Here is a 132052-nt window from a genome sequence, read left to right on the forward strand (position 1 = left end):
TCCTCGAAAAACAAGGCATGTTAGGCTGCACAAAGATGTGTAGGATGCAGCCTTATCACTTGCAGTAGTCAAGCTGGGAGGCCTTGTTTGCGCCTTTGTATTGTGAAGAGGTATGAATCCTGCTGTCAGTACTAAGCGCTTGGGATTAGAGCCTCTCTCCATCCCCTACTCCCGATTCTAACTTATTTTTGCAAGACTTGTATAAATATTCATTGACTTACACCCATTATAGTCCTCGAACTCTAAAGCTGTGATTGGGCCTGCTTCTTCTCTCATTGGAATTGCTAATTTTTTAACAGAGTCAATAGAATTACTCAGAGTTTGGACCAATGCAGCCTAAAGAGAATTTGTCTTACGGAAACCCAGAGATGTCAACCTGTAACCCACAGAATGGCAGCATTTCTCAACTAAATAATGTCCGCTTTGGTAGGTGTGTCCTCTTGTTTAGACACGGGTCTTTACAAGTTCAGGAGCTGGTGCTGTCAAGCTGGTCTTAAAGAGGCAGAGAAAATTGACTGCAGAAGTTTATGAGTGGAAGAGAAACACAATGTGAAGACCAAAATGTGAAACTACTAAACTCAATTTATGAAGTGGACCAAGTATCCCCTCCTCAATCTCTATTGCTGAAGGTCTTTGTAGCTAATTGTTGGCACAGGCTGACAACCAAATGACATCATAGTACACCTGCCTAGCGTCTTTTGGGATGGTTCTGTTGCTTGTTGATCCAGCACTCATTATGTTTAGTTCTTGTATACATTGTCCTGTTGGCTTTAGCTTACCACACTCTGCCCCTTTTTGCACTGTAACAAGCTCTTGGACAAAGCGAGGCTGTGACAATCCTATGTCACAAGCAAGCAACAACTCCAAATTTTTTTCACAATAAATACTGAAGGCAATTATTATGGTCTCTATCTCTTAGCACTGAAGAGCAAGAGAACATTAAAACCCCTTTAGCTGCCACCGTCACTAGGGCCTTCCTTTGGCATACTGCCCATAGATGGTCCAGGAGCTACATTTAAGCTCACATCTGCCCTATTAGTCCCTGCATGAGCTATGGTGTGAGTGTGCCTGTCTTCACTGTCATATCCATGCCTATGTCTATGCCCATGGCCAGCCATGGATTCTGTTGATCTATTTCCTAACCTGTGAACTGATTTTCTGTGTTGACCTCAGACCTGTCTCATCTCTGTGGACCAGCCCTGTGATCACTGTGCCTGTATGTGACCTTGGTTGCCATCACAAGACCTGATCCCAACCTGAGGATTGACTTGCCTAGGATCTGCCTCAACAGACTAAAAATGTGGACTTTTGGCTGATCCTGGCTGCTAGCCCTGGGCCCGCCTTGCTCTCCTTTTCTGGCTACACTGGATGGGCCCTGGCTAGCAAGGCTCCTTCCTTGATGTCTCCTATATCTTGCTTGACTTGACTCCTCACCCCTTAGGGTGTAGCTGGCCCTTGCTGTGCCCTGGTAGTGTCTGGCAAGAGCTGCTGTGACCTGGTCACAGAAAACCAGTGGCTCTGGATACCTGATCAGTTGTCTAGATTCTGCTTATCTATAATGCTATGAAGAGATGTTTATTTCAAGCAATTGTTTTGGTTTTCTTTAGTCATATTTGCCTAGGAAATCAGTCTGTGGTCAAAGAGTGAGCAAGAAGAGACTTCACATTCAGCTCAGTTCTCCCCTTTGTGTGTGTGTGTGAGAATGACGAAGTGGAATACAGACTGCTCTATCTAATGTAACAGTAAAAGTAAACATATCAAATGCGACCAAATAGGCCTCATATCAATGATTCAGCTGAACAGTATTTCTCAATAGTAACTTAGAAATCAGAAGCCATGTCTCAAACAAGCAGAGACAAAAATCAAGTCCAGAAGCAGAACACTCTTGTTGCTGCCTTAGCTGTCTGAAGAGCTGCCATCTGAGACAAAGGGGCACAAAATCACAAAATGGAATATAGAAACCTTTATAATTAGTTTTAAGTAATGTTAAGTTTGATGGCTTTGTAACAGTAGCAATGGAAAATTACTGAGGTGCAGGATACATAGAGAAAAAAAAATACAGGTAGAGAACATACTGAGAATTCTCACAAGATAAATCATTATAATTGACATAGTTTTAAGAAAAACAGTCTAGAGGAACAGAACACAGGGATAAGGAGTATCTGGGAACGGCAGGTATCCAGGATGGGCTACAGTTAAACTAACTGATAGGTGGAAGGATAGGAGGATTATTATGTCTCTGGTGCTAACGAACCAATTAAACTGGTATGAGCATCTACTGCACGTGCTCCAAAGGCTGCCAGAAGTGATGAAGATTGTTGGAAGAAGTAAACGACCCTCAGAGACCACCAGCACAATTCTGTACGCATGCGGGGAACTCTCTGGAAAATGATGTAATCCATACATAGCCTCATGAATATGTATGTATGCCCAGGGACTATATAAGGATGGCTTGTGTAGCAATACGGGGACACACGTTAGGTGGAGCTATCCCCCGTGTCTCCCGGCGCCGCAATAAAGAATACCTGCTTGTCAGCTTGAAAACTTTGTTGGCAAGTTTGTGCCTGGAGTTTTCTCCGAATCACATCTAACCATGTGGCACAAGTAAAATGATCTGGGAGCTGAGGATTGATGTTCTGTACTTGAATGCCTTGCAGCTCTCATGTACAGAGAAACAAAGGCTTGAATCTGGTCCCAATGGTCTTGTCACTGTCAGTCCCTTAGGCACTGTAGCCGTCCTGTTCACACGTGTGACATTTTAGTGTCCTGTGGACTGAAATTTGTGCTTAAACTAAGTCATTTAGAGATTATGATCATATGCAGAGTAAGGCCTCATCCATCACCCTATTATTCCTCCCTGGCCTGTTTACATCTTCTCCATCTTTCTAGCCCAAGCCTGTGTCCTGACTCACAGCATGACAACTGCTTTCCTCCCAGTGCGTTTCCTGACTGGACAAAGGTGCTACTACCTGCTGTCTCTCTTCCTGCAGCATCCCTGCTGAGGCTCAGATCTGTCAGGCACTGAAGGGGTTGGAGCTCCATCACTGTTTTGGCCTGCACTTTTCCTTCAGCGTATCAGAGCTCTTATGCCCGCATTCTCTGTATGTGCCACCCACCTGTGCATCTGCATGGTCACTTTGTGGCATCCCAGAGCTTCGAACACACACAGGAAGCAGGCAGAGCTTTATGTCCCCAAAGTGGCTTTTGGAGCTTGGCTCAGCTCTCCTTCCTGATCTGCAGCCCCAGAGATATGATACAAAGCCCCAGTGCTTTGCACTGGCATTGCTTTGTTTGTGCTGCATCCATTGCTACCATGGGTCTGGTTAAAGCAAGAGCAATTTTCCTGCCAGATGAAGTCTTGGTTCATCCTTGAACTTTAGCCATGTTGGTAGGAGGCAGGTGTCTCGGTTTAAGTGTCTCTGATGAAGGTAGATTGTGGACTGGGCAGTAGGCTGTGTCAAAGGAGGTGCAGATGGATATGTTCCCTATCCTGCAGTCCTGCCTATCTTACAAGACAAGCAGTTACTGTGTTAGCATCCAAACCTGCCATCTGTGTTAACTGTAATAGTGAGGTCTGGCAGGGATTCCCTGTCAGCATCATTCATGACTTCTCTAAGATAGGAAAATTGTGACAGGGTGGATTGCTGAGATATGATGTCATAATTCCCTCTGCTTCCAACAACCATCTTGGTTATTGGTCTAACCCATATAGTGAGGTCTTGCCATAGCAATATCCTGAGCAGTGAGCACCTAATCCATAGCACTAAGGCCAAGACTATTTAGGTAGCTGAAGATTATTTTCAGTCCACTTCCATAGCTGGATCTGATGAGCATTTACAGCTGACCTCATTGGGTGTACTCATTGGAGTAAACCATGACAGCTCAGCTGAATTTTTGGATATAAGGCCTACCCTTCCACCCTCACAGTTCCCTGTTTCCATCTATTTTTCTCCACTTCTGCCATATGCTGCTCACAAATACTGCTTAGCCCCATATGCATCTTTTAATCCCCTACTTCTTTTAAGATTTACCCAGATGCAGTGACCACAATCCATAACCATCACTGCAGCAGGTGTGGCTCCTCCTTGTACTGCTGAATGGCCTAAGCAACACAGCTTTAACCTGGAAAAAGGTAGCTGGGACCCACCTCTTGAGGTGCATTCCCTAAATCTCTTCCTTTGCAGGGTTATCTGACAGCTGTACCAGGTATCCCCTGCACCTGTACCACATCATGACTGTTCAAGTTCAAAGCTATCAAGACTACTGATAGCTGATTCCCTGAAGATTGTCCTGCTGCTGCTATGAGGAATATCATAAAGCACTTACTGATACTTGAGCATGCAGGTTCCTGTCTCCCAGTCCTGTTCCATGCCAGTGACAGTACTGTTACTTGTAATGGAGAGACTACATAGTAATACAGGGCTTGAATTGTGAAGATCCTGCCAGAACAAACCCCTATCTCTGGAGTCTTTCGAAGACTTCTTACTTGAAGACTTCTTTATCAGCTTTATCCTACCTGTGGACATGAGATGGTGAAGTAGGTTAACCCTGGCAGGCAGCTAAGCACCATGTATCTGTTTACTCTCCACTCTCCCTGCCCAATGGGATGGTGGAAAGGGAAGAATCAGACAGGCTGAAGTGAGAAAACTCATGCACCAAGATAAAGACAGTTAAATAAGCCAAGGGGAAAAGAAGACAGGACGCTCCAAATCATGCAGAAGAAATCCCTCTCCATGAGCAGATTGATGATCAGCCAGGCCCCAAGCAAGAGCAACTTCAGCAAAAAATCCCCTCCCCACAAGTTTTACTGTTGATCATACCATTAGGGGATACGAAAGAGCCCTGTGGTCATTTCGGGTCTTCAGGTCAGTTGTACCAGCATTTATTGGCCACCCCTGGCCTACTCACTTGGGGGCAAAGTCAGAAACAGAGAAGGCATTGATGCTGTGCAAGTGCTGTTTAGCAATAAGCTAAAATGTTGATGTATTATTAACACTGTTTTGTTCACCTGGCTAAACCACAGCACTAGGTGGGCTGCAATGAAGAAAATTAACTCCATCCTTGAGGGTGCCCAATGGTTATAATGCCTGGTTCTGGTGGGCATTTTCTGCTTCTGATGGAGGCTTTACCTCCAGCTTATAGATGAATTCTAGGGACAGTTTAACCATATGGTTGCCAATGAGCAATCCCAGAGTGCTTGGAAAAGAAAAGCTCAGCACTGAAAGTCCCTAGAGCTGCTGTGAACTCTCTCTCTGGTATGACTGGTAGAAAAACAACAGGTGAATCATTGCTTTCCCTCAAGTGAACTTCACGTGGTTTTGCTGTCCCCCCCTGCTATTTAAAACCCTGACAGTTGTGTGATAACTGTAGGCCAGACTCAGCCTCTCAGAGTGAGGACACTCTGATGGACACTCTGATGTCCACAGGGTTTGGGGTATTTATTGTTCTGACAAGTGCTTTGACACAGTGCATGCATTGAAACAAAGAGGTAGAAATGAGGCAAAATCAGAAAGATAAACGGAGAGAACTTTTGTGATGTAAAGTAGTGTGAGATGAGTGTAAAAGGACTGCTTATAGTAGAAAATCATATTGCAAAATACAGATAATTTTCTGCTTCTGATGGAGGTTTTACGTCCCATGGGAGCTGCTTCACTTGTTCACTTGCAGCTTTTCTTTCTTTCACACTTGACTCCTCCTGAAATATATTTGATCCACTTCCCTGATTTCTAGAACCTCGCCACTTACTGTGAAAGAATTGCATTACAATGATATTGGCAAGTCTGGCTAAAAAAAACTAATACTGAAGTAAGCCACAGGTTAAGTCCTTCTTGCCAGCTACCTGTTCTCCACCTTGCCTGGGCCAGGGCTCTGCCCACATACCCTTGTGGCTGTCTGCCATTCCATTGTTCAGAGTCACTCACAAATCTCACCCAGTAGCATCAAGGTGTCAGCAGTTACTTTGACCCTTTATGTTTTGGTTTCCACGTGTAGAAACTGAACAAGTCTCGGTAAAGTATGATGACGCTGTGTAACCTACAGAGAAAAGGAAAGGAAAGCAAAGGTGATGTGAGACATAAAGATGCCATAGGTGGGTGTGTCTACTGCTGTCATGGGCTACTGAGTTTACAACTCAGAGTTGTAAACTGATATACTGCTGAGGACGTGAATTGGTGTATCTAAAAGCTTGGTTTTATATGCATTATTGCATTATTATGCATACATAGATTTGTAAATATCTGTGTGGGTATTCATACATATGTATTCACACACACACAAAGACATGTTTTAGCCCTTTTTTAAATTTGAAGTTCACAGAGTAGATCTCAAAAGGCTCCCTGGGATTCTTCTTTCTGTAAAAATAGAGATATCTACTGAGAATTCTCCATTAAAAATACAGCTATCAACTAAGACATCTCCATTAAATCCAAACAAACATACAGTGGATTTTCCTTTTACTGTCAAATGTGCCAGCAGCAGAACACTTGAACTAACTCCAAATTCGCCACTACAAATTAAGTCCAGGAGGCGGCTTGTAAGTGGAGATTGAGAGCTAAGCCTCTGTGGTATGAGCCCCAAGGTTTTAGTCATGTTTAAGTTTTGCCTTCGTCCTTGCTTCCAGACTTCCACTGTGTGATTCTCACCACTTTCCAGTAGATCATTCGGCAAGAGAATAGAAAGCTCAGTACTTGTAAAATCCTTAGAGATCTGAAAATTGGGACCTTGGCTGATTCAAGCCCTTTTTGTCTTCTTTGATGTGTGATCTAACTTCTCTCCTCTGATCCTCTTTCACCTCTCTAACCTGCCTGTTTTTCCCAATTTCTTCTGTATGTTTCCATTTCTATGACTTCTACCTCACTCCAGATTTGTGTTCTATGCTGAATAAAATCCTTCAGTGTGATGCTGAAGTTGGTGTTACCAGTGTTTAAAGTATGGCTCTACTACCACCAAAAAATGGATTATTGTAAAGGTCTAAGGAACCAGGTGAGTAAAGGAGTTATGAGTGAGTGTATGTCCAACGTTCTATGTGTCCTTTGCTGTATATATTCCTCCAAAATGCATTTATGTTCAAGGAGGTATGCATCTGAGGGTGGTGGTTATTTCTAAAATAATCCATTTTCCGGAGTGGGTGAGATATATTCAGATGTTACCAACAGCTCAGCATTGCTATAACCTTCACATCGATCTCTATCTTAGGCAGCTTCAGTGAGGGGAGATGACTGATGGCATAAGAAGTATAAAAAATACTTTGGTCACCCCTGTTTGAGTAGTATGAGGGTCTACCCATACACACAACCCTTGCTAAAGACATGTAGAAACTTAAGGACATACTGGATTACTGCTTTTTGCTCATAAAGGCCAAGACAGAGTTTTCTCACCCAGGTACTTGGTTGGTTTCATCTTCTGGAGGTTTCATCACCCTCTGAAGCCCTTAAGTTTGGTCCCCATAAACAAGATGTGTGAATTCGTCTGGAAACGTTAAAATTCACATTTGTGGTAGCCTTGTCTTTCTGATTTTGTTAAACCAACTGACACGTTTGGAAGAGATTCCTTTCCTCACAGGCTGGCAGGAATGTCAGAATGATATTTCTCTTTTTCTTTAACTTTCCTCTTGTTTTCTACCATCTCACAAAGCATCTGGACATACGTGGAAATGTGGTGCTGCAAATTTCATGCTTCTGCTCAGAACAATTTTTCTCTCTCTGCTTTCTATGTCACATTGCTGGTTTTATACCAGGAACTCCTGCTACTAAGCACTGTTAGGCTAGTCAAGCTGTTTCTTGTAAATTAGACTAAACATCTAAAAGCCTAATTCACAACTACATATTTGCAAATATCTGCTGCAGAGAGAAGGAAATTAAGAGAATTCTACAGTCTCATAGAATCCTAGAACAGTTTGGGTTGGAAAGGACCTTAAGATCATCTAGTTCCAACACCCGTGCCTCACACTAGACCGTGTCACCCAAAGCTCTGTCCAGTCTGGCCTTGAACACCGCCAGGGATGGAGCATTCACAACTTCGTTCGACAACCCATTCCAGTGCCTCACCACCCTAACAGTAAAGAACTTCTTCCTTATATCCAATCTAAACTTCCCCTGTTTAAGTTTTAACCTGTTACTCCTTGTCCTGTCACTACAGTCCCTAATGAAGAGTCCATCCTCAGCACCCTTGTAGGCCCCCTTCAGATACTGGAAGGCTGCTATGAGGTCTCCACGCAGCCTTCTCTTCTCCAGGCTGAACAGCCCCAACTTTCTCAGCCTATCTTCATGCGCGAGCTGCTCCAGTCCCCTGATCATCCTCGTGGCCCTTCTCTGGACTTGTTCCAGCAGTTCCATGTCCTTCTTATATTGAGCACACCAGGACTGCACACAGTGCTCTAAGTGGGGTCTCATGAAAGCAGAGTAGAGGGGCAGGATCACCCCCTTTGACCTGCATTTTTAGCTTTACTAAGTATCATGTCTGTGAACTCGATACGCATTAGTCAAACTCTTATTTTATTTGTTTAAAAGATCTCTAAGTGTCTGAATCGATCCCATTCACTCTTCCTAAGGTAACAACTAATGCAGCCACTAGGAACGAACAATTCTATGATATGATGTGATTGGTGACCTTGCAGCTGAAGAGGCCCTGAAGGCAAATGCTTCTCTGCCCTGTGACCTGCTATGACTAGACTTCTCCACAGATTGTCTGTCCAGTGCCTGAAACCCTCCTCCCTTTGTACTCCAGCATTCATTTTCACTTCTCTTTGTTCCGCCCTTGCAGGAAACTGAGTATTTTTGACAATAGAATGTTGAGGGCTTGCCTCTGAGAATGCAAATAAATCACACCCTTAGCTTTACAATCCCAAACCAGACTCGGCATTGAGGAAGGCAATGGCTTTGTCCTCAGGGAGTGCACATTACTGAATGATAGCTCACCAAGGATCCACTTCTGCAGCTTGCATCAGGCCACAAAATAATTGTGTCACAAAACCAGAGGAAACTGTAAATGATAAAGACTGACTCAACACAGTCATCTCTAGATAAGCCATATCTTTGTAAATCACTTGCTCTGCAAGCCAGTTTTGGGTGTATCAGTAAGAGAAAAGCTTCTCACCAGCAACTAGCATTGTTTTACTCATTTTCAGATTAAACGAGGAAATACTTTTTGCTGCACCTTGTGTGAGTTATGGAAGAGGTCACAGGAAGGTGCTGCCCAGTTCATAACACTGAGCAGATTTTTCAGGGCACTGGAAAAAGCCTATTCTTTTTACATCAGGGCACTGCTCTGTCATGACCAATAGCTTCTGCAGGTACTTACCAGCAGGCTCAGGTCTTGCTGTTAGGGTGCCCACATGAATACAGTCCTCTTCTGTTGCGAAGATTCATAAGTACCTGGGTGCCTGCACAGAACAAGCTCTTCACTGCCACAGATCTCCTGGATGCTGGACAGCTTGCTTAGAGTTGGCCTGAAAGTCTCTGCCTAGTAGCTGACCACAATGTGGTCCTCACACACATTGAGGGACTTCCTTGCCCTTGTGAGGACCTCAGTTCAAGGGTGTATGAGCCGCCCTTGAAACTCCAGAGGATGGTCCCATGAAGGGAAATGGCAGTAAACATCATCACCTGCAGGAGACCCACAGAATCACCAGCTTTTGCAGATGTCTCCTGTTTCCTTCTCTCCACTGGGTTCATCCCAACTTGCTGTCAACACCTGGATGCCAGAAAAGTTACCATCTGCCATGCCCCAGCTCTGTGACTTGATGCCATTTGTGTAGACGTTCTTCCTCTCTTGGTGCACTGGGGTGACTAGAGAAGGCATGCTTTTCTATCCTGGGGCTAGTGATAATGAAGAGATAGAATTTCTGTTCTTCACTGCAAAAAAAGTGAATCACCTCTTAATTCCAGCTTCTGTCAGGCAAGCTTTTCTACAACTCAGATCCACTTCTGAGCGGGACTCACCCTCTTTTGGAGAACTTACTTTCAGTTTCACCCAGTGGGGTGGTTTGTTTGCATGAAGGCAAGTCATGATGAGGAAATATTCAGCTGAATAACATCACTGACATCCAAAGTTCAGCCTTGGGGAATAGAAACTGAAAATCAACATAAGATTAATAAAAGGACATCCATCACCCAAGAGGCGACGGGCAAATCCAGAAATATCCATGGCTGCTGTCATTGATGGAGGTAAGTACATGTATGTGAAAAGCAGGTCTATTTCTCCATATTCAGTGTAGGTATTTACTATAGTTGTACCTAAGGAACTGGTGAATACAGACAAATGTGTGCATTGCCACATGAAAATATGCAGGAGGCACTTGTGTATTTGTGTGTCTTACCTCTTTGAATGCATTACTGTATCTTGAGTCTGAGGTCCAGCCTCAAAATATAATGCTTTTGTTAACCTGATGTTGCGTTAGTCAGGGAGTGCATAGACTGAAATGGGCCAGGACAGGAGATGTGAATGAAATTTTGTTTTCTGACCTACTATCCCAAACGACTCACAAATCTTTTTTATATAGATCCTGCACCCAGACAGAACAACCAAAGGTAAGCGATACAGTTGTATCAGTGTGTGCTGCCTAGAATCCATGGCAATTTCCAGAGTCAGGCAAAGCAAAGAATCCTTGTGCCCTGTTTTCCTCTTATCATCCCTTTCCTTGATCTTCCTTTCCAGTTGTCTCACTGCTTTGACCAGTGCTGATCTCAGAGTGGTGATGGGGTTGCTTAACTTCCCAAGATCAATCATGGAAGTGCTATGGGTGTTTCACCAGGGCCACTTTAGAGGAAAAATTTTGGACCCTTCATTAAATTCCCAATTCCAGATTTAGATCATTAGATTGCAACATTCTTTCATCTGTCTTTTTGTGATGGGAAAGACTGAGAGTGGGAGCTTGGTCGATGTTGAGAGCAGGTAACAATGGGACCAAACACCACTAAAGTGTGGGGATGATTGTACTGTTGGTACCTTTGCCCCAGGTGGAAGATACAGCCAGAGGTTTTCAAAAGAAATTATTTGCCTAACCAACGTCCAAAGGTGGTGTACCTGCTGTATGAAATCAGGTGGAGCAGAGGTACCGTCTGGAGGAACTGGTGCTCAAACAGTTCCACCCATCATGCTGAAGTCAACTTCTTAGAAAACTGTTTCAAGGCCAATCCATCAGTTTCTTGCTCCATTACCTGGGTCCTATCTACTACACCCTGTGGGAAATGTTCCAGAAGAATTCTGGATTTCCTGAGTGGATATCCCAATGTGACCTTGGAAATATATGCAGCCAAGCTGTTCAAGCATCTGGATAACCGTAACCGGCAAGGTCTCTGGAACCTGGCAAAAAATAAAGTCATTATACATATCATGAATCTTGCAGGTAACACAATTACTCCTTGTTTATGGATTGAAAGTTTTGGAATTATATGCACTCTCAACAGTTGTGTTTTGCAGTAGTGATAGTGACTGGCATTGGGGAGGACTAATGAATGCAAAATGCCATTCTCTTGTGCCTTATTTCTTCTTCAGTACAAGGAGAGTTATGTCTTTCTCTAGCCTTCCATGCCTCCTTTACATACAGTGAAAAATCCTGAGTATAAGATAGAACCTGTCCTTCCCAGTACATATATGCAGATGCAACAAGTAATTGGTTTCCTTTGATAGCTGGAAAAGAGAAGGACACATATCTCAAGGAGACCTTCAGACAGTGCATCACAGAGGATGTGTCTTGCATGTGTGCCTTTTTATATGTATATCTTGCTTGCCTGTTGATGCTTGGCTGTAAAAATAGTCTGGACAAGTAGCTCAGAGAAAGGAATATACATTTGAAGAGATGAATCTCACATACCTGTCTGGTACAGGAGTGTGGATCTACAAAATCTACCAGGTCAAACTTAAACTTAAAGGACATAGCTTGTCTTGGGGAACCTGTCTCTGGGATTATACCACCAAAGCAGTGACAGAATCTCTGGCCATCCTATTAACAGTAAGATCAATATGAAACTTCTAAATGTTAGGGTGTTCACTCCAGGTTTTCTCTGACCATTGAGATGTCAGACAGATTCAAGATTAAAACAACAAGCTCATTTTCTTACCCAAAGCTGTTGTGATCAATCACAAGTCTGCCAAAAGGCATGCCTGAACAGCCCTGGTTGTATGTGTCACCTCCCTTTTCAGTCCTTCCCAGAGAAGCATCCTGCTACTTGCTGGTTGCTTCTCCCTTGGCCAGCATGCTCCGTCCTTATGCCTGACGTGCTATCTGTGTTAGGGGTTGCCCAAGACACCGTAGTGAGCTCTCCCTGGCAATTCCCCTTTTTAGACATATTGCTATTTGTAGAGTTTTGGTTCCCCTTTCCACTAACTTATTTGTGTCGTTGCAAGTCATCGTTGGTCCCTTGCATGAATGCCCTCAGATGAATATCTGTCTCCTGCCTTTTACCATTTTCCTGCTGAGAAAGCAGTGACTCACTGGCATATTCATGAAGAAGGAACTGGGTATGCCTTACATCAAGAGTGACCAGATCTTTCTCTTCTCAGATTACAATTACTACTGGAAAAGATTTGTTGCATACCAAGATGGCGAAGATGATTATTGGCCCTGGAGTTTCGCTCCATACATCTTTCTGAATTGGATAGAGCTCCGTCATATCCTTTTGGTTAGTAGGCACTTGAAGAAAACACAGAGAGTGAAAAGTAATGCAAAATCTTAGGAAAATGAGGTTTGAAGTATCCTGGCAATGGTGCTAACAGAAATTATGGTAGGAAAAATAAGCATGGGCTTGATGCTGCGTGAACAGAAAGCCCAGCTGCAAGAGATTACCAAAGACTATGATGCTACATTGTGCCTTTGTAGCCAGGAGTAGAGAAGAGATTTAGCAATACCCCCAGGGGTTTTTTTGGAAAGAAAAGAGAAATTATTTCAACCCTTTACATGGGTCAGCTACAAGGACATTAGCTTGCAGCTTACTGGAACTTTTTGATCCCAAAAGCTCCCTCAGCTATGTAAACATGATTTAAGTAGACTCTTCTTGCCTCTCAGGATAGGGCTACTACTTTTAGTTGATTTCTGAGCAAGTTCAAAAGCCCGGATGGGTGGATTCTCTTTCAGGATCAGAACTTGCACATAAGAGTATCATATGACTGAGATCTGCATTCCTTATTTCTTGCAACCCATACAACTGCAAAAGCTATTTTTATGACCTGATTACCTACTGTACAAGAAAGAGAAGGTGGTCTAGTGAACAGGGGAGAAAACCAGGACTGGAGTTAACTTCCTGGCTCAGCCACTGCTTGTCGGGCAAGCCAGTTCTTGCTTGAACTTGTCCTGTATGTAGAGCGGGGGCTAGCAGAATGGACAGCAGAAGACAGAGGAAGGGATGCATAGAACTACATAATATGGACAGGAACTTAAAGTCTAGAAAGAGAAAAACTAACCTATTTGTGAGATGCTATAAATGATTTATTTCTGAGTGGGAAAAAGGTACACATTAGACTTAATTTAGCTTCTATCTACCTCAAACTTTACATAGGTCTTTTAATACCTCAGGACCTGACCTTTCTAAGTATCTGAATAAGACATTCAGGTGACAGGGTACACACGGTCAGTAGCATTATCCATCAGCTGATCTAACAAAGTAGTTAATGCAATGGAACTGCTCAGGACATACTTTTTCCTTGGCTTTCAGCCTTCCTAAGTCTCCTAATGTCTGAGATGATTAAATAGTCTAGCAACTTATGCACAATCAAATGCACAGTGTGATGCTTACCAGGGAGCTGAACAGAGCTTACTGATAAATACTTGTGAGTACCAACAAACTACAGCCTACTCAGCACAATTGCCCGGGTACAAGGTGAATAAGCCCTTCACATTTTGGTTTTAAAGAGCCAGTTAACAAATGGCCTTTCCCTCCCTACGCCCCTGGCAGCCTTGTTGATTACTACTGAGTCCTGGTGGCTGGGAAGCTCGCACTGCGACACCCATGCTGAAAACTGGACACTTGCTCCGCTGCTTTGCAGTCTCAGCCAAACTCAAGCCACACCTAAACCGAAGCCCATTATCAGTAGTTCTGACTAACCACCAATCCTCTACAGAAGGGATGGGAAGGTCTATTTGCTTGTGAGCACTCAGCTCCATAGTCCTAATTACACAGAGGTGTAATGAGAGTTAGTTCCAGGCACATGCTTCAGAGAAATACAGACTGTTAAGTAAAATCCCTGGCAGAAGAAAGACTCAAAGGAACTGGAGAGGTCTGGTGAATGCAACTGCAATAATAAAGGCTGGAGCACTTGCCCTACAGGGAAAGGCTGAAGGAACCGGCTTCGTTAGACCTAACAAAAAGAAGGCAAAGTGGGATCTAGCTGCAGTTTTCCACTACATAAAGGCAGTGAAGACAGAACCAGACTCTCCTCAGTGCTGCACAGAGGGAAAATGAGGCAACAGGCACCGGCTGTGACAAGGGAAATTCCATCTGGGCAGCAGGAGAAGTCTCCCCTGACAGCAGTGCTGTACTGGAGCAGGTGCCCAGAGAGGCTCCATCCATCCCTGTCAGACCTCCATCCCTGGAGACACTGAGGATTTTCCTCTAAGCTTTGGAGTTAGCCATGCCACAAAGTTGTTGTTGGATTGGAGACCTCTTGAGGGCCTTTTTACCCCCCAAAACTCTGCCTTTCCACAGGATCTATCTCCACTTCCCCTGGATTCAGCTGTGCAATCTGCCACCTTTTAAATGTTCCTGTTTCTGAGTGGTCTGTCTTTCTAGGAGGGGTTTACACAGCAAAGTAATTCTGAGGTGCTACACTGTTGTCTAGAAAGCTATGTCCCAAGGGAGATTATCTAAGTTGTTGAGGGTGGATCGGAGTGATTTCTTGGACTAGATGTATTTTCAAACTCTGGATCATGCTGAAGAGACAAGCTTAAGCTTTTGGCATCTAGTTTTTAACGTTCATGTTCCTTTCTGTCTGCTAGGGACTTCCTCCGATGTTGTCAAACTAAATACTAACAAACACCAGCAGCATGCCTCCGACAGTATTTTCTGCTGCAGCCTTCAACTATGAGCCTCAAACTGCCACCAGAGAAAGCTCTCATCACTGGCTGGGCTTTGCCACTATTTGCCACAGCAGAAGGCGCACATGAGAAACCATCAGAAAGTTTGCATGAGGCTGCAGGACATGATATTCTGTTACAGAGAGTAACACTTTTCATGTTCTGATCTGAAGCAAAGAAGTAATCAATCAGAACAATGCATTCTGATTTTGAGAATTTCTTATTACTGTCGCTTCTATGGCTATGTGTGTAATGTTTCAGAAAATATATCATACTATTACAGTATTTAGGTAATATTATTGTTACATTACTGCTTTTATTAATGTATAATACATTAATATTATTAAGGATTATATTGCTTCATTTTAAGGTTTTATTTTCCCCATTTTAATGACTTTAGAAACAATAGAATAAAAGAGAAAAGGCCAGCTCTGTGGAAACTTTGCTTTTCCTTTTCAGTTCCTGGGCACACATCCTTCCCTTGCAATTCCACATTCTGAAGTCCTAGCTGTTTATTGAAAATTAGGGGAACGCAGTAAAAGCTCTGCTTTTCCAGCTGGAAACACTGAGTGGAATGGTGAGGTAGTAGATGTTGAAAGCTCTGAGTTATCTGTACAGACAGAAGGGGAAAAGGAGGTGGAGGTGTGTTTGGCCTTGCGGAAGTTTTCAGTTTGTGCTGCAAATAGTGCAAAACATCTGCATAAATCATGTTGGGAGCCCCACGTTTCATGCTTCCCAGCCCCTCCAAGCAGGAGGGCCATTGTGTGGTGAGCCCACTGGAGAATATGCTGCTGCTGGGATCTGCAGCATGCAGGCACAAATGATTATGTGAAGAATAAGGCAGGGGATGGTAGGAGCTATCTCTTGCAGTTGATTAACTCTTATAGCAACCTTTGGCCATGCCAAACTGTCCAGATGTTTAGTAGACTATCAGGACAGCCAGAAAAGCTGCCAGCTGAGGAAGCAGCTTCAGTCCCTGCTGTCTGAGAGAGTATCTAAAGCTGAGTGCAGCTGGCTGGGGGGTGCCTCCAATGTTAATAGAATTACTTCAAGCAATGGATAGCATGGCTAAAGTTTTCTCGCCTCCAACAGGCTGGATGTCACATGCCTTCTCTCTGTTCATTCTGGTGTTAACTCTTTATTTCCTTAGGGAGAAATCAAATCACTTCATCAACATGTAGTTGAGTACATCAGGGTCCAGAACCTTTCAGTAACAACTTGTAAGTTACTGCCGCATTGTGGAATGTAGCAACTCAGTCCTTCAAACACCTTCACTTGTGTCTTGCTTTGAAACTTCATGATGCTACAGAAGTTAGCTGTGTCCCATTGAAGAGTCTAGAAAGTACAACAGCACAAAGCTATACAACAGTGTCTACTGTCACAAAATGGAAACCCTAAATATTAGGAAAATCTGCAAGATGTGAAGACCCATCTGATGTCTCTTGCCAGAAATATCGAAGCAGCATAAAATGTTGCTCACGCCTTCGCAAAGCACAGAGAAGCCTTTACCCATCACAGTGTGGAAATTACTGCCACGTTGCTAGTTTGTGTGAAATAATCTAAAAATGCTGGTAGGTGTCACTATGCTCCTGCACCTTAGAATAAGCTCAGAGTTTTATCTTGGAGACGTCACAGTTCAGTGTACCTAGAACTCCAACTGTCTGGAGGAAAATGGGAGGTTGGATGACCCAGCTCTCTGGAGTAGGATGATGATGACATTGCCTGGAGATTAAAGAAGACATGAATTTGAATTAGGAGAAGGTGGGTTGATGGGAAAGAATTCATTTGAGAAGACCCAAAAAAGAGAACAGGAGACTTCAGTAAGTAACACTAGGTGAATGTCGTGGTTTAAGCCCTGTTTTAAAAATGGTAAGGGAAAAAACAAGGGGAGAGAATGTAAAACTAGAAAGGGAAAAGGAAAACAGTAAACACAAGTGATGCACAATACAATTGCTCACTGCCTGCTGACCTATACCCAGTCTGACCTGAGCAGTAATATGGGCCTTCCAGGTGACTCCCCCCAGTTTATACACTGGGCATGACATGCTGTGGTATGGAATACCCCTTTGACTAGTTTGGGTCAGGTGTCCTGTCTCTGCTTCCTCCTGACTTCTTGTATCCCTCCTTGCTGCAGAGCATGAGACTGAAAAGTCCTTGATCAGGGTAAGCATAACTTAGCATCAATCAGAAACATCAGTGTGTTATCAGCACTGTTCTCAGACCAAAGTCGAAAACACAGCACTGCACCAGCTACTAAGATGGAGAAAATTAACTGCTGCAGCTAACCCAGGACAGTGAAGGAGATTAGAAGGACCAGAAGCTAGGGGTGTGTCAACTTCATTGTTTTACGTGAGAAAGCACTAGTAATCCAGTAAGAAATATACCAGCCCAAACCTGATCTTGATCCTATAGCAGTAGTAAGGTGACCTGCTCCAAATTATCTGCTTTCTCCTGCAGCTTCATCTGAGAGTGAGCACAGACCCTGCTGTCAATCTTCCAGCTTTGCTCCTGCCAGTCCAAGGCCCATCTCAGTGAACTGTCAACCATGAAAGAGTTTTCCTGCAGTCAAGGTAGAGGACAGTGCTTTTACTGCAGAACAGAGGGGTTATTCGTGACACACCAAGAGGTAACCTATCCTTGCTTTAGACTCCAGCTAATACTCCTCTGTTTAGCTCCAAGCCAGAGAGCCTCGGATGAGGGTGGGGTGGTGGCCAAGGGAGAAGTCAGGGTATATAGCAGAACAAGAGAGGACACGAGGCTCCTCTGTTTCATTTAACATGGGTCTCTGCATCTCTAACCCAGTGCAGCTTCTCTCAGAAAGGTGGGTGCAGTAGGTGTGATTCTCTTCAGGTTGTGAGGAATGCCTTGGCGATTAATAACATTAGGTCAGCACTAGCAAGAGTATGAGATGGGTATGCAACCTGCTGAGTTTCGAACACACATCTTAGACACTGTTGGGCCTAATCCTGTTCCATCATCCTATCTCAAAGCAATATTGGCAAGTGCCCGCTGGCTCTTGAGAGAGCAGTGGGTACCTGCACAGGGATGTTCTGCCTTATCTCCCCTTTTCTCCCTATAGTTACGGTATTGATTCTCTGACTCTTACCCCCAAAACAAAAGTTTTCGTTTGCTATCCTGTGTAGTTATCTGTTTTTCTGTCCAGCTTTTTGCTTGTTTGCTTCTCCTTCTCAGAAGCGCTAATCAGTCTTGCTAGAAGTCCCAAAAGAGAAAGACAGCAACAGCGAGTTCCTGGAACTGAAATACTAGGGAAGAGAAGAACAAAGTGAGAAGACACAATACTGTCTTGCCTGACACACTTCCAGGCTCCAGTCCTCTTCAGCTCTTCCTAGGCCAAATGTAGTTTCTAAGTATTCAGTAGCCCTGCGTGAAGCATAAACAGCTACATTGCTGTTCTGGGAGAGGAAGTAAGCAGGATCTTGGAGACAGCTGAAAGCAGAGACACCATTCTGTGGAGGCTGTAACAACTCCAGCTGGAGTAATCAGGGTCCTGTGTCCCTGCCCTGGTACAAATGAATATGGGCCGGAGGGGTAAACTAGAAATGTGCTCATTTGCTCAGCAGCAGTCCTAGTCCATTAGGCAAGAACTTTGCAGCAGTGATGGTCCTGTAATGTGTAGTACTATCTCTAAGGGAGCAAGAGAACACCTGATAAAGCAGAAATGACGAACAAGGCAGAGCGAGAGATGATGCAACCCACTTTCTCTTTCCCCTTCAGATGCTCTCCTTATCATTGCTAGCGCTGTCAGAACAAATGGTCTCTTCTGTGCCAAACCCCTCCATGTTTCCCCCATGAACCGAATCTGAGTTCCATCGCTGCAAATACTTAATACGTATGTGATTAAACAGTTACATTTCTGCTCATAGGAACACCAAGGGGTCAGCACCCGGGTGAGGAGAAAAAACTATGTGAGCTAGAGGACAATGCTGGAATACCTCTAGGCTAAAAGGGCAAGTAGCAGGGGACTGGACTGCCATGACCTTGAAGCCCTTTTCTGTCCTGGTTTCCAAGTACCAGCACGTGAGAGAGGAACTGAGAGCAAACAGGGAGAGGAGACGTGCTTAGAAAATCCCCCTTGTATTTGCAAGGGCCTGGAGTGTGTCTTTGCATTTCTTAATGGTAATCTGTTTCTTATTACTGCAATGCGATGTCCAAGGACGCTGTGTACTGACCTGGAGTAATGCTGTGTGCAGCTGTGGGAATGATGTCAGTGTCTTGTTCTTCAGTGGGCATGTTCTGGGGGCTGTCGAGAGCCAGGCTCCGGGAGCCGTTTGCAGCAAGAAGCAGCATATCCTTCCAGCCAGCACCCTGGTAAAGGGTGCCAGCCACCCCCGTGCACCAGGAGGTGGCAGCCATGCCCAGTTTTCCACACTGAACCGATAACAATCCCATCCCGTTTATCCTCTTTTCCTCAGTTATCAAAGACCGGGTCCATACCTCACTCTGCTGCAGGGTTCAAGCTTTCACAGAATAGGTACTTTCTATATCCCAGCCCATGATAAACCACATCGGTTGTGATAAGACTGGATGCATCCTGAGGATCTCATTGACTAGAGGTCATGCAGGTGGCTGTATGCAGACACACAGGATGACGTTCAGTAAAGATGAAGGAGCTACGCCCAGCCCATGGGCAGGATGGCTTTCAGCAGCCCTCTGGGTCTTATAAAGGTGTGCTGATAGTATCAGTGTGTACACCTTGAGCATGCAAAATGCACCCAAAACATTACACACTCGGTCAAAGGGATAGGCCAGGCAAAAGCTCATGTTCGTGCCGGATTTGCTGGGAAGTCTTTTATATCCTGTTCTTGACTGTGGCTGTAATGCTTAGGGTATGAGTAACAAGAGAAAGAGGAGGCAGGAACACTCATGGGAAGCAAGGCTGGGGTGGCAGCAGTAACATTATTCGGATGTGCCTGTGTCTTGTTCATCGCTGCAAACTGTGGCATGTTGGACCAAGTAAGACTGTAGTTTTCAGCTGGCACCATAGACCCCTGTTCTGGTTGTTCCCCACAGTCTCAGGAAGAAACACTCTCCCCAAAATCACAAGTGCCCACTTTCCCCAGCTCAGGCAATGGGGCCTGAAGTGTTATTTGCTACAGTCAGCTTGAGGGATTAGTTCTTTCCCAGGTGCTTGTAAAGGACGGAGACACCTAGAATAGCACAATCACTGTCACCATAAGGGAGTATAAACATAAGTGGCATTCAAGAGTATATAAACATTAGAGAAATGGTCCCCATATACAGTTGACAAAGCAAGTAAAAAAATCTTAGGCTGAAAAAGCAGTGTTACTACATAACAGTCGTCCTCCAAGGAGCTGCTCTTGGCAGAGACACCTAAAGCATTTGAGGTTGGATTAATTAATAATGCCAATTCAAACACTGGTGACACATAACAGGAATTCATATTTGAGAACAGAAAAGAAACTATCACAGAAGAGCTGAATTCCTGCAGATAAATCAGAAGGATTTGCTAAGCAGTCCACTCTGAATTTAATCCATTTTGGATTCAGAAGAAGCAACCTGGGATGTATTCTGAATGCAGCTCATGTTTCTTTGCATTTTCTCATTGCATTTATTCTCCTGTTGTTTAATGTCACAACTGTCACGTTTCAACAAGTATCTTCAACTCAAGTGTTCATCAGCATTTAAGCAAAAGCCAGTGTCTCAACTTCACTTTTAGAAAATGCTGCTTTTACTGGTAGGTCTCCAACAGTGTCACTGAGAAGGACAATATTGCTTTTCAAGGGAATACAAAAACTTGGAAGACAGGGATCCTTTTCCTATCTCTGCTTCTCTTCTTGCTTTGCAAAGTATGTTGAGTAAGCATTGCTGTGTCCACACTGGTCCATTACGAGTCATGAATGGGGACAATAGGCTTGGAGTCAATGAAGGAAGCATCCTGAACAACTTTAGCATCTGCATGACAGGTTTTTGGTAGTATTTCCCAGGTACCTATTGCCTAAATACTTCATTTGCCTTGAGCTGCTGCGTGACACTGTCAACAAGTTCAGAGTTGCAACTCAAAAGGATAAAGACAGTTTAATAGGGTATTGTCAGATTTTCTCTCCAGAAATCAGAAAGGATAGATGACTCCTTAATCCTTTGTGTCATCTTTTACTTCTGTCACCCACATAGTATCAGAACAACAAAATCAGATGCTCATTTGCAAGACCTTTATTTATATAAATAATATCCACCATATCAAAAAATATACAACGCCATGCTTGCAAATTAATGCTTTGCAAAGAACTCTTGTTGCTATTCCTGGCTGAAATTCCTCAAGCTGACAGTGGGTCAGGAGCCTCAAGGTGTAGGAAGCTTGTGATGAACCCAGTTGTGACATCTCCTAGCAGGAGTAGGCAGAGCAGAGCTCTCTGCTGTCCTCATGGCCTACCACCAGAGGAGGTCTTTTGAGGCGCAAAACAAGAGCCTCCAGCCGTAGCCAGAAAGAGGAACAGGATGGAGGAATGAACTCAGCACCATTATGAAGGAAATGACAGAGCAGAGCACCCCCAGAATGTGGGACACAGCCTTGGCAAAGCCTCACAAGGTTAGGACAAGCTCCTGCAGAGGACAATCTGCCTGTAGTTAGGTAGTGGAAAGCTGCTGGTGAGTAAACAACTCGTGCCTTCAACCTGGTAGACCGTGTGCACACGGTCAGGTGCTAATGGGGTCTCCTAGTGGAAACACGGTGATTGACAGCCAGAAGGATGCCTTGATTTTGCTCCCTGCAGAAGATAGTTATCTTCAGGTGGTACAGCTTTGCTAATGCTGAATGTTTTTTTTCTGGTCAGCTCTCAGTCCAGTCACCAACTAGCCATATCTGGCCATATTATGGGCACTAAAAGGCCTGAAAGAAGAGAAGACTATGGGACTATTAAGGTGCCTGCAGCAGAGGACAGTTGGCTAAGGAGGGAACATATTGCAGGTTTGATCTAGGAGGAAAAGCTCAGTGCATGAGTAGTGGTGTTCCTCCCTGAGGTATGCGGAGAAACAGATGGTGACTGATGTGGATGCCAACACAGCATCTAAAAATGCCAGAGCCTCAACCTACATGAGAAATTAAGTCTGAGGGTAAGACAATATGGAAATAAAGTGTGTTTTCCAGTAGAGGTATGCTGGAAAAACATTACAGAGTTGAAGTGACTTGATGGCTCCTTTCCTGCTGGGTGGGAGGTCTACACACTGATCAGTACTGACCCCAGGCTGCCATGGCTCTTAACATAGTTAACAGGAGTTGAGTGGACTTGCTATTTTTGCGTGGAAAATGTCTTGTTGGACGCCCAGAATTGCAGCTAGTACTTGGCAATGTTGGACGGTCTACTTCCATTTTAGGCTTTTATTGTCTAGTTTCAGCCTCTCCTGTATTGACAAAAGATCATGTTTGAGGGCACAAAGCCTGGACCTACAGATACTGAAGCTCCCTCCTTTCTGGGCAGGAGGAACTACAAGGTCTGGGCCACCACGCAATGCACTTAGAAGACTTGCTGCCTTCAAGTGAGGTTTTCAAGCTAAGATACCTGGGCTGTCCAGGACTCAGTTCAATACTCTCAGCCGAGCTTTCCAATAACTGGCCAGTTTATCTATACTACTTAAGTGATGATGGTTTTCGACTTCCTACCACGTCTAGAAGGACAAATAAACAATTTCACAGCGCAGGACGCAGAGCAGCTCAGTGAAGTGCAGCTCTAAGAGCCAAGAGATGTGCTCCCTGAAGCCCTCATGGAACGTGCAGATCAGTGCGATGCCAGTGAGAACACAATCACTCAAACAGCTCTTTAGACTGTCTCCCCCAACCTGGGCAAGGCTAAACCCAGGCTCCATTTAGTGGACCACCTGAATTAGCTCAGCAGGGACTGAGGGGGGTCAAAGTGCTCTCTGGCAATGTCACTGCAGTCCTGGCTATTCCCAGGTAGCAATGGGTGAGGCATGAGCCTGGGGAATGTGTCTGAAGAAAATCAGCCTAATTCTCCTTGGAAATGAAAAAGTAAGGGTACACTTATCTCTAGAAACAGGGCTGGAAGGAGGAGAGATGTAGAGAGGAAAGAAGAGAAAGGTCTCTTGTAAGGGAGAGAGTTGGAAATCAAAGAACAAGTGTTTGTGAAGTCTTCTGGTTGCTGATGACTTCCACTTCAAAGTCCCAGAGTTTTAAAAGCATCTCGTAAATCATCTACTTCGTACAGTGGCTGCAGGACAAAATATAAACGATAGGTCAGTCGTCAAGTGAGCAGGGAGTTAATGCAGATAGGGAAGGAGGATGGAGATAGGGAAGGAGGAATGAATGGCAGGAGATAGGGTATGAAGTGGAAGAAGGGGAAGAGAATGTAGAGATATTGAGAAAGGTGGATGAGGGATGTGGAAAGTGAAGACATAAGGAAGAATGGAATAGCATATGACAGATATGGGCAGGTAAAGCAGAGAGGAACTATCGTGAGGAAAACAGGAAGGGAAGAAGTACCAGAAGGAGAATTTGCTCTCACCAGGAGGATCCGTCGAAGTTTCCTGGACAGATGGACAGAGTTTTCATGCAGTCCTTCCCAGGCTTTGAAGGTCTTTTCCCTGTTCTCCACAAACGTGTTCCAGCAGTAGAAGTAATCTGTGCAAGGCACAGGGATTTACTCAAGGAGTCCCCAAAAGACTGCCCCAGGGAGGACACTGACCTCTCCTAGGATCACTGAATCATCACGTCTGTGTTCCCTGCCTCCTTGTCCTAGCTTCTCCCACTCTCCTGTGTCTCACTAACACACCACACACCCCCACCCCCCCAGCTTTCTGTTATCTCTTTCTCTCCCGCACATCTCACCTTTAAAGGTCATGATGGCAATTTGGGCCCCTGCCTTGTGCAGGCGCCTCAGCCCCTCAGGCTCTGCCTTGCGGTCCTCACAGAAGTAGAGGCGTGCAGTGAAGATGCGGAGGGTCAGGTTGGGGTAGGCGCGCAGGAAGTTGGCCACGTGCCGGGCGCAGTCGTAACAGGGGCTCCAGGAGGTGAACCAGGTGATACGGTAGCAGCGGCCCGGGTCCAGGTCCCAGGCTGAGATGTAGCGCAGGAAGAGCACCTCCACATGACAGCCCATCTTTGTGAAACAGGGAGAGGGGCAAGGCGTGAGGTGGGGGGGAGAAGGACAAAAGAGGGGTCAGGAGGGAGGTGTGAGCTGTATGAGACGTGAGGGGAGGGCTAAAGGTGGAGGCAAGTTCCTAGGGTCAGCACACAGGGGGAGAAGGCACAGTGGTACATAAGAAGAAGACTGGCTAGGAAAACACAGGAACACACTGATATGTAGGGACCTACAAGAGGAATGTGTGGGAGCTAAGCAGAGATGTATGTAGACTGGTAAAGCAGCAGGGAGTATGGTTGTCTTGCTGGTAACACACTTGAGGTAGCATAAAGTACAGGTTTACCAAACAGCATATAGCAGTCCAGTCATGGACACGTGCCAGTACCTGCATTGCTGTCGCAGCCCTCCTGCCCCTGCAGCCCCAGGCAAACTGGAGCTGCATGCTCCTTAGCATGGGTGTAAGAACAGGATGCCAAGGTGCTCCCTGTACCTGATTGCGCAGGTATCCAAAGTCCAGGGAGCATGACGTAGCGCTGTCACGGCGCTTTACAACATAGCAGAGGTAGGTTTCACGACGGCCCTTGGCCCAGCGCAGGTTCTTGAAGTTGTAGAGGAAGAGTTTCCTCTTCATCAGGAGGCTGCAGGAGAAGAGAGAATTTACATTACCGCACTCTGGAGCAAGCAGTTGGCTATGTCTTTGTTGAGAGCTCAGCACTAAAAATATCCTCCTCTTGTCCCGGCCTCTTAGTATGAGAAGAGTATCAGTAATTTGCATGAAGTGTGTTATGGAAAGGATGCAGACGTGACTGTGGGGATGAAGCAGTTGACCTTATGAGGGGAAACAGTAAGTGAATGAGTAGTGATTACTCAAACAGCAACTATGGCTGGGTAGAGTACAAAAATATTTGCAAATATCCAAAAGATGGATGCCAATGAGGGAAAAGGACAAATGCCTGAGAAGAGCTGAGAAGATGAGAGGGTCTGGCATTCAGTCATCAAGAAACACTAGTTTTGCTGTATAAAACCCTGAAAGGCCACTGGAGCAAGGGATGGATCAAATTAGAGCCTCATCTTTAGAGAAGACTGGACAGAATTTCTTCCCAGCATTGCCTGGAAGAAGAGCGTGGTTGAAAGTGTGCAGGGCTAGGGGCTCAGCTAAGGTGCCATATACTAGCTGACAATACATGATGGGTTAGGGATGCTGACACCTTTCCAGACTCAAGTACCATTCCCACATTAAACAAACATCAAATTTGGTGGGAGCCTGCTCAGATGCCCATGGGTCCTGCTGGGGAGAGGCAGCAGGAGCACTGGGAGGATAAGGTATCTAACAGTCTCAATGGCAAGTGGAGGTACAGAGGCAGCTGAGAACAGCTGTGTTCATTGAGGTGAGATATTTACCCCCCCCCCCCAGCAATGCAAAGCAGAAGTGTATGGATTAAAAATAAGCATGTCCTTTGTCATCTTTTCCCTCTGATAGGCTGGTGTTCAGCAGGGAGATGAGGTCAGTTTAAGTGAGACTGAGCTGGGGTTTCTAAGGGGTCTGCAGTGAGGTGTAGGGGAAGTGTAGTTTGGATCTGTTAGGAATTTAAATCCAATTTAAATCTGAGGGTCTAAGCAAGGAAAAGTTTCCTACACAAACACCTTCACCTGTTTGCCAATGTCACCATGAAGCCTGAGCGCTGCAGAGCACTTTATCTTCAGCTCATCGGCATCCTCTTTGCTCCTCCCAGAGCACCCTCACACATAGCCAATGCACCACAGGTTTCATTCATACAATCACACACATCCTCTTGCCTTTTGCTACCTAGTACACGTGCTTCGATCTCTTCTAGCACTCCCTATCACACCTCACATCAAACCGCCAGAAGCACATCGTTCCCTCAAGCACCCCTGCTACTCTGATCGTCCCACAGATAGACACACATCCTCCTTCCTGCCATGTCACCCTCAGCAAAGATGCCTGTCTTGCTCAAGTGAGCAAGCACACAGGTACCGGCTTGTGCCACTCTTTATACAGACATGGTTCTAGAGAAGTAGATCACTTGGGAGTTGTGGCATGTTTCCTGCTAGGAGAAAGTCCATTGAGAAGACAAGGCTATGGAGAGTCCTGCACACACTCAGAGAGCAAAGCATCCTTACTAAGCATTTTATTCAGCCCAACAACAGGCGGAGGCAGTTGTTGGAGATCTGTCCTGTAAGCCGCAGTCCTGCTCTGCTCGGCTTGCAGATTGGCTCAGGAGTTCATGCTGGGTGCGTGTCTTTCATACTCGCTCTATGTTCTTCGACATCAGTTTTGAGTTATTTCTCGCACTTAGAGCTGCCTCACTTCTAGGGTGGTAGCACCCTAGATTCATCCTATTTCTCTGCCTTTGTACAAACACGTGAGCATGTGTCTATATTCCCTAACACATACACACACACGTTTGTCCCCTCACAAAGCTGTCAACCAGTGGTTCACCTCAGGCTTTTTCCTCTTAGATATGTGTTACTGCAGGGCTGTGGAGAAGGCTGGCCCCTGTAACAGAGGCACTGGAGAGGGAACACCCCTTCTGTGTGTGACAGATCCTCTGGTTGTTCAGAGAGGATAATCCAGACAATCGTGCAGGGAATGAGCAGGTACAACAGGACAAAGGCTTGCAGAGCTCTTACCTGGTGTGTTTCACAACAGCAGAAAACAGAGCAGAGGAACTGTGAAAAATGTGATTGCTTACTGAGGAACCTTATAAAGCCAGGTGAAAAATTATGACAATTATGCTGATGGTTAGGGATGATTTTATGCTGATCAAATCCCACATGGAAAAATGCTTTTCAACACATTGAAAAAAAAAAAAAAAAAGGAAGAAAAAGGGAAAACAGGCTTTCCTTTTTCTTTCATTTTCCTTTCAATATGTTTCTGATTCTTCTTCTAATTGTGCCTTTTTGCACTTCTTCCCATTTTTCTCTGTTCAAGGGTTTGCCCCTGTGGAGCATCATGTAGGTGCAAATCAGGGTGAAGAACAAAAAGTTACCCCGGAAAAATAAGATGGTGATCACTTGGCTTATTTTTCAGTGTCAGAACAAAATGAAGACAGTTTGAATCACATAATCCATTTGCTCGACTAGAACTGTTCATTAACATCAGTTCCTGTTTTCCCTTCTCTCTGGAGTTCCCTGTCCCAAGGTTTTTTGCTAGGGAGGATTTCAGAATGTGGCTGGTGCAAGAAGAAGAATAATGAATGAACAGATGTTGCAGGGAGCAACTGGGCAGATGTGCAGCTAGGTTCAAACTGCTGGATACAGGTGCAACTCCTGTATCTGTAGCATAGCTCAAAGGAAAGCAGCAAGGACACAGGAGCTGTGATTATACCTGGGCACTGAAGTAGACTGAACAGAGACCTTCTCCTCAAATAAAAACTTGTGAAGCCAATGCTCAAATGAGAGTGAAAGCCACTGACTGGGTGAATGATATGCAGTTGTGGAGAATGGTCAGTGGTAATTAGCTTGCAGAATAATCGCAGTGCAGATAGGTGAATCCAGTGCTGGAACAGTCTGTGCTTACAAGGTTATGAGCAGCAGAAACAGGGTAAGAGAAATCTGGTTCAAGAGCAAGAATAGATGGACAAGGAGAGAAGAGTGGGCAGGTACTGAGGTGTTTAAGCAGCAGGTAGCATCTGAATGTTAATCTTTCCATTGGGTTTGGTTGTTTTTTTTTGTTTCTAGAAAAGAAAAACAATGAAAAGGAACAGAGAATAGTCACGAGAAAGAGAAATGACAGAAAGGGAAAAGGGTACGGAGAGGCAGACAGTCAAAGAGAAAGAACGACAGAGGCACAGAGATGCAAGGTGCAAGAGCAGGACAGGGTGGGGAGTTAGATCATCGAGTCAGATAGGGAAAGGCATGGTGAGCACCAAATGGAGAGCAGGTTAATTTGAAGAGAAAGACCCTCATTTCTTATATGAGCAAGAAACTGGAAGCACTCATTTTACCTGTCCATGACTGCCAGGCTCTGTCTTAGGCGATAGGACTGCAGGGAGGCTGTCTTGCAGGCTCTGACTGTGCAGCCCGCTGGTTTGGTGTACAGAAATGTGGACTACCACGTGTGTCCCCTCCCCATTCTCCTATCTAGCCCCTGCTGGGCTTGATCAGGGAGTGGTTGAGGGAGGAGTTAGTGCAGTTCTGGAGCTGCAGAAGATGAAGAGCAAAGGGTTGAGATGCAAAGGGGCATCAGTTCTGAAAGATGCTCAGCACCCATTGGTCACCTCCCCCTGCTGCACTCCCTATTGGGCCCTCCTCACCTGCAAAATCATTCTGAATTAATATCAATAACATAACGAGGCAGGAAGTATTGTCTAGTGGTTAAAAGGGGACCTGGGAGCTTGTGTACCACTAACGTGAATGTGGGCAAAACCACACTATCCCTCTGGGCCCCAAGTCATGCAGCTGTGCAGTGAAGACGGTGACCATGCCCTGCCCCGCTGTGGAGGGAGCTCAGCTGGAAGGACCTCAGGGAACACTAAATAGAAGGAGGCTTCCCACCCTCCTATGTGTCCTCCTTAAAGGCCCTGGCAGCTGCTTGCCAGGATGGGGCAACACTGAAGCTGAAGAGGACAGTGAGGGGAACTGAGTGTCTGACCCCTCTTTGGCACCTGAACATGGCCATGGGCACCTGAGCCGTGTCAGCACACTGAGAAGACCTCCTCTGCAAAGCTGTGTGCAAAGGATTGGTGGGGAACGACCCAGAACCTGATCCTGCTGCTCCATGGTGGCTGGCAGGAGCAGGATCCCCGTCACCTGCTGCACGCCGTCATGCCCAGGCTCGTACTCAGGATGCACATGCTTCCCTCCACCAACACTGCTCTCTGCCACCCCAGCTCTGCTCCACCACGGCCCCACAGTGCCTGCCTGCGCACCCAAACCCCCTGCAGGGCTGAAGGACAGCCAAGGGATAAGGCAGCAGCTTTGGCCAGGCAGGGTGCTGAAGAGGCAGCCCAGGGATATTCTGCTTTGTTTCTGCCCCAAGCAGGGCTCAGTCAGTGCTATGGCTGAGGAACAGGGCTTTTGTTTACCTCATGCTAGGGTAGTTCTTCATTTCTTCTCTGCCTGATTTACTTATTAATTTTACTGGCTTTCAGCATGCTAGGACGGCGTGAAACCAGTGTATGCAAAAACGTGAAAAGGAGAGATGAGCTGCAGGGAACATAGCAGGCAAGCATCTAGCTCAGCACTTTTGAGTCTTTGAGAGTGGCTGGCATGGCACACGTTAGGGAAAGGAGAAGTGCTTCTGCATGGTCCAGGGCTGGGGTATCCTACTCTCTGGGGAAGTGGCCAGGCAAGGTACATGCTCAAAGCATCCACATTTTGCATTGGTCTCTAGTTGTGACAATTGTCTTCTTTGAGGATCTGGCTCCTTGTGTTTGACCCAAGCTAGAAGAGCCTGCAACCCTTGTATATCCTTGTCCTACTTAATGAAGTCAAAGAGGATGCTTCTGCTAATGAAGCAGTGTCCCCTTTCAGCCTTTGCCCTAGCAGCACCTTGTGACAAATATCCTAAGTCAGACCAAGAGTCATTTTGTCTGTCTTATGTACTAGGTTTTTCTTTTGATAATGCAAGGAGGATTTCACTACACATGACATTAAAAAAAAAAAAAAAAAAGGAGAAAAAAGAAAATAACCCCCCAGCACACCCCAGGAAATGTGCTTCTTAGAGATCACAAACATTTGCATTTCATCAGGTAAATGAAGCTAGCTTCAGCTTTACTCTTGTTCTGGCTCCTGATTTCCATAGCCGAAAGCTTGCAGGACATTCTACAGAACGTTTTCTGCTCCTAAAGGAACCAAGAAACACCTTCATGGCCAGCCTGGTCCTCCCCTTAAATCAGATTTGTGCATAATGTTTTTCTCAAAGGTTTAACATGTCAGGTCTCACAAAGCATTTAACTAGTTCCTTCCTCTGGTCCTGCCTGTAGTGTAATTCATTCTTCCACATTTAAAACATCAGATGTTCTCCTTGATTGTTGAGAGCCTCTTTGCTCTCCACAGAGATAAAAGAGAATGAGCATGTGATGCAATGAACAGATGAACTATGTCACACTTTGTCAGGGCTCTCAAGTCTGAATACTGATGTAGGCTTTCTAATGCCCTTTGTTTAGACTGGTAGCTCCCCCCGCACTGGAGATGTGAGGGCACAAAGTCAGTGGCAGCAATTCTCTGCCTCTGTCTCTAACCCCCAGTGCAGAAATGTTTTGGCATGGATGTATTTTTAGTGTCTCATAGCCAGTCTAGGGTGACGTGTCGAGGGGGACCCTCAGCTCCCATGCAGTTCTGCTAAAGCAGGAGCTGCAGTCTCTTGCAAGGGCAAGATCTTGATCATTGGCAGATGTCATCTCTGCTCTGGCTATAGAAAAGGGAATTTGGAAAACCGTGGAAAAGTTGCTGATCCCTGGGTTAGCTGCTAGTCCAAGCCTCCTCATGCTGTAATTTTCCAAACCTTTAACATATGGTGGGACCATTTCGGCTGGCAGCTAATACATGAGAAGAAATGTTGACTGCTCCGTTTTTCCTTCCTTTCTGCTCAATGCAAACTTGTGTGGAGGGGGAACTGGGGCTGGGAGAGAAAAATAATTACACTGAAGTTGTCTTCATCTCTGTTTCTGATCAAAGCCTAGGTCAGTTAAAGGCTAGTGGCAAAGGCTATGAAGGGTGCCTGTGCTGGTGTGTTTGGAGTGTTACCTAGTGAGAGATGCTGCTCCAGGTTATTGGGATCACAGAAGGATGCTCTAGCATCTCTCCAGGTTCCTTGTGCTCAGGGGTCTATTCCCTGTCTTAAAGTCAGAACAACAGAGAAAGGACAACAGGCTGAAAAGCAGTGGTAGAGGGGGAGAAGGAATATCACAATTACTGTTACTAAAGATTCAGAAAGCAAACTCAGAGAGCACAAATGCGGTGAATGATTAAACTTAATCACCTAGTCCCAAAGCAGAGGAGAAGTCGCTTGTTTAGTCAACAGGAAGCCGTGTGTTGGTGTATGCCGATATAAATACATATTTATTTTTTCCATTCACCCTTTGCTCAGACATCACATTTTGAAACAAGCGCGGGCACCACCAGTTGGTGGGTTCTTAAGCTGAACACAAGAAACGCACACACCTGCTTCTCCTCGCCTCAAGCAAAAGCCTCAAGCAGAAAAACTTTCTCTGCTGAGCAAGTGCTGATGCACCAGTGACACTGTCTTGCACAGGGACCTCGAGCAGGGGAGTGGTACAGCTCCTTGCAGCTAGACACAGGCAAATAAATAAGATGATGCAATTATTTATTATAAGAACATGTAATATAATATGCTTATTTCATATAAACATATATTAAACATAAGGATACCGGAGAGGGACTCTTCATCAACGACTGCAGCGATAGGACAAGGGGTAATGGGTTCAAACTTAAACAGGAGAAGTTCAAGTTAGGTATAAGAAAGAAGTTCTTTACTGTGAGGGTGGTGAGGCACTGGTGCAGGTTGCCCAGGGAAGTGGTAAATGCTCCATCCCTGGCAGTGTTCAAAGACAGGTTGGAGAAAGCCTTAGGTGACATGGTCTGGATTGAGATGTCCCTGCCCATGGCAGGGGGCTGGAACTGGATGATGTTAAGGCCCTTTCCAACCCAAACCATTCTGTGATTCTATTGTTAAAGTGTTTATTTATTATACACACATTACATTATGTTCTATGTTCATTCCACAAAGATTCGTCACCCTATTTTGAGCAAGTGGCAACACATAGGTTATGTGCTTGCTCAGGCACCTCTGACAGGCAGATCATGACCGTTACTCCAGTCCTGTGTGTAAAAAAACCATCTGCAATAGATGTAGAGGCAGCTTGCTGTCTAGGACATGGGGCAAAGGGCCTTGTCCCTAGAGCTGCCAACTCATCTTGTGACACAGCTGTGTATGCCATGACTGAGGAGAAGGTTTCAGCAGCTGCATGACAAATCATTGCCTTTCGTGGTGTGGAATATGCAGCACCACAGAGATACACGAAAGCTGTGAGGGTGTATATGGGGTCTGCTGGAGGTGGACATCAGCAGGGGGTGCGTGTGGTGGAGGGGTTGCAAATGCAAATCTGAAGCACTATGGGGTGAGTACCACTGAGGCTGCATTGAAGTTAGATGAGAGCAGGCATCCTAGGTCATGAGAGGGAAGTGGGAAGGAGAGAAGGCAGGAGTTCAGGATGTGGGGGGATGCTGCTGGAAGAGTGGGTTTATGAAACATGGGCCCCTGCACTGTGCACTGCTTCAGGCTGCAGGATTGTAGATAATGCTGCTCATGCAGAATTGAGTTGCTGGGCATGCACTAAGATTGTATGTTATTATGTGTTTTACTAGTAATTTGGCTTTCCAGGCTTGCACTGCAAAACCTTTACCTGAAGATTTGACTCGTGGTTTATTTTTGCTCCAAAGTTGAGCTTGTTTTGGTCCCGGGGGATAAGGCAAATTAGGGTGAAACTATTGAATTGACTACACACTTTTCAACCACAGTCCTGTGAGTGCCCCTCATTCCTGCCCTGCAGCTCTCTGCTAGCTTAGCCTGGGGCTCCTTGTAGGAACTAATGATTCTTAACCCTATATCTGTGACCCCCCAGTTTTTTCTCTCCTGGAGTGTATTAATTCTTCCCACCACATCTGTAGGCAGCAGCAGTCCCATCCCTTGATGCCACTGACTGACACCTGCTTGGATCACCATCAGGAAGGGAGGAAAGGAGTTATGTTGGGTTGAGGAGTTTGAGACCCAGTGAATGGCTTCCCTGTCACAAAGGCAGGTACAAAATGTGACCAAAGTCCAACTACTTGCACTACATGTCCTCAAGCGCTTTGTCTAGCTCAAGGCTGTGACATGGTTTGCAGCTTATCTCATAAACACAGATCAAAGTGGAATGTGCCTTCCCCATGCTGAGAGCTGCAGGTGGGGCAGCACCCATCAGAGCTGCTTGCACCTTGCTGCTTCCCAGAGCAGTGCATGCAGCCCAAGCACCAGGCTTGGGTTCTGACTCCATGCTGCACAGACCAGGACAACACCCCCTTTCTGCACAGGGAGCTGCAGGCTGTGTTCTGGTGTTACTCCATTGTCATACAGCTCAGGCCCCTGGTCTGCGTACTGCAGATACTGCTCCCAGCCACATCTTCTCCCTCCTTAATGGAAGTCACTGGCTCCATATCTCTGCAATCATCTGCAAGTCACAGGGAGAAACTCAGTTTTGCACCGCAGTTTTTCACAATGAGGCTCACCTTCTAGCTGTGGTTATGGTTTCACAGACCAAAGTTGCCTGTTACTAGCTCCTGTTTGTGCAGTTGCTGCAGCTCATGCTACTCAGTGCAAAAAGAGCTTGCACGTGGGGCTTGGGTGGTAAACCCAGATTTTAATTTCCCTGTTGCCTTGAGAGAAGTCCTTTGTTGAAGATGCTGGGACAGGAGCGCTTGGTAGCTCACTAACTGCTCACTCCAAAGAGCAGCATGTTGCATGTTCCTTGTCTTGCTTTCACGTGTTGAGTTCTCTGCAGTTGTGCAAGCTTTCCTTGGCTGGAGGTCCTCATGAGCTGTGTTCTTGCATCTTACAAAGTTTTCTTATCAACAAAGCAAGCATTTTCAGAAGATTCAAGGTAGCCTTGCTGCTTCTTGTCTTTCTCCCCCCAGACTTCAGAGCTTCTTCTATGCTCTCATCACTGGCCACATCCAGAAGGCTGTGACCACTAACCTCTATTCCCTGATGTCAGAGTGTCAGACAGTAAAATCAGGGTCTGCCCCTGACATCCTGGGCCTCTTCCAGGGTGCCCAGTGCTCTTGTCAATGGGGGTGGAATGGGAAAGCCATCCTGAGGCCAACGAAGAGAGGGAAAAGGGGGGAAAAGGGATTCTCATTGCATGATGAGGATCTCCTCCTTTGCTGTGGTATCACTGCTGTCTTCTTTTCTTGCTAGGGCACTGCCACGGCTGGCTGTGGTGACTGTTAGCTTCAATTCTTTCATTAGCCATGGCCCCATGAGAAGCTCCCAGATTTTTGCTGTAAGCAGTGAGGTGGGAGCTGTGATACACGTGAGCTAGCTGTCCGGGCAGGAGAGGGTATCCAAGGGTGTGAGAATTTCCCAGCTAACCCCACAGAGTTTACCCTTCCATGTTCCAGCCAAAAGCATGGATTCTGCTTGGATGAAAAGGCTGGCAGGAGCTCCTGGAAAGCAGAAGACAGAAAGAAGAAGAATCTGAAGGGGAAACAAAGACTCTGAGAAACTACTAATGAAGCATTATGATTATCAGGAATTTTAATTCACTGGTGCCCATTGCCTTCCGACAATGCTTGCAGCATTGCTTCTGCTTCCCAGAAATAATTACTTTCTGAGAGCTGTGGCCCCAGAGCAGCTGTATCTCAGTAAAACTTACAGCTCTTGCATTCACATACGCAACACTATTTCCCTTTGCCCTGTCTGTATTCAACAAGGGGAAACCATGTCCACTCATCTTCCATCATTTCTGTGCACATACAGGTAAGGTATGGCACAGGCACATTTATTTCAAGGTGGCTATCGTGATCCCATCCTGATCTGTAAAACTGGAGACAAGACCAAAAAGGCTGACAGAGATTTTGGAGAGGCAAAAATGTACCCTGGAGCAGTGCCCTTTGGGACTCTCAGGGAACAGGAATGGCAAAAGGGCTTGCAGAGGCTGTGAAGAGTTCAGATGCCTTTCCTAAACCAAAACAAAGGGAAACTACAAAGATACCAGCTGATGGAGAACAGGACTAAGGGAAATGGTATGATGATGGTGCTGGGCTCAAGCAGAGCTGATGGCAAAATGACCTGCGGACACTGTTTATGCAGAGAGTCTCAGGAATGACTACATTCACAGTGCACCAGGAAGAAAAGTTCTTTTGAACTCCTCCTACACAGCAAGGATCAGGCTGGAGGTTAGGTCTAGGCTGTGGAAGAAAACAGGTTTGATTTGTTAACCCATAATAATGTCCAACACAGCTTGCTCCAGCTGATCCGTGCTGTTTGGGTGCCAGACAACAGACATAATGAGGTGTAGGCATTTTCTAGTGGGTGTTTCTAATACCGCCACTTTGGTGCTACAAGGGAACAGCCAGAGCAGTAAGCCCCACAGGAATGCCTTCTACATGGAAAGGCTTTCTATGTACAAGGCACCCAATACAAGAGGTGGCATGCTGACATCTGCTTCAGTGTGAAACCAAAACTTTGGTCAAGATGTCACATTGATAGGTTGTGGTATCATGTTTGAAGGAACTGCTGCTGCTGCATGAGTTACAGCTGCTCCAGCCTCTAAGTCATTGGCTAAGAAGCCAAAGAAGGTGGCAGAAGGATCCAAATCCCACAAGCCCCCAGTCCCCAGGAAGGCTGATTATGAGGGTGATGACTGCCTCCAGGAAGCACAGAAGAATTTTACCTCACCACTCTGAAAAAGGGAAGTGAAGTCTGCGCAGTACAGAAGGACCAGGCTGAGGCTCAGGAGCCTGTACAAGGGCAGCACTAGAGGACTTGGTACTTCTAGTTCCTTTGAACTCAACAAGCCAAGAGAAAGGGGTCAAGAAGGCAGCAAAGGTCAAGAACCACCTGATCCTTGACTGGCATTTCCAGATTAGATGTGGCTGCGAAGGAAAACCCAAGGAAAGCCAAGAAACCGGCACCCACAATGGCCAAGAATGCAGTGAATTGCTTAGAGAATATGAAAGCTGACAGACCAAAAAAGGCAAAGATACAGCTAAGGGCAAAACAGTGACACCCAAGGCTACCAAACCCAAGGCAGAGAAATTGAAAGGGGCCTTGGGCTGATAAGGTAGATGCAAGAAGTAGATGCTGTATGAGCACAGACAGTGTCCTGCTTCAAGGGCACACACTGTAAATCCTTTAACTGAACCACTGATTTTTGTCATGTTTCCCAATTTTTGAACACAGTTCCCCAAAGGAAAATAATTAATAGTAGTAATTAAAATTACCTGTTTTGCAATAAAACTCACATTTTGCATCAAGTGTATTTGGTGTCAGTGCAAGAATTTTGGGTTTTTTTTGACCATAGGTCAGTTTATACAGCACCAGACCTGCTGACAGCAGGTGGGGTATGGCTGTCCCATAAGGGGAAAAGGATCCTAGCCCAGGAGTTAGCAGAGCTTATAGAGAGAGCTTTAAGCTAGGTTTGAAGGGGGAGAGGGATAACACCAGGCTCACTAGACATGAGTCATGGGGTAGTGTAGATGCAATGGATGGCTACAGACTCTTGAGAAGGGGCAGGCAAGGAAAAAAAGGTGGTGGTGGGGTTGCACTGTATGTCAGGGAGTGCATTGACTGCCTTGAACTCGATGTTGTGAGTGAGAAGGCTGAATGTCTGTCTGTGAAGATCAGGGGAAGGCCAATGCGGCAGATATCCTGCTAGGAGTCTGTTACAGAGCACCCAGCCAGGATGGCACTACAAATGAAGCATTCTTCAAACAACTGGGAGAAGTTTCACAATCACTTGCCCTTGTTCTCATGGGGAATTCAACCCCCACTTGTCTGCTGGAAGTACAACACAGCAGAGATAAAACAATCCAGGAGGTTCTTGGAAGGTGTGGAAGATAGATACCTCCCTAATGCAGCTGGTGAGTAAGCCAAGCAGGGGAGATGCCTGCCTGGATTTGCTGTTTGCAAACACAGAAGGACTGGTGGGTGATGTGATGGTTGGAGGCTGTCTTGGGCAAAGTGGTCATGAAATGATTGAACTTCCAATCCTTGAAGAAGTCAGGAAGAAGGTCATCAAAACCTTCACCTTAGACTTCCAGAGAGCTGACTTTGGCAATAGCATAGCCAGCAAGATCAGTGCACTGATGTATCTCCTTGTACGTCTCACTGGTGAGGCTGCACCTCAAATCTCGTGTTGAGTTCTGGGCCCCTCACTACAAGAGAGACATTGAGGTGCTGGAGTGGGTCCAGAGAAGGGTAATGGAGCTGGTGAAGGGTCTGGAGCACAAGTGTGATGGGGAACGGCTGAGGAACTGGGGGTCTGTGTGTGTTTAGTCTGGAGAAGAGAAGGCTCTGGGGGGGACCTTATCACTCTCTGCAACTGCCTGAAAGGAGGATGGAGGCAGGAGATGGCTGATCTCTGCTCCCAAGGAACAAGTGACAGAACAAGCGAAAACAGCCTCAAGCTGCACCGGGGAGGTTCAGACTGGATATTAGGAAAAACTTCTTCACTGAGAAGTGCTCAGGCATTGGAACAGGCTGCTCAGGGCAGTGGTGGAGTCACCGTCCCTGGAAGTGTTCACAAACTGTAGACGAGGCCCTGAGTGATACGGTTTAGTGGTGGCTTTGGCAGTGCTGGCATTCAGGTTGCACTTGGTGATGTTACAAGTGTTTTCCAACCTGGTTGATTCTATGAATTAAACATTTTTCTTGCTATTTTATTCAATAGTCTGCAGGAGTGTTGCAGGGGAAATGGAGACAGAGTGTGCTCAGAGGTGCACAGCAACAATAACTTAGGCAACCGATGAAAGCTGCAACAAAGGATTTCTGATCTGACATCAGAACAATATCCTCCATCTGAAACATGTTCTGGATTCTCCATCCTTGCTGACTGTTTCAAAATTCAGCTGGACAAGGGCCTGAGCAATCTGTTCAGCTTTGAAGTTAGCTCTGTGTGCTGACTTCCGTCTTGTCATTTTATCTCTGCTATAAACTGGGGAGGTGTACTATCTCAATGAAACATTCATCTAAAAACATGCACAGCTTCATGTACATTTGTTCTTATATTTAATCAGGTGAATTCTCACATCACATTATTTAGACACACTGAATTACATCTTTATTATTTTTTGCATCTTTTGTCAGTGTCTGTTTTGTGACAAGTTGTATTTGTATGGAAATCGTAATCTTACTAAAACGCCCAAACCAGCATTCTGAGTGTTGTCTCTGCTGATGACTTTCACCAATTCATGGGTTTTATATGCTTTCAATACAGCAGCAACAAGTACATGTAGCTTGCATTTTAATGGATAATTTGTATTATTCAAAACGTTTTTATTTGAAAAGAATAATTTACATTGATAGCGAAAGCAGACAAATTAATTCAGGAGGTTACACACGCTTTTTTAATAGTTATTTTTTAAACGGACTGAAAAGCCACCTCTCTAATCTGTGGCAGTTTATTCCAGTTTGCTACATTACAAGGGCTGCTACATTGCAAAGGCTGAGGATGGCAGGGAACAGACAGAAACAGAGCAATATGCTGAAGATCAGAGAGCAGGAGGTGAAGAGGAGATCCAGAAATGGAATTCAGACTTCCTGTGCCCCGGTCAAAGGGCTGTTCACAATTGTCAAGTAATGTCGGACCATGTGGTGCCAGCAGTAAATGTTATGGGATCATATGTATTGAAAATACTAAAAAGAAACCAAAACAAACCCAAATCACACACACACAAAAGAAAAACAAACCCCAAACAAAAAAACCCTGAAACATTCACTTTAAGAGAAACCAAAACCCTAAACTAAAAACATTTTTTGCTTAAACCCAGCTATTCTTTCTGCAGCAGAAGTGCTCTTTTTGGATGGGTTGCAAGCACTGCTCCTCACTATGAAGGTCAAGCCCACACCCCAGCCTGCAGTATGCCCCTCCAAGCTGAGAGGCCTGATGGCAACATGCTTTGTTCATGCTGTGGGTTCTTGTGGACAAGATCCAGGCAACATGGAGCTTCTAGGTGACATGGCAGCCGCTTCTAACAGCCTCCCCTGTGCTTTCCTGCAGCACTACCCTTCCTCCTTGCCTTGTTTTTGCCACCTCAACGCATGTGGTTGCTGTTCGCACAGTGCACGAGTTGACCTCAGGTGCCATTCTCCCCTCCCTGCTCTTTCCCATCTTTCCCTTCAGAAAATCCATAGCTTGGCAGCAGAGGAAGTCACGGTGCGTGAGAACCAGAGGGCAATGGAAAAGGAGTGTTGGCATGGTCCAAGCACTATCCCTAGCCCCACTTGGCAATGCCATGTGTCACCTCATTGAGCACCATTCCTGCTGCCCCACTCAGCCCCACTGTCCTCCTCTCCACGTTTCTTGCTCCCAAATGAATATACGAACAGAGAAAAATGAGAAGGAAGGAGGAAAATAGAGGCAGAGAACAAAGAGTAGAATGAGAGATGGGAAGGTGGAACAAGCTTTCCTTGTGCAGCAGAAATCTCTTGGTGTGGACAGCTTCCCTTGCGGGGATCTGCATCTCCATATGTCCAGCAATGTGAGGTATCACTTCAAACTGGGGACCAGACATCAGAGCACTGGTCTTGAAACAGCAGTCTTCAGATTGGAAACACTGATATTCAGGAGCCGTGACAGCAAAATGAGCGAGGACCATTGTGTGTGAAGTGACTGCAGGCCATCTGACCCCTGCTCCAGGTCAGGATTATGAAAATCAGCCACAAACTCTAGATCATGCTTCTAAAATGGGACACTGGCAGCTTTCTCTGTGGCCAGTCCAGTTTCATGAGAAACAGACCTAGCTGGAGCTGTATCTAAAACCATGTAAATCCCACCTCATAAGAGAAAGCAACACCCAAAGATCAGCAACACAGCACAACAGTTCAGGTTGGAATGGCAGGGGAGACAAATCTGTGTATGGGAGAAGTGGTAATCTGTCTGCGGACCCCAGTACTGTAAGGAAAGGGAAGAATAAACTGAATTACAATTGATGGCATGTTGTGCTCTGTTCACACAGCCAGTGGAGCGTATCAATAGAGGGACACTGAAAAGACCAAGAAAAGCTCATGAGTCAGAGCAGGGACAGGCCTGTGTGGATGGGACCAGTATCTACAGTAACTTGGGTTGAGGCTGTTTTTATGGTAACCATCTGAGATACGGACACCACAGCATTAGCCAGGAAAGAGCACTGATTCTAGGGGATCGTGCTGTGCAATAACCTGTGTTGTATGGTTTAGTCCTGAGGAACTATGGGACACTGTCAGAGGCACTTTAATGGGCAATTTGGGCCACAGCCAATTTTGTTCTAGAAATATCATATAAATTCTGATTTGACTGCTTGCACACGAAGACAGTGCCTAGTCCCCCGTGCTCTGAGTGCTCCATCTTTTTAACCAAAATCTGATACACAGTCAGTGTGTGATGAGTCTATGCAGAAGTCAGACATTCAATGAAAGATAAATTTTCCTAATCCTTTTGACCTACATGTGTAATTTTTAATGTAGTCTTTCAGTTATTCGCATTACTGAGTTAAATAGCTCCAGTGAACAAATTCTTCTTTGCTTGTAAGATGATTTATCACAGCTCTTCTCTTAGTTCAGCCATCTTACCATTTTACCCGGAGATGATAATATGCCACCAGCAGGTCATGGCACATGCACAGTGAAAAAATGCACAAATCTCATGGGCTGGAAAGAGTTATCCCTGTGCTCAGCAGCTGCCAACGGTCAGGAAAATCCAGCACAGCTATCCATGGAGAAAAAATACTGAAGATAACTTTCTGTATCTCTAGAAAAATAGAATAACCTCCCAGGAAGACCTGTGATTCACAAATGAAGGGAGGGCTAGCACGGAGTAAAAAAGTCCAAATAACAGATTTGGGCTGCAGTCAAGTTTCCCCTCAAATCTGGAGGAAACATAGCTAGAGAAAAATAAACCCAAACACATAAGAACTGCCAAGAATAACAGGAAATAAATTTTCTTTTAATATTTTTGTGTGCATTATATGGTCTCTAACATTAACAGTGTTCTCCTGGAGAGGAGCACCTTTTCCTGTCCCTGCTGAAAGCAAGCAACAGAAAGGCTTCTAACCGTTCCCCAAACTGTATGAACGTTGATTTTCTATATACTTTACAGTAGCTATGTTATACAGTTATATATCTATTTCTATATCAGCTTACATTCAGCTCTAAATACAGAGTGGAGTCTATGCCTGGTCCAATTTCCAAGTGCTTCCTCTAACATCTCATCTTATTCCTGCAAATTCCACAGGCATTTCAGCATTGAAGTCAGTGGCTACCAGTGACTTAAATGTCTTTGAGATCAAGCTCTCAGTGCCCTCCTCTCTACAGAAATGTGTACACTCTTAGCACACAGAAATTCCTCCTCCATCCCCAGTCTCAGGAGCCTCGAGCACTCAAGAAGAGCATCATTTTCTGTGCAGGGTTATGATGCCCCTAGGTATAGGATGAAATTCCAGTCACTGCCTAACTTGGAGTTCTATCTGATGTATACTGGATTAATATACTGAGATTTAGCCATTTATGGCAAAGTTTGACCTTATATGGAACAAATCTGTGTCTGCACAGGGTGTGTTCCCCTACACAGAGGATGGAACCAGCTATTGCTGCATACAGCAGAAGGAGAGGCTCTTACCTTAATTGTTTTGCTCTTTTTTTCAGAGAAGTCTGCCTCTGTGCAGCAAACTGTCCTCTACATCTTGTGTCCTTGGCTCTATGCAGCAACCAGTACTTCTGCAAGGCTGAATGGTATTCAGTTCAGCAGCAGAATATACATGTTATATGATGGGGGTGAATGCCTACTCTAGATAACTAACCTGGTTTTTGGTAACAATGGTTAGACATCCTAGAGATATGGTCTTGCTGATCTTCTGCTGCAGTGAGCTAAGATGCTTAGCCCCGGTGTCCCACAGAATCATGTCACTAAGAGTCACGTAGAATAATACACTTCAGACAGCTCTTCCCCACTTACCCTACCCAGTCTTATACTGAAATCTACCCATATACCTGGAAATGTTCTCCATATATCTGGAAAACAAAGTTCTCAAACAGACATCCAGTGCTACCAGAGTGAATTCTTTTCCCCAGGTTGGCCTGCAGATACATTTACCTCCCCACCAGCACCTAGTGCTGTGCAGGTCAGCACAGCCAGAGAGCCCACAGGAAAACTTAGGATCCCAGATAACGATTCTTCTCCCAAGTCCCATTCCAATGTGTGACTCCCTTCCGCTTTGTGCAGGAGCTCCCAGGTCAAGAGGTAGGAACTCAAGTGGAGATACTGAAAGCAGGCTCAGCAACTGGAGAGTGTGGAGGTAGCCAGACCAAGACAAGTCACCAGGATAAGTTAATTCACTGCAAGTTCTCAGTACTGCGAAGACAGACATGGTCTTTCTTGGGCTTAGGAGCAGCGGCAGCTATACTTACTGCTCCATTGACCTTGCCTGGAATGGGCATCAAGAGATTTCATCAATGGGAAGGGAGAGACAGAACAGGGGAGAGAAGGGAGAGTAAGAGACAGCACTCTGTTCCAACATAATCTTCTTGAGAAAAACACAATGCCATAAGAAATCCAGGATTTTTCCTTTTGGTAGCAGTTGTGTGTGAGGGAGGCAATGGGCTTGAGACAAAGAACTTCCCAGAGGTAGTTATAAATGCCATATAGGGACAACAAGGTTTGCCTTGGGTTGAGGGCAGTTCATATCCCAGTGCTGTCACTTCTCTGAGGCCAGCAGACACAGGAGGAGGCTGTGCCATCATATGGCAGAGAGGCTCAGGCTGACTAGTCATAACCAAACTCATACTGATGTCATACAAGAAACCTAGACCAGGAGTCATAAGGCATAAAGGTCTGCACTCCTCCACATGACATGCAGCTTAGGGGATCTGTACCATTGGAGAGGACAACATCTTGTCCCCATGGCTGTCTCTCTGCAGGGGCAGAGCAAGAGAAGATGCAGCACATTTATAAGGACCTCTGGGAAATGAGCAGCTCATAGCAAGCCAACCAGTTTGAGAGAAAAGCGGGGAGCATCCCACCTCCTTGGCAGCAGATTCAGAAGAGGGCAACAGCCACTGAGACAGACTAGCAGAGAAGGGACTCTGTATGCTACAGCACCTGAAGAAGAGGATGTGGGGGAAGGCAGGGAAGCAAGGAAATGGTGGAGAAATCACAAACAAGGACTTGTCTTGGGTTGTAGGTAGTGGATGATGATTTCTCTTCTCTCCTATTGTTGGTAGCTCACAGAGCATCAGGCTTTCTGCGCTGCTGCTCCAGGAGCTGTCTGCAAGGGAGGTGCAGGGGTTGCCCAGACCGGCGGAGACGTCGAGAAGGAAGGCCAGCCAGCTGGCGACAGATCTCATCTGAAGACACAGCAGACACACACAGGTTGACAGGTAATCAAAGCTTCCCCCAAACTCTTCACCACCAGAACAGTTAGAGGTACATCCCTCACTGCATCTACAGAAACTGTTGCAACTGGTGAATCCTCGTATTCACGAGGCAAGTGAACAAGTCCTCAAGCTTTTATTCATTTCCTCTGACTTTATTAATGTGCAACATACATTAAAATCACTCATATTTTGCTGAAAAAAAGACACTTCATAAGAAATCTAGCCTGGATCCTCTTTCTAGTCATGAACAGAAATACTGAGAGTTACTCTTTAACCTCAAAGGCAAGTTTGAGTAAAAGCGTGTCTGGGGCTAATAGAGCATGTTCAAGATTGAGGAAGGCAGAGCTCTCATACTTCTTGATAGTACAGTATCTGCTTCCCAGAGTTCTTCATGGCATGTGCACTGGATGCAAGGCTGCACTGCATCAGAGTTGCCATAAAACCAAGTCCAGGGAAGCTACTACTCATGGATTGCAGTTGGGTAATTAGTTAGCTTGGAGTTTCTATCATCAGATGGCTGCAGCTACTCAGCTAGGCTATCTTGTGCATCACTCACCTTGCATGACCTCGTTTTCCTTGCAGACAATGCGAGAGCACACCTCCTTGTTTATTATGTACATGCGACGCACACTGGGGGACCACCAGGAACACATCAAGGACAGAAGCAAAAGGCACAGGGACCCAAAGAAACAAACATGGGATACAGGCAATAAACATACTCAGGGATGCAGGTAATAAACTAAATAAAAATATCGACTGATGAGGAGGCAATCCAAACTCTTTAGGATTAGTTAGCCTAGACTAAGGCTGTTGTCAATAGGAAAGTAATCTTTGCCAAGACTTCAGGTAATGGCCAAATACCTTAAACACAGATTACAATATAGGACACATTACAGCTCCATAGTGCTGCAGAAATAATAGTTATTGTGCTGTTTTAATTAATCACCCTAAAAGGACACTGAGGATAGGATTCATTTCACCAACTGGTTCTCTGAGGGAAGCTCCAAATGTCAACGGAAACAAGCGCTGAACTGGACATGCCAGAGATATTTTTAGGGCTTTACTTTGGGACTGCTGGTTTCTTACCTTGTAACACAGAGGTAGCTGATACACTGCTTTACTGGCTTGTGGACAGAGTACAGGCGTGTGCAAGGGAACTTTTCTTCACGACAATCTGGGAACACACACAGAGGCACAATTCAGGATCATTGACAGGTGCGCTCATGCTGGCACACGTACAGCTTCATCACTAGGTACCGTCCACCAGGATTCTGGGGAAGGCCCTTAACCTCAGTTTTCCACTCTCTTGTGAGATGGAAATGGTTTAAAGAAAAAGAAAATAAGGCAGACATTTCTGATACCCTTGCCTCGTAAGACAGAAGAAAGGGAAAGTTGAGTGAAATTCAAAACAAAGCCCACTGGGAATCCTCAGTTTAGAAGGCACATGCTGTAAATGGGACATACAAATAAATGAAGTACAAATTGCAGTCTCGTGTTTAAGGCACGCATTTCTACACGTCTGCAATCTCACACGTCAGGACACAAATCTAGTTCCTTTTTTTCCTGGACAATCAGCCCTGTATCAAACTGTGATGGGTTTTCTTGCATTTCCTTCTGAAATGCCAGGTCTTGCCCACTGACAATGGCAGAAAATTGAGCTAGCGCATGTGGCCTGGTGATCTGCCAGTTCCATCCCTCCTGGAAGGAAGACTTCAGCTTCCATTACTGTCATTTTCCAGTACTTCTAACTCAAGGAACAGGGTGAAGGGAATTCTCCAGGAGATAAAAGTCAGTGTTTAGCCAGCACCTGCCTGGAGAGGGAACAGGGTGGGTGAAAGTAGGTCTGGGAGGGGGTGCAGGCACCAAACTTCAACATACCTGACGAAGCTGTTGTAGTTTCACTGTCAGACTGAACTGGAAGATGGAAGGCAGCAACATTAGTGCGATTTACCGTAATTCGTTCTTAGACATTAGCTCACTCAAAACAAATAGCTGGAAAGTTCTTTCAAGAGTGATTTCTAACATGGAAAAGGATTTCATTGTTACTGACATGAAATCAGAAGGTATAAAGCCAACATGAATGTAGTGCCAGCAACCCAGCCAACAATGATAAAAATCTGCCCAAGCTTCCCCATAAAGCATTACCACTACTATTCAAAATTGCACTGTAAGGGCATCTTGACTTAATTTCAAAAGATCAGGTAAATTCATTTAGTTGCTGTGATTGCCATCGATCTAGACAAGAAGCAAAGGAGCCTGTGTCTGCCTCTTCCTAAGGAACAGTGACTCCTTTAGGAAACCGCATCCCCAGACCACTGGTTCTTTAATGTCCATGATAAAGGGTCAAAAGGAAGTTGCTCTGCTATGATAAAACAACCCACCTGTACAACAGTAAACCAGTACATTTTATTATTTACCCAGTGACAAACTGGAAAGGAACCCAGAGAACTGACTGCCAGTGCAAGCTTTCATTGACAGTTACAGAGAACTTTTACTCCTGTTCATGTGCCATAGTGTCAGCCAGAAGCATAGCCATACATGTGTGTAGAGAGAATGAGGTTTTTGGGTGTTAGGGCTATGTTTAGGGCAGTCAGAAAAGCAGGATTCTGGGTGTGCAAGGGACTGGGCAAGGAGGGTCCACAACATTTGGGTCTGAACTGAGAATAAACTCACCAGGACTAAGAAGCACAGGCGGTGTGACAGCTGCAGCTGGAAAAAGAGAAGATGTTCTGAAAGATTCAAATTTCCGCCTCTTTCCCCCTCCCACAGTTCTGCTGGTGGCCCACCACTCCTGACCAGCAGGATCCCACACCTGGTTCACAGACAGTGCTAATCGTGATGTTGTTACCATTTGATTTGTCAGAGTAACTGCAGGCTTTCCTTGTGAATAAGCGGTGTGTCTTAGAGCTGATGGGACACTTCAGAGCACAGATGGGACTCACGGCACATCCATTGTAAAGATTTCCTTCTTGATCCCTCCACAGTAAGTGTTTTGAAGCCAAACTCTGCTGTAAAGTCTGCACATTTAGTCTTTTTCACCAACCAGATGTGTTCTCCCTCTCCTTGCCCTTGCCTGGTCCCCCCACCCTTTGAGGTGGGGGCTGTTTGACAGACTGTCCCAGCAGAGAGACGAACCCTTGCTGAGGCCAGATTTGAAGCAGGACTCATCTGAAAGAAGTGGGGAGGCTCCTTCTTAGGCCTCTGGCCCTCTCCTCCATTGCGTCTGGCAGGATCGGTCCAGCTTATAAATGCCCACACTCCCATGTCCTTCCTCTGGGTCTGTCCCCACAGCAAGTCTTGGCTCTTTAAGGAGGGACATCACACGCTGTAAGTTCTTCTGTCTACCCTCCCTTTCACATATATTGTATTGCCCTCAGGGACACAGCCACAGGCACAGCAGGGAAACCAGTACTAAAAGAATAGTATTGCAATCTCTCCATCCCACCGCTGCTCAGAGTTTGCTTTATTACTGTCTTTCGGGTTATTTCGCCACCTCTGTCTCCTGAGCACTCAAGCATAGCCGCTAGTTGTCAACAGACATAAGCTGCGTCCCAGTGCTGCCCAGTTAACTGATGAACCTGACCAATTTCCCTCTCTCATCATTTAGTCTCTTCCTTTCTGCAACCTTCTCTGGAAGCTCAGACTGGGTCACCTTTAGATTTCATGGTTTCCTGCAGTGCAAACGGCTTCAGAGAGCCCTAGTACACCAGGTGAGACTGGCATTTCCTTGCAGAACAGGCCATTAAGCCCCCTTAATTCATCTCGCTGAATGGAGCACAGAAAGGACTCCCACACAGCCATAAATGCTGAAAGAACATTGCTAGGTGTCAGAAGAGGGGAAGAGGCATAATGAGCAATTTCTGGGTCTGTGTAGACAGAAGTAAAGATGAAAAAGGAAAAAGAAGGCTGAAGTTGCCAAGACATAGGATCTTACCAGGGGTGCTGATAAGAGAGTCGGTGCTAGCTTCACCTGGAAAAGAGAATATCCTTGAGAGCTTGTCTTTACTTTGTGGTCCCTTACATAGCTAGCATGAATTACGTTAACCTCCATGGTAGGCTCATGAGACAGCAGGATCCAATCCTGTAAATACTTAAATAAAGTACCTCCATCCCACCCGTACCCATCCCCCTTTTCCATGAGAGGCCTGGGACTGTATTTCTTAGTGCAAACGTTGCATCAGCCATTACTGAACTCTCAGTTCATATTCAGAGCATCTCGATGGGAAAGACAGCCACCTGAAATGGATGCTCTGATGGCTCCTGCAGCAGTAGGATAGACACCTGAGGCACCCACTACAGAAAAGGAGGGAGACAACTCCAGAACCTAGCCTCGACTGCAGAAATCCCATCAGCAGACGAGTTTCTTTGAAAGGCAACTGATGGCAAAGCTGGGGTAGGTCTGATGGTGTGATGAGGTGTGAAGGAAAGGAAAGCTTGGTGGACATGTTTTGGACTGGCCCGGAAAGCCCTGGGTATTACGTATGGCAGGATCATAGCTGGGAGATGTCTGGTGGCTTAGCCAGGGGCTTCGGTTTGTAGAAAATGCAAGTTGTTGTGTTTTTTCTGGGTGCTGAAGCATGATGCAAACATACATTTCTATCTTTTTATCACTTTATCATGTCACAGAAATGGAAAAAAGTCCAGAAGAATAAAGCAATTTACCCCAACAACACAACCAGTTTGAAGACCAGCCAATACCCTTTCTCAGTAGCCTCACTGCTAAAGCCCCATGCCACTTGTGCACCCTTGGGATTTTGCCAAGCATCTCGTGGCTTAAGAGTAATCAGCTCTTGTGGATCTCCCACAACCCTTGACTGTGAACATAACTTCATGTGCTAAGTGTTCAGGACTCCAACACTAGTGAATTACTTGTAAAGAACACACACCACTTAGCAGGTTGTCTTGGAGGGCTTGTTTAATCTCCATTGAAAGGCAAGCTCACAAATGTCAGAGGCAAGTAAAAAAAAAAGAACAGCACTTGCAATTAAACAGACTGTAATGCCACAGAACATCTGGGTCACACAAGCAGTCTTTAGCACGTCACATGCCTGTAACACTTACCAGTCGCACTTTCCAGTTCTTGCCCACTGGCCACCCATGGAAACCAGTCTGCAAGAGCAGAAGAGAGGGGAGTGAAGAAAGGACACAGAGATTTCCACAGTCTGCAGCCCTTGTGAAATGTTTATGAGATGCTTATCTGTTCAGGAGACACCACTGCCCTCTGTTGAAGGGAGAAATGATCTCTCTGCTTCAGTCTCCACTGCTGGCTGGGTTTGCCGTTAAGAGACTTGCGGATACAGCAGGCCCTGATCCTATCCCTGTGGCTTCCACCAGGGTCAAACGCTAAGCACGGGGACAAGATAGTAAATACCTCCAGATCTGCTACTGGACTTTTGTATTTCTGAAACCCCATTTGATGCACTTGCAAAACAAATTGCACATTATCCCTCTGCTCTGGAGGTCGGTCAAAATCCCTATCTCCATTTTATGAAAGAGTCATGGAATTTATTTTCTTGGGGTCACAGACTGAGTCATTGGCAATGTAAGAAAAAGACTGCAGATCTTGTAGCTCCTTAGGCAAATAATTACCCGTCTATCATGCTGCACAAAGCAGATAACCTTTCTCCTCTCAGCACCTGGATGTGCTGGAGAGTGAGAATGATGAAGGCCTGTCTGTGCATGCTGTGTGGGAAGAGAAGAAATTGAGCTCAACTGTTCATTTGTCCGAACATAAAGGGTGAGAGAGCTGTTTCCTACAGCAGCCAGGAATAGGAAAATATTTCCTGCTAGCCACAGAGGAGGGAAATGTCTGCATAACTGGGGTGGAATGAAGGAAGGAGTTGGCAGGAAAAACCCAGTGAAGCGGGGCACTGCAGGGATGTGTGCAGGAGCAGGCCAAAAACAGTACACCCTGTCTTATGAACTCGGCCTTTAGCTTTCTGCTCTTAATGGAAGCACTCATGGGTAAAAACTATTGGGTCTGAAGCTTTAGTCTTAGTTCTTCCTCATTCCAAGAGCAGTTACTTGCAGGCTGAAGAGGGACTCTTGGGACCCTATATAATCCTGCTCTGCAGCATTAGAGGAGCTGATGAACCCTGCTATTCCCTTCCCCACCCAGCTGCCAGAGAGGGCTCAGCTGCTGGCAATGGACCCAGGGAGAGCCAGACATGCATAATGACTTGAGTGCACAATGTAGTGCAGTCCAAAATGTTCCCTGTTCTGGCTAATCTCTTAACGGTAACAAATAGAGGAGAAAAAAAATTATATTGAACACTTTCTCACTTGTTTCTGATACAAAATGAAGGGCACAGATTCTGAAACCACTGCAGAGGCCAGCAGTGCCAGATTTGAAATAGGAGTCATACAGAAGAAGCAGGGAGTCTCCCCAGCCTGACATTGAAAATTCAGCTGCTACTAGCTTTTCTTTTCCCCCCCCCTCCCTAACAGAACCAGAAAACTGGTCCAATTCTAAAACAACAGGATAGAAGTGAAGTGAAACCTCTGCATATGCGAGGAGACAAAAGAAGTGACTCTCTTATCCAATTTTCAATCACTTGAACTTACATTGCTTCGGTATGCAATTCATATGCTTTATAAACAACTGGGCTTCACTGTCCAAGTTGCAGTAAATTCATCCTTGAGGCCTAAAACTGCTATCCTGATTCACTGCTCAGTAGCTTACCCAAAACCAAAAGAGACAATGGGAGACCAGCTGGTGATTCCTGTTATTTTCCAAGTTAAAAAAAATAATAAAAATAATCCAACAACTGAAAAACAACAGCCAAAGGAAAAAACAAAACTAACCAAAACCAAACAAACCCCAAAATGATACAACAAAACACACAAAAGTAAGAAATATTCCTCTCAGCAATGCATCATAAAAGCGTTTTTTTTCTTCCTCTAACTGTGTAGGTCACCTACATTTCTTGGATGCCTCACCTCCCTGCTTCAGTCACATACATGACATCCTCAACTGTGCACCTTTACAGGGAAAAGTGCTGCTATTGGCAGCAGAACAGGCTTCAGCAAGAGGTAAGGACCAAGGAGAGTAGATTGGAACATCCTGATTTGATTGTGATAGGTGCAGTCCTCTGACTCCTACATAAAGTGTTTCCTGTGCTAGGCTTTTTCCATTCACTGCAATTAATCTTCTACTGTCTGTCCCGAGTCTTCAGACTATGATGTCTACGTAACTCCAAGTAAAGAAAGATGCGCAGCATCAGATCAGAACCACAGCAATGAAAGCAGAGAGATGGTTTCAACTACGGAGGTCAGGTTTCTCACAGCTGCTGTATAAAACACCAACAAAAGCTCCTGGCAGCTGAGTGGCCCGGAATGGGGCCATTCTTGCAAGAACCACTTGTGACAGCAAATGCTTCACAATGGTGACAGAACAGATTTTGTGGAGCACTGGGAGATGTTCTGCAGATCATGCCAAGCCAGGTACAACAGCAGACTACAGTCAGCACAAAGCACAGCTACCCCTCTTTCTCAAACCAACCTGGCTGTTTTGCTTACCCAAACATCCCTGCAGGGGAAGCTGTGGACCGCTGTTTCTTGTAACACCCAGTACTTAATGGAGAGTGGACACATATGGAAACCACTTCCCAGTTCCTAAATTTTTCTTTATGATCCCTGTATCTACTTTGCCTTTCCTGTTTTGGTCCTTCCCCTTTCACTGTCCATCTACATGTCTTTCTCCTTAGATCACTGCACAAGTAAGTGATCTAAGAAACTCCGTGGGGCCAGGGTGGAGAAGAAATCCTCCCCCAGCACAAGGACTCACCAGCTGAGAACAAGGAGAGTGCTAAGAAACACAACAGTATACAGGCTCCAGGGGTCTTCATCACTGTGGAAGAAAGAGGAGTCAGGGGACAGCAAAGGCTGGAACTGGGATAACCTCCACTATAGCACAGAAACTCTTTGCTTGCTGCCTCCATTTCCCTCACAAGTTGGTCTTCCTAGCCTCCCTCCTAACCACCTCCCTCCTCATCTGGCCAGTTTTCCAGGTGTTTCCAAAACGTTTTAGACTGAACACATAACTCACATCGCCTTTCTCTATCCATCTTTCTTCATTCTCCATCTCTTTTCTCATCCATGTGGCTAAGCCCCCCTCCACACACACCCAGCATGTGAAGAAAAGTTTACCCTTGTAATCTCCCTCTGCTCTCTTCTACTTTAGGTTATCTTGAGGAGCACTGAGACAATAGATAGGGTCCCCATCACTTACTGCAGCCCTCGGTGTCCACTCGCTGCAGCAGCCGCTCTGTCTTTCCCCTTCGGCAGTCCCCCCGACTCTGGCTATTGGGTAAATCACATGCAGCCACACCCAGAACACGTTCTGCTTTTGGTTGTCTTCAAAATACAATTTGGGGAAGTTAAAAAAAAAAGCCAGTGAGATGGTGGGATGTGGTGTCATCATGCATCTGGAATGATGGGGGGAGCGAGGAGAAGCAGCTCACACCCTCATTCCAGGGTTTATGGTTCTCCGAAGGGAGCCCGCTCCTCCCATTCCCCCAGGACGACCCAGCACTAGGGATGGATTCTTATGCCTGTGTTTTGTCCCGTTCCATTTCGCCCTCCTTAGAAGTCCCTCCTCTCCTCTTCAGGCGCTACGTCCAGCCTTGTTTCCCCACTCAGCTCCTGCCTCTTTCCATCCCAGCCCTCCGGTCCTCTTCTCCTCCTCCCTCCCTGCCTGCCTCCCGCACTCTGCGGACCCCGCATCCCTGCTTGCCCTAAGCGACGGGCTCCGTGTGCCGCGGCGCTGACACGGGCGCGCCCGGCCTGCGCTGCTGCTGCCGGCGGGGACGGGCGGGACGCGGACAGCGGCGCCCCGTTGCGCGGGCATATGGCGGGCTGGCCAGCAGCCAATAGGCTGGCAGCAACGGTGGTGACATCACCCCGCTTGTCGCGCCACCGCCTCCCGACGGGGTGAGGGTTGGGAGCGTGGATGTGGATGTGGATGTGGATGTGGATGTGGATGTGGATGTGGATGTGGATGTGGATGTGGATGTGGACAGGGCTCCCCCCAGGACCAGGCTCGTGAGCGGGGGGGACACGGAACAGGCACCGGGCACAGGGTCCGTTCTGCAACGGCCTTGCCGTTCTGGCTAGACTGAGGAAGGTGGGGAATAGGGAAAACGAGTGGGGGAAAAGAAAAATGGGAGAGACATAAACGGAGAAAGGAGGAGGAAGAATGAGATCTGACCCTTCACTGTCACGCTACAGGCTGCCTTCTGCCTGCCTCCAAGCATGCTGCATTTTAGGGTGGAGGGAAGCCCATGAGCCCCACTGTAATAGCCACTCTCCCTTAACCCTTCTTCCAACATCAGCCCATGTCCTGATGCTTTCTGAGAGCCGTCTTTTCCCTTTGCTGTTTCTGGAATTGTTCCTGTGGGTCTGAGGAGGCACTGGATAGACAGTGCCCCCTGTATAAGCTTCAGGGCACAATCTCAGTCCTGAAGCCAAGAAAAAAGCTGGGAAATAACATGAGCTCCTTACAGCAATGAAAGATGGAAACCTTGCAGGGGAAAGCCGTGTCCCCTAAGGCTTATCCTGGTAGCTAGGTAACCCTCGTTTGTTTTCAGTAAGTTGAGGACTAAGAATAAAATCCTATAACGCCTTGTACACAGTTACTAAGGAAATCCTCGCTATGCCCTTGCTGCCGCAAAAGACCCAGAAAATTGTTACCTGCATGTGACATAACCGAAGCTACCACTTCTTACCTAACAGTGGCTTGAGCATTAACAGTGCTCAAGAGAAAAGACAAACACTGCTCCTTATTTCTGATCCTCCTTAGACTTGTGGGAGAAGCACAGGTGTGGACCATAACATAAGAGGGGTAGAGGGGATGGGAAAAGCTAGGCATTTGCCTGCTCAAAAGGGAAGCTCTCTGGACCCAAGCATCATCACTCTCACTGGAATGAGACACCACCATTCCCATTTTCAGGGCCTGGCTAAAAGTCAGTCCACCAGAGATGGTGGAAAGGCAATTAAACAACCAAAAGAAAGTGACAGAAGTTGTAACCATGCCTTGGTTTGAGGAATCCTCCTGTATTTTCTGGAAGTTCACATGGCAGTATGCTTGGGCTACACCTTTCCACACTGATTGCTTTGGGTTTTGTTTTTCTCTGTGCCTTTGTGTTGTCATGCAATCTTCTGTTGCTGCCTAACTGGTAACTAGAATATCTCAGGAGTCCAGAACACGTTTATTTGGAAACTCTCAGTGATGCCAAATGCGCTGGTCTAGCGATGTGCTGATGTACCATCATCTCCCACACAGTGCAGGATTCACCCCTAGTCCTGGACGAGGTTTCTTCTGGTTGCTTTTGAGCTTAACTTCTGTTTCTTTCACTGCGTCTCCCCCTTCCTCACCTCCCCAAGTCCTCCCCCAGCTGCTCTGTACACCCCTTGTACTCAGCACCACTCGTTCATTTGGAAAGCTTGGTGCGGGTGCGGAGGTTGCTCCTGCTGATGGAATCGCTGGCTGGGAAGCAGTGCAGTATTTTGTATACCGGATAAACCGCAATGAACTGGTCTCTTGATGGTTTTGCTCGTTGTGGACACCGGAGGGAGCTGCAGCACACCGGCATGCGAAGCCCCATTTTGACTCTTGCAGTCCAATCACATTAATTCTTCAAGAGATGTGGCTCTGTAAATGCAGGCCCCAGTCTAGTATTAAGGCTCTTGGCTTAGCTCTCCTGTTTGTCAGTCTGCTGGATTCGCAACTGTTTAACCGGTTTGCTTCTGGGGACAGAAAAGAACCTTGTAATTTCCCCCACACCCCATGCTTTTCCCATGACATTGACAAAGATAGCTGGACAACCCTTGTGACTGGCGATACGAATAATGAGCATCCTTCTGTACCTACCCTTCTCATTCATGATGCAATCTTCTGCTTTGTGTACAGCGTCCTTCTCCAGCAGGGGGTATCCTGGGGACATCTACAGCATATGACTCAAGGTGGTACTCTTCCCTCTTAATGTCGGGTATTGGTGCCACAGTATGGTGTGAAGCAGAACTATGCCACAGTAAATAGCATAAAGAAAACACTTTTATCGTGTTTTATTGTGTACATTTATATATGCATATATTTTATATGCATAAGCATGTATTTGCTTACGCTGCACTGACCACTGTGCCTGTAGGTGCTTTACCTAAGATCAGACTGTGATTCAGCAAAAAGTTCTCCTCCTTCCAAGCTGGTACTAATCCCATTATGTTACCAGGGATGCTATAGCGATGGTAGAATGGCATTTTGGATAAGACACGAAATCAGTCTTCCTGGAAATTAAAACCTCCTGGTGCATTTCACCCTGGAGATTACTGCAGGTATACTATTTGGGGCAGACTATTTGTAAAGGTCTTAGAGAGGCATTTAAATGCCTGCTGATTTCTCTCCCTCTCTCTGTTACCCTAGCCTTCACGTACCCTCACAGTAACAGGGCATTAAGTTACATCTGAGTGATGAGAAATTAATGAACTGCTATAAGATGTTTGAATGCATCGTGTCAATAATGCAGCACTTCTGGTTATGTCAATTTGAGTTGAAGTGAATTTTCTTGGTACCCACACTGCTGATGGGCTCCATAATACCTGAAGTCTGACACTATCCTGCAGTTGTTTCTCTGGTGTTCCTGAGGTCATCAGTAGGAAGGCATGAGATGAAGGCCTCATCCATCTGTCCCCAGTTTTGGGAGGTTTACATCTGACCTTGTACCTAACCCATTGTAGAAATGCAAAGACTGCAAAGTACAGGAGCCTGGGCACGATTCACCTCTCTTTGACTGATAGTCATACTTTCTATTGTCGCAACTACAAGCATAAGGACTCCCTTATTTCCAAATCAATAAGCTAGTGTTTAGGCAGCAGGCAGTTTTGCAGTCACAAAATACCCTAAGGGAGTCCACGAAACTCTAATTAATACCTGCCCCGCTCCTTCAAATCAGTTCAACATTTGCTAAGCGTTGACATGAGAAGAGGCAGTCTGTGAGCTCCTTGCTGTTTAGTTGGTGATTTGGCCACATGCTTCAGCTTCTCATGGCCAAGAAGGCTATGGTGAGAAGTTGTCAAGACCTTTCTTCTTCCCCTGCTGTGCTTCGGGGTTTCCTTCCCTTCTCTCTCTATAGTTCTTACTATCACGAACATTCTTCCTTTCTGGTCCTTTGTACTGTTTCAGGGCCAATTCTTCCTGGCTGTTTCAAATGTCCCTCTCAGCATGCCCCTTTTTCAAGCAGCTGAGGTCAAACACAGCTTCCCCCAGGGTACATTTTCCGAGACCATTCTCTCAGGGAGGCAGATAACACTTGAGGCTTAACAAATATATAAACCCCACTGCTAAGTCCAGTTATGTATGTCCATATGGACTTTGGACCACATAGAAACACAACCTTAATTCAACAAGTGCAAGTTTTCCATACAGATGAGGCTGTGGTCACAAGTTAAACACCAGTAAAGACACAAGGGATTTCTCCTTCCCTTCTCCCACCTCTTCTGGGCATCACAGACCTTGGAGCGAAGTCAGCAGGATTAATCATCCCATCACAGGGTGGCACTGGAACAGTAACCATAGCTGGCTAAACAAGTCACTGCTGGGAAGGGGCTATTCTGGTGTTCAATTTTACAGTGCTGAGGTGTACACTGCTCTAAAATCCATACACAGCCTCCTGAGTCCACTAGTGGGGCTACAGAGAGCACTGGGTATTACAAGATCAAATCAGGATCCGTTCACAGCGCCTGAGTGAGGCATGGGCTTTCAGTTAAAAGTGGCATCGGAGAAAGGGAGGTGCATACATCAAGAGTGGGTGCATGGAGAAAATGGGAGAAGGAGTAGTAATTAAAAATAAAATAATAGTATAGTATAATATCATATCATATCATATTGTATAGTATTGTATCACATAGTATTTATTATTATAAAATAGGGTACCCCATAAGCTTTCAAATATGATGAGGGAAAGGGACAAAAGTGGCAACTTTAAAAAACAATTTACTTTAAATTATGTAACATTTACAAAAAGATCTGTGGCCAAGGCCATATCCAAAATACATACACTGTTGCACTTCTCAGTGTCAGCATTGACAGCACTTACCCTGATTCTGAAAGGAGGTAAGAAAGGAGAACAGTGACTGCACTGAGTAGAAGAAATGCAAATGATGCTATGATTGGATATAAGGAGGAAATTCTTTCCTGTTAGGGTGGTGAGGCACTGGAATAGGTTGCCCAGGGAGGTTGTGAATGCTCCATCCCTGGCAGCGTTCAAGGCCAGGTTGGACAGAGACTTGGGTGACATGGTTTAGTGTGAGGTGTCCCTGCCCATGGCAAGGGGGTTGGAACTTGATGATCTTAAGGTCCTTTCCAACCCTAACCATTCTATGATTCTATGTTAGCAGACAAATTGCTAAGAGTTTATATTGTGGAGAAAATTAGGAAGCACTACTTTTCAGTTTTTATCCCTCCATTTCCAATGCATTTAGAGGGACTGTAAAGGCTGACTTATATTTTCAATACTCATTAAGTTTCATTCTACAGTTGATGTTAGAGGAATTTGAACAGAGATTTTAGGCATTACTGCAACTGCATTGCTATAAATCACTGTCTCTCCTGTAGGTACAGCTGACTTCAATCTGATCATTTGAATTATCTTCTGACCCCCACCTCTGAAGTCACTATTCTGACTTTATGGCAAACTAAAACCAAGGCAGGTTATGTTAATGAAAATCTGTCCTGATGTGATATGTGTACAGGTGAAGGGCCTGCACTGATTTAGCTGACCTCAGTTTAAAAGAGATGAAACCAGCATCAAATGTAGGCCATTCTACATCAACATGCACACCTTTACGAGATGCCTGTGAAAAGCAGAAAACCTAATTTGATATTATTCTAATAATTTCTTGCCTCTGTCCATCAAGTGCAGCTGCCCCAATAAGTACCTTTTTATAAAAAAAGACTTCAACTATTCACCCATTATTTCCTCACTTGCAATTGTTCTCGGAATAAAAACACGCTGGAATTTCATTTGCATGCAGCTGTATAGAATATTTGCATTCAAATAAAAGCACGCTGGATTTACTTCTTACGATAGCTAAATGTTATTTGATTGTGTCAACCTAGCCTCTTTAGCAAGGCTCCTTTGGCTATTTATTGTATCCTCCTTGAGTGTTATTGCTGTGCCTGCCATCTCGGGTCTTTCTCCCATTTATTTCTTTTACTACTATTTCCTATGCTTTCTTTTTCCTGCATCTAAGATCTAATATTTTTTTCTCACCCTCTTTATTTCTGTATTTCTTTTTAATTTCTCTCCTCTTCTCCATATGTCATACTGTCGTGTCCCATTCTCCCTACATTCCCCCCCAGGCTCTTTCTCCTGGCTTCTCTCTCCGCACAAGCTTTTCTGACTCTGGCTTTCTCTCTGTCTCCCTGGTTTCCTTTCAGTCACCTTCACTGGAATGTTGGCAGAAACATGTTTTTCTTTGAAAACAAAGAGACTAACTAAGCAAATGAATAAATGAAATAGCTGGAAGAGGATGAGAGGTTTCAGTTCTAGAAGGGTCTGTATTCTGTGAGATTTTTCTCACTTCTTAACACAGGAGGAGATTGTTGCACTACCTGCCCACCCCCAGCCTCACAGGGAGCCAGGCTTCTCCCTCCCCTGGCGTGAGGACCTTGGCTGCGAGTGATGGATTGCACTGCAGTGAGCCTGGGATCACTGCAGGGAAAAGAGGCGGAGGGCTGGGGAAGGGAGGAGACACGCTGCCAGCGTCAGGACAGGAAGGATGTAGTGGGGCTGAGGAGAGGGGAGTGGAAAATGGGGAAGGAGAAAGCATGAGTTTCTGCGGGCTGCACTGTTCCGAGCAGATTGGGGAGCCCAGGTCTGAGGGAGACACAAGGCAGCGTGGTCAAAGCTGTCACTGGGTAGAGGGGCAGAGAGGCAGGGAAATGGAAAAGCACTAGGGAAAGGGAGGAGGGAGAGAAAGGCAGAGCTTGAGAAAGTATGGCCTATGCAGCAATGACAAAAGAACACAACTCTTGCAACCTGAATTTCTTTGGAGTCGCAATAGAGGAGCCAATGTCAGAGATGCAGAATCACTCAGAAGGTCAAACGAGGCATACTGCAAACCGTATTGAAACGTGCTTTCACTGCACTCTGAAGGGTGGTAACAATACGGCCCTTGGGCAGTAGCGAGGTACATCGTAGTGAAGCCACTGGTGATGTTAAACGTGTTGGCAGTGTAAGGCTGCAGCAGCTTTATTGCCTTGTGGGTTTTGGCAAGGGGGATGTGTCCTTCTGCCTGGGCGCTGTAAGGAATGCAAACGACCTCCTCCCCACTGCACCAATTTCAAGTGCTGAAACATCAGTTGTCATTGTTTGTTGCCTTTCACGCTTCTCTTATTCCTCTTTTTAATATGTATTTCTCCATCCGTCCCTTATGTGTTTGCCCAGATTTTTCTCCATGTCTCCATTTCCATCCAGCCTCCTTTCTCTGTTACTAACATCTTTCTCTCAGTCCACCTTCCAGCACCATCTTCCACCCTCCCTTCCTCTCCCTCTCCCGCTGTGCGGACCTCCTCCTGCCCACCCCCAGGCCATTCCCCGATGGCTAAACGCTGTGCCAGCGCAGCGCTCCGCAAGCCCGGGGCAGCACGGCGAGGAAGGGGCTCTCCCGGCGCCTGCAGGCTGGTGCAGGGGGTGAGGGACTAGGGGAGGATGGGAAGCGGGGCTGTGCGTGCTGGCAGCCACGCAATCAGCCTGCAGGAGGCTGTCCTTCCCCTGCAACTTGTCAGTGCCCCCCCTCCCCGCATCCAGCACGGCTCTTCTCACTCACCCTGCTCCGGCTATCGCTGGCTCTGCGCCCCCCCTCGCACTGCACCAGCTGCAGTTTCCAGCTACACTGACCTAGTTCTGGCCCCCCTTCAAGGGATCTCCATCCCCTCCTCCCTTAGCACCTGGCCGCAGGAGGAGGGAAGGGGAAGAGGAAGGGTCCCCCTGAGTATCTCTCCCATAATGGCGCCGGACCCCGCAAGGGGAGACCTGAGTCGCCTGCCCCTCCACATCCTCCATCGGTCTGAGGAAGGCAGGAGCTGGGTGTATAACCACGTTGGCAGTGGCGAGGGGGAGCATCGGTTAGACGAAGAAACCGCTCCCCACGGATGAGAGAAGTCTTCGATTCCCTGCAACGTTGTCTCACCATCTCCTGGGCACAGAAGTGCTGCACAGGAGGAAAACACCGACACGGCTGGGAAAAACTCAGGGACATTTAACCTGTCATCTGAAGCTCTTTAGCTAGCAGGGCAGATGTTTATCAATCTTACCGCAGCTAAGCGCCTGCAAGGTACAGTCACCTGGTGGTTGCATCAGATCCTTCCCAACAGACACTGAAAGCCTAAGTCATCACTGCAATAGCATTCATCAAAAGACAATGGAGGAGACAGAAAAGGACAGTCAAGAAGAGGGAAAGGAACAGGAAACAAAAGCAGGCAGACAGAGAAGAGAAAGGAACTTTCTCAAGATAGTAAAGGAAAAATGCAGGGTGAGGAGGAACAGCTGGAGAAGGGGGCAGGCAGCTGTAAGAGAGGCAGAAGGGGGACAGAGAGAAGGAAGCTTTTATCTTGCAAATGTCTGTTTCTACCAAACCCACATTTTTCCTTTGTCCAGCTCCTCAGTACTGTTCTCTATTTCCCTGCAGTATAACTGCAACTTAGCAGGGAGAAATGCACTCCTGTCTTCTGGAAGTGGAAGCTGCTGTTACACACTGGCCTTTGAAGCCTCCCAGCTGCTATTCATCCATCCCTTTGTTTCTGTTTGTAACTCTGCCTGCCTGAGCTGCTTTGTGTCTCTCAGTTATCAAACTGTGTCCGGAATAAGGATAGCAGAAGCCTCTGACCTTCTTCAAAGTTACCTATTCAATGAGATGCGTGCTCTCCTCCCACGTGTCCCCAAACGCTTGCTGTTTGGCAGGAAAAGTCCTGCAATGCCCCTGCGAGCCCTTTTCTTCTGGCGGGATTGTGTCCCGAGCCTTTGCAGTCCTCCTTTCAAGTGAACAAGGGCATTCTCATCCCTGCATTCCACCACCTGCACAGACCTCTCCTCCTTTATGTTGTCACAGCATTCTCACCATAAGGATTATTCCTCGCCCCAGCAGCCTGTTCTCGCCCTTCCCACCGCCCGGCACAGGAAACGGACGGTCGCGCCCTGCGCCTGCCAGTGCGTGACCCCGCAGCAGGATCGCTCCCTCCCGCGGGAGGCTGTAGCCGCCCGGAGCCCCAACGCCGCACCCCGTTCTTCCCGCCGGGGGAGAAGGGACCGCGGCCGGGAGGGATGGAGGCGCTGGCAGCCGGGCTGGCTGCACGCATCTCGCTGCTGCCGTCGGTTCCAGCCGGCTGCCGCTGGGCGCGGGCCGCTGCAGGCACGGCTGAGCGACACGGACCCGAACCGGGCCCCGCCACCGCCCCGCCTGCCCGGTGTGCGCGGTGCGGGTGCTGGTGGTCGCGCCACACGTGCGGCGGACCCTTCGGCGTTCCCGCCGTGACCCGACCCCCCCCACCCCCATGTTGGCGAGCTCCGGTGCCATGTTTGGGATGGGGAACATGTGGTGGGTGTTACAGCCTCCAAGAGATGAGCCCCGAGCAGCTGGCTGATGAGACTGGAGTCGCTCATGGTGCTGGGTCAAAATACTTTTGGGGTTGAGTAAGTGAAACGTGGAACTTCCCGCTGACCTCTTTAGCTGTGAGTCCTTTGTGTTGGCAGTCATTGTCCACTACCTTATGTTTATTTATCCAGAACAGGAATTGGTATAGCAGTCAGAACCAGTAAGTAAATGGAGGTTGGGTGAAATTAAAGATGATTTCTCATAGTTCTCATTTTACATAGTGTGGAACAAGAATGATACGGCCATTTTCTCATTGAAACACAATCCAGAAATTGTTTCTTTCCATGGAACCATCTGTGTTCATATGTGAACCAAAGCATTCATGTGTGAGCATAGGCACTTACCTTGCCTTACATTTTTTATCACTCAGTCACCCAAGCGGGGAGCAGAAACATCGCTGTGAAGCTTAACTGACTGCATGAGTAGCTACTGCAGCAGCAGCAGCACATGGGCAAATTCATACAAATAATTAGGCTTAGCAACATTTGCAGGCTGGACTTTGCAGCATTTTTCCTCCACAAGCACATACACCCAACCAGAGAAAGCATAGAAAACTTTCTGATGTGCATTATAACAGAGTAACGAGCGAACGGCTGGTTTGCATTTTTAGTGAACACAGTGACAAAAGATGCTTCATGGAATCAACCGTGAAATCAGATTTTGCATACATTAAGGGTTTGGACCAGTCCTTACATTATGCATTTCAGAGTGCATGGGAAAAATCTCAAAAGAAGGTGCCAGGAATGTTCAGCCTTCAGAGGCGCCCATTCTTTGCTGGTACTACAATTACACCATTTTCCCAAAGGGTGAAACTTGGTACTCTGGACCACTGATGCCCAGGGCAGTAGCCAATACTCTCTTTGTGAGAATTCTGGCCTGATGAGAATAGATCTGTAGGTGACAGGAGAGACCTCACATTCACTGGCAAAGAGTAGAAGAAATTAGAGATTAAAAGAACAAAGTCTTGCCTAGGGAAGCGTAACACCTACATCCAACTCGACTGCAGTGACAACTCTTTATAACTCAAAAGCTGCTGCAGTTGTGGACATGTCCTAGGTGGGCACGTCCTGAGCAATAAATGGTCATTTTGCCCTGCTCTACCTTTCTAAGAAATAGCAAAAGGCTTTGAGGGCTCTCTCCAAACTGAGTGGTGCTTCTGGAGGGTGGAAAGATGTTCTAGAGGTAGGGTTTGTCCAACCTGCTCTTTCAGCTGACTCAGATCATTGCTCACTTCAATACTCAGAGTTTGTACTGAGGTCCAACGTGCTACAGCTCCAGCAGCTCCACAAACAGCAAAAAAAAAAAAGGATGCAAGGCTCCATTTTGCATGCGAGAGAGTGAGGAAGGCAAATGGTAGTTGATGGAATCAATGCTCACTGACAATGTTAGAGTCACAGGAAGTTTTGGGTTGGAAGGGACCTTAAAGCTCACCCAGTTCCAACCCCCTGCCACAGGCAGGGACACCTTCCACTAGACCAGGTTGCTCCAAGCCCCGTCCAACCTGGCCTTGAACACTGCCAGGGATGGGGCAGCCACAGCTTCTCTGGGCAACCTGTGTGAGAGTCTCACTGCGCTCCCAGGGAAGAACTTCCTAAACCCTCATCTCAATGTCCCCTCCGTTCAGGTTAAAGCCATTCCCCCTTCTCCTGTCCCTACAGGCCCTTGTAAAAATAATAATAAACATTTGCTATTATTATATCACTATTATATGTAGTTACAACTATATACATGCTACATGTGGGCATTTTCTTTCTTCTTTGCTTTATACTACCTTAAATTAAAACAGCGTACATGAATCCAGTAGAATTCTTGCTCCGAAGCATGGGTGTGTGCTAGATGCTGTGCAGTGGTTGCATACTTCAGCTGAGCAGTGGTGCCACAGCAGCTTCCTGTTAGTAAATTCCCTGTGTAAACAAACCTGTGCACCTCACAACCTGAAATTACAACTTTCAGAAGTGTGAACTCTGCACATGGGAACTCTGCTCCAGAAGCCTTGGGATGTAGTAATTCTGTCAAAGGTGGTATTGTTTTGTAGCCATCAAAGTAACAAAAATACTGTCCAGCATTTTGGAGTAATTTATTTAGTTTTTATTTAGCCTGCTGAGACTTGCCAACGACCTGCCTCCTGCTCTCAAGTTGCACTTTGAGTTGGTATTTAAGCAAGTGATAGTGTATTTTTCCCTCCGCTGTTGCACAGGGTGGGGTGGACGAGAACCTGGAATCCAGCAGTTGTCTCTGGCTTGCAGCCATGAGAAGCCAGAAGGCTTGGCGAACAACCCCAGCAGGCGGGAGAGCATCGGATGATGCCTGGGTAAACAGGGATTTTGGCCACTGACATCACAGAATCATAGCATTATGGAACGGTTTGGGTTGGAAGGGACATTAAAGCTCATCCAGTTCCAACCCCCTGCCACGGGCAGGGACATCTCACATTAGACAAGGTTGACAGCATCTTTGAGGTAGCCTTGCCTCATGCTCTTCTGAAAGAGCTGTATGAATCACACCTGAGGATGGGGAGTAGGACCCAGATGTTTGCAGGACCAATGAACAAACACAGTAAAGTCAGCCTTAGAAATGCTTAGTGATGTTTGCGTTTCATTTTAACTATCAGCTATGGCTTTACAGAAGGTGTACCAAACAGTACATCACTCTGCAGTATTAACGGATAAACATTGAGGCAGATTTTAGGGCATTCTGTATTGTAATGTGTAGGGTTAATACTGTGGAAATCAGTCCCATCATGTCAGTCAAGTATCAGGGGTACCACATGGAAGGTTTGGATGATCTTTACCTTGAAACCACAAACATTGGAGCCGGTCATGTATGTATGTGTCATGTACAGATAAACGAACTACACTGGAAGGCAAGGGGTATGTAGAGTGTCGTTAAGAACTAAGAATGCTAGGAGAGAACCATCACATGCTGTAGAGACAGAAGACACGAGGTCTGGGGTATCAGATATGACCAAGTGGGTATGTTCCATATCTGCAAAGCTGTGAGTGACACTGGTTGTTGAGGAAGACAGAATTACTGAATGGGTTGGGTTGGAAGAAACTTGGGCAGGGACAGAGGCTGTTTGCCTGGGGCACCGAATCTCGAGGTTAGGAGGGCTGGCGAAGGAGAGATTCCCACAGGAATCCCCGTGGGGTACGCAGCTAACACGGTGCGGTGAACAGAAAGGGTGCAGCATGGAGAAGAGTGTCCGGTGTGCCACCGGCGCACGGAAAGGAACGCGCCGGTTGGTAACACACGGGAGGGGACCATCGCTCCGTTGCCAGCAGCCATTATGTTAGCGGAATGACAGCAGCGAGGGGCGGCACTGGCCCGGCGGCGCGCGGGGCACGTGACGGTGCGTGGCAGGTGGCGCGTGGGACGCGTCACGCCGGTACCTGTCACACGAAGGACAAAGGCTCTGGCTTTCCGCGCCACGTGCCAGCGGCGTCCCGCCGCAGCCGGGCACCCGCGGCGGGGGGGGGGGGGGGGGCAGGAGGTCTCGCCCGTGCCATAAAGGCCCCCTCAACGTGCGTGTGGTGGCGCGCGGGCACCGCTTCGGTCCGCTTGGGCCGCCCCGCCCCGCCCCGCCCCGCCCCACACCGGAGCAGCGCGCGGCGGCGGGTACCAGGCGGGAGCGCGCCCCCGCGGCCGCCCCACCCACCGCGGAGCCGGGCGCCCGCCTCGCCTCCCCTCCCCTCCCCTCCCTCCGCCAGTGCGTGCCAGCCGCGCTCGGCCGTTAACAGCGCCGCCGCCGCCGCCGCCGCTCCAGTCAGTCGGCGGGAGGGAGCGTGGGAGAAGGCGGCGGTGCCCGCGCTGTGGCTGGAGCGGCGGTCGCGGGGGGCGGGGGTCTCGGTGAAGGGAACAGCCGTCTTCCTCGCCACAGCCGCCGGGAGGAGGGACGCGGAGAGCAGGGGTGGGGGGGGCTGAGCTGAGCGGAGCGTCGTGTGGCGTCGCCCGCTCCCCTTTAGGACCGCGCCGCCGAGCGACCGCAGCCGGCGGGGAGGAAGGGGCGAGTCTTTTCGGAGCCTTCTTCGTCCCGCAGCTTCCCTTCCTAGGCCCGGTGCCGGCGGGAAGGGGAGGGGGGCGCCTGCGGGGCGCACGGGTCCCCTCAGTTTCGGGCTCGGCGGTGCCCGGGGCGGGTGAGATGTCGGGCTGAGCGGGTGCGAGCCCGGGGGTGGGGTCCGCCGTGCCCGGGGAGGGGGCAGGCGGGAAGGAGTGTGTGTGCTGGGGGGGGTTGGGACTGTCCTCTCAGCCGTCCCGCCCCGCCGCCGCGCTGCGCCCATGGTGATTGTGCATCCCGGCGCCTTCCCGCCGCCCCGTGCGGGCCGGACAGCCGGGGCGCCCAGGTGGGTGGCAGCCGCGGCCGCTTCGGGGCTGATGGTGGTGGTGGGGGGTGTGTGTATGCAGGCGGCGGCCGCTCGTTGTGTGCGACGGCGGCACGGGCAGAAGGGCGGGCGGCGGCTCCTCGTAGTGGCTGCCGCCTCGCCCATGGCGTTCCGCGGGCGGGTCGCGCTCGGGTGGAGCGCTGCGAGTGCGCCGCCGGGGTCAGCTCCCGCCTTGCGCGCCGGCTGCGCGCTCACACGCGTTCGGTGTGTGTGCAAAGCCGCCGCGGAAACGGGGTGGAAAACGGCTCCCGTGAACGTGGGGGTGTGCGGTTTGTTGGGGGCAGTTTCTGCCCGTGACGCAGGGGGTGTGTGTGTGTGTGTGTGTGTGTGTGTGTGTGCTGCCGAGTCTTAGAACGGAATCTTTCAGCTGGGTTTCTTCTCTTTTGTTTTCTGATGTTTGAAGAGCTCATGGCACATCGGTGACTTAACTGATCTGCCGGGGGCTCCAAGTGCGACTTTGACTAAGCATCCTATAAACGTGTTGTTTTGGCTTTTCGTTTTGGTCACCCTTTATAAGCGACAGTTTGTTTTCTATGGCGGAGTGGGGTCTGATGCCTAGGGGTGTATGCTTCTGACCTGAAACGTACTTTTCTCTAGTCTCCTCATCTGAATTCTGAATGTTATTCTGGAGGAGGGGTTTAAAGACTCATGCGAATAAATAGGAATAGTTTCTGAAGGTTTTAAAACTTAATTTCTTCTTACGTTCACGTGTAGGCGCAGATTTAACTTTCCTTTGAGCACACATTCTTCAGTTAAGGAATAAACTGCTTAACCTCTTTTTCCCCTTAAAACGGGCTTCTGTGGTAGTACATTTCTGTAAATCATTTAAAGTTGTACGTTTCGCAAATTTGTATTCTTTTGGCTTTGCTTACTGTGTTGTACGGTACCTTTTCTTCCGGTGGGATTTAGTTTATCTTTGTTAGATACCTTTGTATGTTAGTTTATGCCTTAATAGAGATTTTTCTCCCCTTTTCTTTTTCCTCCCTAGGTGTTTGTGACTTCAGAGGCATTTAGGGGTTCAGTTCTGAGCAAGTAAGAGACACGAGGATTCAGTTTATTTTACATAGAAAGCTACAGCGCTTCACCAGTACACTCTTCCCTCCTTCCCGTCCCTCTTCTCCCACAGGGGAAGACAATTTGGGAGTTAATTTAGCAGTCATTACTCTCCCTTTCCCCCCTCAGAAATTTCCCTTGTTACCTGAGGCATCCGCTATACGTTGCACGTTATAGGACTTTGCTTGCTTGGGGAGCTTCAGTAGTACCCTTCCCTCCAGAGTGCAGAGAGGCATCCAGAAGACTGCCCTGCAACCCTTTGTGGTTAGTAGAGGATCCAGGGAAAGGGGTACCTAGGAGGACACGTGACCTTGTGAAGGGAGCCAGAACTGAAGCAGCACTTGGCACGCTGAAGGGAGGAAGCACCCATCTTTGGTGTCCTTCTCATCTTCCACTCTTTTCCTCACGCAATTTCTGGTAAGTCTTTTCGGCCCATTCATTCATACAGTGCATGTTTCCCTTCCCCCACGCCAGGCGCTGGGAGAGGCACAGAGACAGAGAGGGGGTGGGGAAAGGGGGGAGGGAGAACTGCCTGTATACACACGGATCGGGTGGGGGGGAGGCAGAGAACCGGGGGGTTATTGTGCCACATTGCAGGGGAACCTGGGCAGAGGTAGAAGAGCCTCTCTTCATAGAAGGAGCTGGTGTGGGAGGAAATGTATGTTTTATTTGCATGCACAGGCAGAGTGGAGCGAGGTGAAAAAGCTGAGAGCCTGTTGTAGGGGGGAAAAAGCCACCAAGGCAGAAGCAGGAGAGATGATGCTGACCAGTATGGGGCTAGAGTGAATGGATGATTCACTGGAGATCTGGAGCTGGGGTGTGTGAATGGGGCATGTTATCACCTACTTGCAAGCATGAACCTAGAGGAGGAAAGGCTGGGGGTGTGGATCTCTGCCTTTTAGAGGCAATTGTGCCTGGAAGGTTTGCAGCTAATGTCTTTAACATCAGTCAGTGCAGAGGTGGGGACAAGCAGATGAAAGCCATCAGGGAGTGCAGTTGCCTGTCTGCGGATGTGGAGGGTTGTACTGGGAATGAATGGGAACAATTAACATATTTCCATATGCCTTGATTGTTGCAGTCTAAAATCTCATACTGAAAAGGAGGTAGATACTGTGATAAGCTTTCAAAGAGGTGTGCTTGGGGTTCACCTGCCTGCAGTGACTTTAAATTCTATGAAGCATGTGTAGAGGGCGGATGATAATGCAGCAGTGCTGGACAGATTGCAGTGCAGCTGCTCAATTTATTATATAAAATGCATTCAAAGAAATACTTTAATTTTTCAGATTCTTCAGCTTTTAAAAATGTATTATTTCCAAGGATTCTCATATGGTTGTATGACAGGCTTGGGAAAACTGGTCTCTGGTAGGTAAGAGAGGGATTTTTCTTGAGGTTGTACTTAAGCATCGCCATGAAGCAGCAGTGTCAGGAAGGAGTTGGCTTACCTTGGATTTATTTTTCTAAAGGAAATTGGACAAGTGGTTCAAGATGTTAGTTTTTATGTCTGTATATATTGCCATGGGTTATATTCATCAATGGGTTATATACATGTTTTCTTTAAGTGATCATCATTATAGTATCTTTGTGTGATGAATATTAATTGTGCTTTATACTTGAAACAGCTGTGAACTGTTTTCAGGCCTGGTCTCTCTATGACATAGTCAAATTTTCTGGGTTGTTTCAAGCGCTGCTTTCATTAAGATGAGACAGACTTCCATGACAGCGTATGATAGATCATACGCAGGGTCATATGCCAGAGCCTTCGTTAGCTGTTTGACCGGTCTGCTACCTAAAATTGGCTTTGTAATTCAGATTTGCCTCGAGATACCTCCTGAAAGAGGTAACTTATGAGTATCTGCCAACTGTCCTTAGGTCTTCAGCATCATGAGGTGTGGCCTCCACAGTAGGATTTTAGAAACTGCTGCAATGGTAGAGACAATTGGTTTACTGAAAGTGTGTACTCTGTTTCAAGCCTTAGCAAATTTATGATTAAAAGGAAAACAAAATACGTTTTCTAACTTAAGTGTTCTGGAAAGAAGTATTAAGGGATATGCATTAATGATATGTAAGAAGGTGCAGTGTTATTTGTAGTGAGGTGAGTGCTTAGAGCTTATTTTTCTAGTTCTCAGTTTCCCATGGCAGTCATGACTGTCAGGCTCTTTGCTCTTTCCTTCTCACTTCTGTGAGATTTTTATTATCGTTACCTGAGCTGTAGGGATTAAATATGCCTAGAGGTGTGCGAAAACTAAGATTAGGTTTTACTTCTCTATTAACTTCTGAAATCTATAGAGTTCCGTGAGCTGCATAGTGCTATAACTAAGGCCAAGAGTTTAAGCGAGATCTGAAAAAAGAGACGATTCTGGGAGGGGCTGATAGTAATAATTGTTCCACTAACTTGATTCCCAGATTGCACTGGGATCGGCGTGATCTGGGATAGTCAATGGGAGTGTACTATAACATCAGATCACAAGCTGAGCATTTGCGATAGCCAGGTCACATCGATTCCTGATGCTGAAAAACATCTGGAATTCCATTCATGGTTCCCATAGGACAGAAACAACCTAGCCTTTTTAATTTACAGAGGCGTTGAGTAGTTGAATTCTGAATAGAAAGGGTATAATATTTTTGTGTACTAAGTATCTTTTATGGTACACATTTATCATTAATACATAAATTAATTAGTATCTCCTAATAACTGGTTTCTTGTTTCAGTTTAGGGAAAAATACATCATGATGAAAAAGAGACTAGTCAATTTTTCTCCTGCTTTTGGGTGTTGAGGAGAGGACAAGGAGTAAATGTGCAATAGAGACCAGTATCCCATTCCTGCAGGCAGGTTTGAAAGGCTCTCTGTGAAGGGGAGACCCCTTCAAAGGAAAGAGTCATGTTCAGAGATTTCCAGTTCTCTAGACAGCTGATCTGCTTAGATGAATTCCTTGTTACGTCAACCAAATGTATTTGTATATGATGTAAAGTAGAAAAGTAGCAGAGTGAGTGTTGGGGTGAGTGTTGCATTCCCTGTATAAATTGCTAAAGCTTTAGCAATTTATAGAGGGAATAAATTGTTTCACAGAGTCTTTGTTAAGAAGATGTAGCTGTGTCTGCTTGGCTGGCGCGAACACACAGTTTAATTTTTAATCATAGTTTTTTCTTTGCTGCCAGTTTACCTGTCCCAGTCTAACATGTTTTTCTTTTCATTTTAATTTCATGTCTATTAAATAGTTATTGAAAGATGGTACTTACATTGATTATACTAGCTTTACATGAAACTGCATTTAAACTGGTCATCTTGAAGACATTTAGACATCTGCTCTTTCCCTTATATATACTATACTTACTTTGCAATAGATGCATTCATGGGTTAGGAAGTATTCCATGCACACCCAGCATTGTCTGAGGCTGTGTCTGTTAGATTGAAATGGGTGGAGTTGGCTTTCAGGGAAAAATTCTGGAAATCATATCCAACTTGAGAGCTTAATGCTCTTGTGCATCTGACGGCAAGGCAAGCTGTCCTCCTACAGACAATGTGCTTGAGAATGTGGGAGGGATTAAGATGTTTGGGTTAATAGGGTAAATTACAGGTTTTGTGTTTTGTGAGACTTTTTACACAATCAAAACAGAGATTATAAGGAGAGGTTGAAACTGTTAAGTAGATTCTGGTTTTAGGAGCAGAGCGTTGGTGTGAAAAGGGTATTTCTCCAGGTGGAAAAAAAATGTTTTGGGTTGGAGGTCAGAGAACTGATAGTTAGGATTGCTGGTTTCTGCCTCTGGTTTGTAGCTTCATCTAAGGTGAGTTTTTTAATCTTCACCTTTATACTTCAGGTTGCTACCTTCCTGCCTCATGATGAGGTGTGAGCCTTTTTATACACGCTTATAAAACTTAGATTTAGAGGAGATGAGACATAGTATTAGGAGGGAGATAAATACCCATACCCAAGGCGTTTTTATATGCCTGCTGGTTTAATGTGCTGATTAAGATACCTGCATGGTTCTTCTTGATGATGCTATAGCTCCTTTAAAAAATAGCAGAAAGATGGGGGATAGAAAAGGGTGTACCTTCTTTTTCTTTCTTCTTCAACCCTTTGCTGATTTTCAGGAAATCACTGTTGAAATGGCAGTCAGGGCAGATGATGGAACAGTCTCTGCAGATTCAAGGGAGTGGAGGTGGAGCTATGTAGAAAAGATATTTGAGAAAAATGTGAACAGATCGCTGTTGGCAAATAAATTAAGGGTTAGAAGCAAGCAAAAATAGGGGAGAAGGCTGCTGAAAATACTTGTTTCTTTGCACCAGTGTTAGAAGCAGTAGTGAGCGCAGAAACCTTCCACCATCACCAAACAACAAATCAAAACCCCAAACAGGCTGAAAATATGTAATGTTTTGTGATTTTTATTATTTTTTAATTATATCTGTCTGTCAAATGTATTTTTTTGGGTGTACTCCATGTTCTATAGCTGTTACGCAAAGCAAGGTGGGCCAGCCTATTAAGTGGAGCTGCTTTTCAGAAGAGAGGCGGTAGATGGGGCTGTTTGGTCTCCCCAGTCATTCATGCAGATAGAAGAAATAAATGGAGAAGAAGCTTTCTAAGCTGTGCCATAGCAGTGCCATTTCTGGAAAAGGTATTTTGTCCTGATTCTTGGCTGAGGATGTTGTCCCAGGAAGCTTTCTGTAACCTACTATGGAGAGAAAGCCATGGTTGAGAGAGCCAGAAGTGGGGCAGGATCTTACAGTTGTCAGCTGGCTACTGCAAGCCCAAGCCTCATCCTGCATTTTTCACTTTCAGCTGCTTTGAAGAAAAAGGGGGTTCTGTGAGATATCAAAAATACTTTTTACAGCCTCCCTTACCCATTTTCCTGCAGGGAGCAAACAGTTTTTCCTGCTTTACCTTGAGCATTTTAACTGCTGTCAAGGGCTGGTCTGCATTTGGGATTGCCTTTCCATAGCTTCTGCTTTCTTTCAAGCTGTTAGAATGAAGAACTTTAGTTCTTGGCTTTATTGTTGCTGTTCATTTACCAAAACAATGGGAAAAAAGTTTGCTTATTGTCATGGTTCTCAGTATTAGGAACGAAAATGTCAACTTAAAAATGTATCTCCTTCAGAAGAAGCTGTGCTAGTACAAGAAACTTGGTTTAAAAATAGTAATGCTAGCAATAATAATAGAATCAGCTCATTCTTGTAAGTTGTAGCAAAGTAATAGTTTTGTCCCAAGATCTGCTGCGAAAAATGAAATTCTTTGTGGTATCAGATGAAAGAAGTTGTATACTTCCGGTCTGTCTGCATTTTGACTTTCTGTTGACAACAGGTCCTGTCACTAGGACTGCTGGGCAGAGCTCCCGTTTCTCTCCTAGCCTTCAATTCTGTTTGAAACTCATGTAAGCTCTGTTGGTGAAAACAATGATTTCTATCTCTGTTTTAACGTGAAAATTTAAAATGTGTCGCAGAAAACAGCTGTTTTTCTCCATGGTTCATTTTACCCACATCATGCTGCTTGTTTCTCTTGGGTGTAGATGAGTATACCATTAACAATAATTGTAATTGTTTAGCAGCCTTTACAGTATTTTAGTATACAGTCAAAAATAGTCCGGGTGCCCTGTATTCAAAGCAAAAGGAGCAGTACCTTGCTGTTACCACTTCTGCTGCCATTGTAATTGAAATTCTTCAGTTTGAACTAGTTTTTTTTCTAGTTTTGGTGCTGAATTTTTGCTGGTGCTATTTATGTATATAAAACTGATATTGAAAAAAAAAGAAAAAGAATAAGGAGCAGGAAAGGGCTAGCACTGATACTCAAACCTTGATTTTGCTTTAGGTTCCATGTTGGGTATTCTTAATACTTTGTTGATGCTCCTTGTTCTGTTGAGTAGTTGTTGTTGGTTTGTTTTTGTTTTTTTTCTTTTTTTTTTCTAGTAATATGTTACGGATAGTACAGTGGATGTGAAGTAATTGTAAGAGCAAATCAGTCTTGAAATACTGATGTGGAAGATCCTGTTTTAATGGGTTTCTTCTTCTTGTTCAAGACTGCTCTTTTAACATACAGAATTTGGCACACTCTGTTGTCTTCTGTATATGGTGGACAGGGATACATTTAAGTCTGTCACTGGTGTTTTAGCAGTACCTCGGAGAGGGCCTGAGTTATTTCCATTTGTAAGGAATTATCCCAATCATGAAGTTGAAATTCTGGCCTTCAGAGATGGCCATCCATACGTTTTCAGTTCTTGGCATGCCCCTTAGTACAGTCAGGAAAGCACGATGCTACTACCAGTAGTTACGTGAAGTGTATACTTCTTGTGGATGAAACTAGCATGAGGTTCAAGACCTGATTTTTAGCATCTGATTTCCATTGACTGTAAATGGATTTGTTCCTGTTGCTGCTTCTGCTGCAGGTTAGGTGTAGACATTATTTTCCCACTTGGAGGTTGGAAGTTGCACTCCATTGAAAAGGACTGACTTGTGCAGAGGGAGTAGGACCTGGTACATTGGGGAATATGAAGATAGGAGCCTGTGTACTCTAACAGAGTCTCATCTTCTCCACCATCTAGAAGTTCCATTGAAAGGAGACCTTGAAGGTTGCAAGACAACTCCAAGATGTGCAGTTCAGTTGCTCCCAGGCTGTGGTTCTTAACAGACCGTCGCATCAGAGAAGATTACCCTCAGCAGGAGATCCTGAGAGCACTGAAGGCCAAGTGCTGTGAAGAGGAGCTAGATTTCCGGGCCTTGGTGATGGATGAGGTGGTGCTGACCATTGAGGATGGAAATCTCGGTGAGAATGAGATAAGGCTGGGAATGTGCTGAAAGGCTACTTGGAAAAAAGATTGTAAAATGAAGCATCTGTACTCTTCAGTAATGAATTTCTTGTGTGCCAGAATACCATACATGACCTAATTCATGTAGATCTACATGACATCATATTCTTTAACATTTGTGATAATCAAATATAATTAATTTTTTTAATTTGCATTGGACTATTTTTGCCTTCCCTTTGTAGAACATAGAGGAGGGTTGCGTTAGTGTATTGATTCCAGGATAAGGACCTCTGAATTAAGAAATTATGGTGTTTCATTTTTTTTGCATAGGTACTTGAAGTTTATAGGTCACATTAAAGAGTTTCAGGAGGACTTTTTTCTTCTGTTTGTTTTCTGAATTCAAGATAGCAAGCATATTTAAAATGAAAAGGAATTTTCAATGGACAGTACCAACTGTCATGGAGCTAGAGGTAATGAGGTGACATAACTAAAGCAGGACTCTTTATCAGGGACTGTAGCAATAGGACTAGGCATGATGGGTTCAAACTGAAACAGGGGAAGTTCAGGTTAGATATAAGGAAGAAGTTCTTCGCTGTGAGGGTGGTGAGGCACTGGAACAGGCTGCCCAAGGAGCTGGTGAATGCTCCATCCCTGGGAGTGTTCAAGGCTGGATTGGACAGAGCCTTGGGCAGCATGGTCTAGTGTGAGGTGTTCCTGCCCACTGCAGGGTCCTTGGAACTGGATGATCTTAAGGTTCTTTCCAATTCAAACCACTCTATGATTCTTATTCTATGCTGCTGTACAGACATATATACAGTAACGTATATGCCAAATAAGAATCGGTCTGGAAAACAGAGTATGTACATCATAAAAATTTGTACTGTTACAAGAACTTAAGAGTGTTTTAAACTAAATTGTAAGGTTTCTGTTCTATTTTACTATTAGCTTTTTTTCTGTGGTGATTAGAAGGAAAAGCAAGATATTAAAATATGTTAGGAAAGTTAAATAAGATGATTCTGTAGATAGTAAGCTTATGTTATGGGAAAAATGCCACGCTGTGTAACACTATCATATTTTTCCAAGTCTTTAATTTGAATTTCCTAAAGGAAGGAGGCTTCAGTGTTCTTTTGTACCTTCACTTCTTCCATTTATCTTCTCCATATATCCATAAAAAAAACCCCAAACAGACCAGTGGAACTCCAGGGAAAGATTAAATTTCTGAATAAAGTATTAGAGTAATTCTTTGTGGGGAGAAAACATAAAAGCCCTGAAGCTCAGCCCTGAAGAAGAGGTTGCTGTGTGTTCTTATACCTTATTCCTTATTGGGGAATCTACATAGGAGGGAAATCTTAAAACTGACTTAGAGGAAGACCTTTGTTCTTGAAACTCTGTAGGATGTGTTCAAATCAAGGCAACTTATTGTCAGAAAGTCTGAATATCTTACTGTTCAGAGTGTGCTGGCCTTCAGACAGCATGTTCTGTGAAGGCAGCCCTCCAGGACAATAGCTGCAGACTCTAAGATGCAGAATTGGTCCTTCAGCATTTCAGTAGCGTGTTTATTTCTTGGTGGTGTGTTTTCTGCCTGTTTTTTTGAAATTAAATGCAGCAAGCATGAGTTGTGGGCCTTTATGCTCTCTTCTATTTAATGCAGGTCGAAGGAGGTGATCCTGCCCCTCTACTATGCTCTTGTGAGACCTCACTTGGAGTATTGTGTGCAGTTCTGGTGTCCTCAACATAAAAAGGACATGGAACTGTTGGAACAAGTCCAGAGGAGGGCCATGAGAATGATCAGGGGGCTGGAGCAGCTCCCGTATGAAGACAGGCTGAGAAAGTTGGGGCTGTTCAGCCTGGAGAAGAGAAGGCTGTGTGGAGACCTCATAGCAGCCTTCCAGTATCTGAAGGGGGCCTATAGGGTTGCCGGGGATGGACTCTTCCTTAGGGACTGTAGTGACAGGACAAGGGCTAACGGGTTCAACCTTAAACAGGGGAAGTTTAGATTGGATATAAAGAAGAAGTTCTTTACTGTTAGGGAATGGGTTTCCCAGGGAGGTTGTGAAATGCTCCATCCCTGGCAGCATTCAAGGCCAGGTTGGACAGTCTTGGGTGAAATGTTTAGTGTGAGGTGTCTGTGCCCGTGGCAGGGGGGTTGGAACTAGGTGATCTTGAGGTCCTTTCCAACCCATAGTATTCTGTGATTCTATTCTATGCCTCCTAATGCATCTATTGCAAGTAGAAGAAATAAAGCATGCAAGTTGGAAAACCAATGCTGAGGAATGTGTAGTTATAAGAACGACAAAAAAAAGGGAAATGACTAGGAAGAGAATATAAAAAAGGAAAAATATTTTCCTGCAAACTGTTCATTCAAACTATGTAAATGACTGACCTTTTGAAAAGGAGAAAGATATAAATGCTGAAAGATTCTGGGTAGAAATTTCCTTACAAATAATCTGACCTAACTGTGATCTTTTTGGGTGGGATGTAGGACTTGTCGTTTATCAAACAGTTCTTTCTCTTGGAGATAGATGGAGAATCTTCCCTCTTATTTTCCCAGGTTGTTTTTTTGTGTTTTTTTTTTTTTTTTGTGCGTTGGTTTTTTTTTTTAGTGCTTGCCTATGTTTTTTGATACAGATTTCTGGTGGAGGACACAAGCAAAAGTGTTGTGTTTTATTTTCCTTTGTTAAAAGTCCTCAGTTGGCCTAGGAAAAGATGTCCTGGAGCAAAATCCAGGAGGTAATGCATTCTCTACCTTTTCTGTTATCTACTGTTATGTGAAGGATCTAGGTTGAGTAAAGTTGAAGAAGAGAATATATCTTCAGTGGGTAATAACCTGCTTTTGCTTCCAGTTCAGCCATAATTTGTGTTGAAAGCTTAGCAATACGGGGTTCTGACAGCAATAGGTGGTATTGGAGGTTTTCACATACTCAAAACTTGAGATTAGAGCGTTTTTTTTTTGTCCTTCAAAACCTAGGCAGTTTCTCAAATAAATTGTTCAAAGAACGTTAACTTTGCAAAGTCAAGTTGATGCTGTTTGAAACGTCACAAATGTGGTATTTCTGTAGATGGCATAACCAGGGATACTTCTTCGTGGACTTGCTGACTGTCAGGAACATGATCGGCTTTTGGAGTCCAAAAATTCAGGACATAAAAAAGCTTGAAATGACACACCTCACAGAGGCAGAGTGGAAAAGACACTTGCAAACTTAGGAAAATGGAGCAGAACAGTGGGATGTGTGGCCCTTCCACCAGCTACATGCTGTGTACCTTCCATGTAACATGCCTTGACAGTACATTGGTGTGAATATCACACAAGCCCACAGCTAATGACAGATGTGAAAAACTTTGCAAAGCTCAGACTCTTAAAAGATCTGTGTATGTCACAGAATGAATATTTGTCACGTACCTGACTTGGCCAAAGGGAAAGGGAGAGGTAGGGTTGTTTCAGGCAGTGGACGCAGCAGTAGTGACTCCTTGGGGCGTTACTCTGCTGTACTACAGAGCTGGATGGGAAGCATGGCTGGATTCCCAGGCAAGCCAATACTAGCCACAACAGTCCCTGCTGGTTCCTTCCACAACTTGGGGTGACCCAGCAGCCCAAGCACCACCCCCAGCACCATTATTACTGGCCACATGATGAACCTGCTAGATCATCAAGATGTATGTTACACAACTCAGCACGAGTCCAAAAATGATTGTAAATGCAAGTTAAAAGATGGGGAATTGAAATTTTCCCTCTAAGTTTAGCAGGGAACTGTTAAACTGATCTAGGCTTAAACTGGCTTGGAAGTAGTTAAGTTGAACAAACAGTTTTTGAAAATAACTATGGTTTCTACCTTAGTTAGGTAAGTGCCTGCTTGCACAAGCCATGCTTTCCGTTTCTTTGCACACTGGCAGTAGTATTCTAGATGTCCAAGGCAAAAGTCAAGTTAAAATAAGTGGAAAAGTCCAGCTGCATAAATCAGTGAATATTTTTCTGCTTCTTTGTTGGGCTTAACCTGTTGGAATGGGTATTGAACCAGACATGTACAACATTGATCCACAGGAATGCATGTATGGAAAAAAGTGGAGGGTGATACTGCAGCTGTTCTGATTTAAACTGGCTCAAAATACCGTGTGAGTGTAGTCTGTTTCTTAAGATCTAAGTTCTTGAAGCGAAGCTGGTATCATCTACTGTGGAATGAAGCAGCCATGTTCTTGTCCCTTTCCAGCCTTGCTGTAGCCGCTTGCGTTGTGTAAGGACTTAATGTCTCTCTTGGCTTGCTTTCATGCTGTAGCTAAACTAATCTAATTCAAAAAAAGATTGACCAAATTCTCTGCTTGTTTGCAGGATCTGGCATTCATGTGAGTTGAGTTGGCTAATCCAATGGAACACTAACACCACCCAAATAAACAGTTTTATATTGGAATAGCTTGCTGCATCAACCCGTTTTGTGGTCATACAATTGCTAGCTGTAGTACATGAGGGCAGGGGAGATTGGTGTTGCTCTTCTAGGGAATGGCTCATATTTATGTTGATTTAATTGTAGCTTCAAGGCATTCTTTAAAACAGGAATTTTCTTATGGCTGGGATGCTTCATAGTGTCAGCTTTAGGGTTTTTTTTGTGTTTCTTTGAAGCATCTGGTATTTACTGCTGCAAGGAATGCACTGGGTTACGAAATTAAATGGCTAGTTGCCTAATGTAGTTTGGCAATTCCTATTTTCATTTGAAACACATAATCTAACAAAACTGTACATGGTGTTTTCCGACACACATCTTAAGTCTTAACAGTGAGTCCTGTTAGACAAATAGTTTAAAATTACATGTGTTAAGTTTGCTAGTGATTTGGGGAATTTGAAACTCGTGAGCACTAGTGTGCAGGGTGGGTGGGGGTGGAGGTGGAAAAAGCCTGTAGGGAATAAGCATACCTTGAGACTTAGTGGGCAGGAGATGAAAGGCAATTCATTGGTTGTCTTCTCTTTCTGAGAGAGCACTCTTTTTCTCCACTTGTGTGTAGAACCTAGCAGTAACGTTCTCCACAGACTACACACCTTACTTGTAGGGGAGCACAGTTCAAGAACTGTTTGTTGGAGAAGAACGTGCTAGGGTAATCTGGATCTTTCCTTTGTTACAATTATGTACAAGAATATCTTCATTAAAATTCGTAGCTACCAGAATAGCAGAGGTTGGAGATCACTGAGTCAGCAACTTATGTTTCCTTTATTTGAGGTGTTTGGAATCTCTATGTTTTCTCATACTGTCCCGTGAAGGAAAGTAGTTTTAAGGAAGGTTGCTTTCATGAGCTTTCAAATGTTAAAAATGCTGGAGTGAGTGGAATTGGTGTGTCCTAAAGCATAAAATGAAGTGTTAACTTTTCTAAGACTTTCTTGGCTTTTCCTTTGGGAATGTAAAGAAAGGCAAGTGATCAGTCTAGCTGAGGAATAAAAAGGACATAGTACTGATCTGTTCTTAAACAGTAATACTTTGTGTATGATCAGCTGTCTTTTCTTAAGTCAGGAGGATGTCACCTGAGAGCTGATGTCTTCATATTTCCTGCAGAGGAAGTATTTCATAGAATCATAGAATGATTTGGGTTGGAAAGGACCTTAAGATCATCCAGTTCCAACCCCCTGCCATGGGCATGGACACCTCACACTACACCATGTTGCCCAAGGCTCTGTCCAACCTGGCCTTGAACACTGCCAGAGATGGGGCATTTATTTAGAAGGTAAGATTCTGTTTACTTGGTAAAGGTTGCTGGTGTGCTGGTTTAGGTGTTTGGGTTTCCTGTGTGGGCCTGAAATTTGCAATATTAGTCACTATTTCGTTTAAAGTCTTTAATTTTGCAAAAAATGGTTTTGTTTCATATGATCTGGCCTTCATTTCTGCTTTGGTCTGAACTAGTAACAAACATTTGTGATCTTTGATTCTTTGTTTCAACTGGGTGAGAGAGCATTGGAGGAATCAGGATAGTTGAAAGAATTCCGTCAAATTTCGATGAAGTATAGAAAGCTCAGGAAAAAAAAAGTAAGGTTAGATACAAATTCTTATATTTTCAGTATAATGGAAAGAAAAGCACTCTTACCAGCTAGATCCATGATAAGAGAGGGATTTTTCATCTGTGAAATGGTCATTATATCAAAATGTTAGAACTCTTAATTTTGAATCATCTTTAAGTCATCTAAAACCTGTCTTATGTCGCGCAATAGGGAATGTAATTACCTCCTCTTTCTCTGACTGTTTCAGCAGTTCCCTGCTGCACCTTACTGCAGGAGCTCTCCTGCAGTATTCAGCAATAGCTCTAGGAGTGATGGAGCAGAGGCAAGTGGCCTTGGCAAGGTGCCCTGTTGAGCACTGCAGAATTGGCCTGTTTCCTGCTACTAACAACAGCCGAAGCAGCTATTGCTTCCTCTGCAGAGCTGGGAAGCAATTGTAGTAGTACTAGTACTACTACAAGTAGTACTAGTTTGCAACTTTGTAGTGAGAGCTGGAGAAGAAACTGCGTTGTGTGCAAAGGACTGGAAGGTGGTTAGACATGAAGTGAATTTTGTGTTGTTGAAAATGTTTGGCTCAGAACCACTTGAAACTTTTGATGTTCTTTGGCTGTGGAAACCAATTGCTTGCCAGTATGATTGATGTTAAATCTGATTAAGCTCTAAGCGTTACTAGTAGGCAGTGTATAGAGGGGATTCTGGACTTGCAGCTGCATTTAGGAGTGGATGACTGTGATCACCCAGTATTAGATACCTCAGACAAGCACATCTAGAAATGTAGTAGAAAATGCAGAATTTGTACATTTGCTTTATTATCATAGAAACGTATTTTAATAACAGTGCATTTCAACAGCTGCCACATGTCTTAGGAAGAATTTTTTTCTTCCGGAACTGGGACACCAAGCACAACTTTCTTAGGATTCATATAGGAAGAAAGGATTTATACTTTGTGACCCTGGATGTCCTTGCAGTTTTTGTCCTTGCTATCAGCGATTAAGATCAAGACTAGAAGTCTTTCCTGTTATGTCAAGCTGATGCTAAATAAGAAAGGCTAACAATGAATTTGAGCTTCTCAGATTCATTCTGTTTCTTCAGTAGATGTTGGTATGTCATCAGTTGTAGATCTGGGCGTAGTCCAAAGCTACCTTTGAAAGATGGAGAGGTAGGAATGTTTCTGCATGGAAGTATTTTATTGTGGTAATTTCAGAGGGCTATGTTAAGGACTGAGTTTTTCATTTGCATGTGTTCCATCGCAGTCAGCCAGGAAAACCAGACTTGTCTTAGACATATCATGTTGAACAGATGTGTGTGTTACTGTAGCTGAAAATGCCAGAAAGCATTGCCAGATTTTTAATTGTTGTACAAAGTATCAGGAATGGCTATCTGGGGGAAAAAACAATGTCAAAAAAGACAAAAGTAAGATGAAAGGCGTGTTCCATACATCACAGTCAAGAAATTAAAATGGGTCTGATGTTTCTCAGCACAGTCTTTAACTAGCTGGGGGTTTCTGTGTCACTTTTCCAACAATCCCTCTTCCGGTGCTGTCTCACCTGCACAAGTTGTGCTGGCACATTTGTCAGAGCAGTTGCACTGTGACCCAGGTCTGCATACTGGTGTCTCTTTAAACCAGCCTCTCCTAGGTGGAGGGTATTTTTTAACTCTGCATTACTCCTCTGAGGCAGGTAACAACATGTAAAATGCTGCAGCACTTAAATCAGGAGGGCAAAGTATTTGTATTTGGGCATAGAGACATTAGGAGATACCACAAGTATCAATACCACAAAAACTTGTGAAACTGACAACTGGCAACTTTACTGGCTTTCTGGTCAGAAAAGTCAGCAGTACTTGTTCTTTAAGGCATGACAGTACCTTCAGTTTTCTCCACCTTTTCTCCCAAGTCTAGTTGTTATCCACTTGTGAATAAGGCACTGATTGCGAATATGAGAGAGACTGGTATGGCAGCTTTGCTCAGTGATGAGAGGGGTTTTCCATGTGCAGACCTGTGTTTTAACTGATACAGACTTCTAGGAGTGCCAATGGACATGAACAAGTCCCTTTACTTTCTTAAAACTGTCTGTAAAATGTGGTGAAATAAATACTGGTTTTAAGAATTTACACTTTTTTTTTTGTATCTGCCATTTGCTACATTGAAATATTAGAATGAAAAAGAGAACAAAAAAGAAGTGTCACTAATGAAACTATCAGACAGTTTTTATTTGCTGGTATTGTAAATAATTAACATTTACAGTGTCAGAAAAATCTGTGATGGTGTCATTTTAATGATTGTTCTTTGAAAGGAAAAGTTTACATGATTCCCATAATCTGTTTAAGGTCCAGTCCATTTTAGGATTAAAAATGTGATAAAGAGCTTTAAAATCCCTTTGTAATTGTCAAGTTGAAGCAAGCTTTGTTAAGCAGAATGTGTTAAGTGCTTGACAACAGGAGTAGAACACCTGAGAACAAAGGTATTCTGATCATGTTCTGGGGAGAAACTCTGCAAGCATTACACTAATGAAGTGTTTTACCTAATGCAAGTCTTTTTCTGTTATACAGAAATGTTTTCTTGCTCTGTACTTACATATAATGCAAGTGATGAACTGGGAACTGACTTGCTGTGCTTGTTACTTGCTTCCACACATCTGCAAGGGGTTTATTTGTTCGTTCCCCCTGGAGAGCATCTTTCTATTGTTTGCTTGGGGTTGGTTGTTTGGTTTCTTTTGGAGGGTGTGTATATGATTGCCTTTCAGTGGAATTGTATGAGGGAAGAATTTGGCTTCCTTCTTAGGAATATATTTTCATGAAAAGAGAGGGGAGAGGAATGTGTTCCTTTCTAAAGACAAAACAATAAAGGTAATCCAGTGGCATACTTGTGCTATGTGCTTAAGACGAGGGGAGTTCTCTTTCTTTCAGACACATGATATTGCATGATATAGTTAGAAATGTTGGAGAATTAAACATGTCCAGTACTAGCATAGTGGAAGAACAGATACTGGAAGTGGCAGACTAGTGATTTGATCCATTTTGTCAAGGGGTGATATAAAAAGACTGAATACACCGATGTTCTCTCCTGGATTTTTTAGTTGAGAAGGGGGATGGGCTGCACTGACACAGTAAATAGTGTAGGTGATTCCATTTGCAGTAGTAGTTGTAATATAACATCACTGAAATTATATGCTCAAAATTCCTGCTGTCAAATCCTATTTCTTGACAGTTTCTGTCATCCAGACGTGGTAGGGAAACAGAGCAATCAGAAGATCAATAAATATCTCCCTCGAGTTCTAAGAACTTGATTTGAAAGTGCCCTGTAGGTATGTAGGCTGTTGTCTTGTGCTGGTAGAATGCTGTGGAGCTTCTGGGGGTAGGGATTTCCTTTTAATTTAAGTTTTTTTTCAAGGACAGAAGAGGAAGTCTTTTGTAAAAAGTTGTGTGTTGTCTTTAGCTGTTCAGAATATAAAACTACTTATTGTTTGAGAAGTGTTTTAGGATTAGTAATAAGTAGCATTGGCAGAGCTGTTGGATCACATTATAAATGTGATTCTCATTACATGCATCTGATATTCTCACTGTGACAACACTGGGCATCCCCAGCCACTGGGAAGGCAAAAGCGGTTTTAACCCAGCTTAAGCGCATTGGTCCCTTCAAAACTCTTGGGTAGTTGTTCAGATTTTATACTCTAGATTGGGCTGAGCCCTGTAAATGCTTCCCCCATACTGGTCTAGTTCCCTCAGGAAGACATTCATGCTTTTGTTGCTGTCCTGGACAAACATGTTCACAACCAGCTGATACAGGCAACTGAGTGTCAGCCAGCCCCCCTAACTGTTGTAACCCTTTATCTTAACTGCCACTTTTCAGTCTCTTTTGTCATAATATGAGGTCGGCTTTCTCTGCCAGAGGTGTGGTCAGGCACTTCTAGTAGTACTTTGCAAGCACATAATCTTTGCCCATCTCCACTGAGCCTGCTCAGGCCTTTATTGAGCCATCACGTGGAGGGAAGAGTTGGCAGCATATAGAAGCTGAAGTCTGGGGCATTTGCCTGAGACTTCTCTTAAGACTTCTGTATGAGGTGTAGTAAGCAATGGAATGCAAGTGTTATTTCTTCCCAGGTTCATGCCCTACCTTAGAGTTATAATATTTTCATTTTTGACCTGGTAGGTACTTGCTTTATATAACACAAAACAGATTAATATGAACAGAGAGAGACTGACTTAGGAAGACTGTAGCCTAATGACTGTGTCAATATTTGGATTCCATATCCAAGTAACTATCCTTGAATGATGAGGTAAAAGAATATCTCCACCGCTGAATACTGTGAAAAATGCCAAAATCCCATTGTGAACCTGATGTAAAACGTCAAGCTTCTGCTTCCAAATTTCTTTTTATTCTCCAAATAGTACTGTGAAGGTCTTCGGTTATGAATTGATTCTCTTGCTTTCCCCCACACTCAATAGAAGTTAACTGACTTCATATTTTAATTAGCTCTTGAAGCTCTTTAGACCAGATTGAGAATCATCTGAGGGGTTAATTTTTGGTAGAAACATTACTTAAATAGATGAGAAGAAATTAAACTTGGCACTCAAGGGAATTGTGGCCTTTAGTGGTTTTGTTTGGTTTTGCTACCATGGGACCTTTGTTCAAACAGTATTTTACAAACTGACAGTACCGTGTATCATGATAGAACAGAAAATGTTGCTTCAGTACAGAAGAGTGTAACTTATCAGTAGTAGAAGGTTTTAGAGATTGAGATCACAGGTTTTTGTGGTGTTTTTTTTTGTTTTGTTTTGCAACTGTTTTACTTTGTAATCCCCACATAATAAGAATCTGACCCTTTTATGTGTTTTTGAAAACACAGATTAAGTCCTCATTAATGTTGTTGTATGAGCGCAGTGGTTTACCAGTGCTTGCAGGAATAATCTGCAATCTTGGGGTTTAGTACTTAAGGTTAGGATGTCTACAACGACATACTGTATCTGCTGCAATGTTGTATGAGGTATTCTTTGATATTGCGTATGGGTCTTATCTCACCCATCTTAACATTACAATGGGCCAAACCTGTCCATTATAAACCAGTTTTTTATTCCTTGTAATTTGTCCTCTATTAATACACTGTCACCCCTGAAGTCTTAAATGTCTGGGGGAGCTCTGGAAATTTTCTGCAGAACGATTCAGTGGAAGGAGAGCACTGCAAGAGAAAATAATGTTTTTCTATTTTTCTCTGAATTTGCAAGTATGTTTTTGAAAGAGCTAGCTTGGAACAGGAGCTCAGTTTGGCTGAAGTGGCTTGTTGTACCCATGAAAGTAGACATAAATTTGTCCCAAGTTATTACCCTTTAAAAAAATAGTCTGTTAAGCATCTTAATGGCTTAAGCTTCACAGTGAAAATACTATAAATGTACCCCTCTACTATGCAAAAGGAAAATAAAAAAGGACCTCTGGTGTTGTAGCCTTGTCTGTTGTGGGGTGGACTACAGTTTGGTCTGAGCACACAATTTATAATGGGTATTTCCTTTCTTGTTGGTTATCCCGCCTCTCACTGACAGAAAGACCTGAATGGAGTAAAGTACTGCATTCAGATATAGTAGGGATAAGAGTTAAATTGGTTTGGGACTGGGGACTTGGTGTCAGTAGGGAAAAGCGAAGGCAGCATGCTTTGTAAACGTGCTGAAACAAGCAATGGTAACAGGAAGAGACTGCAGTGAAACTTTTGCTGGTTAAGAAATCGCTTCCCTCAAAGAGGAAATTGGAGGTGGAAACCAGTGGGAACATAGATTGTGTGTTGAAACTTCCTTGGGAAGAGATGCCAACTGAACAAGGAGCTTTAAATGGAAAATAAGCTAGGAGGCAAGGCAGGAAACTGGGTGGCTGGAGTGGTATTCAGAATTGCAAGCAAAGAAGCTACTTGATGGTAGGAGAAATCTGTAGTTTGGAAATGAACTGAATGAATAAGGAGGGACAGAAAGGAAGTGTAAGTATAGGTGTTACATCTAGGGGGATGAATCCTATGGGGGGTGACTGGGGCAAAGCAAGCTGCTTGCAGTACTTGCTTGGTTCCAGTGCCTGGGGTGAAATCAGACCTTCAGAGCTTTTCTTTCTTGCAGAGAAAAACATTTCTCTGCCAGCTGTTTACACAAATATTTGCTGACAGGAGAGCCCAATTCACCTTAAGTGCTGGTCCACATAGAGGCTGCTGGCCCAGTGCTGCTGACACTCAGATGTCAGCTGCAGTGTCAAAGGACTGTATGGTAGACAAAACTGTTCTAGCCCTCATGTGCAATTCCACCAGTGTCATGTTTGTGTTACTTAGGTGTCAAGTGATGAAGTTTGCTTTTGATTATTTGTAAATGTAAAGATAAAATAGTGAGTAACAAGAGGAAATACCCCGAATTAGAAATCGGCAAAAACAGATTTGCAGTTTTGGCTCCTTTGTTGTGTATCCGTTCTGAGGTATTACATTTTAAATTACTTGATTGTATGCTACTTTTTATCATACGCTACTTTTGCGGTGATCTCCTTAGAGTACCAGGGTATTCTGCTCTGGAAATGTAACTTGCAGCATAGTGAGGATTCCTTCTGTGTGGTCACAGGCGTTTATGACATTGAAGCAGAATATTGCTGGAAGAAAAGTGTTAGTCTGGTGATTTAAATTGGGACTGCTCAGAAATTGCCTTTAATTGCATGTTTTTGCATTTTCTGAGTGCCCAAACTTTGGATGCTAGGATAAGCTTTGGGAAAGTGCTGAACACTTGCATTCACAAATAAAATCAGTTGGAGCAGCATCAGCAACTGAGGAATCGTGGTCTCCCAAATGTGGCATCTAGAATTCATTTACCCTTTATTTCTTTGTTTCCTTTCCCCATGCTGAAAATCAGTAAAATGCTCACTGGTTTCCTGTGGTGCTGACAAAATAAGTCTGTGAAGCATTTGGATATTACTGTGACAAGGACAATAAATTAATCTCAAGAAGAAATGATTAATTGTGTGTTTCAAGGAAGGATTTCAGTACACCAGTCCATGAACTACACACTGAACAATGTAAAAGAAGATACAGTCCTCAGTAGCTGGTTGTTGAGTGAGTGCTGTACCTCCTGTGAAGGTTAGATAAATGCTGGGGGGGGGGGGGTGGTGGTGCAGGGAAGAATGTTTGTTTGTATAACTGGAAACAGCAGATCATTGCTGCAGACATATCCTTAGTTGTGGCTTTTGCTAACCTTTGTGTGCTTGACTTCCTGGCTTCAAGAGTTTTCTCTTAATGTAGCTTTTTAATGTAATGTTGTGTCTACACGTTCTTTGTAAATAATGTATGTGCAGGCATGTAGGGACTGTGCTGGATCTATCAACTCTGTTTACTAGCTAAGCTTTGGAAAACTTGGGTGTAGGGAAAAGGGAAAAACAGGAGTGATGCAGTGATAACCATTGGTTTTAGATACATATATATACACACACATATATTTATATATATATATAGGGTTACTTGGGTAACCCAATACTCTGTCCTTGAATAGAAGTCCGTGAATATATTTACATTCAAGATACCTATATATCTTGTCATTGAGACTGAGGAATTATCTCTCCAAATACCTGGAGATGTTGTGCTTGTGCCTTGTTGTCCCTCGTACTTGTTTAATGAGTATGTAAATTGGCATGTCCCCATTGTTACTACACTTCTCAACTGCTTTGGAAAATGGCTTATTCCATTCCTGAAATTCTTTCTGTTTGAGTTTGTTTGAAGCCATTGCTTTCAGTGTTTATTCCATACTTTTTGAGGTGCCTTGCAGGCTCTTTTTGATGTTTAAGAACATCTCCATGTATATAAAAAAGTAATGTATTACTTTTGTATATAAACATACAAATACAATACAAAATGTAAAAATACAAAGTACTGGACCTTCTGTTCCTGGATGAGGAACAGACCCAGAGGGTGGATGACAAGGCAGGATGATGTGGTTTGTGTTGAGCCGTTTCTTACTAGGAGGTAAGGAAAGGAGCAGTAGTGAACCTGACTGAGCCTGCCATGATAGAGGCAGTCAGTTGTTACCATCTTGAAACTATTTTTTAGGAGTTCCAGGTTTTCTTGCACCAACCACATGTATCTTTTAGGTTACTCTTCTAGAAAGCACACATCCAAATCCTACCTGTTAATGTTGAGAGGTGGCTTTCATTCCTATATTGTGCCTTTCCTGTCTCAGTGAGGATTTTTATTAATAACAGAAGAGCCCATATCAAGTTCTCCTGTTGGTGTTCTGTGTGTCCTTGTTTCTCTGACTTAGGTGATCTTTGTGAATATCTTGTAGATTAAGATTAAAGGCTCTCCTTTGCCTGGGTGGCAGTTCTTGTCTGCTTGTTCCCAGTGAGTGGTTTTTGTAATTGTACCTTGAAAATTCTGTAAAGGTTTGGAGTAGCTCTTAACTTGTTCCACAAAACTAGATTCAGACTCAGCTCAAGACCTAAAGCGAGCTACCTTTTGTGCCCCTAACAACTTTCTGCATCTTTCTGTGGAGGATGAATACTTCTGCCAGGAGGATGGAATGTTGGTGAGCAAGGCCTGTTTTCAGTTGTTTATAGCTTAACAATAAAAGTTTTGCAGCTTTTCCCCCCTCATGTTCCTTACTTTCCTTTCCAGACAAGGTTTGCCTTTATCACATACTGAATTTCTTCTCAAATCTCTTTCCAAGTTTCACTGTGGTCAGGGAATCAAGCTGTGGGTCCACCTCCCCTCCCAGCTGTCAAACCTATAGAGGCACTTTTCCACTTTCAGCATGAAGAACTTGTCAGATGATCTTGATTGTGCAGAAGAAAGGAAGGACATTTCCCAGTGAACCCACAAATCTATTTTGAGCTGTGAAGTAGTGCACTGTGGAGCATGCATCCTGATGTTGCAGCCATGTAAGAGAATCATATAGTCACTGAGATTGAAAGGGATGCTCAAAGTGGCCAACTTGAAAGCTAGAGGCAGCTCTGAAGTTAGGTTAGGTTGCTTGGGTCATATCCAGTTGGGTTTTGAATATCTCCAAAGACAAAGCCTCCACAGCCTCTAGGGGCCATCTCTCACAAAGTCTGACCACTTTAACAGGGAGAAGGGAATCCAAATATATTGCCACAACTCTGTTTGCAAGTCACAGCTGTCTGTTGGTAGTCTTTTGACTAACTCTGCATGCTCCAAAGCAAAGCTGCGTGTCTGTGGTGTGGTCCTTTGTGTGGAGCACAAACCCTCTTCCTCACTTCCACAGTGTGTCCTTCTGAAAGAGCCTTTAGCCATTCACCACAGTACTCTAGGCATGCAAAGTGTCCAGCTGCCAATGGGGAGGGATGGTGGGTTAGAGACATGCTGTAAGCGTAGGTAGAAAGGTAGTGAGAAGTTACTTAACGACGTGAAGTTTTTGAGATGTGCATGTTCATATCCTGCTTCCTTTTGTTTTTCTGTCAATCTTCCCAGGATCATTCTGGCCTAAGACTGAAATGGTTCTTTGTGCACTCCTCCTTACATGCTTGGGACTAAAGGTGAGGCAGGATTCTGAAAGTGCATGCCCTTTGTGGATGCTTTGAGGTGAAAAGATCTGTGGCTGCAGGTGAAAGGGATGCCATCAATACATGTAAACTGCATGTCTCAACGCTTGTAATTGTTTGTGGTTGCTAGAGCAAGGCTGGTAGCTGGCCTTCATAGCAATTTTGCTGCAAATTTTTCTTTTGTGATAGAGTGAGAACCACTGGAGAATGTGTTATCTGCATAGGACAGGAGAGCAAGAGCTAGAGAAAGAGAAACTGGTCTGACAGGCTTCTTTTTTTAACCAAGTTTTACAAAGCTGGGTTAACACAGTGACCACAGAGTTGTAAATGTAAGAAAGATAAAAAATAATCAAATCACGAGGAATTCTACAGACTGAAAGCGGTGCTATCTTGACAATTTAAGTGTTAGGTCTGATCAGATCCTACAGTGAGCTGGTTCAGCTTGTGATACTGACAGAAATTAAATTCCACAACAGAACAGTTTTCTGCTGGTGTTTCCTGCTCATCAGTGGGGCTGATGAGCATTAGGGACTGGGTGCTACTTCATGCCACTGGAGGATTGCATGGGGCTGGAAAGTAAAACTGTTGCTGCAACTCAGTGACTTAAATTGTCTTAGAAACACAGTATTATGTGTTTTGTCCAACACGGATTTCTAAAGAGGTGCTCATTTCTTCCCCTTTCTCACTTGGGTTTTCCAAGGTGCATGGCATGCACTTAAACCTTTTCCTCTAAGAATTTTTGGTATTTTAAATCGAGTGAGGTATAGTCTAGGAGTGAGTGTAAATTACTGTTCTGTTACTGATAACAGATCAAGAGTGGGATTTGGTGATGAGATTTTCATGATTCTGTTCTTGTAAAGTGGAAAACTTGAAGAAAAATGTAACCTGCAAATATTTAAAAGGAGATTCTTAGAGGAATCTATGGAGGAATGAGATAAATGAACTAAGGAGATTTGTCATAAGTGATGCTGGAAAAAAAAAAAAGCTTCTGTTCCCATCTCAGCTGTTGGTTTGTTTCTGATGAGATCTGTAGCCCCTCGGTGCTTTTTGTTTCTTTGTAAGCTGGGCAGATGCGCATTTCATGAAAGACAAGACAAAAGGTTGTGGTGCAGAATAAATGCGTATAAAGATACTTAACAGCTTCTAGGGATTGTTAAACTCAGTACTGCATTTACAATCTAGAGATTAGTGATAAAATAGCTAATCTCTTAAATGTGCTGCCTTCAAAGGTCAAACCAAGGTGACAGTGGGGAATGTCCCTTCTTGCTTTAGTCTGCTATCTGTGAGTACAGCAGTACTGCTGCATGATTTCTTTCTTTGCCTGGTCCGGTTGGAAAGGCTGTAAGTCTGAGGAGCATTTTCTTTTAAGAAGATAGTTCCAGATTGCGTGGAATGTCTTGATTAGGGAACATACAAAGCAAATGTCTCGATCAGTTAACATCTTAACATCTTTTTGGCACTAGGTGGGAGCTTCTGCATTCAGAACAGGTGAGAAATAATACTGTGGTATTATACTTGTATTTTCATTACAGCATGGGCATGGAGCACATGTGCAGCTACTGCAATGTAGTTTTAACCTGCTAAAGCTGGGAATCAGAAACAAGCCCAGTGAGCGAGCTTACAGAAATATGGAAAAGGTGGAATTCTTCCTTCTCTAGCTTCTGCTTTGCGTATAGTTTTATATTAATGTCTATTAAAACAAAGAAGTTTTGGGTTGTATCTTCTGGTCTCGACCATTTTTTTTATTTTGGGTTTTGTTTTGGGTATTTTTTGCGTAGGAAAAGGCTGTACTCATGAAAAGACCTGGAACTATTGTAAGAAAAGGACATATAGAAACTCCCTGGCGATGAGAGTTAATGTTATCTGTGCAAGATTTGGAATCTGTTTTAGCTCAAACTTTCCCTGAAATAGCATCGTTAAATTCCTTCCTTTAAGAAGGATACATTGTCTCCAAAATAAGTGCATCCAGTTCATAAACTTAGTGCAGTTTTGCCTAGAAAGTCCTTTGGCTGTAATGACAGGTTAAAACAGTAAGTTGAGGGGATCTTTTCATTCCCAGGATTCAGGCTCAGTTAAGCGCGTTTGGGAACACTTGGGAGGTACAGGTAGTTCTGTATTATTTATTAAAAGCTTCTGACTGTGTGCTTCTAGGTATCTTTTCTATTATGGGAGACAGATAAGAAAGCTACATGTCTTCATTACAGCTTTGTTGAAAACTCACATGGGATGAATTCAGCAGTTTGCTTAAGTTAATAAAAGGGTGAATTCCTGAGATGGAATTGCTTGGTGGCAGGGAGAGGAGGTGCTTAAGTTATGCATTTTAAAGGTATTTAGTAGATTTTTGGCATTGAGGGAGAATTTTAGATTCATCTTATATGGGAGGAGACATCTGCCTTCCTGGGTTGTTTGAATTCTCTAACTGGATTTTCCTCTGGATTTCTTCCTGCTTTTGGAAAGATCTTCCCAATTATCTATCTTTTTTTTTTCAGGTGTGTCTTGATTTTTTTTTTTTTTTTTTCTTCACCTGCTATTTAAGCTGAACAGAGGTTGGACATTTAAACCATGGAAGAGTATGGTGGTTTGGCTGGAATGAAGTTCATTTTCTTCCCAGTAGCTGTGCAGTGCTGTTTTGGCTTTAGTCAGAACAGTGCTGTAACACACCAGTGTTCAGTTGTTGCTCAGTGCTACTTAACTCTAATCCAAGGACTTTTTCAGTCTCTCATGCTCTGCCATTGAGAAGATGGGGAAGGAGCGGAGCTGGGACTGTTGACCTGAGATAGCCAATGGGATATTTCATACCATAGAACATCATGCTCAGTATAGTAACTGGGTTTTATCTCAACCCACAGATTCTCATTCTCCCCCACATCCCACTAGTGGCAGGGAGGGAGCAATCAGCCCCCTAATGCTTAGTTGGGATTAAACCACAGCAGTCCTTTTTGGCACCCAGCGTGGGCCTCAGTGGGTTGAGATAACAACACATGTGAATAAGAATGTGTTAGAACAAGTCTGTTATAACTATTAGTTGTATAGCTTAATAGTCTCTGGTCACAGTGATTTATTTGCTGTCAAAGTTGGTTTGCTTGTTCTTAAAAGTTGCAGTATGTAGTTACTTAGTTGCAATATATGTTGCCTGTTGTGCTGTTTAGCACCCCTGGGAACTGGTCTAAGGTTATCATGTTCTATTTTGTAACACTGGCTAATGGTACCATGGAAGTTCTGGTTGTGAAAGTAATCTAGTATTTGTACTCAGCATTGCAATCACCTCTGATCTTTGGGAGCCATCTGTCAGAAACTATTAATAATTACACCTTTAAGTTTTCTCCCTGGAGAGCCAGTCTATGGAGGAGACATCTTCCCACATCTTCCCCACTATGCTAATTACAGTAGCATCTGAGGATTTTGAAGATTTTGAATATCCTTGAGATGTCAAAACTAGCATGGTCCTATAACTAGGAAACAGCATGTTGCTGAACATGTTCCAGGTCTTTAAGGTTAAATGACTGTTTAAGAATACCACATGGAGAGATCTGTCCCAAGGCTGGATAGTTTTGAGTGTCAGGGTGTGTCGAATAGTATGGGCAAGTACCTAGGCCAGTGGCACCTCCAGTGTTTTGTAAGTTTACCCCTGAACAAGTGCAGTATCTGGAAAAACTAGTAAAATATTTGGAAAAAGTATGCTGGCACCTTGGCAATTTCAGAGAGGAATACATCACTGCAGTGTGCTGTATGCCTGTGCCCATTGAACCCTGGCTGGCACTATTCAGTACCCTCAAGGGGAAAAGGAGGTCTCTGGATCTGACAATAAGGTGACAGGCTCTGTGGCTACTCCAGCCCCAGTAACAGGCACTGCAGCTGAACCAAAGAACCAGTCTGGCGTTACTGGGTGCCCCTGTACAGAAGAAGAAATGTACACGAAAGTCAGCCTGTGTACTGAAGGAAGATGAAGCAGGGCCATCACAAGAGCAGGATGAAGAGGCAGAATAAGAGGTAACCACTCAGTCCCTATCCGTGAATGATCTGTGGGATGTACAGAAATATTTCAGCCATCTTCCAGGTGAACACGTTATCACCTGGCTGCTCTGGTGCTGGAGTAACTGGGCTAGAAAGCTGGAATTAGAGAGTAGGGAAGCTTCCGAGGGAATGGGCATTGACGAGGTGACTGGATGGGACACAAGTTGTTGGCCACTGGAAGCTAAGGGTGAAGGAAAGGTATCCCTTAAAAGAAGTTTATACGTCACTCAGGCAAATGGACTGCAATGGAGAGAGGTATCCAGTACCTGAGGAAATTAGTTGTGCTAGGTATGATTCATTATGACCCAAATAATGTGCAGTTGCCCATAGATCCAGATGAAGTCCAGTGCAGACCTGGAGAGATGAAGTACCGATGGTGGATAAAGTGGCTTGCCAACACCCACAGTATGAAAAAAAACTCTCTTCCTCCCTAGTAACTTGTGATTCGGCTGTAGAAAAACTGTCCAAAAAGCGGGGAAAGCTGTTCCAGGAGTTCCAGCAAAAGAATGTGGTGAAAACCAGTAAATACTGTTTGTGAGCCTAAACTTTCTCTTAATATAAAGAATCGTTATATTCATTGAGAGCTTTGAGGGGAAATCTAATAGACAAAAGACAATCTAATCATGCTTATGCAGTGGCTGTACAGCATGTATGCATGCATATAGTTGTACAAAAATTGGGGGAACCCTTTTAAAATATTGAAGTCAAAACCATGTCCCTTCACTCAGTCTGAGCTGTGAGAGTCTGTGTTGTTATAATTCAAGTAATTTAAAACTTAGATCAACGGTTACACTTTTAATTTCAGTATATTTAAATGGATCTCATCCTGAATGGTTTTTCTTTGAGTTTATGTATTGGAAGATTTTTAAAATTCTTCTAACTTTGCCCAGGAGAAAATTAGAAAAACAGATGTGTGATGAGAACTTTTACATAAACTGGGAAAAGCAGAAGTCCAGTTTTCTGGGTGGATTTCACTTTTTTCAAGGTGTTTGAGGTTCCATCTTTTCCAACACTGGCTTGTTTTGTTTAATGAATCTTTTGATTTCCCTTTTGCGGCATTTTTATTTACACTTTTTTTACAACACTCCATTTATGCCTGTTAGCAGTTTTGTCACTAAAGTAACTGTGTTTGGGAGTAGGGCTAAAATACTGAATATTTTTTTCTATACCTGTTTGAACATTTTTTAAGTAGTCTCATGAAGTGTATTTTTTTAATTAGTGATGCAATTATATACATATACTAACGATAGCTAAGGCTGTAACATTATTTCAGTCTAGTTTCCATGCTTACATACCTGCCATAAAATCAACTCTCAGAGCAAGATGGTGGTTTAGAATTAGTGCTTATAATATAGGTTTTACATATGTGTTTATATTTGGGTTCATTCATTTCACATTTATGCATCACTCTGAAGAAGCGCTTGTGGTTTGGAATTATAAGCAAACAATATGTTGTGACTAGAAATGTAGCTCAGAAACACAGATTTAGCCATAATCAGGTCAATCAGCTAGCATTGATTTAGTGAGGTACATATATGGGCACCTCTTCTGTTCCCCCCTTGTGCCTGAAGAGAACCCCTAAGGCAGAATGACCATAATCACTTTGAGTGTTGTTATCCCTCCTACATTTTTCACCATTTTTGATAGCCTGTGCATGTCTAAGAAGGATTCCATGTTCTTCCTGGGGAAGGGAAGAGGTCCGTGAGTCCAGGAAGGGACATGAAGTAGAGCTGATGTAACTCAGGTACCTTCTTGCTTTCTGTTTGTTGCTGCAGCAGTGGCCTTTCGTGAAACTTTTAACAATACTTGCATTAGGAATTTACCAATTGAAGTTGAATCTTCTTCTCTTTATTTCTGTTTTTCTGTTCAGGCATAGAAGGGTATAGGTACTGTTCTAAAGAGACAGTTTTATCTCTGCTATGTGTGATTTCATTTGATCTACTGAGCTATGGGAATATGTCTTGGTGAGAAAGCCTTTTGGTTAAGATTGTGTGGAGGAGTAGATTGTGGTCGTACTGAACCCATAGGGTTAAATTCCAGCGCTTGTTAATTAGTAAGTAGGATAGGAAGGGAGGGAAGATGAACTTAAAACACCCAGCACAGAACTATGGAAATCTGTTTCTGACTACACTGGAGTAAAAAAATACCTCGGTAATACTAGGTATTAAAGGGGCTTTTGCATGGCAGTGAAATTTTGGAGAAGTTGTGACAACTTAGTGTTCAAACAAATCATAGAATGGTTAGGGTTGGAAAGGACCTTGCCGTCATCCAGCTCCACCCCCCTGCCATGGGCAGGGGCACCTCACACTAGACCATGTTGCCCAAGGCTCTGTCCAGCCTGGCCTTGAACACTGCCAGGGATGGAGCATTTAACACTTCTCTGGGCAACCCATTCCAGTGCCTCACCACCCTCACAGTAAAGAACTTCTTCCTTATAGCTGATCTAAACTTCCTTTGTTTAAGTTTGAACCCGTAACCCCTTGTCCTGTTGCTACAGTCCCTGATGAAAAGTCCCTCTCTGGCTTCCTTATAGGCCCCCTTCAGATACTAGAAGGCTATTGTGAGGTCTCCACGCAGCTTCTCCAGGTTGAACAGCCCCAACTTTCTCAGCCTGTCTTCATACAGGAGGTGCTCCAGTCCCCTGATCATCCTCTTGGCCCTCCTGATGAACTCTGGCTGCCTGGTGGTAAATTATGCAGAAGGAAAATTGCCTGTGTAACACCAAAGGGGTGTTAATAAATCCCTGGACTTCTGAAAATTCAGTTCTTAGCTGCAGTTCAAAGTTCTAGTCCAAATAAAATTGCATTTAAATGCCATTTTTTTGCTATGTATTGAGGAATTTGTGTTGCTTACAGTTGTTCTAGAAGATAGATATGTAAAGTTAAATCAATATTGCAGTGATTTTTTTGAGGTATAGAATAATATTTTGTTAATGTTACTTCTGCTAATTATTTTAAATTCTGCCACTTTTGCATCAGAATGTATATTCAAAGTGTTCTGAGTTTCGAAAGTTTTAGAGATGTAGTTGTGTTTGAGTTTGCGGAGGGAGGAATGTGTATCTTACTATTGCCAGTAATCTGATGAGGTTTGGGGTATTTCCCTTTTGAGCTTTAAGCTTGTTTTTATATGGTAATTAGGATGAACACATCTAATTCTGCAGGTAAACTGTGATTATTAAACACTTCAGAACTTTGAACACAAGTATTATGTAGAATCTTGTGGCTGACAGATAATGGGAGGATGAATGAGTGCAATGTAGTAATGAGGAGCGAGTTTAAGTTTGTAGAAAAATTCAGTGATTTTTGTTAGAACAACTGGTTAATTGGGAAAAGCAGGTAGCAGGATGTGATGTCCTCGAAATCCAAGGAAAGGTTTGTGTGGTGGAAGGCTGTCCTGTGTTCCCCAGTGGAATCAGTTGAATTCATTATAGCCTGTTTGTTGAGTGACTGTTCAGTTGGGAAATGTTAGTAACTCAATGGATGGATGAATAAATTGGTGCAATGAAGTTGAGAGAGCTGGAGACTTTCAGGATAGCATACAGATCTCTGAGGGAAAATCTGGGTAATATTTTGGGAAGTTCTCAGTCCCTCTAAGCTCCTGTTGGGAATGTGATGGGAGCTGGTATATGTTTAGTGCTTTTGAAAATTTGATTCTGGTTTCATTTTCTGGGATGCAGTATGGACAATGGCTGCGCATCATTCCATGCTATGCCTGCTAGAAATGTATTCCACATACTGGGTCTGCCCTGATACTGAAACACTTTTTTTCCTGCTTCATTTTACCTGTTTCAAAGCAGTTGGCATTCACTAGGGATTTCACCAAACACACAGGCAGTCACTGAAGTTAAATTCTTCTGAGAGGTGCCTGCTTGTGTCACCTGTGGCCATAAAGGTGAGGATTCCTTTCTTAGCTGTCCATGCTCTACAAGGAATTATTTCACTTTGGGCACTTACCTTAGTCACAGAGTTCTGTGAAATTTGGAAAGAAGGTGACTTAAATGACTAGAATATTATATGTGGCTGGATTCATGGCAGCACTGAACGGTGAGCTTCTGCAGTCCCACCTTTTGTGCATCATCCCTGCACTTTTGATCCATTTGGTCAGAAAAGTAGTATGATAGGTCACGAACTTCCATGGGTTGCAAGGCAGTTACCAGTTGTCTTCAGGCACAGATTGAAAGGCTTAGTGTTTTTATCATGGAAATCTGTTTACTGCTTTGTTTTTCTAATATGCACACAGATGTAGAGATAAATATAGTGTTTGTCTCTAAGACAGTTTTGTATTTATTACTCTTGTGTCACTGTCCTTTGGGTTTCTTCCCCAGGCCATAGCTACTACATTTCCAGCTACTTCAGTCTTTTCTTCTATCAGTCTATCAGTTAATACTAATGATTCAAACTATATAAAAATCGAAGCTTCATATCAGTAATTTGACTTACATGTAAGAGTTCCCAATTTCCTTCTGCTTGTGTCTTAAGTACTTGAAGCATTTAGCATTGTATCATACCATTTAGTTGAAAAAGCTGGCTGTGGTTCTTGTGGTCACATGCTGTACTTTGAAGACTGGAATTTGAGTCTTAGGAACTTCATGGTCTTGGTGACTCAGTTTGCTTTTTCTGACAGTTTTCCAAAATTACAATTTGGAGTGAAAATACTTTTATAATGTTATTTGATATTAACTGAGATTTAGCGTTTGTTAAAAATGCCTAATGCAGCTCTTTCAGATTTTGGGCCTGTCTCATGAAACTATTCCTTCTGCAAAAACACTTCCATTGTTTCAGCTGAAAGTACCATTGTTTATAACATGCAAATTGGACATGAGATCCTGCTTTGCAGTAGGTATTAATCTTCTGATGAACTGAATTTTGTAGAGGGTGGAAGGATTTTGTGTAGAGTACAAACTTGAATAGAACGAGTTTCAGAAATGTCTAGCAATTTAAAATGCTGCTTGGTTTTAATTAAGATGTACAGAAACTCCACACACTATCTTGAAATCGTTATGCTTTTTAGCCATCCATAATGCCAGCAATGCAGAAGTGCTTCTTAGAGCTTCTAAAGCACGAGAAAGTAGGATAACTGGGCAGATGAAGCACCAATGCTTATGAACCATAAGAGGAGTGAGACTGCAGTTTAAGAACTTGCATTCTCTGGCTGTGGTTGTAATTGACTTACAGAAGTGTCTTTGGCTTGTAAGCTGTACGCATTGGGCTGTACATATTTGGGCACTTAGATTGTCCCAGTTGAGCAGTGAGATTCATTGTCATAGAATCCCCTCACTGAGGCTCAAGCTCATGCATCTTTCCTTATGTTGTGCTATGGGGTGGGAGTAAGCACATAGTCATCTTAGGAGTCTTAGCTGATGGGCAGTGACTTGTGAACTCTGATAACTCAGTTTTGTTTGTATGTCTGTTTTTGAGGCATTTTGTTTGGAATGTGTACCACTCACTTAAGAGTGATGCTATTTAACTGAGAAACTGTGATTGCGAGATAAATTTATCATAGGGAAGAAGACAGAAGGTACTAAAAAAACTCACTGCATGCATGAATAAGGACTGAGAAGTTCCAGAATTTTGTGGTTTTCTTTTTCAAAGTATGTGCATCCACCTTGAAATGGCACTAACTCAGGTTGTTGAGAGGCAGCTGTCATTTTGAGTATCTTGCTATGTAAGTAGACTCTAGCATGTTAGTTGTTAACTGTCTCAAGAACTTTCTTATGGTATAGATACATGTCTTCTGATCTCACTGGTGATAGAAGTAGATGCTTCTGCCTCTTTCTTTTGTCTTCACTAGAGTTTAATGCTGTGTCCATTTTCTGTGGACTTCATGGGTTCTCATATGTTTTGGCCAAAATAAGCCTTTTTAGCAGAGACCAGCTGCTTTGCATTTCAAGTTCACCTGCTGTTTTTTGGGAATGAAAAGCAGGAGGACTGGTTAGGCCAACTTACAAGGAATCATGCATTTACCCACTCATTTCTGTCGTGTGCTGCTTCGAGCTGTCTTTGAGAGATACTTGGGGCTTTTTGGCTTTATTTGGGAGATTTGGTGTACCTGGTTAAGTTCATTCAAGGTAATTACTGTTCACATTGCAGTAATTCCTTTTGTGCTTTTGTCTGAATACCATGGTGTTTGGTGTATAATGTTAAAGGTCTAGCATATTCCATTTTGGAGGGTTTTATCTTTCAGACGAAGGACGAAGAAAACTGGTACTGAGGAAGATACCAGGTCTCGTTCAAGTGCAGGGTTTATGTCTGTTTTTATAGTGTGATATTCCAACTTAGGAGTCTTGGGGCCAAAGAATACCCAGACATTTTATGATAACCTAAGAAATTGTTCCCCAAACACTGGTGAAATGGTTGTTCTGTGTTGGTAAAGTTCATGGTATTAGATAAGCATGAAATTTCCTGGCTCTCAGTATTTGTACTTCAAAGGATTGTATAGCTGTCTGAGATAAACGTGGAATTTCCTGGCTCTCAGTGGTAGTACTTCAAAAGACTGTATAGCTATCTGTTTGCCATATCTGCAATGCCATGGGCATCCACTGAGAAAGCCAGCAAATGGTCCAACTTGTTATTTGTCGAGGTTCTTTTGTATGATCTGATGATCTTCTGTATGATCTTCTCTGTGTTTGTAAGGTCAGCTCATTGTACACAGTTAACTGTGTAACTCGCTACTACTGTTCTGGGACCAGGTTGGTACTATTACTGAAAAAGGAGCAGTTCATCTCCATTACAGGCTGGATGGATGGGCTGGGGCCAGTGTTAAGAGGTTCAACAAGGAAAAGTGCTGGGTCCTGCATTTGGGCTGCAGCAACCCCCTGCAAAGCTCCATGCCTGGGGAAGAGTGGCTGGAAATCTGCTCATGGAAAAGGACCTGGGGGTGCTGATTGACAGAGCTGAACATGAGCCAGCTTGTGCCCAGGCAGCCAAGAAGGCCAGTGGCATCCTGGTCTGTATCAGCAATGGTGTGACTGCAGGGCCAGGGCAGTGATCATCCCCCTGTACTGGTGAGGCTGCACCTCAAATCCTGTGTTCAGTTCTGGCCCTTCCCTACAAGAGATAAGTGACAGGACAAGAGGAAATGGCCTCAAGCTGTGTCAAGGGGAGGTTTAGACTGGATATTAGGAAAAATTTCTTCACAGAGAGGGTGCTACTCAGGGCAGTGGTGGAGTTGTCCCTGGAAATGTTTACAAATCGTGTAGATGAGGCCCTTGGTGACATGGTTGTTGGTGGCTTTGGCAGTGCTGGGGTAATGGCTGGACTTGATCGTAAAGGTCTTTTGCAACCAAGTTGATTCTATGATTAAAAAGAAATTTGGTTACCCCTTAACCAATCTTTTAGTAATATCTCTGTTACATTCCCTTCTCTGTCTTTGCATTCATAAGTTGGTTCTTCAGAAAAGAAATTAATTGTAAGAATTAAGATCTTTTGTGTTACTGCTTTCTGCACGTCAGGGTGAATAAATGAAAGAATGACCATTAACCTGATTGTTAAGTACTGGCTCTTGAATGGAATGCTGAATGCAGGCTTATTCCAAAATGGCAGAATCTCTCTCTCCTTTTTACTGTAATGAAGCTGCTTCTTGTTTGCAGCACTGTGTTGCTGGGAGACTGCAGCTAATTTTTATGGTGTATGTCAGTAGTAGCGATTCAAATTATACATTTAATTGAGTAGCTCTTGTCTTTGTTTGTAAACTGTCTTCTGTAAAGGGAGAGAATGTTTTGTTTTGTTCTGGAAAGAACAGAATTCACACCAGAGAAAATGATGGAATCTGGAACAAAAGCTCAAATTGTGCTGTTGATAACATCATTGTACTTCCAGAGTCACTCTAGGGGGGGTTGTGGCCTGACAGAATTTACACCGGTCTGGTAGTCAAGTCTAATGCAGGTATGCAGGAGAATTCCAGGTGAGTGAATTCCACGTATCCTCAAAATGCTGTTTTTCTTTTTCAGGCTCTGTGCACTAAAACTTCAGCATGTGATGTGACTTTAAAGTGAAACAACAAAATAGACTCTGAGAGATTATAAATTGGAAAACTCTGTAGTTTTTGTTCACAACACAGATGCAGTGGCAGTTCTGGGTTTCTATAGAAAATTTAGTCCTCCTTACAATGATTGCTACACAGCTTGCATGTGGATCAGGACATGCATGCAATTACAGTGGCAAAAAAGTGGGAGTAACTGGGTGTGCATCTAAATGAGAAAATACATGCATAAGCTAGAATCTGGCTAATAAGTTAAAAACCATTTCTTTCTGAATCTACCCTTTTCTGGAGAAAGGAGGTGGTTGTCCATTTCTTGATGTTCACATTCTGTTTAGGTTTTTAGCAATGTTGCTTTCTATCTTGCTTGAGATGCCTCTATGTAATGGGGTGTGTGTGTCTGAATCCAGCTTGCTTAAACACGCAAGTCATGTCAGCTGCAATGCGGCAGTGCTTGGTGCTAATGAGGTGAGCAGCCAGAGCACCCGGCTGCTTGTGTTTGCTCCTATCTGTGCAGTTATGGCAATGGGATTGGAAAAAGGAATTTGTATTGGATGTGGCTCTGGTTTGGGCCTTCCAGAGTGTGGTTCCGTGTCTTGAGTACTGGACAGCATATTTCTACTTCCATTTTGGGAATTAGGTGGTTGCTTCATTATATTTAAGGCAGGCTCTAAAGTATGTCCTGACTGGGGAGAAGGAAATGGGAAGTACAGAGCGGGGGACACCCTCCCTTCTTTGTGCCCCCTCATTAATTCTAATGCACCTTGAAATGAAATGTATTGCCTGCCAATATGTGCCTTCAGGTTAAATAGATTTAAGTCTGTATTAGAAAAGTGACATCTTTGGAATATAGAGCTAATCGGGTAATTAATTTTGGCTAGATCTGAATAGTTACAGCTTTCATAGGCACAGAAAGGCAGATGCACTGTGATTTCTCAGCTCACCTGTCTTTAACCCTTAAGGTGCTGAAGTGTGACCTGTCTTATTTTATACAGAAATCAGAAAGTTTTACTTTGAATGTAAGGTAGATAAAGTAAATATCAAATCCTATTTGTCTTTTCCCACCCTCAGGTGCTAGGCTCTCTTCATTGAGCTTGATGCCTTCCATCCAATCCTATCGTTTCTCATTCCTGCAGCCTGTCTTTCAGTGTTCCTTTCTCAGAGACATGGTCTGTAAAGCTATAGGTCATGATTAAGTAATGCATTGGTCTTGGTGGCAAAGCTTGCTTTCCTTCTAGTTCCTGCCTTGATGTCACAGGGTGTTATGCTGTTAGCTGATAAAGTTATTTCTAAGTGATTATTTAGTATAAATCAGCTTGTTAAAATTATCAATGTTAAAAATACTGCTTTGCTTTTTTTTTTCCTAAGGGTCATAGCTAACCTCTGTTACTTTGGCAGTGTGTTGTGTAATGTGATGCCACAAACAGAGGGATAAATAAAGATGGGACTGGGAAAAGTATGAAATGATCGAGGCAAAAACCAGTAGTGGGAGGCAAGAGCCTTCTGAGTTATTGATACCGATGATATGAATTTAATGTGTAGCTAACATTTATAGAAAGGATGGTGTGGCAACCAATAAAAAAAGTCTTTCACCCTGGGAAGGAGCACAAGACTGTGTGCCCTGATACAGTCTGTTCTTTGCCTAGTCCTAGGTTAAGAATGGCATTTGTGAAATAGCACAACTGACAAGATGCGTTTTAGGGATAGTTGTGCTGTTTTAATGCTCACTGTTGATGTCTGGTATCTCTTGTGATCACATACAGTGCAGTATTTCTTTGCCTGTTTACCTTCTTCTGAAGACCTTGTAGTTCATTGGGATGTTTTTGTCCTCCTTCTCTAGGTCTCCGAGTGAATGGCGAGCTCATTACTGCTTACCCACAGGTGGTGGTTGTGCGTGTACCAACACCTTGGGTCCAGAGTGACAGTGATATCACAGTCCTTCGCCACCTAGAGAAGATGGGCTGTCGATTGATGAATCGTCCCCAGGCCATCCTCAACTGTGTCAACAAGTTCTGGACATTTCAAGAACTTGCTGGTCATGGTGTGCCTCTTCCAGACACTTTTTCATATGGTAAGGCTTTTTTACCGAATGGGTAACATAGTTGCCTACCGTAATTTATGCTTTTGCAGTGCAGAAGGTATGAGTCAAGTTTTGGAAATCCATAGAATTAAGTTGCATGAGGCTAGTTCCACAAACAAGTATTCCATAACCAGAAGAGCAAATTAAAGTTGTAACACTTAAGTTCTGGTTTTGGCTTTGTTGATTAGATGTGATGCTTTGGGAAGGGTACTTTAACTTTACCTCAGCCTCCCAAGCAACTAACTTTGGTGTTACTACTAAACCACTTTGCACTGTTTTCCATTTGTCTGAAATAACAGATAAGAATTTGGGGAGCTACATGTCATAGGATACTGTAAGGATCTAGACTTCAGTAAAATCTGAAAGGGGATTAAATTTCTGTATGAATAAAAGTATCTGCAAATATATTGGTTATTGTGAAAGGACAAAAAGAGTACAGGCCCTCATGTTCATGTTGCAACAATTGTTTGGGACTTGCTTGCCACCAGAACAGTTAATTATTTGTTTCTTGTGCCTGCTTCTGGAGTGTATGGTTTCTGACAGAGTGCTGTATTAGAGGAACCATGAGTCTGAGCTACCCTTATGCTATTTCTGATTTTATTTACAGTATGTTAAAGAACTAAAGATACCTCTCAGCCTTCATTTTCTTCTGTCTGGTTGCACCAGTAGACTTTTGTAATAGGAATTTGACAAAAAAAAAGAAACTTGACAAAACCAAAACCATGGGTTTCTATCAGTTAGTCTGAATTACAATTTCCATCAATTACTGTGAAAACAAATCTGAGAAGAAGCATACCCTTTCTTTATGGATATAGTTGCTCTGGCTCTTTGAGAAAGGAGTAAGTGTTCAGTGTTTTTTTTGGGAGACCATGAACAGTGGAGTAGTTGCAGAACATCTCTGTTCATAACTTCCTACCACTTCTTTTAATGCCTACCTCTGGAATTTGACAGGAGAGCAACTACTTTTTTTAAACGCAGGTATTAAATTCGCAGGGAGAGCTGGCTTTGCCAAGAAAAACAGGATGTGCTGAATGACATGTTACTCCATGACATGCATTAAAAACCATGGCACAGGGTAGTCATGGCTGCTGCTGGCTTTGTAACCAGTGTCTTGGCTTGGCATCTGCTCTTTACTTACTACACATTCTGTTAGAGGACTCGCATCCCTTTGTCTGCTGACTTTCTCTTTTGTATTTCTTGTACTGTGCTCAGCCCTTTGTGAATTGAACTGAACTCAAATAACCTTCAGGTACCAACCATAATCATGAGAATGGTCATTAAAAGGTCCTTATAAATGCAGTGAGCTAAAAAGGTGGAAGTACTACTTACAGGAAGTAGGGAGAACAAGATGCAAGAGTCTTAAGCCTTGGAAAGGGAGATGGAGAAGTGACAAGATTTAGGTTGTTGCTGTTTTCTGGATTATGCTTTGAGTTCATATTCCTTGTTGCTTCCTGGTTAGTAGTTTGGATGGAGCTGTTATTGTTGTTATGTCTGTGCTATTTTCCTGCTAGATACTTGAAAAGGTGGGAGTTGATAAAGTAAAAGGGTTAAACTGGATCAGGATGGTAGAATTGGGACATTCGGATTTCAAAAGTTGGATTGAGCCTTTTGGGGTTGTGATCAGGAGGCCTTTGTCAACTTGTCTTTCATTTCAGAGGACATAGGAGTTCATATCCTGTGGATCACAAACACCTTCAAAGTCTGATCATACTTTATGACTGAGTTTCTCTTAACCAATAGGTTTCTTCTGCATTCTCTAAGCTGTAAGGGTGGGAGGAATGTGTGGCAATTATATCCCTGATTTGACCCCACTAGAGTGGTGGCACATAATGTTGTTGGTTTTCTTTTTGCCAGGTGGTCATGAGAATTTTGCCAAAATGATTGATGAGGCGGAAGTGCTGGAGTTCCCTATGGTGGTGAAGAACACGCGGGGTCACCGAGGTGGGTGTGAGGCCAGGGCTGAGGGGAAAAGAGTGTTCTGAGCAGGCCTCTTAAGATTTTGTCTTGTCAAATGAAGATAGTTAAGTCTTCTATTGGATGTTGGACTTCTTTGTGGTACATTTAACTTCTGCCACACTTTGGCCTCTGAATGCTGAGTAGGCTGCAACACTGGGAAGCAGTTTTAGTAGAACTGAGTCTTGCAATAGGTGGGGGGGATAGGATTTCAAAATATGGTGCATTGGTGACTTCTGTGAGGAAAGTTTTGAACTGGAATAATGGGAGGTCTGGCTTTAGGGAAATAAAAGCTTACATGGATTTTAGGAATGTTTCTAAATAGGCATAAGAAGTGAAATCTTGGTTCAGTCAGTCTTAATTTGACCTTTTTTTCTATGTTGCCTATAATTAGGATTCTGATATAAATAAAATCCCATGTATTGTTTGTTCCAAATGGATCTCTTTATTCAGAAAAATAGCTTGTCTAACAGTGCTGGTGATAATAACAGCGGGTTCAGATTAAGTTCTTCTGTTCTTAGTCTTTTATTGTAAGTATTGAATATGAAACAATACATAAATTTTGTTTATTGTTAGTGATCTGCTAAAGGAAAATGAGTTTAAAATCAATTTCAGAGGTTATTTGCGCAGTAGGTTGCACTGTTTTTAATTTCCTTTAAAACCAATTTAATAAATACTAAAAGTAAAAAGGCAGAAACCAAAGTTATAAGCACATAAATCATCAGTTACCATAAACAAAAGCGTAAGAAAAAAGGTAGCACTTCTTTCTTATTGTCTGTCAGTTTGTTCCCACTCCGTGCTTGCTCTGATGCATCTCTTCTGCTGGCATGAGTGCTTTTGTCATCATGTAGTAACTAGAATTCAGGAGCTGATGTTGGATGAATCTAGATGGGTTATATTTACAAGGATTAATTCCTTATGTGAATTGTCATTTACTCGGACAAATTCTTGTGCTGATGTAATGGAAGAGTGAGAGCAAAAGTCTGGGACAGAGGAAGATAGACCTGCTTCTATTGGCAGTAATACTTGATTATATAGTTTTAAAGGGCTTGTGGAGCCATGAAGCCAAGTTGGAGTTTGACTTTGCAGCAAGCTCAATTTTACAATTGTGGAGTATCTGAGACACTGGATTTGACTTGACACTGCCTCTCCTCTAAGATGTATTAAAAAATTATAGAGTTTGCAGCTATTGAATTTCTTCTGCCCTTTTTTTTTGGCCAGAATTCATGTAAAATCTCTGTTTACGAGTTTAGCTTTAGAGCAGTTTAAATTCCAGGCATCTTAATGTAAATTTATGCACATCACATATCCTTTCACATGAAGAGAGCTGGGGAAGCTTTTTAAGATTAATTGAAGAGGAGCCATTTGCAAATTGTATTAAAAAAAAAAAAAAAAGAAACCCAAACAAATGGGCAAACCTGGTCCTAGGTACTGGCTAGTGAATAAAAGCCACTCTATTCTAGATTAATTTTCTATATAGTTGGCTGCTGCAGCAAATGTACCAGTCTTGGTTCTGCCGAGGTGTCATGATGCTGCATAATTCCTAAGAAGTAAATAGTTCCCCTCCAAGGCATTATTCGTCCTATCCCATGTTAGGAATACAGTAGGATCGTTAAGTGCAGGAGAGCTAAGTTGGGAATGGGAGAAGCTCCTTGTAATGATTTTGAAGCCTACATTCTGATACAGTGTTTGGGTTAAGAAATTCCATGTTCATCAAGCGGTGTTCTGTGTTAGGCAGACCTTAAATCCGGACAAAGCAGTGGCTGCTGCAGTTGGGTTTTGGGGCGCTTGGTGGAATTCTTCTTTGCATGTTATTTCTCCTAGTTCTGCTATTGCTGCATTTCTGGTACCTTAGTTTAAGATAGGCAGTTACTCAATTGATTTTTGTACTCTGTTAACGTTGTAGCATAGCTGAGTTACAATTCTGCCACAAACAAAAGATGTGCAGCCTTTTGGAAAACATGTAACTATGACACAGGGAAGAGTCCTTAAAAAGGGGAAAGAGAAGCTGGGAAATGTAACTTAAGAGGGAAAGACATGCCATGTTGTGAGACTAGAGATGGGGAACTGTTAGAGCCCTGTTCCAGGGGTGACTTCCCATCAGTATTAATAAATTTGAGAAAGAACAAAGAAATCTTCAGTGTGCTCTAGAAATGAAGAGGAATGAAATTATGGTTTAGGTTAAAGAAACCCAGGTCCTTGAGATGCTTGCTTGCAGAAAAGGTGGTGAATTCTGAAGAGGTTTTTTGTTTTGTTTTGTTGCGGTTTTTGTTGTTTTGTTGGTTTTTTTTTTTTTTTGTTTTTGCTGTAATACATTCCATTAATTTTATGTCTTGTGTAATCTTCTGCTAAATTATTTTGGGTACTCTGCAGTCTTGTGTTTTCCTCTGAATGGAGTTGTTCCACTGCAAAGCTTCATTCTAACAAGCAGCAGCTTCTAACAAGCAGCTGGTTCTGCGCTGTCATGTTAGCAGCTTCAGAGTTCTTAGCTGCCTGGTGTTTAAGTTTCATGTCATTGGTTTCTGTGTGTTCAACCTGTAAGCTGCAGATATAGTCCTTTTGGATGAACAAAACTGTCTTATTAATTACATGTCTGCTGCTCTTTAAGTATTTCTTCCTTTTTTCTCTCATTAAGGACCTGTACCAAAAGGAGTAAGAAATTGGAAGACCACTTTTTGTGTCTAAAGTGCTTTCCTCTGCTTTTTCTCTCTTCTCCTCTCTTCTCCCCCTCCCATGCGGCTCCTCAGCTCTGTCAGTCCCTGAAATCTTAGAAGCAGTGAAGCAGTGGAACCGTGATGTCCACAGAAGAATTTGTAAATGTGTATAAGCTACAGATGGGGCATGTGAGAATGGGCAGTGTATTGGTCTTTGATGCAGCTCAAACCAGTAGCTTCTTCCAATCTTCTGATGTTCTGTTCTTGATCCAGGTAAAGCTGTATTCCTGGCGCGAGACAAGCACCATTTGGCAGACTTAAGCCACTTGATCCGTCACGATGCCCCTTACTTATTTCAAAAATACGTGAAAGAGTCCCATGGCAAGGATGTGCGTGTCATCGTAGTAGGAGGCCGTGTGGTGGGCACCATGCTTCGCTGCTCGACAGACGGGAGGATGCAGAGTAACTGCTCACTTGGTAGGAAAAGCATCGTTCATAGTTTTGATCAGAATTTTTCAATCCAGTTGAAGAATCACAAGTCCAGCTGAAATAAGCTGCACATTTTCTTTTGTATTAATCATGCTTGCTGTTGGGGGTTCACAGAGGAAACAATAGAGTTGAGGAATAAGTGAGACACGTGTTGAGCAAACACAGAAGGAGAGGCAGTTTCTGCCCAAAGTATTGGATAGAATGGATGAAAAGGAGGAGAAAGTTCTAGGGACACAAACAGAGCAACTGCTGTGGTAGTGGCAGTGCCATGCTAATGCCATGTTATCATTCATTTCATCCTTTGAAGAGGAACAGAAAAAGAAGGAAGACAGAAGTTGAGACTGAGGGAGGTGGAGGAGGCAGGCAGTTGGTAAGAGGGTAGAGGAGAGTGTTAAGGGAGGAAAGTGCTGAGCGCAGTAAACAGTTGGATTGCATTTTGCAGCTGCTATGCATCCTTAAGTCTGTCAGGCTCCCCTCTGCAACCTTTTTTAGTAAAGACCATGTCCTGGGAGGAAGAGGAGAGTTACTACATTGATCGTAGCATACACAGAACTGAGTTTCTGCATAGTGTTGGGTGTAGGGCAGGAGGTTTTCTGAGGGTAGAAGGGAGGAAGGAGGGTTGAGTTTGCCTGGCTGAAATTGTACTGAACCCGATCAGGGATGGGATGAAATGGGTTCATGTGCAGTGTAGTTTTGGTGAGAATGCCCAGAATGCCTGAGAGATTTAGTTAATACCTGTTGCTGAGGAAATAAAGCCTGAAATTTTTTTCTGCTAAGTGTTTTTTTTCTGGTTTGGTGTTTTTTTTTTTTCCCTTTGTTTTTGTTTTCTAAATGTGTTACGATAGATGAAGTCTGAGTTGGTTAATGCTTAGATGATGGATTATGGAGTGGGCCAGTTGAGCTTCAGATACAAATGTTCCCCAATTCTTGCTTTAGAGACTCAAACGTATGATAGCAAGCTAAGAGGCACACGAGCAGATGGTAATGTCTTTACCCTGTCCCCTCAGTTATATCTGTTAGAGCTGTAGTCTTATCAGGAACAGTTGTTTAATTTTCCTGAAAGATGTCTTGTGATAATTTAAAAATACGTATGTAGAAGGAACAAAGGTGGTTTGTTAGGTCATCTTTTTAATATCCCAGGATTATAAAAAGGTATGCTATCTTTCTTGACTAAAAAGTCTGCACTTAACTCTTTAACAAGTTGTCATTTGACCTGCCCTTGTCTTTTGAAATCGCGCAGTGTTTTCATGTTCATTAGTAGTCACTGTGCATAGGAGGTTGCTTTGCGACTCATAAGCAGTATGCTTACAGCCAAAAAGCACTATCCAGTTGAGAAGGATGTCAGTCACCTGTGACTAGACTACAGACAGCAAATGCTTTTCGCTTCTTGCAGGTGGCGTAGGGATGATGTGCTCACTGAGTGAACAAGGCAAGCAGTTGGCGGTCCAAGTGTCAAACATCCTGGGGATGGACGTATGTGGCATTGACCTGCTGATGAAGGACGACGGTTCATTCTACGTCTGCGAGGCCAATGCAAATGTAGGTTTCATTGCCTTTGACAAGGCTTGTAATCTAGATGTAGCTGGTATCATAGCGGACTATGCCGCTTCTCTCCTTACCCCCGGCCGCTTGACGCGGCGCATGTCCTTGCTCTCTGTGGTGTCCACGGCAAGCGAGACTAGCGAGCCAGAGCTGGGCCCTCCAGCTAGTGCCGCTGTCGACAATATGAGTGCTAGCTCCAGCTCTGTCGACAGTGACCCTGAGACCACGGAGAGAGAGTTGCTCACCAAGCTCCCGGGGGCTCTGTTCAACATGAACCAGCTATTAGCCAATGAGATCAAACTTCTTGTGGAGTGATGCCACATGTAAATAGATGACCAACAGAACTCTCTCTTGTACATTTTATTTTTAAACCAACTTGCAATGCTGTTTATCAGAGAAGCTCAGAGGAGTGAGGAAAGGAGAGGGGGGTGTCAATCAGGAGAGCAAGAGTAAAAGGCACTTGTGTTGTGCTTGCTGCCTCCGCTGTTTTGCAGAAAATAAATTGTGTTCATTCTTCAGTATCAGTTTTCTAATGAAGATGCTAAGTTCACAACATAAGTGGGAATTTTATTTGGGTGCTGCTTTGGTCCCAGACGTATTCACAGGCAAACATTAGAAACATGATTCACGCTTAAAAGATTTTCAGAAAGCTGTCTGGCAGCTCTCTAGAAACTTCTGTGAATTCTTGCACCACTCAAGTCTCTTCTGCCTTTGTAAGGCTTGATCCTGTAAGTGGCCAAGTGCCTCAGATTCTCTGTGTGAGTTGAAGGTGTCAAATACCAGGTATTTCAAAGTTCCTGGACACCCCCTGTTCCTACTCTAGTAGATGGGAGCTGTAAGTTCAGGATCCTTTGAAAGTTGTCACTTTGTGACCTTGCAGGATTTGGCCTTTCAGGTGATGAGGCTGAGAGAAGCATCAGCTGACTTTAATGTGAGCTTTCTGTAGAGATCTTTAATTTGTACCTTTCTTGGTATTAATTGGCAGCTTTGTGTCTGTATTTCTTCATAAAGTTTTCCAAGATGGATTTTAGGGTTTTTTGTCATTTCAAATCCTGCTTTTGGAGGGTATGTAGGGGAATTGGTCATACTCTAGTTGTGGCGGAAGTGGCACGTTTTAACTATGTTTGCATGATTGGAAGAGATAAACAGCACTGTAATGTTTGGTATACTACAAAATAATGTTTAATCCAATGTGAAAAAGAATTACACTAGTTTAAAGCAAACGTGCATCAACTTGTATTTGTTAGTGTTTTAGTCTTTTGGAGAGAGATCTGCAATGTTACTGTTCCGTTTTCTTTAATACATGCTAGTCCAACACTCCCTTCTCTATGCCTGCATCTTTAACAGTGGCCAAAGTAAAAACACTGCAGACTATTTGTTAAGGAAACACTGAGAGGGGGGAACATGGTAAGGTGTGGAGGAGGTAAAAGGTGGTTAAAAGTGATAGACGTCTTGAGGTACTTTAGAATAAAGCTGCAGTTCATACAGTACTTAACCAGGCTTACTTTTTCCCCACTGAACATAAAAGCTGATGTTGGCAGAAATCCAAAGAGTATAACTGGGGAGAAATACCCAATTCTTTAGCTTTGGGAAATGTGCAGCAGGTTTAAAAACTAAAAAGTGAATAATAATAATAAAAAAAAAAAAAAATTGCTCAGCCAGAATTAAAAAAAAAATAAAATATAACCTAGGTCCACAAATTGATCCTGGGCCCTTCCATGTGTGGTGTGAGTACACACACTTCTGTGTGTTTGTGTGTGTGCATTTGCTTTGCTTTTTCTTTTTTGGCTTCTCTTTTCTTTTGGGTTTTGGCTGTTTAGCTCCTAGTTTCTTTCCAGGCTGCCTGATTTTCTTTAGTCCTTCTGGCTGTGCATTTTCTCCTTAGCCTTGAGCTGTTTTGGAAAACAGATAACCAAAACAGATACTGAGTCCATTTTCAATCCCTATCTTCCTCCTTTTCCTCTTTTTCCTCCTCCCTTTTAATTCCCTTCTCATTCTCTGGGTTCATAAAGGCCTGGAACTATAGATATATATATATATAAAAATAAGCCTCTTTTTAAGAAAAACAAAAAACAAAAAGAAAGAAAAAAAACCAAGGTAAAATGTTTACAATTGAAGAATAATCTTGTGAAAATAGGGTTGGTTTGGAGGGGGGTTGTGTGTGTGCAATGCTGCTACTTTCTGGATACTTTAATGGAGCATGTCCCATGTACCCTCTGAGGCTCTGCACTGCCCACCTCTGTGGCCCTTCCTCACCTCTCTGCTGCTCTGCTGTTTTATCTTCACTTGGACCTTAAACACTATTCACGGACACTATGCAGAGAGTCTTCAAGAGGCAATAAACAGAACAGTATTAACCTGCTTTATGGAGGTTTGATCATGCTTCTTTGTACAGTTTGGTTTGTTATTTTTTAAATTTTATTTTAAAAGGAATGTAATAAAATGGCTTTTTTTTTTGTAGAATTAAATATTATTATTAAAATCAAGTGAAAGGTTGACTGTTGGTGTTAAGCAGGAGAGTGGACCAAGTGGTCCAGCACCAAAAGGAGCTTCAGCAGTAAAGGTATTATAAAATCTTCCCAAGCCTTCAAGCACACAAGTTATACCTGCAGAGTATAAAGGTCTCTTGACTTCCATAAAGAGTTGCAGAACCACAAAACATGAAAGAAATAGAATATTCTAGTCACTGAGCAGTAAAGTCTCTCTTCCAGAGGCTCTTCTATCTTTGCTTGTTTATCTAAGGAGAATTTGGGTGGTGGTGTGGTGTTGGGATTTTTTGGTTGGGGTTTTTTTTCCATTTGATTTGTGTCTTTTCGGTTTATGTGTAGTTGACTGCACTCGTCTCGAGGCCGATAGGGTCAGTCCTTTTCAGCTGTGGCGTGCATTGAGCATGTTGGTATAGTGGAACCTCTGTGTTTCTGTCACAGGAAACTTCTTTTGGAGGAAAGAGCTAGTAACTGAACATTCTGGACTGTTTTTTGACTCTACATAGTATTTTGTGGCTCACAGGATCTTTACATTTCTGTCAGCCTTTCAGAATGTCCAGGATACACCTCCCACCAGTAAAATTTGTGAAGTAAACACTAGGTTTTTTTGAAAGACAAAGATGGACTGAGAGATTTCCAGTTTGGCTCCCTTGGGATAAGGTGCTTCTCTGTTTGGTGATTCCATTGCGAATTTGGATATAAGTCCATATACAGTGGTCAGGGAGGGAGACAGGGTTTGAAACATATATATTTATTTGGACATTGGGTATTGATCAAAGCCTTGCTTGAGGGTTCATTGGTACAAAGGAACACACTCATCTCACGTGTTCACTCCCTACTTACCCGTTGCTCCTGTAACAGTGAAACGTATGGAGTGGGCTGAGGGTGAGAGTGGGGTGTCTTGTTTTTACTTAAAGGAAGAAAAAACCCACCAGCAAATCTAGCCTGTGGTAACTGCTCAGTGTTTCCCAGTGAAAGTGAAGTTTATGGATGTCAGTTTTATACCCTGTATTTCCTTCAGTTCCATATGCTGAAAAACACCTGCTAAGTTTTCATAAAGTTGCAGTAACACTGCCTCCATATGTGGGTTTAGAAAGCACGTGTTGGAAAAGTGGTCAACGTAGTGCTGGATTACAATAGCGCGAATGCAGCTGATGGTGATGCTACTGGTTGTGTGTGTTTTAATGTTGGAAAGAGCCAGTTAGAAACTTTGTTTGCAAGAATTAAGCTTCTTAAACTACATCTGATGAAATTTTGTTCTTTGTAACACTGGAGGTTTTCTTCTGTTGAAGTTACAATGTTTATAATTGGTGTCTTGCTCTGTCAATGTATGGATTGTATCTTAAGCCTTGTATTTAATGCTTTAATGTGTTCTGTAAAATCTCCTCTTGAAATGTCAACACCTTGTCCATAAGTGTCAATGCTTGATGCATATGTAGACTTGTTAATGTTTTTGTTTTGACTTGATGATTGCTCTTGGAGCATTTTCTCCCACTTGGTGTGCTATCTTTTGTGTGTGGTACTTACTCAGGAAATAACCTCTGGAACATCTGTGTATGCCAGACGCAAAGGAGATACTTCTTCAGATGTTATGCTGGACTTCAAAACGCAACAAATGAAACCAGTGACATTTGCTAAATCTTTTCTCCCCATTATTGCAAAAATCTGTCAGTTAAATATATAAGGGACCTTAAGGGCTTAGAGAGACTTTGAAAACAGATTGTATGTACAGGATCTTTCTCATGGCTCACTCTTTTTGAGAAGGTTTATGGGCTTTATGGCTGGTGTGAGACACACGACCCACTCCTGTTCTCTCTTATGGAATAGTAGGTGCTCGGACAGGTAACTTCTGTTGCTACTGTCTTTATTTTTTTTTTCCCTTTTTTTTTTTTTTTAACTGATCTAGGGATTGCTTTAAACTGAACAATTCAGGATTTATAACCAGATGTTTGCTGCCTTTTCCTTTGTTTTATTTCTTTAAGTCTTTCTTAACCTTTGAGAGTAACTTCTGGAACATTCTGATGGTGGATCTTGGCCTGCTGTTGGAAGCCTCCAGGCCTCTCATATATCCAGTTTGAGTTGAAAAGTTTTTGTTTTGTTTGTTTGCTTAAACTGATGGCACAAACTAGATGCACGGACTTTGGGTGAGATTTGCTGTTGCTCTGCTTTGTGTGACTTATTCTCCTTTTTTTTTTACAGAAAAGTGTTCTAACAGTTCACACTTTGTTACTGTTCTTTGCAAAACTTTTCAGGAGCCAAAAAAAGTCAAAATCCAGAGAAAACCTTCCCTTCTCCCCTTTCTGATGGCGAGAGTGAGAACTTATGAAAAGTCCTTGAGAATGTTCCTTCCTAAACTTTTCCCCCCAGTAATGCAAGCGGGTAAAATGGTAAATGCAGCAGTTTGGTGACATCCAAAACCCACCTGTTGTCAGGTAAATTGGCTCTTTTCTGCTCTTATGTAACCTTCGTAAGTTTAACTTGTCTGCCTTCCTTTCATTCCATCAGTTCGTTTTGGTGAAACTTCTTGAATGATTTCTTTAACAGTGATATTTAGAGAGAATTCTACATTTCTTCTTAATTTCCCGTCCTTAAACATGCTGATCTTTAAGAAAACTGTCATTGTCCTTTGCTTTACTCAGGTGAAACAAAAGTGAGTCCCCTCATATAAGTAAGTATATGTGCAGGATGGTTTTGTAATATGTTCATTCCACCTCCTCTTTATTAATTCCAGGGTAGTTTGCCTCCAAGTGTACTATTTTAGCTTAGGTTTTTGAAATATGGGATGCTTTCCATTTGGCAAGTGAATGTAAAATACAAGTGCATCAAATAGGAGTTGATAGGTGTGAAGAAATAGTACTAAGAACATTTACTCCATTAAAATTAAACAGAGCAGGAACCTATGAGGAGGACAGATGGGAGAACATGTGTGCCAAAGAAAGATGGTGGGGCTGATTATTTCTCTTTGTGTAGGATGGGGTGACACATTCTGTGTTGCCCTTACTACTCTATCCAAGTACTTGTACATTTTATCCTATTCTGGCAACTTGTTCCCTTAATCTGAAATTACTTAAAAGTGCTGGGAACTTAATACTTTTTTACTTGGTTTAAGGAGGAGAATCTATATTTTACTCAGAGGTAAATATCAGACAGTTGGAATACCAACTGGAAGAATATGAGCCTGTATTCAGGCTTCCAAGTTTCCTGATGCAGTGTTTTATTTCCCATGACATCTGTAAAGAATTAGCACTTGTTTCAGATTTTTTTTGTCTGTGTATATTAAGAAATCTTCTATATCATAATAGTCTGCTTTTCATATTCTCAATTTATATTATCCTGAAACACATCAAGGTTTATCAGCAATACCATAAATTGCAGCTTCAAATTAAAGTGGGAGGAAATAAATTTAGAGCCAAATTTTGCTCTCAGTTACACTGAGATAGTCCTGGAATTGAATTGCTCTGGGAAAGCAATTCCCAGGAGTGCTATCCAATTGCACTGGTATAATTGGGTGTATAATTTGTGTCTTTAATTTTACTTGTGAGATGATTTTACAGACCTGTTTTACTTATGTTTCCAATGCTTTTTCCTTTCAGACACACCCACTTCTTGCGTCTCAGCACTGGGCAGGCCTATTCCTTTATTTGTGTATATTTTTGTGCAACAGCTGCTATAGGACACGGGTGTAACACTTTCAGGCATGTGTTGGGTGTCTTTGGGGAAGAGATTTGTGGGTTTGTAACAATGCCTAAAAAAAGAGAATTTCTTTTCCTCAGATTTGTGAACAAATTGATGTTAGCTCACAGTTTTGCATCTCTTAACCTGATTTCATATATGTTATGTGAAGGTTTGTTCTTGTAAGAAAGACAGTGCTAGTTCTTTGCAGTGTCTTCACATACTCTTTGGTGGGGAGAGTTGATAAAAATTTCATTCTGCAGAAGTTACTAACTTAATATTTAATGTTGGTTGAAAGGTAGTTTTACAGATCATACTCTTTCCTCTTTACGTAGTGGCTTTCAGAGCCTTATGTTGATCTTGGTTGTGCCCAGTGCTTTGCCTAGTGTATGGGGGAAATGTTGCAGAACTTGAATAAGCCATGACGTCTTAGATGGTGTAGATGATAATTATGTGCATGCTGAACAAGAACTTCTTCTATATGCCCTTCTGCTGCAACAGAGTAATAAAACTGGTAGGTGGCAGCAGCAGCAGAAGAAACTCATGTGACTGACCTGAGAAACCTCCAGTACTGGGAGAAATGGATTGCAAAATGCTAACTCAAGTAAGGGGGACGGAAGAGAAAGGCAGAGTCCCTGAACCGCCACTTTGAATGGTGAGTCTGATTTCAAGAATTATCATGATCAAAAGACTAGCTGTAGTACAGTACACATGTTAATCTGTCTGAGTTGGTGTTTGGTTACCTGAGGTCCTAATTCTGATCTTTGATTCAACTTTCCGGTTTCCCTACTGCCTCTATAAGGCACAGTATATGCCTTGAAAAAATAAGTTTCACAAAAATGGCCACATTTAAAGGAGTACGGGAAAATAAGGCTGGAAGGAATTTATCTAGTCCATCCATTTCTCTGTCTCACAGGAAGATCAGTCATAGTTACGCCATCAGTCACATGCTTGTTTTAACATTATTTAAAAACCAGGGAATATGTGGAAAGATTATGAAGTCCTTACCTATGGAATTTCTTTTTATGAGGAAGATTGTGAAGTCTTTACCTATGGAATGTCGTTTTATGTAGCTAAAAAGCATCCTTACTGTCAGCCAGTGGTCAGCCTCATAGGCTGAGAGGCCATCTGCTTTTTTTGCTACTTTCTTTTTTGCCTCTCTGCTATGTAATGCTACTTTTTGGGTGATGCTTTTATATAATTCTCATATTGAGTATTTCACCACACTGCTACTTAGTGATAACTTAAATTGCATGTCTGTATATGTAAATTTACGTTTCACGTCAAAAGTTGGTTCCTTCAGATCTAAAGCCTTGTACCCCATTGACTGTGAAGAACTTCTGTCCTGGTATTGTCAGCATGTATTATTTTTGTGCAAGGAGCATAGTTTACAAATGCATGTAATAAGCATTTGTAAGCATAATAAGCAAGCAGCTGCATGGTGTAACAACAGTTTAAGAACTGAGTATTTTTATGTGATACATGGTGGTTACTTTAGGTTTAGAGACAACCACAGGGGATTCACCTATAACACATAAATAGGTTTTGCATCAGGTCTAACTTGTATCCTTAAATCACTGTTTTTGTTGGGTAGGGATCAAGTAACCTACGCCAGTAAGCCTAAATCAGTTTTTCAAAATTCTGTTACGAAGTTTCCTATATATAAAAAGCCTCTTTGAGGAGACTTTTCCCCCCTGTTTTTTTAATTGGTTAGTTTAACTAGTCATACCAGTAAATCTGAACTGGTAAGTACAGGAGGTAAATTGATTCTTAGGTTTGCACCAGTCATTAGCTCATTACAATATAATGACAATGATTTAAGGACTTAGTCATTGAGATGCTCAAATATCTTTGCAGAAAATTTAAGAAAAAATTGTTTCCACATAATATCTAGAGATTTTTATGTAATGAGAAAATCAGATACTGACATAGAAACAAAGTGCAGAATTTTCTCAGACAACAAAATGCTGTCACTTCCAACCTGAAAATGTTAAGTGAAAGCTCTAAACCAGGAAAAGCCAAACACCAGATTAGTTACTCTCTCCTGTGAATCTTATGTGGATATTAATTACTGTATAATGGTATTTATAGAGCACCATATAGGTTAAATCATAAATGGCTTAGAAACACCATGATAGTAAAGGACAGTGTTCTCCATAGCGGCATGATTTAGTGGTGGATTTGGCAGTGCTGGGGTAATGCTTGGACTTGATGATCTTAGAGGTCTTTTCCAAGCGAGCTGATTCTATGATTTATGTATCTCAAGACGGAAAAAATGCTCAAAGCACCAACAGTTACAATTCTCTTTTGAAAGTGGGAAATGTAAATTCTATAATGTTTCTGAGTTAGTATTAACCACCTCTTCAGTTATCTAGACCAGTTGTCTCTAAAAGATCTGTATCAGTAAAAAGCATTTGAAGCGTGCACCCTGATACATGTCTATTTATAAGCTATATGCATGTACTACTGTGTACATTATAAAATATACACAAGCCCAGAAATCAAAGCAGGATGAGGTAAAGATGATATGAATACTATTTAAACATTTACTTTGTTGTATTTGGCGCAAAATATATTTTCTTCTTGCAGCCTCATGTATTGTCTTGCATCCTGCCCCAGGGAAAAGTGCCCTCTACTTTTGAGACCACTGAGCTAGACCTCATCAAAGAATTAGTAATCACATTGAAGTCAGGAATGACTCCTAGGTATGGGAACTAAGCTGGATCTGAGTTACTGATATCCAGGCAACTAGTCTCCAGTGCACATCAGATATCACTGAAGACTATGAACAGCTGGTGTACTTTACTCAATAGCTTCTCACTTCTCATACAGCCTTCAAAAGTATGTGAAACACAGGCTGGAAATCCCAGAGCTGAGTTCCTGCAAAGTGAATGGAATTGAATGTGCAAAATGAAAAAAAGTATTTTGGATGGAGATTTGAAAGGAATCTTGTTAAATATAATGATGAGCAAAGTCTATGTGTGAGATGAAGCTCATAGAGAAAGTTTTTTAAATCAGTCAGACTGGAGATGTGTGAGAAAGTGAATTCTGGTGGTAGAGGCAAGGGAGTCTGAAGCATATGTTGGTCTGTCAGGAGACATGAAGATGAGGCAATAAACTAGCTTTTGCTGATCTTGAGTGTTCCCAGCTTTTTGTTGCAAGGAGGAATCTCACCAGACTTTCTGTACCTAATATGTGCTAGGCATGCTAGGCTTTGGGGACTGGTTATCAAGAAGGAGATCTAAAAGCTGATACAGAACTCTTGATCTGGAAACTAACCATAGCACTTGCTGGAATAGAATGGTTGTTCATGTGGATTAAAAATGTTACTGCACTGAATTTAGATGACAGCAATACTTGGGAAGAAGGGTGGTCATCTGGCCCTGAACATGGGTTTGTTTGTCCAGATATACCTGTAGCTTTTGCTTCTCAGCATAGTAAAGAATAGAGCTATAAAAAGATATGCAAGCCTTTTTAATGAGCAAGGGGACCATTTTAATGACTTAGTCATCTGTTAAGAAAAGATATTTTGGCTGTACAACAAGCAGGAATTTATAGTACTGTCCCAGATCCTCCATGTTTCCACATGGCTGTCAATACAAAAGGGTATTTTATTTCCTAATAGATGTGACATAGCAAAGCATCCTGTTTTCTTCTGTGGCAGAGATTTGAAGAAAGCAGAATATTTTTCATTCTTGCCATAGCCTTTTACAGGCAGGCAAGGGGTATTATGTATGTGAAAGGAGGAATGGATAGGTTCCTCATGCCATCTGAAAAGGGAGTTATGGGTTAGGCTGCTAGAAAAGTTAACATTCACACTGTACTTAGGCAAGGCATCTTCACGGAATTTCTGCATCCCCTTTTTGTTCCATGGAGAAACACTGCAAGTGTTACTAGAATATACAGAGTCTGCATAGTGGTATGTCAGTGTATTAGAGCTCTGCCAAGTGTGTGTGGGGGAAGGGCTCATAAAAGATTTATGTGAATTTCTGTATGCTTTTTTTATTTGGAGGCAGTTTGCCATGTGCAACTGCAGATAGTGCTCATTTTTAGTGTAATAGAGGGGTTCTTTTGTTTGGAAGGAGGAAAATGTGTTTGGGGAGTTAAATACGTCGTTCTGTTGTCCATTTCTGTAAGGAAGCAGAATGGTTAAGGGAAAGCAGTCAAAATGAGTAAGAACTACACAGCTAGTTGTAGTCTGGTGTCAGTTGAATACTCATTGATGTTGCTGAGGAGAAGGCTTTTTGGTCTGTCTTACAGTTAAAGGAGACACTGAGACAGCCAAGAAGGGACTTTGAAAGTGTTTCAGACAGTGAATTGTGTCTTTTGTTGCCTTTTCTTTTGCTTTCAGAACTCTTTGATGTGCTTCTGTAGATGTATCTTATTAAAAAAGTGTAGGCTGCTGAAATGTCTCTGGTGCGTAGGGCTGAGGTTGGTCGAACAAGGGTGTGGAATGCTCTTTAACCAAGAGTAATCAGCTGTGCTGATCTTGGCCTTGATCAGATGAGGACAGAGAGTTGCAGTCTAGCACAGGTTTTGCTGGACTGCATTTATTGCAATATATGCAGTAGTAGCAGAAGCCTTTGTCAGTAGTAACCTGTATAGCTGTCACTAGAAAGTGCAGTTGCTTTTGATCAGTGATGAATATTTAAATTTCCCTTACCATGTAATGCTTTTCATTTTCCTGACTACAGCTATTCTGTTACGTTAATCTGTGGTTTATTGTAGTATATTTACAGTTTTCCATATCAGGACTGAATTTCTGTCTTAGAGAAATTGCACTGTAATTGAGGTGTGGAGAGGAAACGAAGTTTTATTAGAGGTCAGTTGATGACAATACCTTATTAGAAAAAATTAATCAGAAAAAACTAATTTGTCACATTCATAATTTTTCAAGGACATATGTTAATATCTAGAATTTAGTGGGATGTACCTCTTGTACAAAATAGCATTTGTTTCTAGAGAGGGAGGAAAAAAATCTGTATTATATTATCTAATAACTCAGTTGTTGCTATCTCTTTGGCCAGTTACACATTTTTTCTAAGCAGATTTCCTGTTTATTGTGGAAGCAGTGATACTACTGACCTCTCTTGATGCTTAGTTTATCTGTGTCATAAAATACTTTAATTCTGGGGGGAAAGGAACTGGAGAGATATGGAGGAAAATTGTATACAGTGCTATGTGGACTAAACAGGAAGGTGCTGCGAAGCAGAGAGAGAAGACAAAGCAGTAGCTGTATACACAGGTATCTTACAGTTCTGTCTTATCAGTCTAATGGGAGGCCAGGAGTCAGAGTGGCTGTTAGACCATGATGAGAAATGGGGATGCCACATTGACTGTTTGTGCAACTGCAAATAATTCATATCTTGTGTTTACAAGAAGTATGGTTATCCCAAGGGCATGTGTGTAGTTTCTTTTCCTCACTACTACTCTGCAAAGCACCATCTGCTAGTGTTTATTCTCTGGATTCTGTCTGTTCAATGGTATTGTGTATTAAGACTAAAAATTGTATAGTGTTTTGTGAGTGTCAGAAGGAAACTTGGTATGCTTCTCATTTATATGTTTTCTGATCCACCTAACAAACACAAGGCCAACTGAAACAACACAAATGTTACGGTTATTCTCCCCTTCCGTCTTTACAACAGCATAAGGGAGGAGTAATGCAAATGTAATGTGATTTCGGCTTGTCCATGCCCAAATGGAAATGTTTGTTTACCGGATGGCAAATACTGAAGTTTTACCAGTGAGAGGATTAGGCAGAAGGAGACTGCAGTTTGACTTTGCTAAACTTTACACAATTTTTCCTCCACATGAAATATTTCCACAGGAATTTAATGCTTGAGGAAGAGGCTGGACCAACAGTTGCAGAGATTGAACTCCTCTACCCACAGGAAAGGTAACAGGAACTAGATTTTATCTTCAGAACAGTCTTCACTTCATCTCTCACTCTTTGACCTGGAAAGGCCTTTTCCAAAGTCAGGAGTTTGATACTCATGGCTCAGTCCTTGGTGCATGTGTAATGTTATCCAGGAAACTAGATAGGTGCCAGTTACAGAGATCTTTTCCTAATGATGTCTGCTAGAATTTCTGATATTAGTATTTTGTGAAAAAAAGACTAACTTCTTCAATGATTTGTTTCTCTAGGTTTTTCTACACCACAGGAGGTCTTCTCTTCTCTTGTACGGGGACACTTGCCTCTTGATATAACACCCCCTTCACAATGAAGTGAAGAAAGGATAGACCAGTGGTAATGTCGAATGGGGTGATGTCCACACTTGGGGTTAACAGTTGTAATAAACACTGTCCTGCTAACATGGAGAAATGAATAAAACAATTTAATTCTTAATTCTTGAGAGTGTGAGGTTCATTTTGGTGTCTTCTGTGCCAATTCCCCTTTCTTCTGTGCCATTTCCCCTTTCTTGAAGTGCTGGTTAACTTCAGAAATCTATTGATCTTGTATCAAAGCTGGAGCTAAGCCAGAAAAGTAAAACCTGTTGAATATTCTTTATCATATTAGGCTTCCCCCCCCCCCATTCCTAGGAGTTCTAAAATGCTTTCTATTGACATGAATAATTTTCCCAGATGCCTTAGAACATCAACATCAGGCCTTCGGTTTTACCAGTTATGAGTTCACCTAACTCATTGAAAGCAAGTCTCCTGAGTTGTGAAAAAAAAGGAAAATCATACTATACTGATCATGCCATACTGATAGCTTTGGAAATTGCTAGAGAGAAACAGAACTGCAGTTCTCAGCATATTGGAGATTCATTAAACTAAACAGTGGTGAGGCACTGACACAGGTTGCCCAAAGAAGTGGTGGTCAAGGCCAGGCTGGACAGAGTCTTGGGTGACATGGTTTAGTGTTAGGGGTCCCTGCCCATGGCAGGAGGGTTGGAACTAGATGATCTTAAGGTCCTTTCCAGACCTAACTGTTCTATGATTCTGTAATGTGCTTTTGGATTTTGAGGCCACAGTGGCAGGGTTTGTTACAGACATGGTCATGTAAATTCTTACTGTATGTTGTTTCTGAAAGAAAGCTCATGTTTAAAACCATAGGTTATGGATCTTTTGCATATCTCTTGGTTTGTTGTTAGTTGAAACACCATAAAGGGTTAAGACATGCACTGATGTGCTTTCTTGAAATTTGCGTTACAAAAAGCAAAAAGGGAAGCAAGATACTGAGTTGGTATGTTATCAGTAAACCCCTCTTATTCTTAACAAGGTAGAATGTTCAGTTTCTTTGTAGTTTTTTCTTTCTGTCGTTGAAATCCTGGCTAAATCTTTCAGAGAGCTGTGATAATGTGTGTTATAAAGACAAAGAATTGGTGAAATTGAAGTGGAAAATGGAGAGTCAATTGTAAAACCTTAAGCTACTTGGTAACTGCAAGAGGGGAGCATAAGGAGATAGAAGGGTATTATGCCCTTGGACTTTCAATCTTGACATATTTTAAAGTTAAGTTTTATGATACCAGGGTGAAAGCACAGTTTGCGTAAAAACAGTATAACACACTTTGTGCAGAAGTGCCCTTGGATAGAAGAAGAATGTAGGAATTGGTTTCAAGGTGCTCTTTAGACCAAGATTTTAGAAAGAGTAAGGCAATTGTTTTATTTTTATAAGCACTTAAATGACTATCATTGACATGATGACTGAACCACCAGTGTATTGTATCAATGGGAAAGATAAGCAATTTAGTAGTCTAATATTTCTTGAGAGGTGTCAAAAAGGGAGAGAGAGATTGTGCAAGGTGGAGGAGCTGAGACATCGCCTATCAAGCTGTAAGCAGTTCCGATGGCTCAGATATGAAATGGAATTCCTCACACAGAGGCATGTCTTCTAGAGTAATAGGTTCTCCATTCTCTAATACCACCATGGACAGTACAGGAACTTGTTCTCTGAACCCTGTTGAAAAGTGAGGGCTGCAACTGATGAAGATTCCATATGGTGGTACGGATATTTTTGTTCCTGTTTTCTGTGTGCTTGTGTAGTTCTTTTACGTGTCAGTGGAAACTGGCTCCAATAGCAGCACTTCGTTTTGCGAATATGTTGCCAGACCATGTCTCTGGTAGCACTGTGAGATCTGCCTCTGCAGTTTTGTGGCCATTTTGTCTCTTGTGGTTCAGTACTTACGGGTATACTTAATGCATATGCTTATGCTTGCACAAGTGCTTTTCTGTCACTTTCCTTAATATTTAATGTTTAAATTTAATTACTATCCTTAATATTTCCTTAATATTTAATGTTAATATATCTCCTTAATGTTTAATAAAGTAGAATGGCTGAGAACCTTCTAAAAGGCTTCTTAGTTTTTTATAACCAATCTTGCTAAGCTAGTTCTTGTCCCCCCCTTATGTTTTATGTTGTCTTTTATGGGTATTCAGCAATGTGGTCCCTGTTCTACTGCCTGAAGTTCACAGATTTGCTCCTCCTGCCTTCATAGTCCAGAATGCCTTCCACCCTCCCTTTTTTTATCCCTTTCCAAATGCTCCTGCCTGCTTGTCATAGAAAAAAACCTGCTGTTGTTTCTGCTCTTAACCACTGCTCATGCTTGTTCTTGTCCTTATCCCAGGCACACATATAGTAGCTTAAGAGTATTTCAGTGTCTGTTATAGGTAATTGTTCTTTGATGTTTGTGTGTATTACTCTAAAGGTGTGACTTGCTTTCTTAGGGGGAGAAAGACAGATTTTGTTACTATATGGTTTCTTTTTGTATTTCACAGCCCAAAACATGTAAAACTTAAACAGAAATTAAAAGAAGTCAATGAAAATAGAGGTATCTGGTTTTTTACTGTACTGTCTCAGTGAGTGAGACTCAGCAAACTGCAGTACTGAGGAGATCAGTAGGTCCCTGCTGTTGCACTCACAGAGCTATCTTTGAGGAAGGGATTGGTCTGCTTGAAATTTTTTTCTCATGTACCTCACTTAAAAGCTCCAATTCAAGAGCTGTGGTCAAGAAGGTATTAGTAACATTCCTTTTTCTTTGCTACTTTAAATTTTGTCATTTGAATGCGATTACCAAGTACAAATAATTAAATAGTAATTGGATATTCATCATGAAATACTTTGATCTTCTTATTTGTACAGTACCGTGAAGACAGAACTAAAGGTCTGTAGTGATAAATCCGACCTGTGCTGTGATGGCTGGGGAAGCCTGATATAAATAGTTCTTTCTGCATTTCTGCATTTTTCTCTCAGAGTTGTGCTTTTGTGCTGGCTACAGAACTAGAGCACTTAGCACACTGCTTTGCTTAGTATAATGAGGTATTGGGGTGGAGTATATTTGTACTAAGGCCAAATTGAGAGAGAGGTTGTAATTTTGCTTAGTATAAGATCTGGAAAACCTCTGCAACTTGCCTGGCCTGCATTCCCAGTTGTGCATGAAGTAAGCAGACAGCTGGGTTTTGACCACTATCTTTGGTATTTTTCTGGGTTGCTTTCCTTATTTTTTACCTTACCACCTTGGTTGCTTCTCCAGCCTGCTCTTTCTCTGGCTGAAAACATGGTTTATCACTGTACATTTACCTCTAGGTGGTCTGCAAAATCTAGGCATCTGATTGGAACTAGACATCACATCACCTTCTCTGTGACTCTTTCATCTTATGTTGTCATCACTTCAGCATTTTTCCAGCATGTTAATTTGGAGGGCTTCCTCTGCTGAGATGGTAACGTTGAGAAGGGAGAGCATGCAGCGCAGTGACAAAGTCACCTCAAAAGCCGTAAGGATGGAATCCATGGGAGAAAGACTGTGTCCCTCTGTGCTTCTCCTCTCCCTCCCCCCCCCCCCATAATTTAGCTGCTGCTGCACAGGCTAATAAGCAAAGCACTAGTTAATAATCTAAGCCCTACATTGTTTACTGACTCATGCACTTTATCTTGGACATTGGCGTGCTTCAGTGGTTGGGATAAACAGCACTTGTCCTTGCCAGCTGGTGAAATCAGTGGTTGCTGTGTCAGTACTGCTGAGTTTGTTCTTTCTTTCTGTGCAAATGCCTGGTACAGAGATTCAGACAAGTTCCTTGGTCTCCTGCATGTTTGCTCTGATCCACTGTGGATCTACTATCCCGGTTTTTGAAAGAGAGATGAGTAAGTAATACTGGGCTCCAAAATCATGTGAAACACACTAGAAAGAGTTTCTGTCAGAGATGGAGTTACAATTGTTCCATATTTTACTTCAGCCTGAAAAGTAAAATTCTTCTGTATTTAAAAAAAAAAACAACATTTTTTGACAGTGCTTCTGAAGATTTCTAATGAAGGAGAAAATCCTCCTCCTAGTTCTACCTGTCTTTAGCTTCCTAGAGAGAGCATACAGCCAATGTCAGAGCTGTATGCTTGGTGATATTGCTGCTTACTCCCTGCAGCCCTTAAGATCTGGGATGAAGAGATACAGAAGAATACAGAGATGAGCTTCCAAGAGAAAGGAGTGGGATACTGCTTTCTAGCATCCCTGGTATCCATCCATGTTCATCTCCTTAGTGGTGACAATGCTCGTCTCTGTAAGAACATGAAATTAAGACAGGAGGAAATGGGGAAGGAGGGGCAGAATCTCTTCCAGCTGTGATAGGTCACTAATGGACTAGAGGTCACATCTGTGGTGGTGGAGAGGCAAGGTGAAGAGGTTGGGGTTTTTGAGAAAGAGAGGAGCAACCTCAGTGGTTTGCTAGCCATTTTGTAGTCCAGTTTTCTTCTAGTCCTTTTTTTCCAGCCTTCTGGCAAGAAGAACTGTTGTAGGCAAGAAGAATATCTCCTTGGTCCTCTCCGTAACAGCACACTGTACAGCATTCTGTGGTCCTGTTTGCAAGACTCCAAGGGAAGAACTCCTCTACAAAATCATTCAAAGCATTTTCTGCAGCCTGAATTCTCTCATGGCTTGGACTTGGTGAGCTTTCTTTACCCAATCTTAGTAATAGGTCACATACTTTGAAAGCAGATGAAGTTGTGAGCAGGGAATGGAAATGCAAAATTGCAGCCCAGTTATGAGGCTTCATTCTGGAACAGGAAAACCCTGAAATGGGAGAAGAGGCCCACTAGAGGGAAGGAAAGAAAGAGTATTTTCAGTACCTAAGTTTCCAGATTTTTTCAAGCGAGCGTGCATAACCTCTTGTTGCAACACTCCTGGTTCTGATTTCATCAGCTGTCACATCAAATAAGTTTGCCTGGATGGGAGACATTAAAGCAGTACAGACTTCGATGCAGCTGACTGCTTCACGTTGTGATGGCATAGTAGCAGAAGGATAAGAGGGGTTCCTAAAGTTGATCTCTTCTCTAAACCCTATTCCATTGCTGTGATGGGATACAATTTTACCAAATGATGTTAGGTTGTTTTTTGCTTTAATTTCAAAGGTTAACAGTTCTTAACTGTTGCAGATTCCTTTTTGCAACCGAGCTCAAGTCTGGTGGCAATTCTTACAAGACTGGCCATTCATTTCAGAAATCTTTGTGACTGTCACCTTGCCTAAAAGGTGGGGGGATCACTGAATTGTATTTTTCTTCTCAGTTTCAGTGGGTTGTGGTTAATGTACAAGGCTGTTTTGCATCAGTACTGTTATGGAGCTCTTGCCAGTTTTTTACACCAGCTGAGTTAGCTGTGTTTCCTTGGAAGTTTAGGAACTTATTGAGATGAAAGTGACATTGAGTGTGTGTTATTCTAGACTGTACACAAAGGTGAGCCTACTCTGGAAGGCATACAGTCAAAGATGATGACAAGGTGGAAGGATGTAGGGAAACAGCATGTCAGTAATGAATAGTTGTAACATCCCTGTGATTGCAGCAGCAGCTACCCATTCTGCTGTAGGGTCCATTGGATGGAAAGATACTAAAAGCTACCAAGATTCTTTATGTTGGCTGACTCATGCTTTGCATTCATCCTGCTTTTCACCCTCATGTATGGAATTACTGCCAGAGTCATAACTGCATTTTCAGGTAGAAACTCTCAGTGCCTGTTCTTGAGCAACTGGTGTAGCCAGCATACAGACAGGAAGGGTAGTGAGACTTGCCTAACCAGGATCAGTTGCCACAGTTTTCTTTGTCACATAGGGTGCTCCTAGTGAGCTGTATACAGCTGAAGATGATAGCAACAAAAGTGAGGATGCAGTCACAGGAATTAACATTAAGAGAACTGTGCAGACCCACTTCTGATGACCAAAGTCACGTCAGGTCTTTGTGTGCAGCAGCATTGGGCTCTTCCACATGGTAGGGACTGGAGTACAGTAAGAGTAAGGGGAATGCAATTGTGATGCTCTGTTGAAATGACTTGAAATGCTTAATTTTATCAGTGCTTCCTGACTTTAGAGGAAAAAGATGCTCAGAACTTCTAGGATGAGGCTGTAGATGACTGTGAATGTGGCGGGTGGAAAGAAAAGAGTGTGTTCTTAAGGCAGCCAAATCATGCAAGATTACTCACCATTGCATTTTAATTAAATTTCCCTTAAGCCCAAACGACTAGTGTTTAATATCACTGCATCAGTGTCCCTTGGAGCAGAGCACACTGTGGTGCATTGTTTTGTTCGTATAGAGTTGGCAGGCAGGTCCGAGTGTGTGTGTTTGCTTTCGTTGCCTAGAGGAGTTCAGCATCTTTTAATTATATGTTTTCATAAGTGTCCTTTAACAGATGTAACCCTTAGGAGCTAGAACAGTGCGTATGAGATGCTGGCTGGTTTGGAGGGGTTTGGAAGCAGATGTTGCAAGGCCAGAGTAGTGAAGGGCTTTCAAAGAGATGAAATTCATGCTTGTGTGCAGTCCCACTCTTGGAAGCTCTTTCTACAATTCCTACATTCCCTATTAGGTTTGGAAGCCTTCCCAGTGTTTTGGATACATGCTGTCTGAACACACCTCTTTAAGGCAGCAATGTGTTAACCAATTATTGACATGCTGTTTTCCTGTGTCCTTCCAACCTTGTCATCTGCTTTGACTGTATGCTTTCCAGTTCTGTCTTTGAGCTTCTGACAAAGCCTAGCCTAATAATACTGCACTTCTTTTGTATAGGAAGGGTGTGGGTCATCAGTATTTGGGAAGGAGACACATTGAAGTGGTGTGTGAGAAGTGCTCTTAGAGCATGCTGGTCATGCCTGTGCATCCTGTTTCTTTTTACAGAAGTGGTTTTGCCACAAGCACCTGGTGCTTCAGTGACTGGTGTTTGAAGTTTCCAAGGTGAAAGATGTGAATTCCAACGTCTAGAAGTCACTTCTGACTGGACTTGAATCATATTTTGCCAAGTGCACATTGCACCCATTAACTTCATGGAGTAGGAAACACAACCTTTGAAAAAATCAATCCCAAGATGTCGAAGTCACAGTATCACACAGTATCACAGTATGTTAGAGATTGGAAGGGACCTCAAAAGATCATCTAGTCCAATCCCCCTGCCGGAGTCATATAGTAACAGAAATCAAAGCAGAGATCACTTTATTTATTCCTGTCAGTGTACATAGTGAATACAAGACAACAATGGCTCTAATGTATTCCTGGATAAATCAGGCCATTTCAATGGATGTGATAGATAAAAACCATCTTCAGGAGGGCGAGTCAGTTTTCTTGAGGCTGTGTTTCCCTCTGCTGGCATGTGGTTAATATTGCTGACTTGTTTTTTCTCAAAGCCAAGCTTCCAAAGCTTCTGCTTCCTTGTAATCCCAAGAAACATTTAAACTGCCTTTTTTAGTGATCAAATATAGCATATTAATAAAAATTAAGAAAGAAACAGCAATGGTGCTGACAAGTGGCCCGGTCTAGATGCAAAGTTGGCTCTGCTTTGAGCAGAGCATTGGACTAAAGTGACTTGCCAATTTTTGAGTGTGGTATTTTTGTTGGGGTGGGGTGTTAGACTGAAGAGGTGAAGTGACAATTTTCAGTGGTTGCTAATTTTATTAATCTGAGGGAATTAGTAATACTTTGGTAACCATCAAACTAACAGTATTTTTGAAAATGCACGTTGCTCCTTGGCATGATTAATCAAAGTTACATGGAAATGTATAAAATAAATCTGAGCATTTGTTGCAGTGCATGCTAAGATGAAAAAAAGACAAGTAGCACTGGTTTTAAGTGCGCTTTATCATTTCTAATTCCAGTTTCCATTTGTAAAGCTGCTATAGATTAAAAAATAATAATAAAAATTGAAACTAAGGCTTTGGGTCATTTAGAAGCTGAGGTGTAGAGATTTGCGTGAGAGTAATAGAACTGATTTCCTAAAACTCAGGTGCAGTTTATGCACATACATGTACGTTTACTTAAGTAGAAGCTAAAACTGTACTTCACATCTTTCTTACAAGTCGCAATAATTAATAATCATGATGCCCCTGTGTAAAAATATTACATTATACGTCACATAAAATCTTTTTTCAAGTTGCTTATAAGGAGTTTTGAAATGTATTTTTCCCTACCTTGTTTTTATTATTTAGATTTTCATGCATATAATAGTGACATTTTTTAGAGCTGCTTTGTATATGCAAATTTAAAAGCTGTTGCTTTTCTTCACATGATTGTACTGTACTCAGAAGAGGAAACTGTAGCTGCAAAAATCTGTACAAAGCTCTTTCAGAGCTTTTTGGAATACTGTGGTAGTTTTAAGTACAGTCCATGTTTGAGCCCTTCCAGCTTCCATGCTAGAAGATGTATTCAATGTGTGTGTATGACTTAGATGAAATTGTAGAGTCTGGATCTAGCAAGAGTCACACCTAATGTCTGAGATGTTCAAGGGGGTAAAGTTAAGGGGATGAAAGCCAATACTTGTCACCTAAAGTTCTGTTACAAACAATGTACTATGTCGAGCATCTTGGTATCTGTCTTAATGGGACTGGAGTCCTATTGTGTGGCCCAGCAACACTAAACTCAGCACCAAGTGTGGTAGCCATGGCCTTTCATTCCAAAATGACGGTGGAAGTGTTACTCTCTTTCAGGGTGCTGAGAACCTTCATCTCCATTTCTTACTCTTACAGTACTTGTACCCTCAAGATATAGGCAAATGGGGCAGGAAAAAACTTGTGAAAGTCTATCTGTTGAGTCTACAACTGCATAGAGAGAAGAAATTTAAGAGTTGGTATCCAAGAAGGAGGAAATAAGAGGAGTTCTGAGTCTGTATACTAGGATGAGGATACTTTGTGTGAGTGAATTCCTCTTAGAATATCCTCAATAGGTTAGAGTCACACTCTTTGGTATAACACATATTGCATTGTCTGTTTAGGTTGATTGCTCATAGTAGATTCCTTTTGCCTTTCTCAACAGAATGTGTTGTCTGCATGGTCTATTGCTAGTTGAGATAACACCTGAAACAGCCACAGAAGGTATTACGAATTAAGAGCAGGGATGTGGTATCAGAAACAGTACGTAGTCCTTGGATGAGCAATCTGTGTATGACTTTATCACTCTTCTCTAGGGAGAAGAGACTGTAAAGATAGTCTAAGACCTTGGGGTCTTGGATTTCAGAATCACAAAGACCCTTCCTATTTTCTCAGCGATCTGCAAGATTTCAGAGGAGTTCCCGGCTGATCCAGGTTCATCAGAAATGAAAACAACAGTCCTTTAGGATATCTAGGAGCTTGCATATTTGTGATAGTTTGCTTAGTAAAACTTCATACAGGTTTAGATGTCAGTGAAGTCAGAATATTACCAGTGCCAGTCTGCTGGTAAGAGTCTGGAAATCTTCCTAATCCTTTCTGTAATGGACAGAACAGAAAATGGTTACCTATGAAGGGCACTAGAGCCTACTAATCCCCCAGTCACGTAATTTTCTGATGCACAGAGTATGAGCAAAACCAAATTTCAGACTTCACACAGGTGTTTGAGGACTGAAAGCTGTTATGGCTGTTGTGTGGATCTTCACTGGATTTGGAAGAGTGACATTTTGTGTTGGAGCCCAAGTATTCCATAGAGATTTATCCCTAAGACGGATCTCCTTATGCCCAAACACAATACAGATGGTCTTCCTCTTGTTCTCAGGAGTACAGTAGCTAGATACTAATGGCAAATACTTCAGAGGTTTTTTTCAGGTGTTACATACCATCTCTCAGAATTCATGGAGTCCAGAGAAATAGTAGACAAGGCAGTGCTCAGATAATGGTATAGATTTCAGCCTAACCCTACCCTGGCAGCTCTGGTTTTTGTATTCCCTGTCCACAGAATCACCAGGAGTTAGTAGTACTATCCCAAACTATGGTACGTTGTAGAATTTAGAATTACATTTCTGTCAGGATGGGTATTCCTCAGCTTATGATGTGGACCATATCTGAATGACGTGGATGGAAACAGATTGTTTTACAGGTACCTAGAGAGCGCTGCTGCAAAGCTTTTCTGTGCCAGAACTTATGCTTTAAGTGGAAATATTTTTCAAAGCTGAAAAGAAACCATCTTAGACAATCTTCACTTTCACCTTGTTTGGAGTGTTTGTCATTGTTAGAACCTGTTTTAACAGCATGAGAGAGGTACATTTGACAGCAGTATCAGCTTGCCACTTAGAAGTACAATATGAATCCAGTTTCTCACACCAAACCTTTATTGTCAAGCCAGGACGATTTCATCACTGTAGGACATCAGGTGTTTCAACACTTGACAAAATCATTGTTTGATCCACTATTTTGCAGTCTATTATTTATTAACAAAGGTGACTTTTTGGTGGCTATTATTCCAGCTTACAAAGGCACGCTATATGCCAGTCTTTCCCATCAAAGTACTCCATTCAGAGCCATGAAATACCATCCCACATTTATATATATTAAAAAAAGTGATGCTAGAGTTTCGTGAT

The 132052-nt window shown here is 43.4% G+C and overlaps 4 protein-coding genes across 11 annotated transcripts; 2 read left to right on the plus strand and 2 right to left on the minus strand.

The window, feature by feature from the left end:
• The first annotated feature begins 9918 nt into the window (after window positions 1-9918).
• On the plus strand, window positions 9919-15358 carry APOBEC1 (apolipoprotein B mRNA editing enzyme catalytic subunit 1). 3 transcript variants are annotated; one of them, XM_061361005.1, is made up of 5 exons: window positions 9919-10163; window positions 10499-10526; window positions 10956-11344; window positions 12502-12620; window positions 14930-15358. In XM_061361005.1, the coding sequence occupies exons 1-5, from the start codon at window positions 10142-10144 to the stop codon at window positions 14954-14956; spliced, it is 585 nt and encodes a 194-aa protein (XP_061216989.1). In that variant the 5' UTR covers window positions 9919-10141; the 3' UTR covers window positions 14957-15358. The 3 variants fall into 3 exon arrangements, with proteins under 3 accessions (XP_061216989.1, XP_061216982.1, XP_061216998.1); XM_061360998.1 differs by having other exon boundaries at window positions 9921-10163; window positions 10953-11344; XM_061361014.1 differs by lacking the exon at window positions 12502-12620 and having other exon boundaries at window positions 9921-10163; window positions 10953-11344.
• A 6452-nt stretch (window positions 15359-21810) lies between these two features.
• AICDA (activation induced cytidine deaminase) lies at window positions 21811-28231 on the minus strand. Its single transcript, XM_061356871.1, has 5 exons — window positions 28050-28231; window positions 24572-24719; window positions 23829-24099; window positions 23506-23621; window positions 21811-23211 (listed from the first exon to the last, which is right to left on the minus strand). Exons 1-5 carry the CDS (start codon window positions 28055-28057, stop codon window positions 23158-23160), a joined length of 597 nt encoding a protein of 198 aa, XP_061212855.1. The 5' UTR covers window positions 28058-28231; the 3' UTR covers window positions 21811-23157.
• Window positions 28232-40718: 12487 nt separating this feature from the next.
• On the minus strand, window positions 40719-51957 carry MFAP5 (microfibril associated protein 5). Its single transcript, XM_061361027.1, is given in 10 exon segments — window positions 40719-43144; window positions 43731-43804; window positions 44261-44348; window positions 45053-45088; window positions 45848-45883; window positions 47109-47144; window positions 48236-48283; window positions 50961-51023; window positions 51405-51456; window positions 51459-51957. Coding segments are annotated over 10 exon segments (693 nt in total). The 5' UTR covers window positions 51597-51957; the 3' UTR covers window positions 40719-43022.
• Window positions 51958-64751: 12794 nt separating this feature from the next.
• Window positions 64752-121671, plus strand: RIMKLB (ribosomal modification protein rimK like family member B). 6 transcript variants are annotated; one of them, XR_009726663.1, is made up of 10 exons: window positions 66368-66672; window positions 72785-73005; window positions 102290-102520; window positions 104384-104470; window positions 107410-107613; window positions 109019-109164; window positions 113906-114085; window positions 115247-115980; window positions 121153-121221; window positions 121470-121671. XR_009726663.1 is itself a non-coding variant. In XM_061361273.1 (6 exons), exons 2-6 carry the CDS (start codon window positions 72831-72833, stop codon window positions 109480-109482), a joined length of 1161 nt encoding a protein of 386 aa, XP_061217257.1. In that variant the 5' UTR covers window positions 64752-65163; window positions 72785-72830; the 3' UTR covers window positions 109483-111529. The 6 variants fall into 6 exon arrangements, 4 of the variants coding, with proteins under 4 accessions (XP_061217257.1, XP_061217264.1, XP_061217251.1 ...); XR_009726664.1 differs by lacking the exons at window positions 121153-121221; window positions 121470-121671 and adding an exon at window positions 117915-120151; XM_061361273.1 differs by lacking the exons at window positions 66368-66672; window positions 113906-114085; window positions 115247-115980; window positions 121153-121221; window positions 121470-121671 and adding an exon at window positions 64752-65163 and having other exon boundaries at window positions 109019-111529.
• Window positions 121672-132052: the final 10381 nt, after the last annotated feature.

Source organism: Neopsephotus bourkii, unplaced genomic scaffold, assembly GCF_033783945.1.
Source record: "Neopsephotus bourkii isolate Nb327-2 ecotype Australia unplaced genomic scaffold, CSIRO-AGI_Nbou_v1 NB_107, whole genome shotgun sequence".
Taxonomy (NCBI): Eukaryota; Metazoa; Chordata; class Aves; order Psittaciformes; family Psittacidae; genus Neopsephotus; species Neopsephotus bourkii.

Bases quoted from the DNA above. Each gene is read 5' to 3' on its own strand.
- APOBEC1 (XM_061360998.1), top strand. From the start codon at position 10,142: ATGGCTGCTGTCATTGATGGAG. The intron at 10,527-10,952 runs GTAAGCGATACA...GTACCTTTGCCC, and splicing joins CCCAGACAGAACAACCAAAG to CAGGTGGAAGATACAGCCAG. The intron at 11,345-12,501 runs GTAACACAATTA...TTCTCTTCTCAG, and splicing joins ACATATCATGAATCTTGCAG to ATTACAATTACTACTGGAAA.
- AICDA (XM_061356871.1), bottom strand. The intron at 24,100-24,571 runs GTACAGGGAGCA...TGTTTCACAAAG, and splicing joins TTGGATACCTGCGCAATCAG to ATGGGCTGTCATGTGGAGGT. The intron at 23,212-23,505 runs GTGAGAGCAAAT...TTTGTCCTGCAG, and splicing joins AACTTCGACGGATCCTCCTG to CCACTGTACGAAGTAGATGA.
- RIMKLB (XM_061361273.1), top strand. From the start codon at position 72,831: ATGTGCAGTTCAGTTGCTCCCAGGCTGTGGTTCTTAACAGACCGTCGC. The intron at 102,521-104,383 runs GTAAGGCTTTTT...TCTTTTTGCCAG, and splicing joins TCCAGACACTTTTTCATATG to GTGGTCATGAGAATTTTGCC. The intron at 107,614-109,018 runs GTAGGAAAAGCA...CGCTTCTTGCAG, and splicing joins GCAGAGTAACTGCTCACTTG to GTGGCGTAGGGATGATGTGC.